Genomic DNA, 144,179 nt, shown 5'->3' with positions numbered 1-144,179 from the left:
GCCCATGACCTAACACCAATATGTGATGAAGTCGGAGTGAGAATGTGTTGGCAGAAACACTGAGCTTCATGTTAAAAATGAATGCTTCTCTGACGCTGTTCCGCTCATCTAAAATGGGCCACTATCCCAGCACCTGCTAATATGTGCTCACCTTTTTGTTTCTGATCTAAGTGTTCAAGAGGTTTTTACCAGGAGATGAATTATCCGCCAAGGTCTCTTCCTCTCAGAAACAAACCCTGTGATTCATACCAGTAAAAACACTTTAAACAAGTTTTAGTAACATAGAAGAAAGAATAGAAAAGGTCACGCTGACTTATGAGGTCGGTAAAAGTGTATAGGATTTAAAGCATTGATGTTAGTAACAGCAGCAGCAGATCACAGACTGTGCAGCCATCTGCCTTCCGAGCATCACTGCTGCTGTCTGACAGCACTTTTGTTTTTCTCTGCATAACAACATGACAGAGAAGACAACTCATCCTCCTGACCTCAGCAACCTTTGGCTTGACGAATGTAAACGCTGCGCCTTTTGTTTCATTCTTACCACTGTGTGTATATTCATATCATTTTGGAGTGTAGAGTGCTGCTGCACCTTGTTTTCGTGCATAAAGTGTACTGGTAAAAAGAAAAACATGAGCTGGGACTGAGATTTTAAGTGTTAATGAGGACACTGAATCATTTGTGAAAGTGTTGCTGACTGATACCATATGAGATACACATTATTTTCCTTGGTGTATTATTATTTATCTTCAAAGCCTTCACATAGCCGAGTCTGAACTCATGGATATATATGAGAATTATTTTCCATATGATCAATATTTTACTCCAAACTGCAGCACAGCTACTATATGGCAGCTGTTTTACTGCCAGATATAACTGTGCTCACTATCTATATGCCAAAATGTAAAATATGTGAAGGTAAAAGCAGGATCCATTAACTAGACTGAAGCATACCTAAAGGAAATAGCTGTAAGATACTGCTGGGTTTTGTGTTATTACTCTAAAAATCAACTCTATTATCACTTGGGTGTAAAATTATAATCAATCACCTGCTGACTCACCTGTCTCTTGACTGTATAAAGTTGCCTCACACAGTGTGCACTAATCTAAAGAGCACCCAGCTGTGTAACTTATCACAGAGAATAAGATGGGAATAGTAACAGGGACTCCCCCGACTGAGCTCGACCCACTCCTGTTCAGCTAATCACCATGTACCTCCAGCATAGGGTTTCCACAAAGTGTGTGCGTGTGTGTGTGTGTGTGTGTGTGTGTGTGTGTGTGTGTGTTGGGAAGATAGATAATTAACTGTAAAGCAGGGTATGATTAATGTGCCTCTGGTAACAGGGCAAGACGCATGCTGCGTGATAAGAGAGGAATGTGCAGCAATCCCAGGTATAATCCTGAAAAGTGAGCAGTGTGCAAAGGCGGGGGGAGGGAGGGCTACAATGGGTTGCTGTCACCATAGCAACGCCCCCATTTAGTAGTACCCCCCACCCCATCCCATCCCTTAGCATATTAAAAAAAAATTACAAATATACAAACATTGCAGATAGTTGGAAGTGATAATGCTCGCGACAATTACATACAGGATTATATGTGTTTACAAAAGCATCAGATGAGTCAGCTGAGGTTTTAGAGAGGAGGCAATCCATCATCCGATATCACAATCAGATAAAAACACCAGTTTATGCATTGCACTGCTTTTTGTTTATTTCTGTATTAGAGAAAAAATAAGCTCCCATATATGTGATACAGATTCAGGACTTGTTTTATGTCCTAAAACAGCCATAATGTAATGTAGAGCCTTACCACATACCAGAATATGCTTGTTTTTTAAATTGATGAAAGCATGAATTAAAATGAACATGTAATGAGTAGACTCGTTGGACAAATAATCTTCTTTCAGAATCTTTCATTATGTGGACAATTACAAATAAATGTCCTATAGACTCGTTTTCTATCTCACAAAGGAAAAAAAAATCAAAATGGTTTCCTCTCTTTTGGCGCCATCTTCTGGAGAGTAAACCACAATTCAATAAATTTCAGGGATCTGCTCCTGACTGTACATTTATTGTTGAACCGCCTTTTTGTAGATCAATAAAGTCAGTCTTAATAAAGTGCCTCAGGAAAGCCTGTGCCGGTGGCATTGTGGATTCTTGGTTTTGACAGTTGTGTTTTACCAATTCAAGAAAAGGGCTACAAAAAAAAGTGTTTTGCTGTTATCTCTGCTACAAAAACTTCAATCTTTCTCAATTAGACACAGAATAAATTCAGATGTAATCCATGAATGTCCATCTCTCTTGTGTTTTATTTTGTTTCCTCTGCAGGAAGATGTTGGTGGTTTTGCTGTCTAAAGCTCATGGGCATAAATGTAGACAGTGTAGACAGTGCGGTTGCACTGGGGCCCGTCAGTAGAGGTGTGTTGGGGTGGGGGGGTGGGGGGGGGGGGGGGGGGGGGGGGGGGCATAGAGAGTGGGCCCTCCAACAATGTGTTGGGTGGAGAATGGGCCCTTATGAGTGATTACCACCTTGAAAATGTGCCAGTGTTCAAAGAAGAACACTCATTAAATTAAAAATGGTGACATTTGCTATATGCCCTTTAAAAGGCAAACCCATCTCTGTCGTGTTTATTGGATTTATTTTTTTGGAAAATAGTCAGTAGCATCTATAACTAAACTATATGCTTATTCTATAAATCAACTTTAACTCTAGGTTTTAACTGTAGGTTTATAGTTAAAATTGTTCAGTTAAATTAATAATTCTTTAGCATTTTTTAGTTATACACAGATATGCAATGATGATTGTTGGGTAATATGTATGTTAATGTTATCCAATGCCAAGTCTCTGATCACGTGTCAAGACGATATGTGCATGATAACATGCAGTAGGGCCCATTGTAACTACCTTACACCACTGCCAAAGCCTGATGGGCATTCAGAAACTAGTGCAAAGTTAATCACAGTTTTAAAAATATGAAAGTCAATTTCCACCAGGAAAAAAAAGATGAAAAGTTGGGAGTTATGAAAACAAAAATACTCTCATTATGTCACAATTACTATACAAGTCGAAATTTCTATCATATATTTTTAATTATGAATTACCTTAGAAACCCAATCAGTATATTCCATAAATTTGATTTACAGTGAGTAGGCCATATTTTTAATTTGCTGTCAGAGAAGTTTGGCACAGTATGTCACTCAGTTTGACTTAGTTTTTCTAGCCATTATTAGTTGTATCTTCACAGGTGTAGATATTTCGGGGGTAAGCAGGGGCCACGTCCCCTCAATATTTAGAATAAGAAAGAAACAGAGGGCTTTCATTTTGACAGAATTAAAGATATTTATAAATTGACGTAAACGGCACAATTTGGTGCATAAGAAATGACCAGAATGCAGAAAATTTAGTGTTTTGATGCTCATTTTTTTCAGGCAGAGGGCCCCCAAACCCCTGTTTCATGTGCGCCCTCACCAAATCCTGCATTATCTTAATCCTTCTTTTTTTCCTGGCAATAAAGTGTTCCTGTATTGAAATCATTATTTTTTATTTGGCTGTTTTTCTTCTCTAAATGTGGGTGTTCTCATCGCTACAACTGAGGACCTACCTGTCATATGGCAGCGGTCTACCCACAGGACCTGGGACCACTCAGTCTATACAAGGGACCCACCATGGTGCGGCCTCTAGGTGGCAGTATGACAACAACGACCGGGATGACAGCTGCGGTAAAACACCACAGAAGAAGAAGAACAGGAAGAGGCGTTGAGCGTTAAATTGAAAACAGCCGCGGGTTCCATAAACGGCTGTTAGCGCCGTAACTGTGACCATGAAAGGATAGACAGCTGCTTGTGATGTCGGAGTAGATATTTTAATCACAAAATAATGGCGTCGCGAAGAAATAAGAAGCACGTATTTAGCCGGAGAATGCTAACTAAAGTTACAGCTAACGTTAGCCAACGTCGGGAGTTGTCTTCAACGCTAGCTAGCTACCAGTAGAGAATCTTTTTTATTTGTTGCCAGTGCTGCTTGAATTATCAAGGCAGTGTAATGTGTATGTCGTTACCTTACTTTGTGATACGCTAAATAGCAGATAGGAATAGCAGTTAGCGTAACGGTTATAGTGTCGTCAGTGTGGTGACAGTTCTTACAGTTACAGTAATTAGCTCACCTGTTGCACCGCGTGTTTTGGGAAACCCAGCCAAACTTCAGACATGTCAGTCAACGGGAAAGTCATCCCGCACACCCCGCTGGCCGTGGACTTCTGGCATGTGCGCAAGTGTCCGGGAACACGGTTATTTTTCCTGTCCCACATGCACAGCGACCACACGGTGGGTTTGACCTCCACCTGGAGCAACCGGCCTATCTACTGCTCCCCTATCACTGCCACTCTGCTCAAACTCAAACTACAGGTGAGGGGAGAAGCATGAAACACATACGTGTGTACTATAAGTCAAATAAATACATCAACCAGTAAACATTTCACGTTATTTCTTTGCCTCATTCCAGTGAATATTGACATGTTGTTTTATGTGAATGGGAGCTGGGCAGTCTCAGCAGCTGGTCACACTCGTGCTTTGCTTTCATAGACAGTGGAGTGCCAGCTTTGTTGAACAATTACTTCATCAACAGTGACTGGTTTTGCAGCCAAATTTAGATTAGATCATGTGCATACCTGTTTTGCAGCGTCAAAACTCTATTTAAAAATATTTCAGAAAGATAAATCATCACTGGCTGAACTGTTCTTGGGTTCAAGAATAATTTTCAGGACTTTATTTTGTCAACATATTTCTCATGATCAACATTACTCTAAACTCATGTGTCTAACGTTTTTCAGAGGAAAGTTGCGATCATTAGGTTGAATTGGTGAAGAACAGTAGACCTATTGCTGCATTATATTTAGGGATGCATGATAATATCGGCACGTCATCGGTATCAGCTGATATTGGCCTTAAAAGAAACTTTTAGAATCAGCCAACATGCTTTTTCTTATTTTGCACAATGAATAAATATTACATACATTGACAAACATTCTATTTCATGTCTCCATCCGCTGGTGGGCCATCACGATAAGAGTATGCATGCATAATATGTTAATTCTACTACAGAAGACACTTGATGAGTTATATCTAAGTTGTTATATATTGGATATCGGCAAAAAACCCAATATAGTGCATCCCTATTTATCTTCTACTAATAATTTTCATTTCTGTTTAGGTGAAAGAGCAGTGGATCCACCCTTTAGAATTGGATGAGCCATACCTGTTGCCGCTGGATGACATTGGCAAGGAGAAGCTGACAGTCACGCTGATAGATGCCAACCACTGTCCTGGGGCTGTCATGTTTCTCTTCGAAGGCTACTTTGGCTCTATACTGTACACTGGTCAGTGTCTGAATGCACAGGCCAAACACTTTAACGGATGTTTCTAGGATGTAAAAAAATGTTTGTCACGCCATGGCTTGTTTTTCCATTTCTTTGTGTTTGTGTTCCAACATCATAATTGGTACAACATAATGTAATAAATATATGCAGGTACTTTATCAGTTACAGTCAGCACTGACACATTCTTAATTTCAGGTGACTTCAGATATATCCCTTCTATGCTGCGTGAGCCGCGCTTGAGGAACAACACCACTATAGATGTCCTGTACCTGGACAACACCAACTGTGACCCCAACCGCACCCTCCCCACCCGCCAGCGAGCCACTCAACAAATCAAAGAGATCATCCGCCGCCACCCCAACCACAATGTTGTCATAGGTAAAAACATGCCTTTTGTACTTTCTCATGTTAGTAGAGTAAATATATAGGTTCTTGCCACTGCCAGAAATGATAAATGATCAGCTCTCTTGATGTCTGCAACTCAGTGGCCTTATTTAAAACTTGTTTTAAGTATGTGACAGTTATTTTTTTGTTTTATTGTTGTTATGAGTGCTGCCTCTGACACATCTTTTTATTGTCCCACACCTGCACATGTAAAAAAAGAAAAAATGGAGGTTTCATTTCTTCACTTTGCATTAAAATTCTTCTTAACAGCAGCTACTTATTTGTTTTTTACTTTGCCAGATGTTTCTTAGGTCGAGCACCCACTCCATTGGACGATGGGATGTGCATGTCTTTTGTAATTACTACTACAGGTTTCATATCAAGCTGACAGCCCAGAAAATATCTTGGTTTCCCAGTCAGCATTTTGTGACCCTTAGTCAATAAACAGTTTTTATATTCTGTGCTGTCTGACATAAAAACAAGAAACAAACAACAGGTAGAGCATGTAGTCCACATAGGGAATGTAATTTCCCTCACTAATTGTAGCTTCACCCTTCAAGGAATACCATGCAGGGTTTACCAAAAACCTGCACAGACTCGTACAAAATCATCACTTACGACCAACTAAAAGTGTGCGATGGTGTATTTATCTGCAGAGACTCTGCCCTCTGCTTGTGTTTTCTTATTTTCTTCTTATTTTGCTGTGTTCTGGGTGTTGCTGTGCCCAGGAACACCATCTACAACCATAGCTACAAAAGTCACAGACACAGCGTTAAGAAAAACCCAACAAATATTCCAAACCAGAGTGAATCTGGGGTTGACTTTCACTTTTGCTGTTTATAAACAGTAACAAACATTTCCTGCATAGTATACCTCTTAAACAACTTATATTTATTTCCACCCATGGAGGCAGGGTGAGCTGCAATACAAAGTCAACATGTGTAAAACTACATAACACCCAACAGATCATTGTAATCTTATGTGATCTGGAAATTTAGTTAGTCTTGTGTGTTTAATGTTTTTAAAATTGAAACTTTTATTATTATTATTATTATTATTATTATTGAGTTTAAAGTTAAATTCCTTGTACTTTCCCTACATAAAGCTGTACTCTGTGACCTTGCTGTTGCTCCCTGACTCAGACCCTCATGCTCACTTCTGCTGCCTTGCAGGCCTTTATGCACTAGGTAAGGAGTCGCTGCTGCTGGAGCTGGCGATGGAGTTTAAAACCTGGATCGAGGTCAGCTTTGACAGAATGGAGACCCTCAAGGCCCTGGAACTGCCCGACGTCTTCACCACTGACCCAGGAGCAGGTCGTATCCGAGCTGTGGACCAGTCGGAGATCTGCTCTGCCACTCTACACCAGTGGAACAAAGAACATCCCACTTTGGCCATCTTTCCCACCAGCAGGCCCCTGGTCTCCTTTCACCCCAACGTCCATGTGGTGCCCTACTCCGATCACTCCTCTTACCAAGAGCTGGAGGATTTTGTTTCTGCACTTAAACCCACCTCCCTTGTACCCATTGTAGGAAACCATGCACCCGGAAGCTTCTATGCCTTACTGCCCAACAAAAAGCGCCATGAAATCCTGGTGCCTGAGTCAGTCCGACACTACATGTTGAGACAGCCTGAGGCTGAGACTCAGCTCAGCTCATCAGCATACACCAGCCTTCGCCGCAGACATTTCCAACCTCTTGCTCCCAAAGGAGTGGTGTTTGATTCTCCTGTAAGGGGATCCAAGACGTCATGTGAGGAAGCCTGGGAGGCAGAGTGCGCAGAGCAGGATGCTTCTGAGGAAGAGATGGACACAGAGAGTAGTGAAAGGGACTCTGACTGCATCTATGTTGACCTGAGCAAGGACCCCAGCCCTAACAGAAACAGGGGAGGGACTGGAGACACTTTGAGCCTCAATATCCTCCACAAAGTGCCTAAAGATATGGTGATGGAAGAGTCTGTGCCATTTCAATTCAGCCAGAGCGACTTTGCTCCAGTGGAGATCCTGACAAACACCAAGGCTAGCATGAAGCCTGTCAGGACCACAAGAAGGCCTTTTGAAACAAATGCCAAAATAATCAGCGAGACAGCTTCAAATGAGAATTACAGCAGCCAGCGTAATAGATATGGAAATGTTCACAAGAACTGCACATTATCAGTCAGTGAAAGCATGTGTCAGCACAATGGAAAAAGAATTGATCAGGACGGTGACATGTTAGATGACACTAACATGAGTCAGCACAGTGAATATGGAGCTGATCAGAACAACGGCGTGCCACTGCAAAGCAGCCTCGATAACGATTCCTGCTCTTCATCCAGTTTCCAGACTGTGCTGCGGCAGGAGTATTTAGAGGAGCTTGAAAACAGTCTTTTGGAGGATCTCCCCTTCACAGAGGAGGACTTCAAGGCATGTGGCCTCATGCAGCAGAGTTTGGTGAAACAGTTTCCCCTCTGTTCTGTATGTGACACAGGAGAGGATGACCTCTCGGACAATTAATGTGACCTGACATTGAAGTCTTTGCCTTGCTCTAGAGGCCTTTTTGTGTTGTGTGTGTGAAGATAAGCACTTTAAAGCCAATATACAACTTTATCATTGGTACCTTCCTTATTTATTTTATTTTCTTTGTGTTGCCTCCATTTTGTGTTTGTGGCTTGGAGTTTACAAAAGGGTTTGTCCTTGGACCGGACCTGTAAAGTGATTGACGGACCTTTGCCCTCAGCTTCCATCACGGCAGCCTTGGCCTCCTGGATGTGTAAGCCAGGACAGTCTTCAGTGGTCGGTCTTATGTAGGGCTGATTCACATCTTAAAGTAATTTGTAATTGATGTTTGTAAGGAAACATTTGACTGGTAAGCTTTTCCCTTTTTTTTTTTTTTCTTTGCCTTGTGAACCAACTGTCTTGACGCACTGGTCACTTTTTTGTTCTTCATTCTTAAGCAGCTGAAAATTAGAGTGATGGGATTTTTAGGCATTTTTAATCTCAATGTATGGAGAAGTTTTTGCTGCAAAGTGAGTCAAAAGCCAAAATTGAATTTTTTTTTTAGCCTAAAAGCTAAGACAAAGTGACACAAAGTTTTAAAGCAGTCATGTTTCTGCCATATTTCAGATCTGCCTTTTCCACTGAAACATTTCCACTGAGTGTGAGAAATGGCCTTTATTTTTATAAGGGTAAATACTGCTGTCTTTTTTTACTGACAATCACAGTATTTAAGATTGATGGTTTTGGTATTATCTGTGTTTTGGTTGTAGTTTTGAGTCAGCAACCTCATAATGGGAAAAAAGACTCCTACTTTCTGTGATTGCCTTTGTTTATGACTGTATGCCTATTTGAGGTAGATAATATTTAAAATACAGGATATCTTTCCCATACATCCTTAAGTAGCTGTGGTAGTGATATGTTTTGCTAGTCCACTATTGCAGGTACATTAGTGTAAAACATTTCTTAGAACTGTTCATATTAATGATCCAAGGACTGTGTAAAACTAAATTTTAAATGACATGCATGTGTATTAAAAAGCACAATTGCTTCAGACTGTATTCATACAACAGGTTAATGTGTTTCATAGTTGTTTTGATTAGAAGTGACATAAACCAGTGGTGTGCAGTTCATCTTCTCTGTGATTTAACAGCTCACTCTGGCAGTGTTGATCCCGAACCTCTGAGACTGAAGTTCTGTGTAACTCTTACAAACCTGTGAACATCGTGAAGAAACACTTTGCCTTTCTACTTTTGGCTGTACTTGTTTTAAAAAAGGAAAATGTTCCTCTTTAGAGAGATTGGTTTATTGTAAAGAAAAAATAAAACGGATATTTGTGTTTAATACAACCTCTTTATATGTGAATTGTTTACTCAATAAATTACCCTTTAATTTGCAAATTAATGTGCTCAGGCTGGGTATTGATACTCAACACCTTTAAGGTATCGACTGAAATAACCGGGTGCCAAGCAATATCGAAACCTCTCCAGTCAAACGATACCAGCATTCAATTCTTTTTGGACTCAGATCTAGAAATGTGACTTCATATGATTTTGCTTGCAGTCAATCACCACAAGCATTCATTGATTTAATGACGTGATTGACCCACTAACACAGCGGCTACAACCCGTACACTCCATGGTGTGGTGAAGTGCGGTGTTTTAACAGAGTTGGCAGTTCAGGATGATGACATACCACCTAAATGTTTGAAAGTTTGGCTATACTACAGACCTGTGGTGTCTGGTGGCATTTTATGGAACTGAATGCTTCCATTCACATGATGGGTATTAGATAAAGTAGGGGAAAAGGGTATCAAATTAAGTACTATATTGGTATCGGTTTCACATTAAGGGTATTGATATTGAAATTTTTTAAAGCCCTAGTGCTGGTGTCCCTTTTTAAAAATTCACTTTTTAAGCCTACAGCACAGAGATTCCTGTTGCCATCTACTGTACACGTAAGCCAAAGAGTGACTGCTGCGTCTTGCTGCAATGCTGCTATTCCTCCCTAAGATGGCAATAGTTAGCTAAAAATTTCAGCAGATGCTTTAAGTTCATGTCTTGCTTCTCATCTAATAACGGTGATAGATTTCTGCAGCATGTCTGATTCCTCCCAAAAAAGGATCATGTATATTTGGTAGGAAACAGCCTGCTGAGCAGTAATGACTCAGCTCTCAACAAAATCCCATCGTCTCTCCACGGTTTCTATATTAACATTATATTGCAAATGACGATAATAAAAGTGTTATATGACAGCAATTAGCACATACAGAAATGGGCTGATTCAGTCTGAAAATTAACATAAAGCCTGCTATGCTCCCAATGTGAAGGTTTTACTGCATTTGTACAAAAACTGCATATTTATATAATTTCAATGTGGAAGCATACATGCTGCACTGCCAGACTACAAAGCAGGCCCAGCTGTCATTCATTTTAGCCACCACAGAAAGGTAGCTTGGAGGTCTGCATGCTTCCCGCTGCCCTGAGCAACAACCACATCCAGCATCCACTAATGAAACATGTCTGTTGCAAAGTCCACTCTCCGATACTGAAGACAAAAACTGAACAACAAAAGCTTCTCACTGAGATACGGTATTTTCTCAAAGCTCTAATAAACAGTGGCCGAAATGGGCAGACGCACTGTAACGGCCCAGAAATGTTCTATTAGGAAAAATGGGCAGCAGCTTCAGACACAATGCCACTTCAAAAACAACATACGATAATCCAGAACAAATTCAGCAACTGAAACGTGCTGCAGAAAGCCAAAACAAATACAATGACAGCAAACGTGCTGCAAATACAGAAGCTATGCAAGAACAAACAAGTCAAAAACACAAACCCCCAAAACAAGTACAACAGAAAACTCTACATATCCAGTCATCACAACAAAAGTTCTGCAATCCACACCCCCACATTTCTCCTGATGGAAATGTTTCGGGCCCTTGCAGCATATTTGCCCTTCGTCAGCCACCGTACTAACAGCCTTGCTAAGTGCTTACGAGGACTCACTCGTGCTTTTATGCATCCCCTCTTGGTCGCCTCCCCACAACGACTTTAAACAAACAGTACAACAGATTCAGCTGTATAAACATTTTTAGTTGGCCCTAGTCCTGACGCATCCCTTCAGGCTGCGCTTTGAGAGAGTGCCTTCTAAAAAGTTTTCTCTGTGTGAAGCTCTGAAACCTCAGATGGGTCATCATAGTCACCACCAGTAGGTCGTCAGACTGACATGAACCGCCAACAGGAGTCTCCACTTGTTCTCATAAAGGATGAATGAGCGGCTGCTGCGTGGGGTTTCCCTGTATGTAGGAGGGACATCTGGTGTTAATAATCAGCCACAGCTTCAGAGTCAGAATGATGATGATGAGCAGTGGTGAAGGAGGTGATCAGATCTTTAAGTAAAAGTACTAATACCTCACTTTAAAAATACTCCATTACAGTTAAGCCCTGAATTGAAAATCATAGTTTGTTAGTATTAAAGGTCCGGTGTGTAGACTTTAGTGGCATCTAGTGGTGAGGTTGCAGATTGCAACCAGCTGAAATTTCTCCCATGTGCCAAGTGTATGGGAGAACTACTGTGGCAAATGACCCTATCTAGAGCCAGTGTTTGATTTGTCAGTTCTGGGCTACTGTAGAAGTTAGGTGGAAACTGTGGGAGAGGACTTGCTCCATAAGTAGATATAAACGGCTCAGTCTTGGTAACGAAAACACAACAGGTCTCATTCATGAAATGTGAATGTGTGTTGTGGGTTTTTTGGGTGTACTTCTGCATTTTTTTTTTTTTTTTTTTGCCACAAGTTAAATATTGAGCCATTTTCATTTAACTTTTTGAATGGTTCTTACAACAGGAGACACAGAGTTAACAGCACTCATTTCCTCCACTAACAGAAGAGAATAAAATGTTTTTCTCAACCCCATTTCACCTAAAATAACTTCAATCATGCAAAAGTTTTTCCAGGTCAACAGGATGCACCTATCCACAGTAATTATCACCTCCTCATATGGTGGTCACTGGCTATTCATGGGCGGGCTGTATGCTAATTGCTGACTCGTGGGAGCACGCTCTCAGTTTATGACTGATTGACATTCATGATCATACACACATGACTACAATTAAATCCAAGTTTTCTGCAGTGTTCTTGAAACCAGATCAGGTTTTTAGTACCAAGCTTTTTTAGGTGCAAATCTACTCACAGATTTCATGAATGAGACCCAACGAGTCTTATAGTTTCAGGTGATTATATGATCATAAAAACATACAGTAGTTGTATATATATATATAATTTCTGCCAATATCCCTCTAAATCCTAAAAACTGGATAATTAAGCAGCCTATTTAGAGTATTAAAAGTACTGAATACAGAAAAATGTCCCCTGTGACTGTTAGACTATTATATACAGTACAGGCCAAAAGTTTGGACACACCTTCTCATTCAATGCGTTTTCTTTATTTTCATGACTATTTACATTGTAGATTCTCACTGAAGGCATCAAAACTATGAATGAACACATGTGGAGTTATGTACTTAACAAAAAAAGGTGAAATAACTGAAAACATGTTTTATATTCTAGTTTCTTCAAAATAGCCACCCTTTGCTCTGATTACTGCTTTGCACACTCTTGGCATTCTCTCCATGAGCTTCAAGAGGTAGTCACCTGAAATGGTTTCCACTTCACAGGTGTGCCTTATCAGGGTTAATTAGTGGAATTTCTTGCTTTATCAATGGGGTTGGGACCATCAGTTGTGTTGTGCAGAAGTCAGGTTAATACACAGCCGACAGCCCTATTGGACAACTGTTAAAATTCATATTATGGCAAGAACCAATCAGCTAACTAAAGAAAAACGAGTGGCCATCATTACTTTAAGAAATGAAGGTCAGTCAGTCCGGAAAATTGCAAAAACTTTAAATGTGTCCCCAAGTGGAGTCGCAAAAACCATCAAGCGCTACAACCAAACTGGCACACATGAGGACCGACCCAGGAAAGGAAGACCAAGAGTCACCTCTGCTTCTGAGGATAAGTTCATCCAAGTCACCAGCCTCAGAAATCGCAAGTTAACAGCAGCTCAGATCAGAGACCAGATGAATGCCACACAGAGTTCTAACAGCAGACCCATCTCTAGAACAACTGTTAAGAGGAGACTGCGCCAATCAGGCCTTCATGGTCAAATAGCTGCTAGGAAACCACTGCTAAGGAGAGGCAACAAGCAGAAGAGATTTGTTTGGGCCAAGAAACACAAGGAATGGACATTAGACCAGTGGAAATCTGTGCTTTGGTCTGATGAGTCCAAATTTGAGATCTTTGGTTCCAACCGCCGTGTCTTTGTGAGACGCAGAAAAGGTGAACGGATGGATTCCACATGCCTGGTTCCCACTGTGAAGCATGGAGGAGGAGGTGTGATGGTGTGGGGGTGTTTTGCTGGTGACACTGTTGGGGATTTATTCAAAATTGAAGGCACACTGAACCAGCATGGCTACCACAGCATCCTGCAGCGACATGCCATCCCATCCGGTTTGCGTTTAGTTGGACGATCATTTATTTTTCAACAGGACAATGACCCCAAACACACCTCCAGGCTGTGTAAGGGCTATTTGACCAAGAAGGAGAGTGATGGAGTGCTGCGGCAGATGACCTGGCCTCCACAGTCACCGGACCTGAACCCAATCGAGATGGTTTGGGGTGAGCTGGACCGCAAAGTGAAGGCAAAGGGGCTAACAAGTGCTAAACACCTCTGGGAACTCCTTCAAGACTGTTGGAAAACCATTTCAGGTGACTACCTCTTGAAGCTCATCAAGAGAATGCCAAGAGTGTGCAAAGCAGTAATCAGAGCAAAGGGTGGCTATTTTGAAGAAACTAGAATATAAAACATGTTTTCAGTTATTTCACCTTTTTTTGTTAAGTACATAACTCCACATGTGTTCATTCATAGTTTTGATGCCTTCAGTGAGAATCTACAATGTAAATAGTCATGAAAATAAAGAAAACGCATTGAATGAGAAGGTGTGTCCAAACTTTTGGCCTGTACTGTATATCATTCGATTATTACTTATGAATGAATGTGCAAACAGCATTTTACAGTTGTAGCTGCTCTAAGTGGCACTAGTTTAAACTAATTTACAAAATGATAATTTTCCTCAATGGATTAATCTCCTGCTTACTTTCTTAATATATTGACTGTTTGTTCAAACTCAAACTCAAGCATTACCCTGAGCCAAAAGTGACATCTTCACATTTTCCAAACCTTAAAATAACAGATAAATAAACATGGAAATAAATTTGAATATAACAAAAACAAATCAAAAAATTACATTAAGCAGCAAATCCTCATGTGACAAACCTTACCATAACCCTGTATAAAAATTATGGAAGCAATTACCAAAATAGTTTTCTTTCAGTTGTCTAAACAATTAATCAACAAATCGTTTCAGCTTTACTTGTACATGCTGTTGGAAAGTTTAATCTATGAGAAAGCATCCTTTTTTATGAGCTCCCTGTATGTTTTGGATGCAAATGTAACCACAGCTGTCACACAAATGGAGCTGAAACATCATCGTCATTGTATCAAAGTATAAAGAGGCATGAAAACAAAATACTCAAAGCATAAATACCTTAAAATTGTATTGAAATATAGTACCTGAATGAATGTATTTGCAGTAATTATATTCCACCACTGATGCTGACTGAGCACCAGGGGTTCTCACTGTCCTACACACGACCAGGACACCACCCGCTCCGCAGGGACTCCTGGTAATATGACACAGGGTCTAAAGGAGGACACGATTAGATTGTTTTAGTTTGCTGATATCGTGTCTCAGATTATAGTCAGTTGTAATCTTTCTTTGCAGCAGAGGGGGACGGACTCTTGTACTCCTGAGATTGGTTGAATTGTAATCAGGACGAGGCAGCGCCCAAGATTGAATTTGCATTAAGATTCCTGCATATTTTACACAAGCCTGCTTTTCCCCCTGCAGTCCCAAAATCTATTTTGAGGCAGTGCACTTGTACTGCAAAAACAGAAAACATGTTTGTGACCAAAAAAAGAGAAGAATTTGGGGGGAAAATGCATTTTCTATGAGGGAATATGAAGCTCTGGCAGCGAGGCCAGGAAATGAGAGGAAATGGAGTGTCACATACCCCCACGAGCATCACAGCAGGGTGTTAGGGCTAAAGTAATGGATTCCTCACACACGCCATTACTTCAAAGTGGAAATCATGAGGACGCTGCTACCTGCGAGGCCAAGCCCTTTTACCGGGAGTAAAACTGCTCTGAGAATGAGGTGACTATTGCAATTCACTCAGCTCTCCCTTCAAGTTAATATTACTATTCGAGGTTGGTGACCTGATTAACACAGACTCTGCTTACCTCGTCATGTGGCTGATACATTACAATAAGTGTTGGGCGAGGTGTTTGGCATTTTACCAACAAAATCCACCCAGGATCACAGTGTGCTGCTGGATGTTTTTCTTTTCTCCTTGTGCTGTGAAGAAGAATGGAGGATCCTGCTGTGTAATTTATAGCTCTGTTCCAGCAAGAGCTCTCAATACATTCTTCAACTGTTACTGGGGACTAAAATTTGGTTCCCCTCAAGACCCACAAATAAAAAAGTTAATGCATATGACAGGCTAGCGCACTAAGCTTCTGTTCTGGGTGCTGAGGCACTTTATCACTGGGAGTCTCTAGATATACGCCTGTTGTAGTTATATACAGGAAGCTTTGAGCAGGACAGCAGCAGGATCTGCTCATAATGACTTAATGACCTGAGTTTGGATATTACAACAACTGTAATGTTGAAGTGTTGACCGTCAGCCTTAATGTGAGGGAGATGTCAGCCGTGATGGATGAATGGTTTGAAAAGTACAGCCTATTCTGTCCCACATCCCCCTCTGCCAGATTTATGGTCATGTAAACCTGTAGATGAATATCTTATTACAAAGGTCATGTTTTGTCCCTTTTATGAATTTCATTAAGTAAGAAGATTCAGCTGTAACTGCACTTAACATGACTTGACATAGTCACAAAGAAAACAGCTTTTCTGTCTGTAAAAATGCTTTCATAATTCAGGTTGATAGTCTCCACTTAAATCTCTAAAAAGCCAGTGGTATATTATCCAACCTTTTTTTGTCCAACGTACCCTCACAGCTTATCAGATGGATTCAAGTACCCTTTTATGTGCGTGGTGGCCTTCATAGCATCATTCAGTAATATTTCACCTCAGAGAAAACACAATGACAGCAGTGAACCCATGGCTGCACATGGAAATCCATAAAAGGACTTCTCAACTATTTATCTGTTACTTTTAGCTATTCATTCAGACTTTTTTTGCTAACTTGCCAACTAGTTTTAAGGTACTTGTAGTCTTAGCTGCAGCTCTTGTAGTGTTACAATGGGCTTGGAGTTTGGAGGGAAACTGAGGCGTGTCCCCGAACAGCTTCAACTTTAACCTTTATGTCCTCATGTAAAACAAAAAAACAAATAATAGACTCGAACATAAGATACATAAAACATAATACATACAACTTATACTGATATGTATATGTAAAAATATGATACATACAGCCCACCATGCATGCTCACAAAAAATACAATCTACACCAAGCAATAACAACAAACTTGAACACATCCAATTAAACCTGGAGAACATGGCACTTAAGATAAGCATCATACAAATGTGTGTTTGCGTCTGATGAACATAGCTTGTTCTTGGCTGAGATGGACGGCAGAGTGCTGCAACACCTGCCTTTTGTTTTAATTAAAGGCATTAATTAAAGGCATTAATTAAAGGCATTAAGGATTCTGTAATTCTAGGGTGCTACTTTTTGTAATGTATTTATTGAAAGCATTTTCCAGAAGGTTTAAGCATGTTTGTAATCACCAGGAGTTTGTTCTGTTGGCTTTTTGTGGCAAAATAACAGCTAATGACAATTTTTCTCATCATGGATAGATTATAGACCTAAATAAATGCTCATAATAACAGGCTCAGAATCCGAGACAGCACTGTGAAACACAGGCACAGAAGCAGCACACTTGCTCCAGCAAAATTTAAGAATATCCACATAGCGAAATTAAAAAACAAATAGCTACCCTATGAATGAAAATCTGAATGATCCAATATCCAGGTCCAGCTCTAGTGTATACATTGAACTCTTCCAACAGTCATACTATTTTACTTTACATATCTGTGATTTTTGCATGTTAAGAAACATGATCAGTTCATGAAATATTGTGCAAAACCACCAACAACAGATAGAATTGTTAAAATTAGCTTCACCTCAACTGATCACATTGAAATGCTGCTTGCATATTAATTCATCTGAGATAATGATGGGGTCTGTTTGCTGCTAAATGAGTACTTTTTCTTTTCATATCTGAAGTGGATTCTGCTGCTCGTACTTGTCTTCTTCTAAGTCATGAAATGCACGTCTTTAGCTTGTAATGGGGTACTTTAATGTTGACTTTTTGCTATTAAGAAAATGACCTCCATACTTGTTTAACAACCGCAAGTACTCCTGGTTGTCCTCTGTGCAGTCATAACATGACACATACCAGGTTTTTTGCACCCTAAAATCCATTTTTTTTAGTGTAGCCGCATGCAAAAGCCAGATCGACACCATTACAATGGGCAAGCATTCATGAGGGCCTGCTATCAGGGTATGATGGCTGCACCCTGAGATAAACAGAAGGTGCATTGGTAAATCCAATCAGAGGCTCTCCACTCAAATGAGAGCCCTGTTGTTCGAAGAAACAGAACTTTCTATATCTACATAAACTAACAAACAGTTAAGGCAATCACTCATTCACTCCACTTGGCACTCTGCTGCTTCGTCTCCCACAACCAGTCACAGGCAGCACACATATTTTCCTTCTTCGGTAAATATCAGTCTGTGATAGACATGGAGGAGAAGTTGATCATTTTAGTGCAGGGCTACACAGAGCTTTACATCTGTCTTATGGACAATAGTCTAGGCCTAATACACACCTAAGACACAATGCCATGAAGAAGATCAGCTCTGCACTCAGGATTTCTGGTAAGACGGCTGTGATACAGTGCTGGTTATGGTAGCTTAGCAACTTCAGACGCAACTTGTACTCACTTTTTCGAGGCAGTAAAGTGGCAGCATGTGTCCCGCACCGTAGACAACCTCAGGATGCATGTGGCTTTTCAGCATCATGGACCGCACCCAGTGAACTCCATTACCTCAAATATCCCCTGAATGGAAAATCAACCTAAAATTATTGTAACCTGCAGCAATTTTCCTCATGTTGCTGTTAGTGGGGGAAGTTGGGTTCGAAATACCGTTAACATGCAAATGAATGTATTTCTACAAGGTTGGGTTTTGAAAGTTTAGAGAAACATTCATCAGTGATGCAGAAGGAGTCCTCATCCCAGCGAAGCATCAAATCTCGACTGCAGTGGTCTAAAGACGAGGACGATAAAGTTACACTGAATGCATCAAGTTGACGCAGCTGAAACAAGGACATTCCTGCAGGCGGGACCAATGAGCAACCGAGCAGCCTTTCAACTCAGGCCTCAGAGAAAACCTTAATCCTTATTTCATTTCCACTTAAACGTCTCAAAATGCCGAGTCAGTTGTTAGCTGTTTCAGCTTCAAAGCCAACGCCTTTCTGTGTGGGAGACGAGCACCAGCTCAGACGCTCAGTATAGGTGATAGCAGAGGAGCAGCGCTGGGACTGACAATAAGAAAGCCACTGGTTTCTGCACTTTGTAGTGGTTCCTCTCAGTCCCTCTTTCCCACACTGTCGCAGAGAGTTGGAACGATGAAGCTGAGCTGTGTCACACCCACACAGCAGCAGAGGCTGTTATCTTTTTGCTCACAGTCTATTGCTATTTCTGTTTCCTCTGCCAGTGTTTTTGTGTGAGGGGTTATACACACACATATGGCGATCTATGTGCTTGTGTGTCTTCTGAGGGGGTAAACACGAGGATGAGCAGGAGTAAGAGGGATGAGACTGAGCACGGCAGTCACAAAACATCTCTGTTGACTGGAGAGAGAGAGACAGGAAAGGAAGGATTTGGGGAGCAGAGGTAAAAGCTGCCAAACTCAGGCAAAAAAACAAAAAAAGCAATTATTTTGAGGAATGTCGCTGTTGCTTTGTGACTCTCAAAGAACTAGAATAATTCTTGTCTGTCCCACAAACCATCATTAAAAATATTTCCCACAATGCTCAGCCTCACACTGGAAACATAAAATTTCTGCATGTATCAGGCTCTCAAACATCACAAGAAACGGTAGCACCGTAGTGTACAGTTGCACTCATTCATCACGTTCTTTCACATCAAACGAGCCTCAATCAGGCAGCCTTGAAGCAGGAGACTTTTTTCTATATTTTTTCTTGATAAAAGAAGCAGTCATTCATCACTCTCCCTTTGTTAATATCCCATAAGACCATAGGAGGGAGTCTACACAGGCCCACATCCAGCTGCTTGTGGATGACTCACAGGACAGTGCTTCCCTATGGGGGGCTCCTCTTTTCTCCTACTGTACTCCTCATGCTCTCTCCCGCTGTCTTTCCTCGCTACACTCTGTCTCCCTCCTCTGTGCTCTCTCTAATCTCCTTTACTCCTCGTTCCAGCCTCCCACCCTCTCTTACCCCTCTCCACATGCCAGCTTTTTTCTCTCTCTCTCATTTTTAAAGTCACCACTCACCTTCATCATCCCCTCCCTCTAAAATATTCTCTTTTACTTGCCTCCTCTTCCCTTTCCCCTCCAGCCACAGAGATTACAGTCCTGACTCTGAGTCACTGAAGAGGTAATCTAAGGTGTATAGTAAATACATGCAGAGGGCGCAGCGGAGAGAGCAGCAGAAAGAGCAGCTGTCAGTGTAGGAAGTATTATCTGAGTACTATGTGAGACTACCACCTACTTTCACTTATTTCAAATCTCCAAAGCCTTTTCACTGTTTGACAGGGCTGGTCATGCCGGGCACTGTGTGCACTTTTCAGCTCGCTGGTAAATGGCACGCATCAACCAGGGAATGGTTTTCACCGCTGAAATGGTTCATGGCTGCTGGCAGCATCAGCACTCGGGGATGTAACAGCCATTTGATTTGCATGAGATTGAGTCAGTGTGGAGGTCCTTACAGACCTAAGGGACTGTGGGAAAATTATTAAGGGGGGAAGGTATTGTAATTTTAATTTTAGCTGAAGGAAGGGTAGGCTGACTTTCTGTAGAAGACCAGGGGGGCGGTCATTTGTTTTTCTTTCCCATAGTTATACTTTAAGAGATTTGTTGGAGATTTATTGCTGGCTGATATCAGACAGAACTGTCAACTCGTTACACTGTGTTTCCATCTTCAGTCTGACACTGTGTCCTCTCTAAACAATTTCCGTGGAGAAAGGCGATTCAATTTTCCCAAACCAATCGCTAGAGACCAACATATCTACCAGGATCTAATGTCATTTTCAGTCCACACTGATGTGTAGCCATGCCAACATACCTATTTTGCTTGAGCTTTAAGAGTGAAGTGGAGCAGAGCGGAGAAAAACCAACTACGTTGTCCGGTGATATAAAGAAGACATGTCGATTTTGACAAGAAATTCTCCAAATTAAATGTCAAAATACATTGTTCGCTCTCCAGAACGACACATACAAGCAGGGTGCAAAAACTTTTTGGTCCACCAGTCAAATGGCTAGTGAATGTTCAAATTTTACCAGCCACATGGGGCGCCCAGTAGCTCAGTGGGTAGAGCAGGTGCCCCATATACAAAGGGGCCATGGCTTTGATTCCAGCCTGTGGTCCTTCACTGCATGGCATCCCCTCTCTTTCCTTCTTTCACGCTTAGTCCGTCCTATAGTATCTAATGAAGGCATAACAGGCCAAAAAAATGACAATTACCAGCCTTTCAGCAGATTACTACTGTTTTTTTGGCTGGTGAGTGAAACATATCTTAAAGCCACTTGCCAATTCAATTTTGTTTCCTGCATAGTATGTTTTGATATGGCTCCCCTACTAGTAGGATGATATAATTGTCTGTGCCTTTCAAAACTGTTACGAATCCGTTGTATGATGTGACAATGCTAAGGTTAAGGTTTGGTTAGGTTCAGGCAAAAAAACACCTTGGGTGGGTTTAGGTAAATGTAACCCCTGAAGCCTGCTCAGTGGTCACAGGGCAGTGAAATGAATACTGGACCACTGTGTAGGCTCACAGTGAGAGGCTGAGGATGAGTAAGGACAGTGTCAGTCTCTGGAGCCAGAGGGAAGGTTGAATATGGTGTATGATGTATTAAAATCCTGTTTTAGTAAATAATAAAATAAAATCACAACCTACGCGAGCATTACTAGCTTTTAATAAAGTCAGAGTCAATGTTATTGTCAGTCTGCCAACAGTCCAGGATATATAGAGGATTGAAATGCCGTTTCTGTCAGACCATAATGTTGGTATATACAACTATTAAAACAAAACAACAAGAGTTAGAAATACTAGGCTACGCTGGCAGCCTGACTGCTGCTGGAGCTCCTGAAACTAAGTCGTTGTGTCACACTGAGAGATGTTGAGTCACAACGTTCAGACAGGTTTTGCGGTGGCTAAGTGTTTCATTTGATTATTCAGTCTATTAACTGCATTTTTCTAATAAAAACAAAAACTATAATTACTGCTTCGTGCTTGTATGCAGTTACAGTTTATATTCATGTCTGTGAAAACATTAATGCTTCACACACATCATCACCCCAACAGCACAGACAATCTATTCAATCAGCACAGTTTCAAAGTGGGCACCTAAGATTAGTGTCACCAGTTCAGTATCCGACCAGATGTCTCCCCTTTTGTTCCTGCGATATGACGTTCAATAATTGCCAGATAAGTGTTTTTGCAAAACATTATGACCTCACAGTGACCTTTGACCCTCTGGATATAAAATGTCATCACTTCATCATTTTGTCCTATCAGACATTTGTGTGAAATTTTTTTGTGAGGTCACAGTGACCTTTGACCACTAAAATACTAATCAGTTTATCCTACAGTCCACATGGATGTTTGTGCCAAATTTGAGGAAATCCCCTCAAGGCCTTCTTCAGATATCGTGTTCATGAGGAGCACAGTTTCACTCTGAAGTTGTTGAAATCCAGCGCTTGGGCAGAGACTTGTGGCGTCAGAAGGTGTCCTTTAACGTCGTCATGATACGCTGCCAGTTGCTGTTAAAGTCTAACAGTGACAGGGGGATACGCTGTGGGACAAGGACGAAAGTTAAGGCGGCGAAAGTCCGAGTGGGGCGAGTGGGAGTGTTGGTGAATGGGTCCCACAAACACAGACTTTTACCTGAGAGAGCGGTGTTCGCATCCTGTAAGATTCTAAAGCCAAACCCTGTTCTTTTGTCCTAAACCTAACCACGTGTGTTTGTTGTTGAAGGAAAAAAATGTCAATTCGTGGTGGTATTCCGGCGTAGTGCGAGACTGTATGTAAATGTTAAATTTCCTGTGAAAACAAAAGTGTATCTTGAAAGAGGAGAACTTGACATGGTGTCCCAGAACGTCAACAACCAATGCACCCAGAGTACCTTGCACATTATATGTGGACGTGGAAAGTCCATGACCAAAACGTCAGTATGAGACAATGTCAGAGTGAGAATATGTTGTTATGAGAATAAGAAAGATGCAAGGTCACATTGACCTTGACCCTTGACCATCAAAATCAATCGGAGTATTGTTGAGTCCAAGTGGCCATGAAGAAATTCCCTTAAGGCATTCTTGTGATCAGAATGGGGACGTACAGGAAGTGGAAACAGAGAGAAATATGCCCTCTACAGGATGAGTAATTAGCAGCAGTTTTTGTAGTGTTCAAAGTGTTTAGTGTTGAGTGTAGATGTGTGTGCTTGTATAAAAGACAGTTCTTCTGGTTGGAGGCAAAGGGAAGTGAGTTCAGCATCCTCACAATCTGATATATAAAGCTGTTAACCAGTATGTTGGAGCAGGCTTGGAGGCACCAGTATCTTCTCCCAGATGGCAGGAGACAGAGGAGGCGATGTAGGTGGCTTTGCGGGCTAGGCAGGTGTTGTAAATGTCCAAAAGGAAGGGGAGTGAGGTGAAAGTGATCTTCGCAGCTGCGTTCACTGTGCACTGCAGGGTCTTGTGGTTGGAGGCAGTGCAGCTCCCAAACCACGCAGTGATGCAGCTGGTCAGGATGCTCTCAATGATGCCTCAACAGAGGGAGCACATGATAGTTGCCGGGGCTATTACCCCTTTTTGGTTTCCAGAGGAAGTTAAAACACTGCTTGGCTTTTTTTGGCTAGTGATGCGGTGATATTTGTCCAGGAGAGGTCCTCGGTGATGTACACAACCAGAAATTTGGTGCTTAAGAACCACTTAAGAGAAGAACTGTTCTTATTTTCAGGTGATTATACACTAAAGAAAACATATCCCACTACATTCTGGGTTTATTCTATATATTCTATACTGGGTTTTGTATGAACAAGGTTTGGGCTAGACTGTGTACTTATGGTTAGGGGATCTTTACGGTGACATTATAAACACTTGGTTAAAGGAATAGTTAATCTAAAAACAATACAATGGTAAATCGTATAAAGTTGGCTACTCACCTCCTACGCTCACTACTTTTGCTAAACTATTGCCAAACAAAGCTTTTCCCATGAAGAATTTGTGTACAAACTTCTGCGAAGCATAATGTGAATGCTTTGCTCAGTCAGCAAAAGTTAACTGAAAATTGCTGGCTTTAGCTTTAGCTCCCATGCCTGTACATTTTCACACAGTCCCTTTAAAATTAATATTTTTTTTTACAGTACTTTTGTGATTCTCCCTCCCTTTTCCCCAACAGAATTTTTAGCACTTCATAAATATTTAGTAACTGTGAGGAGACTGCGTAGTCTGAACAGTGACTAATAAATCAACCAAAAAAGGAAAAACATTACTTTATCATTTTTCTGGGTTTTTATTCATAACAGTAAAACACGCTCTATTGTATTACTTCTTATAAGGTAAAATATTTTATTTCAGCATTGTTAGTATTAAAAGCTTGTGTGGAGCTACACTGACCTTCTCTCTTTCTCCGCCATATACAGTCATGTGAAAAAATTAGGACACCCTATGAAAGCCTGTGTGTTTTTGGACATATGGATATTTAATATCAATTCTAACAATACTGGGAGATTCAGGTAATATAACTAAACAATTAAAACTTAAGAAAAGATTTTTATAACTTTCTGTAAAATGTAATTTTAAAAAAAATGCAATTTCTGGTGAGGAATAAATTAGGACACCCCCACATTTATTCCCACTTAAAATGGCTAAAATCACACACAGGTGTATCACATCAAGTGCACATGATTAGAACATCGTTACTCAGCATTTTGAAGGAGGCTTGCCCTTTTAAACCTCAGACATTTAGTTTGGTGTGCTCCAGACTGCTGAAGTGACAGTGAACACCATGGTGAGATCAAAAGAGCTGTCTGAGGCCTTCAGAAAGAAGATTGTAGCAGCTTATGAGTCTGGTAAGGGATTCAAAAAGATCTCAAAAGAATATGAAATCAGCCATTCCACCGTCCGGAAAATAGTCTACAAGTGGAGGACATTCAAAACAACTGCCACCAGGCCCAGGTCTGGCCATCCAAGCAAGTTCACCCTGAGAGCAGACCGCAAGATGCTAAAAGAAGTCTCCAAAAACCCTAAAGTATCATCATGGGACCTACAGCAGGCTCTTGCTACTGTTGATGTGAAAGTGCATGCCTCTACAATCAGAAAGAGACTGCACAGGTTTAACTTTCATGGGAGGTGTGCAAGGAGGAAACCTTTGCTCTCTAAGAGAAACATGGAGGCCAGACTGAAGTTTGCCAGAGTGAACATAGACAAAAACCAGGACTTCTGGAATAATGTTCTTTGGACAGATGAGTCTAAAATTGAATTATGTGGACGTCAGAAAAGAGGACATGTTTGGCGTAAACCCAATACAGCATTCCAGGAAAAGAACCTCATACCAACTGTGAAGCATGGAGGTGGAAGTGTCATGGTTTGGGGATGCTTTGCTGCAGCAGGACCTGGCCGGCTCACCATCATAGAATCCACCATGAATTCTATCGTCTATCAGAGGGTGCTTGATGAACATGTGAGACCATCTGTAAAAAAAATTAAAGCTGAAGCGGAACAGGACCCTGCAACATGACAATGACCCAAAACATACCAGTAAATCCACCAAGGACTGGCTGAAAACTAAGAAATGGAGAGTCCTGGAATGGCCGAGTCAAAGCCCAGATCTTAATCCCATTGAGATGCTGTGGGGTGACTTGAAATGGGCTGTACATGTAAGAAACCCCTCAAACATCTCACAGCTGAAAGAATTCTGCATTGAGGAGTGGGGCAAACTCTCCTCAGACCGATGTCGGAGACTGGTAGACGGCTACAAGAAGTGTCTCACTGAAGTTATTTCAGCCAAAGGGGGTAACACTAGCTATTAGGGGGCAGGGTGTCCTAACTTTTTCCTCAGTTAGAATATGCATTTTTATTGATATCTTTCATTTAATGAGTAAAACAAAGTTAACTTTTGTTGTTTACCTGCAATTAAATCACCTTCTTTCCCAGAGATAAAGAAAAACAAGATCAGACATCGATATGTGAACATTTGTTATTAAAGAACTGAATATTTAATGGGGTGTCCTAATTTTTTCACATGACTGTATGCATATATAGTTGATCAAATATATCTTCATTTAATGTAATATACAATAATTATTAGGGGTTTTTTTCCCAGTGTTTCCAGATGGTGTTATCGTTGGCACCACCGTTGCGAAGACAACCATATCGCTCTCCATTTTCCACAGAGCCCAGCAACAACACAGGACACACTGCATTTAGTTTTCCACAGTTATTGCGGTAGTTTCACTGGTCCCCGTCTCCGCTACTGGGGACATTAGATGTAAAAAATCTAAGAACTTAACACTGCTAGTCTTTGGTAACTGGGGATAGCTGCCTATAGCTACTATTGCTATCTTCTTCCTGTTTTTGTGTCATAAACTGAGCCTTTATTTTCCCAGGAGAACGTACTCTGTGGCAGACAGAGCTGCATAGTGAAAGTAAGGCTTGAAGGGAACCAGTCTAAATGGCAGTGGTGTCACTATTCTATGGCCATTACACTGTGCATACAGCACTTACTGCATCATGATAAGTTTAAGCAAAAAACTCATCTATTTCCACTGTAATTGGTCCAAAATGTCAGAAAACTGTAAGACAGTTAATCAATATTCAAAATTATTGCTGGTAAATTTTTGCTGATCACCTAATTGATTTATTGAGGACTCCTTTCACCTCTAAATATGCTGTGGCAGTGTTGAGGCAGTGGTCTGTTCAGCGTGCAGGCAATTAAAACATGCATTGGCATTCAGACTGGGGTATTTACCTTTTCAGTATTCTTGCTGTTGTTTTTGTGCCTGTAATGGGGAATGCATTTTTATGGAGAACAGTCTGTTCCACCCTGCTGCAAATAGTAAATAAGGCTCACTCTGCCACGATGTAATGATACTCAGCATGTCGGACTCCCCTCTGAGAAGTCAGCACTCTCATACAGTAGGTACTCAGCTCTTCTCCGGTTTGTATTTGTTGATGTTATTGATGTGTGTGGTCAGTTAACGAATGCTTAAATGTCAGATTTCATCCCTTCAAGGCAGAGGAGGTGATATTTATTGATGTGATGTTTTATTCCAGACCTTCAGTCTTTAGATTGAAAGTAAAATGAACAGGTTTAAGAAATATTTTATGTTTGTGTTTCTTTTCATTGAATCTGAGTGATTATTTTTCACAGTTATTTTCCATATGAGCGGCTTTCCCAGCTGACAAATCTCCAACACATAATCTCAGCAGTGGGTGGTAATGGGAAACCACCCACTGCTCCACTCCGGCTCCATTACAGTGCACTGAAAACTCACTCGTTCTTCTAATATCAGTCTCTATCGGTAGCCTAATGATGATTTATAGCCAATACAGCTGTGGCTGGTGAATTGTGGTGGTGAGTGCATTTGTGCTGCTGAGCGAGAGCTATGTTGTAGCCCTGAGGTGAGTGGAGTTCAGTTTGAACAGCAGAGCAGAAAGCTTACAACAGAGAGGTGCACCATACAGTTAATGGGAGCCGTGAAGCTCTAACGAAACCTTCCCACTGTAACTCCAAACCTGAAGAGAAATAGCTTAATGTTTTCAGCTGACCTGAACTCTGCAAATTGGTGGATGTTGTTCCACCCACCATCAGACATGAAACAGCCCACCTTGCCGCTGGACAACCTGGAGGCTGTTTTAATTGGGCAGCGTTGGCAGTGCTGTGACGTACCATGAAGAGATCTGGTTCTGGTTGGTTTCCAGGTCAATACTGAAACTGCACATCTCTGATTAGAGTGGGAATAGCTTCTGCACACCTCCCTCCCCGCCCCGCTGAACAGATTAAAAACAGACACCCAGAGGGATGTTTGGTGGCTGCTGACCACACTCGCTGCAGGCCTTATTAATTTACAAGTGCACACTTAGTTTGTGTTTCTTAAAAAGCACTGTATTTATTGCTCTGCTAAATTAAATGTTGCAAGCTGCAGCTAATTATTCAAATGACTTTTTAAGATTATTTATATCAGTCTGTAGTTATTTATCAGCTTTGTATTTTTGATGCAGTTTAAATGTTTTTAGAAACACACACAAACATTTCATAATTTAATGCACTGCCAACCTCCCATTCAGACATGAATTCATGCAGTGGCATATTGTATCATATTTGAGATATGTGTGCACATGGCTGATTGAAAAACATGAGTCAACAGTCGAATACATTTTAACACTTAAAATTAAATATCAAAGACACAATTCAGCATTTTGAAAAATAAGCTTAGTCGCTTTCTTACAGAGAGTTGGTTTTAAAGACTGAAGCTGTGTTAGCTTAGCACAAAAGCCGAGCCTGTTTTTTTCAATATCTAATTTGGCTCTTGAAATGTTGCCTGCCAGAGCTCCAGAGTAATTGGTGCAGTTAGTTCTAGCAGAACTGATTTTTGCACATTATACATGTGAAATGTTACATATAAGTAGGGTATAATTCTATGTCATTAGCTGTTGATTTTCTTCCTGGCTGCCAGTCGGTGGTTATTGTTCAGGCAGTAAGTGGGTGGGCGAGGGAGGTGTTGGCTCTATCTTAGGCTGGTAATTTATGGCTCCAGCTGCTGTCTCCCTCTCCCCAGGTGGACAGCTTGATTCGTCAGCAGTGCATCTCATTAGGGGGAGAAAAACATGTTTCTGAGGGGAACACACTCTGCGAGAGGACAGCACTGATTGGACACAAGTCTCTCAGGGGGGACAGATGTGTAGATGCGAATCAACCATGTTGGTGATTGTTGAGGATCTGTGATAAAAAATCTCAAGACAGCAGCGTCTTTCAATGTATGAATAAAGGGTCTGTTTATGTAACTGTTAAAGTCCAAGACGATAAATTATTCAGTTGAGTCCAAACGACAAACTAAATATAAGTTAGTGTCCACTTTAAGATGTCTGTCCTTCTGTTTCATACTGGCAATGATGACTTTAGATGGAAGATCCTAGGCTGTAATTGCAGTATATATTAGGGGCGACTCAAACATGCTCAAAATGCCCCCTCCCAATATACTGATAAAAAAAATATAAAGTAAAATTAGTGCTATGCTACGAGACCCATCGCCCTCTGATATAATCATTAGCAAATTTAATCATAATCACAAACATACTTAACAAACTGCCGTTATTAATACTATCAGTTCTGGTATTATGGTACTGCAGTTCTGTGTATGGTTTGTCCAATTGGGGTTGCCATACCCCAGCAAAAGCTGTTGCTAGACAGCTGTAGGTACGTACAATCAATGTCTCTATTTCATTGTTTTCAAATGTATTAAATTGGAAAACTAGAGTGTAATATGAATGTCACATAGGCTGTATCAGTGTGGATTGTGATAGTTCTTGTCAAGTGTTAGTATGCCATAAAAATATCATTAAAAGTCAGAGTGTGTGCGCTTTTCCCATGTGTGGCCCTCCATCATTTGCTGGCGCCCTAAAATGAAACTCAGCCATCAGAACTGTGAGAACCTCTGATCTAAGATTTTTGCGTCATAATACTCTAAAATGTTCAGTTTAGATTTTAAAGTTTCTAAAAATGTCGCTGAGAGGGAATTCCCCAAAGAGCCCTGGATGGTTTGGTGGAAGAAAGTGTAGATTGAAAATGCACACAAGACTCAAACAAAAAGCTTGTCTGTCTTAAACGTCTGTTCACATGATTTTTCTCTTCATTTTGCTGTAGTTTAGTCCTTATCGACTGCAGCACAGTATCCCTGAACAAAGCTAATTCAATTTGCTAATTCATTATGGGACACAGATCAATCAATGTCCAACACACAGTATTCTCCAACTTTGAATGATTCATTTCAAACTAATGAAACCTAAAATTAAGCATTTTTGAAAAAAAACTTTTCAATTAGTCTTTTGAATATTAATTTGAAAAGGCTAAATTAACAAGTCAGCAAAGTAAAACTTGAAGGTCAGTGGGCCCTTCCCTTCAAGGGATACCAGACAGACCACGCCATAGGGACACCAGAAGAGAGAGGTCCTGTACCCTGCTGCATGATATTAAATCAATTTTTTTTCTAACTAAATGGTGCTTTATGGTACCCCTTGATCCGTGTGGGCTCCTCTGTCCCCATAAATCCGGCTGCTGTTCAGCACTGCCTATGTGAGAAAAGTTGTATGAAGCCTTTTGTGCCGAAGGAGCTGTGTTAAGTCTGATAAACTGTTAGGATTGAAGACCACAAGTCTGTGAGTGTGGAGTGAAAAAGAATTGATCTTACCAGACCTCTGCTTGAGGCTAACAGGTCGAGGCTACAATAGCCACCACTATAGTGGTGGCTATTGTAGCGTAACACACCTGCATCTAACAACTCAACTGCTTTTTGGGCAGTGGCACCCCCCAGGAAACTTTTCATAGGGGGGCAGATAGGGGCATTGAAAATCTTGAGTGGCACACCAAATCCAAAAGCTGTAACTGAATTTTAGGAATTTACTCAGGCTGTTGAGGTAATTAAAAACTATGTCAATATGGAGAGTGTAGGGATCACACACTGATATACTTTTGTATTTCTTATTTTACAGTTAATCTTACTAACTATCTGATGTGTGGCGGCACGGTGGTGCAGTGGTTAGCTTTGTCACCTGCCAGCAAGAGGGTTCCTGGTTTGAACTCCTGTGCGGAGTCTGCATGTTCTCACCTGTGTCGGTGTGGCGACCTGTCCAGGGTGTAACCCACCTCTTACCTGTCAGCTGGGATAGAGTCCAGCTCCCTGCGACCCTCAGCAGGATGAGCAGTTATGGAAAATGAGTGAATGAATGATTTGATGTGCGTAGACTAGTACTGGTACAATTAACACTTTGATTTCCACAACTATCCTGTTTTAATGTATTGTGTTTTTACACGTTAGGTGATTCACTGCTCCTCAAATAGGCTGGTTGTCCTTTTCTTAGAGACACATATACAGCTTTAATTTGAAGGAGTACACTGATAGTTGGAACAAAACATTTACTTGAAGCAAGCCTTCTCTAGTTCAGGGTTAGACTCGTGGGTCTCTGTAGAACCCATTTTCATTCAGGTATCTTCATGTGAGCGTTCAAGGGACCCCTTTTTAATGGCCATGCCAGTTGTTCTCTCGCTAAAATTTAGCCTTATTTTGGTGCATTATTTAGCCCCCTTCCTGACAGACTATGCTGACATGGTTGATACCTATTGATGCCTTAGATTATCTAGTTTCACAAGATACCACTACCATCATGATAACACTAGGAGGGGGCAGCAATTTATCAGGGTCATTGATTATGGGTGATGTTTTAACAAGGAAGAAAAATGGTTGAATACAAAAGACTAAGTCTGTTTCTCCAGCATCGATATTAATACTAAATAGTCCATTGTGAGGCTGGCGTTGTGAAAGGGTACTTTATCAAAATTAAGTGTTAAGTTACTGGTCCAACTCGCTTCATCTCATTAGTGACCGTACACATAAAAAACCCATCTTGCATTCTGCCAAAGTTGTCAATGTTTTATTAATCTTCAGTTAAGGCAATCCATTACAAAGCATTTCACAAACCACAGTATGACGACAATATCATGTCCAACACCTGGTTTGGAAATTATTCAGCATGCAAGTCAGAGACCAAGAGAGGTATGTAAACAACCTGGGATAAAACAGGAGTAGTGGCAAGAAGAACCCATACAGTATGTGTCTCATAGGAACAGAATGGAAAGAAACCAGAAATGCAACATGCGAGAGATGGCTGTTATCTCTAAATAACATCCCAAGTAACAAATGAAGCACATGGCAGATGCACTAATCGGGTGAGATGAAGGTCGACTAACAAACTTCCTGCCATTTTGGCACAAACATGCACGTTGTCTAAAGAGGCCAAGTTCAACAAGTGAACACACTTTGGCTCTGAGTATTCTTTATATGGGGCTTATGTACATAATTAGAGTTCAGCCTCAAAGAAAATTCAAAATGAAGGGGTAATCAAAGCCATTTCCACTGAGAGAAAAGAATTAATTGTATCATTGGAAAGACATCTTTTAGACTGAAAAATATATTTCATTATAATTTCATGTTTCACAATTGCATAAGTGTCATTACTGTGCTCATTTCGTATTTATTGATTATTTGTTGACTTCTGAGGGTAGTCATTTTTTGATTTCCCTGTGGTGGAAATCTCACAAAGGGAAGAGGGAAAAAAGGGGTTTAGCTTATTATAATCTTGGTAGAAAAAAAGCCATCTTGTTATTAATTACATGAAATATGTATGAAAAAGTGCACACAACATACCTACCTAACCCCAACTCCACGTTTTCACGTACTCTCACAGACATTTGAAACACACTCATAGTATATGAGCTGCATGCTGATGCTGACTTCACATGCCTGCCACATGACGCACTGTACTTTTTCTAACTAATTCCTGTGAGTAATGATTAACTTGTGGTTGCTTTTAAAAATAAAATGTTAAAATAAATCACTTTGAAAAGCAGAATTTAAATAGGTTACTTACAAAGCAAATATATCAGATATATAAGTCAATCATTCATAATATCTCTTTAAATATATTTCATAACAATGTATATATTCATGATTTCCTTTTGGCTTGAATGGCTTTCCGCAGAGGTATTCTGGTATTTATATGCGTGTTATGTAACTTAACTTAATGGCCTCATTTAACTTCTGATGAACAAGTGAATTTGGCAGCAGATTAAACGCTGCTTTGTCTTTTGAGGGAAAAAAAAAGTCATCGCTAATGAAAAATAAAAAAGAAGAAGAAGAAGAAAAAAAAGCCAAATATGGATCGGGGCCTGTGACATAAGGAGTCCACTGCCTCTGGACTGAGTTTCTGCAGTATCATCACACTATATCTTCTCTCTGAGAGCACTAAAGCAATGGGAGTCAGAGGACATTATGCGGCAAACAAAGATCGTAAAGCAACATGAATTATGTAAACACATTTGCCCTCAACACAAAACAAAAATATAACAGTGAGAGATCTGAGCTTCACATTCTCTGGGAACAACATGACAACTCTTTGTAAACGGTAGTTCTCCAGTGGCATCCAACGAAACTCTCTTAAAGCACAAAACAAGACTGAATAATGCACAAACACAACGGACCGGAAATAAACTCACGTCTTAATGAAACCCATGAATGTTTACTTTTTTCCTTGAGGCAATGTTAATAGCCACAGTTGAGTTGTAAACAAGTCTTGACTTAGAATATTGTACAACAAGGCTCAGAGACACTCTCGTTATTTCAAAGATCGTTAGTGAATAGCTGTAAGTATAAAAAGTACAGGACACTGGTAGAGACAGTGTGTAGTAGTCCTAATCTTGCAACAGTTTAATCATCACTAACATTTTCTGTGTGTACGTCTTTAACACGAGACCTGCTGCTGGCAGAGTAACACCTGGGTAACTGAATTTGGATATGTTTCCATATAATAGGCACATTTGGATCGAGATATTGAGTGACTGAGAGATACTAATGGAAATAATGGCCTTTATATATAGATAGGATGTACACAACCGGGCCACAACTGTCTTTAAAAATGTGCACACAGTCACTGAAAGGAAATGCAAATGTTAATTAAATATACCGAAAGCTGAATTTAATCCTAAAACAAAACTGTGAAATTGGATCAGGTAGTAAAATGGCATCCCAATGTTCTGTTGTGCATTAGTGTAAAACAATGTTGTCCGGGAACACTCAATTAATTTGACAGAGTAAAAACAATGCACTCATAAGACACTGAATAAATCAGGAAAGATGGTCTCATTTTGTTTTGTGCAATCTGATGTTGTTTTCATCAACAAAAAAAAGAAAAAAACATTCAACGCCCAAATATTTCATTGCAAGATTTGTGATCGTTCACGTTTCATTCAGGGAAACAAATCAATTTAAGGAGGAAGAAAAGAAAGTGGGTATTAGTTGACATCAGTCTCTGAAAAGTGTGTTTGTAGGGTCCGAGCCAAATCCCAGGCAATAAAACTGTAACCACAACAAATATAATGGAAAGAAACACAAACAGCGAGATGACGAATGAGACGTGGCAGCATGACTTATAGTTTACCTCTCTGCACACTAACTGGGAACGCGAGTATGTGCTCTGAATTATTCATCAGCTTCTGTAAACATACTGTTTCTGTGATGAATATAAGCTGACTTTAATATATCAGTATAGTTATTTCCTTACAAACACCGTTCCTGTTGTGATCCGGTTTAAATTTATGTTAAAAGCGTGTTAAAAACACAATGTGGGGTCCTTTCCATTATTTTTATTGTGGTAGCTGTTCCTTCAAAATAAAGGTGTCAAGCTTATTAACACTATAACCTTTGTGCTTTTTATTTGGACAGTAATTAGTGCATTCTGTTAATATAAATATTAGAAATACCTATAGGACATGGTGCTGGAAAATCAGTATGGCAACAGCTCACAGCAGGTCCTCCACATAACTGCTTTGCAATCAAAAATTATCCATCAGTGAAAATGATCCATAAACTGCTGAATAGCTTTTATCACATGCTTTTATATTACAGTCCTTATCAAAGTAGAAATGGGGATTTTTTTTATTACACTGGTCACAAAATATAAGATGGAAAACTACAGGGGAATATGACTTTAATCCCCTCCCTGTAAAACCCCCTGAAAGGAATAAATTATTTCTGCAATAAATAAATAAATAAATAAATAAATTAGTATACACATGATTTCCTAGTTTAACACACACCGATTCCAAAAGGGTATCACAAACATGATACACACTGTCACATTCTAATATATTTACGCCCTCAAACAGGCTCTCTCTACGGGTTTACTTGCTATCCATTACATCACCACTTTGACAGGTTTGACAGCGAACAACTAAAACCTCTGTCTACACCGGGCCCCTCTCTGCGCTCTCATCCTCCAGCACGAAACAATCTCCCTGATCATCAGCAGGTTCACCCAAAGCAGCTGCAGTTCTCCAAAACAAAATGGAGTCCCGTCATCGTTTATATTTAGCCGAATTAATATTTACGAAAGGGCCTCGTTTCCATTTAACCAAAAGGACGGTTGTGGAGGCGGGTTCCTGTCGTCCACGCTCCTACCCTGCCCCACCTCGGAGCTGTGTGTGGGGCTCAGACGGGGTTGGTCTGGGGGAGGTCACCAGGTGAGTAAGCTGGTGGGACGGGGTTAGGCTTAATGCCTCTGCTCTTCATGTAGGAGATCAGCTGGTCAGGGATCTCAGCCAGGACGTCTTTAGCCAGCCGCGCCATGCTCAGCACGTGGTTCCCTGTGCGGTCCATGTAGTCTCTGAACGGGACAAACTGGAAGACAAGTATGACATAAAGTACACCTGGCAATATGAAACCACTGGACCAAACAATTTGATGATGATGATGTTGATGATCAAAATAATATTGATATTGTGATATGAGACAAGATATCTTCTTAGATTTTGGATATCATAATATCACAAGTGTTGTTTCTTTCTTGTTTTAAAGGCTGCATTACAGTAAAGTGATGTAATTTCCTCAACTGTTCCAGCTGTGCTATTATTTACCTTTACCCACTTAGTCATTATATCCACAATTACTGATGATTATTTGTCAGAAATCTCATTGTGTAAATACTCTGTGAAAGCACCAAAAACCCTACACTACCACTGGAATATTGATAAGGAGATATTGGGTTGAAAAATATTGTGATATTTGATTTTCTACATATCACCCAGCCCAAACCGCCATTCAAGAGTTTAGAATCGCATGCTGCCACAAAAGCTTGATTGGATACAGTCAGGTGGCTGAAAGGACTTCTCATTTAGATTTTTGAATGGTCTTTTTTGCTTTTTGGTTGTAGAAAGTCCTCTTTACAAATACATGTTATTTAGTGTGAAGTGCTGCTGTACAAGGGTTCATCCAGTCTGACAACTGAAAGGCCAGACAGAAACAAAGATTCCTCTGAGCAGCAGTTCAATAAGAACAGAGGAATCACCAGTGGTGGGTAAAATAAACTGGAAGCTTAGCATCAAAATCTGTTCAGGATTAAACAGGTTCCTGTCTCAGTGTGAAGTGCACAATAATGCCTCTAAAAAGCTGGAATGAACAGGCAACGTGTTGCTGTGGCAAAGCTCTTCTTTAAACTTAACAACAGAAATAGAAGGATGATGTAGGGTTAGCATGTCTGGAATATCAGCTGAACATACTGTGGACTGACTATTCAGTCTAACCAATGAATTGACTAAAGGGCTCAAAGAAAAATGGATGAACTTAATATTTAGAGCCCAGTCGGACCTTGTGGTTCAATAATAATCTAGGATAGCTTAAACTGTTCTAGACTGGAAACAGGTTATTTTGGGGAAAAATCTTTACAACAATATTCTCCCGTCATGCAGCACTGTGGGGACATTGACTAAAAGTTAAATTCATTTGATTTGTCTTACCAAATGTAAATAATACATCTTGTGTCTCAATTACACTGTTTTTATCTCTCTTAAAACAGCCCTTACTGAAGAATAGAAGAAAACCCCACATACAACAGGTGATTCCAAACTTGCGAACAGTAGTGTATTTCATAAGATCGGACTGTGCTTTAATTATATTCCCCACAGAAGCTGTGTTTACATTCTTTAATCTACTTTGTGATGTAGAGCGACTTGGGTGGTGCTTAAACTTATATAACAGGAGTTATATCCAAGCAACTTCTCTTTTGCCTTGTCTTATTACTCTCTGCTGCCATGCCATTACAGCATTTACATTCTTCCACTCACTGTGATTAAAAGTGGAGCTGGCTCTGCTAGACACAGCAGATATTTGAGTTAATTAATGTTGTCTTTACAACTTAACAAACTCTACTGGCATCAGAAACTTGTAGGAGAAAACTCAGGCAGTCAAAGCTGGTTGACACTTGTGACTCTGTAGCTGCCAAAAGTTTTTGAGGAGGTACATCCTATAGAGATGCATGCATACGCTCTGTGACTGTCATGGCTTCTTAACGCATGACTATGATTCAAGATTTGGAGCATTTATCAGAACTTAAACCTTAAAGATAAGAACATGTTATAGTTTCCATGATGCTGGTGCTAGAGGATAGAACAGAAAGTCATTAAATTTCAATAGTATACTCTCTTTTGAACATTAGTGTGTTCAACTAATTTTGCGCTTGCAGATTAGATTGTGAGAGTTCATGTTAGAAAAGTTTACATTTTAGTATCACTGTGGTGCACGAGTAAAGGACATGGGGTCACCAAAGCACAGTGGTTCATCCTCTGCAGATGAAGAATATGCATAGTAAATTAATTCAAAATCCATTTATCCGATGCCTTTTGTACAAAGTTGCCGTTTGGGTTGAGCTTTGGGTGTAGATAACAACTCATGGAGTGAATTCATCCTCTGGTGAGCATGAATGGGTTCAGTAAATTTCATCGTGATTTGCTTCTTGGATTTTTATATTTCGATACTGAACGTGTACATACAGACTTCTCAGAACCCAAACTATCAACATATTTTAAGACATCTGGCACTGACAGGACAGAAATGACACTTTTTATCCACTGCTGTGGTGGCGAAAAAGGCCTAGAAATACTTGACCCTTAAGTTCAAGTTAGAAGCAAAACATGTTTACCAAAACTGAGCAACCCTAAATGGTCTCTCTCTGGGGAGAAGTCCTAGAACAAGGTGACCTGGCAAACACTGTGATGAAGAAACATTGTGATGGGGAAATAGATTTTGTTGGCAGAACAAGTTGTGGTAAAACGCAAAGTATTAAGATGAGGATAAGTGCAAGTTCTGGAAACGGCAGGAAATCACACCAACACACATACGCACATGGAAAGCTAGGTATGATGTTTATCTAAGGAGGAGTATAAGAATGTTCGGTGAACTGTTCTACGGGGCTGTCTCATTGTTGCAGTATGTGAAGTTTGTATTTGTGTCTTCAGTAAAGTCCTGCAAAAGCTGCAAGACTGATCCCTTGTCATAAGACTCCTTCTTTAACACGGTGCCTTTGTTAAATGAACCGTGTCCTTCACATGACAAATAATAAACAAAGGTCTCACCTGTACAATGTCTCTCTCTGCCAACTTCCCTCGTGAGGAAATCCTGATGTCATCACCATCCAGCTCAACCATGGCTACAGAGAAAGGGCATTAAAAACAATTCCACATAAAAATATTTCCATACTGATCATATTGTACAATAATTGTCATGGTTTGTTTAGCCAAGAAAGCCCATTTGACTAAAACAAATCACCCCTGATGCAAACAGACCACAAACTGGTTTCTTTAGTTACTGTTCTCACCATCAAACTCAGCCTGGCCAACTCCGACAATGATGATAGACATGGGGAGTTTAGCTGCCTGTCGTGAACAAGAAGAACAAACAGTCAGTCAAGGTTACATTTCCAGCTATTTGTATTTTTCCCCCAATACACTTCTTATTCTGCAAAGTCACTATCAATCTGCAGGCACATTACTCCTGAGAACAGAAACAATAATGGACAAGGTAAAATAAGAAGAATTTAACAGATACATAGCATTCTCTTGACTGTGTTTCACATTATGTTGCATAGTGGGCTGTGCAGGGACTGAGAGAGAATACAAAATACATTATTCAGCTCAGGGTCCCTAAGGTTGTTACAACAGCCAGCATATAACAAAATATTTTAGCTAACTATTATACAGTGTACACATTTTACCGGCTGCTTTTACAACGTGGAATACCAAACGAGTTAAAGTACACAATGTTCTTGATTTAATGGTCACAAAGAATAAAAAAAAGTAAAGATAACATGCACAAACATGAATAAAGTCAAATGCTTTATTCATTAAACATCGTCCTACATACTCACATCATTCAGTCAAACATTATCTATTTATGATCTTTGCATATAGAAATGTTTCAACTACTGTTAACATCAAAACAGAAAGGCCACAAGTCCTGCCTAAAGGCACAGTTCACCCCTAATCAAAGATACGTATTGTCCTCTTACCTGTTATATGCTTATATGCATATAAGCTATTTATCAGTCTTGATTGTTTTGGTGTGAGTTGTCCAGTGTTAGAGATAACGGCTGTAGAGGTGTCAGCCTTTTCTCCAGTATAATGGAACAAGATGGCACCTCTCAGCTAGCTAACATTACAGCTCAGCCGAGGAGGACACCATTAATGTTTATATCTAACGACAAGCATGCTCTCCATGAGTAGATGCACGCTTCCTTCTGCACGGTAATATGGTTGGCGGGTGTAGTTTGGTGGAAAAATATAGTTCTTCCATGAAACTGCTCACAACAAGGTCTGTGAATTATCTTGAGTAACCAGGTCATGATTTCTGAGAAAGAGACATTGCTGTTGAGTTTAAAAAAAAAAAAAAAAAAAAAAAATCACGCTTTGAGCACCACAAGCGGAAAACGGAATAATTTCTCATTTTCATTTTGAATAAAGTTCCATGTTCAGACGACAACATTTTCATAACAATTACCGTGCACATGGATCTACAAAAATGACCAAAACGCAACTAAAGTTTACCGTTTTCGATTGAAATTGTTGTCGTATGAACAGGACCCTAGTGTCATCTTGGGGGGAAATCACCAGAGGCCTCACAATATGATCATGATACTTGAGTCACAATACAACATTATTTTGATTTCAAACATGTTGCGATTTGCTGAGTATTGTGATAACATATATTTTGATATAGGAAAACTTTGCTGACATCTCCTTTCAGATAATATTTTCAGTCTGTTCATCTCACGCCAATTTATCAAGTGGCCTGTGAAAGCAACTTTTATTATTCTAGCAGGGTACCAAAAGTTTGTATTTGTATTTGGAACATCAATAATTTGGATTAAAAAAATCAATACTTGGCATCAATGTATCAGTATGATACTGCCACACAAAAATATTGCGGTACTATGCTATATCGATTTTTTTCCCTTGCCCCTAATTCGATCACATTGGAGAGAAGGCAGGCATCTCTACAGCACACGGCAACTCACAACAAAACAATCCAGACTGATAGATAGCACTACAGGTAAGAGGAAAAAGATGTATTTTGATTTTGGGGTGAACTATCCCTTTAACACCAGTCTGGCTCAAAACCTTAACCCATATAATAAAGCTTTAATAAGACTTATTTTTCACACTGTATGTGATGTACAGGTTTGACCACGGCATTATTCCAAACCGCAGTCCTGATGTGGAGACTGTGAAAGCTCGGGCATGAATGAATGATATATGCTTGTGGTAGAAATGCATTTACAGGGGTAAAAGTAGGTCAGCTTTCCTGGAAAAACATCCCGAGGGTAGAGGCCTGTCACAGATAGGAGTAAATAGACTGAGGAGGACCATCCTCTCCATGGTCTCTATCATGATTCCCCCGCCACCCCCTTCCTCGTGACCTCTTGCTCTCACATTAAATACATACATTCTGTTTGCCCATTTCCAGCAGCAAAACACCACACAAGCATATACCTATAAATGCCAAATCAGATTCTGTATCCAGAGCTGAATTATTCAGTCGACACCATTTGTTACTTTGCTTGTTCTGTAAAGTCACTCAGGGGATCTCCATCCTTCAATCTGTCTGAACACATCCTCCTCACGCCGCACAGAATAACATACAGATACCTGTTCTCATAAATAAACTTTTAATTGATTTCTTTAAAAGCACTTCACCAACTTTTTCACCTCATCACACTGAAGAGATAGTTTGGATCTTTTGAAGAGGGGTCATATGAGGTACTTATCCATTGTCAGTGTATTACCTACAGTAGATGGCAGTCAGCACGCCCCCAGTTTGGAGAAGCAGACAGGAGTACTGGCATGGAAGATAAGCAATGTACCGCTGTGGACATGGGTAACAGCAAAATGCATTTTAGCCACTTTAAAAAAAATCAATATGTGTTTAAGAGTATGCTATATTTAGGATATTTTCACAGCTTTACCTTGCCATGACACAGCGATATTCAATGGGGAACTGAAGCTGTTATCTCTCTGTCTTCAAAGCTCTGTCTTTAAAGTTGCTGAACACAGAAGCTGCTCCTCTACCGCTGCCTCGATCAGTTACACAGTAAGACAAACTAACTGATCAAGGCAGCGGTAGACCAGCAGCTCCCATGTTCAACCAGTTAAAATGACTGTTTTTGTCAACGAGTCTGGTGGCGCTGAAGAGAGCATGGATGGGGAACTGCAGCAGTTAATGTTTCGCTCTCAGCAGCAAAGTTAAAGCTGTGAAAATATTCTCAATATAGTGTACACTTACACTAACAATACATTTTTTAGATGGCTAAATATGTCTTGCTGTTACCCCATTAACAGCAGTACATTGCTCAGCCTCTCTGTTGGTTCTCCTGCCTGCTTCTCCAAACTGAGGGGGTGCTGACCGCCATCTACTAGAAGTAATACGCTGAATATGGATAAGTACCTCATACAACCCCATTTCAAAAGATCCAAACTATCCCTTTAACTATCAGAAGAGAGGATTGACACTAGATTGGTTGATAGATGTTTCCATTACAAATGCTGACACTCCAGGTTGTTCAGTTCCTGTATTTAACCCCTTAAACAGGGACATAGAATTAAAAAACTGGGAAATTAATGTTTCATGTCTTTGAGTAACTTTACGGTTGGAAAAGACATCAATTCATGAATCAGCTTGTCATTGTTTTCTATGGCCATAAAATGGAAAAATTCTAAATGTCTAAGGCATCATTTTATACCCATTTCCCCAAAATGAAGCCGAACATATCTGTAGCCTTTGTAAACTCTGGGTTCTTTGAGTTTAAACAAAGGTTGTCTCCACTGCAAAGTTTTTAATGACTGTGGGGTTTAAGAGGTCAATGATAACAACAGTGAGAAAAAGAGAAGTTACAGCAGCTGTAAGATGAGATACAGTTCATTTTGATAACAGAAATCTAAATCTGTTGGCTTTACTCAAAATTTGGTAAAATAAGAAATAAAATATGACAAAATAAGTACATTCAGTAGCAGAGTATCTCTTCTTGTGTCAATTTGTACATAGCCTGCAGGTTAGTCAGTAAGTGTTAGATGGAGAGGTGAAATGTTTGCTGTGTTGATTCAGAGTGGACAGATGAACTGAGCAAAATGGAGTAATTTGTGTCTACATTTTTAAATATTCATAGGTTGTTGGTGGAGCCAGTGGTCTCCATCCACACAACAAACTGACACCCCAAGTCATAATCCAATACCTGGCCACAAATTCATTTTTTTTTTTTTCTTTTTCCGATTTTTTGGCTGCCAGGTCAGAGTGAGACCCTCTTTTATAATTCAAAATCCTGAAATGAAATTTGGAGCTTAAAGGGAAAACATCAAAGGAAAGATGGCCCAGAGGCTGTCCTGTTGGATGTGTGGACACATTAGTCACTGAAGGCTAAGCTGTGTTGGTTTGGTCAGCAGCAGTACCTGTAACATTACCAACACATATCTTACGTGCAAATTATAAGGATATCTCTGAAGATAAACCACAGCATCAGCAACAGAAAATAAGACACCAAAAGTGCAGACATAAGCATTACACCTAACTCTTTCGTAATGATTCATCTCTCCAGGACAAAGGCTAAATGTCAAACGAAGCAGGTCATTCGGTCCTTTGCTCTGTGGGCAGAGAAGAGTGTAGCCAAGTCCAAACTGAGAGGCGAGAGGTGGCAGCAGGACGCAGCAGGTTTGGGCCGAGCAGTGCAGAGCAGCAGACAAGATCTTAAAAGGAAGGTGTGGCTGTTCGAATGGTTTGATTAACAGTCGCAAATTCCCTTTAAACCCAGTCTGCTGTGGGTCAGAGCATCGTGTTGCTGTGCCTCAGATGGTGCGCCGGGTAAGACCATCGCCTCTAATAAAGTGAACCTGTTGACCTGGGAGTGAGTCTCAGCTGAGCCCCTCAGCCTCCTGAGGGTCTCAATAAAAAGGAAAAATATTGGACAAACAGAGCACCCGAGCACAGGGGGTGAGACAAGTGGAGCAGAAAACATCCCATAAATCCTCAAATCCAGTGCTACAGGCTTATAAACCCTCAAAGTAACAGAAAGCCTGAGAGAAGTGCCACAGCAAGCTAAAAGCACCTGCAATGCCAATGCAGACAGGGTAAGAGAGAGAGTGCGAGAGATGAACATCCTCCGGGTTGTGTTAGAGCAGCACTTACATTCACTATGGCCTCCTTGGTTTGAGCCATGTCTGATATGACGCCATCGGTGATGATGAGGAGAACAAAGTACTGAGACCCGTCCTGCACTGCTGCTGCATACCTGAAAAAGAGAACTCATTAGCACGGAGCAGTTTACGACCACACAGACCATCTTAAAGTGAAGCAAAGTTAAAAACAGCTGCAGACAACATGTTCGTGGATTTACATAAAACTCTGAGATTGGTTTGAACCACCACAGAGAGAGTCTAAGAGCAGCAGAGCGGCATCCACTGAGTCAAAGATTAAAAACAAAAAAACATGTTTTGCAGACACAAAGTCATCCCCCCCGCCCACCACGCGACACAAAAGCTTAATATAGACATGTAAAGAAGTGAAATATGTTGTATGGCTCTTCATGTCTCAGAGGTCTATCTAGACACTGTTATGAAACCCATCAGAGACAGCATAGTGAGTGTGGCCTAGTTTCAATCGCCCATTGCTGGCTGCTCTATGAATAATTTATTAAACTGTTTATGCAAGTGCTGCAGTCTTATTCTTTCAGAGCATTATTGATTGCCTAGCACTCGATTGACCACACTTGATGAGCAAGACGGGGAAAAACATGGCAGATCACTGTGAGAGCCAAGGACAGGTCAGAGGTCAGCCTGCACTCTAGTTTTCAAATCGGTAAATTTGACTTTGAGGCGCTGGCATTTTAATCAAAGAGCGCAGCCGGTTAGTGACAGAGGCAAGAGTGATGACTGGTGTTCAGGAGATTAAAGAGACCTTTGTCTTCCTCATCTGGCGTACAACAATGTAGGTCACTCTCACTGGAAACATTTGAGCACATTAGCAGAATAATAAATGCAGCACCAAAAACAATATTGTTTCATAAAGAGTCTATATTTTAGAGATTACTAGTCCACCATAGTAAAGCACAGCATATTAACAATTCAACGTCATACTTTACATCTAGTTTGTATTCTGCATCGACACCTTAATCAATCGTCTGCTTCCATTAACTCATCAGTTTTCTGCCTGTGCTGCTTTCATAACGTACACAGAGTACAAACTGCATTATTTTGCACAACGTTCAATGTTAGGATTTGTTTCTGGTCATGTAAAGAGTCATATTAGTCTTTCTGTCATTGGTTTACTGTATGACCTATTTCCCTTGTTCTGAACTGTTGAGAAATGGCAACATCTTTGTAAATATTGTGAGTTCTCCTGCACCCTTTAGGCACAGAGAGGCTGTACAAAGTCTATTTTTTTCAGTCCCTGATTGCTTTAAACCAAGATTATTCAAACCCCAAATGTGACATTTTTTATTGGGCATGAAATCCTTCAAAGAGTTTTGTTAATTATAAATAATTCTATTCTATACTTGAAATCACACTAAGACACCTACAGGGGACATTTTCCCTTTTTTATTATTATTATAATGCTTATGAGTCTATGTGGGTAGAGAAGTAAACAAAATAAATGGTTTACAACACACAATTGTGTAATTTAAAGCAAATATAAGTGTTTATAAATGTATTTTGTCAATGACTAAGTTCTCTAGTGGATGGGAGTAATTATAGTTTTGTATTTTTCATTAGTTTTTGTGTTGTGTTTAATTATTGTTTTCAATTTAGTTTCATTTCAGTTGGTTTCTAAAGTTTTTCTTGTTTCAGTTCAGTTTTTTTAATGTTTACTTTCAGTTTAGTGTATATTAGATTAAGTTTCTTATTATACTATGGGGGGTATTTGTCAGGGACAAAATTTGAGAAGTTCAGAATAGGTGTTAGAATACAAACACAAAAGGCGACTGACTCACAGTCATGTAGAGATCGCAGTCTCAATAAACATGTGAACCAATGCCTTGCCATGCTTGTTGTGTTGAATTTCCCCAAATTGACAAAGACGAAAACTGAAGACATTTCCAGTTTATTTTTATTTTATTCTAGTTAGTTCAGTAGCTAAAATGTTTTTTCACACCTACTTTTAGCTTTTTTGTTTAGTTTTAGTTAACTGCTATAACCTTGCTGTGATAATGAATGATACAGTACAACACAGTTTATTTATATAAAATACAAATATCTTCTTTTAAGGTCTACTGTGTAGGTTAAGTGGCATCTAGGGGTGAGGTTGTGACATTGCAACCAAATGAAACTTCTCCCATGCGCCAAGTGTGTAGGAGTACTATGGTGGTGGATGCAAAAATGCAAATGGCCTTATCCAGAGCCAGTGTTTGTGTGTCCATTCTGGGCTACTGTAGAACAACATGGCAGAGTTAATGGAAAAGGACCCAGTCTGTGGGTAGATACAAATGGCTCATTATGAGGTAATGAAAACACAATGGTTCTTATTTCCAGGTGATTATAAACTAATGAAAGCACAGTTCTAAATATTAAATTCCAGTTCTGCCAATAGATGACCATAAATCTTACAAGTTACAATTGTACATTGATAAACATGTACTTATATCTATAAAAATGTCCATATATCTGTTTACAATGACATTGTAGTGTCTTAGAAACCATTTATTAAATGTTTATGCAGTTTGATTTAAAGTAAAATGTTATCTCATGGGGTAATTGTTAACAACAACAGAAAAACTCTTTACACATCTATTTCAAAACAGGTGCAAAAGAGAGGGATGAGAAGGACACAATTTGTAGACAAACTCTCACACAATGTCTAACTTGCAAAAAATAAATAAATGTATTGCTATGTTTTGGTACTAGACCTTCAACAGGCAAACAGTTTTGTGACAAAGAGAGTATCATCATCAACATCAACTTATTATGTGACAATCTACAGTATAATACATGGAGCTAGCCAAGTATAACACTCTGTATAGTGACAATCATAAATGTAACCTAAAATGGTTACATTAAATCAGTATATTCTTACAAAAAATAAATGCTTAAAGCCTTAAAGGATAAAATGTATTCTCAAAAAGATACATTTCCAGATATTGCAGGTTATATTTGTAGATGAAGCAGTAGGGATATGTTTACATTTCCAGTGAAAAAAAACAGCATAAATAAATAAAACAAGGCCTCAAAAACTCAAATGAACAAACTTTACATCAATGTATACATGACGACAATCACAAAAGCCTCTACCCTATCAAGACTGCATGCACTGAATGAAGTAGATCTTCTCTTTGTCACTATGTTCAAATGTTTACCGATGAAGGTCTGGCACCGAAATTTAGGGTTGTATTTTTTTTTGTAAATTATGTGTCAGAGTTTGTCGGCAGATTTTTTTATTTTTATTATTATTATTATTATTATTTATTTTTATTTTATTTATTTTAAGATATTTTTTGGGGCATTTTGCCTTTAATGGACAGGGCAAGTAAGCATGAAAGGGGGAGAGAGAAATATGGGTTAATGCTGAAAATCTAGTCTAAAATTCAAGTTCAGGTCAACAGTGCACAAACCTCAGTCCAAGAAGTGTGAGTCATTAATATTCAAGTCCAAGCCAATTCATGAGTCATCACTAGTGAGACCTAAATCCCAGCTTGAGTCCGAGAGTCCAGTATTAACACACAGGTCAGGGGGAGATAGTGTACATCTGTGCCTTGTTACAATTTCACCACTATTTCAATCTTGAAAAGACCAAATAAATCATGTGGTGCAGCCCCCCACCACACTAGACGTCTAAAAAGAAATGTAGCACCTGCAATCTGAAATATCTGGTCCCACATACGCCTGATTACCATTTCTGTTCATCTCCGCTTGGCAGCCGATTGTTTATTTTCCCTTCATTAGTTCTGCTCAATTCATAGAGAAACCATCACTCACTGTCTTAATACCTCTGACGGAGCATCTACCTGCCGAGGATTATTTACAGATTGACTTTCAAAGAGAGGACGCCTGTGCTCTGATGTTCACTGAGACAGCCATTTGTTCTTGTACCTTGCCACATGATTGACAACAGGAGCAAAGTTGGTGGGTCCATACAGCTGAACCGTCTTAAGGCTTTGATGGTACGCTTCGAGAATCCCCTCCATGCCATTGCAGTACGGGTTCTCAACGTTGCCATTCTGAGAAAAACAAAAACAAACACATGAACATGAACAGTTCATAAACAACAATGTTATTCAGAATGGAATACAATGCTAATGCATTCAGTACAGATATGAATCAGCGACATGGTGAGTCTGGCAAAGTACAAAGGCTGTATAGATTAGCTATTCTTTACATAGTTGACTACACAGTGTGCCATGTAGTGTTTTTTGAATGTCTAATTACTATATCCTTTGTAGGGAACTCAGATTATCCAACAATGCATCTCAAAAAGCTGTGTACAAACTGATGCTTACTAGCTGTGAGAAAAACTACCATCATGCTCTGCACAGACGTGAAAAAGACTATAGACCATAGATGACCGCCAGATAAAAGGAATCACCAAAGTAGTAACTGTGATTGTGATTTGCACCTGAGTGGTTCTCAAACTGTGGGGCCGGCCCCCCTGATGGCACAAAGAGCCACTGCAGGTGAGAAAATATGGGTAGGAGGAAAGTTGAATGAAAACGATTTATGTAAGGAAAATAAACAAACAAGAATTTGCCAATGCTATCATGACGACAATGGCAGAAAAAGTCTGAGCACCACTGGTCTAGTGAATGAGTGAAAACACAGTCTAGAAGCTGGGGGAAGCAGCTACTCTCCATTAAACAACAACCCCAAATGGGACTTACACATGCACGTTGTTAGCTGACAAGTTAGTTAGTAAAAAAAAACAAAAAACATAACTCACTAAAAAAAAAAAGGTAGAAAAAAACATGCAACAATCAATTTTCAATTTCTATATGTTTAAAATACAAAACAAACAGGGTGTAAATAAGTCAGCTTTGACGTCTGTCAAAACTTCAGCCCCTTTAACATATACAGTGTATCACTGAAATACTTAAGAACATTTTCTGCGTGGGGTCATGTGTGAATGAGAGCAGAGATGGATATTCATAGAAATCTGTACCACCATGACCTTGTAAGATTTCAGGGAAAATGCTGGTATGGTTGTGTTGTGAATTAAAGCAGTAACACTGCAGTGAAAAACACGTAAAGGGTCACGTGCGTCTGACGAAAGAGGCTTTACCATGAAGCGAGCCAACCAATTACAAGACTCCACTGATTACTTTTTTGAATCTGCAGCTTGTTTACAGTTAAGAATCATGCTAACACTTTCACAGGTGACTCGATAACAATCAAGCAATATCATTTTTTGGTTTGCAAACAAGCTCATTTTACAAGAATGGCTGGAAATTCAGACACAAGGGAGCTCCTCTCAATCTGTGCAGAGGATGACATGGATAGGCAGCTGTCTCACAAATTCTTTTAATGTTCCTCTTAATGTATTAAATGTGTGTTTCTGATTCACGTAGATGATGAAATTGCAAACTTTTAAATATTAAATACATTACAAGAACATTAGCAATGGACAAAAACAGCTCCTCCCCCAACATGTTCCTAAAAATAATGAGATGTCTTCCTCCACGTACACATCCAGCCTGAATGCTTCTTCTTACTCTTCAGTTTTACAGCGGTTGGCAGCTGTAAGTGTTGCATTACCCTCATCTGCTGGACTTCTCCTTGCTCCATCCATTGCAGCATTGCCACAGCATGTGTGAAGACGTGCAACATGGAAATGTTTTTGAATGTAGTGCATACGTGAATAGTGAAAATCACTAGCAGTGCCTGAAATGTTATCCCAGTAACTTAGCGGGAACTAAGTGTGAAAGAACTGCTAAGGGGCTTTCACACTGCCTCACAGTAATTTGCTGCCTATAGTCATCTTAATGACAAGAACGCAGCAAAGGGGAAGCGATTTCCAACATGGTGGCCAAATGATTAGCGACATCACAGAAGCACAAAGAAGACAAGGAGATGGTAATGTTGGTGTTCCAATACCTGGAGTCATGGTGCTAGCAATGGACAATCAGTCAAAAAACTGGGCCCGGTGTAACATTTCCACCAAACTTTAGATGACTGGTACGTTGCCCAAGTATGTAGAAATCTTCAGCAATTTCAGTGACTTCTGTTTTTGTGCTACAATATGCAGCTAAGCTAGCTCTGCCAGTGTTCAACAAAGCACCTACCTGGCAACACAGCTGTGGACCATAGCGGCAGCAGCCATTTTTAAAAATGCTTTACTTTTTTGGGGAACATTCTTGCAGGTAGGCAGTTGTCAGGGCGCTTACCGTGCGGCAGTGTGAATGCAGCTTCAGACTGCTTTCCATCAAAGCTAAGCTAGGCTAAACATACTTGTGGGTTTCTGTACTGGATGTAAACATGCAACTGGGATGTAGCGGCTGGCTGTGTTCTCAATTTACAACACACCTGACCACACCCAGCTGTGATCAGGAGTTTACATATTAGTAGACTTATATCTAGCAACCCACAGAGGTCTGTGTAGCAGTGCTTCTCTGCCATGAAAGATGGAGCAGTGTGGTTACTCTCAAAGGGCTAAATGACATTTTGATAAAATTCTCTGCTCCCAGAGATGTGCTTGTCAAACTTCAGCTTCCTTAGCTGCAAGGCAAAACTCTAACCAAACATACTGTATATAACAAATATTTCTCCAAGGACTCTAACTTTACTTTTAAACCCACTCACAAGACTAGCGCATGAAAGAATGAGGCTTCAATTATATGGTGAGATGAGTCTTAATTTGCAAATTTTAATGGAAACATGGAGTGATGCAGACATTACCCAGTAGACAGACTCCTCATTAGGCAGTACTATGTAGCAGCCAGAGCACATTAGCTGGCAGAGAGAAGCCAAATTGATTTAAGAATCCTTCAGCCTTAAAGAACCTCATTTGCACTATAAAAGGTAAATTGAAATTCACTCTGAATTATGCATGTCAAAGGTGTAGCAGCATTCATCTGAAAATGCACACATCCATATTGCACATGAAAACACATTCATCCATACATGTTGGAGAGAGTGCTCCAGCTCAAAGATAAGCTCCACTGGGAGGGCAAATTCATTTTCACATGGAGTCTAATTAACTTTGTGAACAATACTGATGCTGAATTACAACCCTAGGTTCCGATATAATCCCGTAGTTTACTCACAAGGGGGAACTCGTGGGAGACCCTCCCATCAGGGGGCAGCTTAGCACCGAATCCCAGGGCAGGGAACATCTTATCACTGTCATAGTCCTGGATGATCTCTCCCACAGCCTTCAGGGCCATGGCATAGGCATTCATCTGGTATGGGTTCATGTAGTGCAGTGAAGTGGACTGGGACGGATTTCCTTCCAAGACAAGAGAAGTCAGAGTCAGTGATGCAAACCATCAGACTGAGGCTGAACTGACAGCAGCTACTGCAGCAACATGAGTGAGCTGAGACTAAATTGGATGTTTTGAATCAGATGTGGGGCTCGATGTGACTATCTGGGTTATTAGCGATGCTAGAATTCAATGTTTATAATTTCCTGTTCATGTTTTTGAAGGTTACAGCGACATTTTTAACATTTCTGGGTAGACATGAGTTTCCAGGATTCTCTTTTATGCTGACATGAATCAGTAACAGTCAAAACATTACAGGCAGTTCAGTGAGAGCAGAGAGAATAAACTACCTTTAAAATTATCTCACTGAAATGTTCAGTGTACATGGAAACCATGAATTGACTATTTGCAGCAGTGGAAGACGTATTTAGATCTTTTACTTCAATATAAGTAGCGACACCACAGTGTAGAAATACTCGGTTACAAGTAAAAGTCCTGCATTCAAAATGTTCCTAAAGTAAAACTACAAAAGTAATAGCATCAAAATAAACTTAAAGAACAAAAACAAGGTGAACTCATTATGCAGAATGGTTCACTTCAGAATAATATACAGTATATCATATGATTGCAATTACTGATTCATTAATGTGTAAGCGTCATGTTGGCAGATGGAGCTACCTTCTTCCCCCGTTAAAGGGCTTTTTTGGGGGAGTTTTTCCTTATCTGCTGTGAGGATCCTAAGGACAGAGGGATGTCATATGCTGTAAAGCCCTGTGAGGCAAATTGTGATTTGTGATACTGGGCTTTATAAATAAAATTGGTTGACTGATTGATTGATTGATTGACTTGTACTGTAACTACTTAATATAGTGTTGGGTAGCTGAACTGATAACACATATTTGTTATATATAAATATATATACACCGATCAGCCAAAACATTAACACCACTGGCTGGTAAAGTGAATAACATTGATCATTTCGTTACAGTGCAATGCTCTTCTGAGGAACCTTTCATTCACCCACCCCAACAACATTACAGACCAAGTACACCCGCCACTGGCAACTCCACTCCCTAATGGAAGTGCGCTCCCTCAGGCAGGACAATGCACCATGTCACACCACAAATACTGCTCAGGAATGGCCTGGGGTATGTGACTAAGAGTTCAAGGAATCAACCTGGCCTCCAAATTCTCCAGATTCCAATCCAATTGAACATCCATTGAACATGCCGGTACCTTACCTCACAACCCACAGGACTCAAAGGATCTGTTGACAATGCCTTGGTGCCAGACAACACAGGACACCCCCAGAAGTCCTGCCTCCATGCCTTGACAGGTCAGAGGCTCCACCGTAGACCAGACTTGGCCCTGACCCGTCAAGGCCCAGACAACGGACCTCTGGGGTACCAGTTTGTCCCACAGATGCTTGATTAGATTGGCATCTGGGGAATTTGAACGCTAGATCGATGCCTTGTCAAGTTACTGGGACCACTCCTGAGCAGTGTTTGTGGCATGGCATAGCGCATTGCCTTACTGAGGGGCTACTGTCATTGGGGATACTGTTGCAATTAGTTGGGGTACTTGGTCTATGACAATGTTTAAGTGGGTGGAGTGCCCTAAAGGGCATCCACATGGATGCCAGGACCAAAGGTTTCCCAGCAGAACATTGCATAATGATGAAATGATCAATGTTGTTCACTTCACCTGCCAGTGGTTTTCATGTTTTGACAGTCTGTACTGTTGAAGGAGCTGTACAGCAGCAAACAATTATTTGTTCACACTCCCGCTCTGTGTCGTGTAATCCGAGCTTCTCTGTTCTTTGTTTTGGTAGCCAGTGTGGCCCTACATACATCAGTGCTAGCTCATCGCCACCGCTCTGCACTGCACTCATACAGCAGATAACTGCATACTTTGTTGCAGAAGCAAGTGCCCAACCTCCAGTCCCCTCCCCCATGTTAACACTGGTAAGTCTGTCAGCACTGTTCTCTGTTAGTACCCTTTGCTGCCAGCTCATCCACCTCCATGTTGAGAGCTATGCGCAAACAATCCCGGCTCAGAGTCTGAATCATAAGCTCCTTTTAGACCACCATTCCAGGCAGGAATGTTGCACTGCTATTCCACCTAGCTGTTCTGTATTAATGGCACTATCACAGAATGGGGGAACAGAGTTTCTTGCCTTTAAGACAACTGCAGGGGAAGTGACAGCACTGAATCAATGTCTGTGTAAACATTGTGAGCCGTCAGGACGGGACAAGTGTGACATTTTGATGACACCAATGTTTGGTTCTGGATTAAAAAGCAAAGGCAGCAATATGAAGGGTCTCTGTGCTGCAGAATTAGAAGATATAAGGGCTATAAATGTGTTTTGAATGTCATATACAGCTCCTATAATGATAGATTTCCTTCCCATTAATTTAAATCTAACCTCAATTACTTCATTGATTCTTTGTGTGCATCTCTATATTTGCAACCCCCATGAACATACCATATCATCTTAACTATAGTATGTATTATGCATGCCGTGCCCTTAAATCCACAACTGACAAGATACCTTTTCAACTTTTCTGCATTTAGTTTATAATAACTTTTTCTAAGTCTTCTCTCCTGTCCTCTTTTTAAAATGTATTGCATGTACTTGACTTTGTTTATTGTGTGTACACTTCAATGAAAAAAAGTTTTACAAGGCACAAGATAGAACATTACAAGCAGAGAGAAAACTCCAGACGCTCTCTGATTTATGAAAAATGCCATAGTCATACATCAGATGAGAAATGGAAGCACAACAGGGTGATGGTGGTGAAAGCACTCACCATTTGATGCGGTGAAATCAATGGCCACTGTGAAGTGAATCTGAGTCCTGAAACAGATGAATGGGAGAAAGGATGCTGTTAACAAAAGCCAGGCAGGAAAACTCAGCGCAGCAGTTTAATGAGGCTCTGCCAGATTTCACTGTGCTCTCCGCTCTACCTCTCATCTGAGGAAGAGGTGGAACAAAATGAAACCCGAAACAGTGTGGATTATACACCTTTATTGTCAGGGCAACATGGGATCTAATCAGGTTTTTATTATTCCATTTCATGAAACAGAGAGAGGCTAAATTTGCTTACGGTCAAACAGGATCCAAAGCACCGTTTTTTTATTTTTTTTATTTAAAGATTTAACAGCACAGCGGCAGAGTCAAATCACAAACACATCACACAAAAACCTAGAAAAACTAATAAAGGCAGAGTAATTTCACAAATGGTCACATAATGAGTTGCTGCAGCTGGCTTAATGGTCTGACTGAACATCACACTGAGCAAAGATATGACTATTAACAAGAAACAAGAGCTGTAAAAACAGAACAATCTCAATTCTGCACTTGCTGTTACCACTACTTTTTCAAGATATACTTTGATAAGGTAATTTGCACAATCCTGTGTATGGTACATGCACCTTATTGTTCATTATAGGTACATCATCATCTCTATTATCATTGTAATTACTGTCATTGTCTTCACTTCACATGGTTGCTGTTGTATGATCAATGGAAAATTTGAGTTTTTCCATTCCCTGCATCAATCTGGAAAAAAACAGGCTCACAAAAACTACTGGACATGTTTTATTCATGAGCCCGTAATGATAGCCAAAACCTTGAAAAGAAACTAAACATGGCCTAACTAGTCTCCGCTGGATTTTTTCCCAGTGAGACAAACGAAGAAAGGAAGGGGAGCTGAGATCAAAGTGTGTGCTCTTTCATTGTGATTAACACTGATTGCCTTTCCTGACTTCACCTCCATTCAGAAATTCCCACAAGCGCAGCATCGGAGATAATGGCGGCTTCCTCCCCGGGAGACTCTGACCCCAGCTCATTAATCAGCATTGAGCTGGACCGCTCAGCTGACAAAGGGGAATTGTTACAAGTGCTTGCTGCCTCAATTTGAAAGTCTCTGCTGATTTCTATGGTTAGTTTTGAATGTTCGGCTGGAGAAGCAAGGTGGGAAGTTAGTGTTGAGGCAGAACACAGGACAGTAGAAATGGTCACACGGGTACTCTCAGTCAAACTGCCAATTACAGTCGATCATCAGGGCATTACCTGGAAGTTCATCCTCTGCTGCTACACTCTGCAATAAGTAGTGGTCCATTACTGAAACTTAATACTGTTTATTATATTTGGATAATGGGGAACCCTTTACATCCTGACCTCATCAGCTGGATTTTCAAATAACAAACAGATCTGATTTGGTGTGACTGACAAGCTACAGGCACGCAGGAGGTAAATGAACCTAGCTTGGACTGGGTGTTCGAGAGGCTTACTAAGTAAACAAGATGATGTTTGTTTGTTGTTGATGACATTATGTTGTTTTGGGACGCTTGCCATCAGCTGTCAGATTCCACAACAGCCTGCTGAGTGATCGTTAACGTGATGGTGCTGTCATCTCCCACAGAGACAGCATCATACCAACCCTGTCATATTCAATATTTCAGTCAAGTTAGGTTGTGATAAATGTACTGCATGTCTAGTCCACCAAACAGCATTCAAATTATATTAAATCTATATATTATATTATATTAATGTTTGCTCTGTGACTTATGAGGTCAGTTTACAGTAAAACTTTGGAGATTAACATCCGATCTTAGTTTTTCATTATTATCATGATTCCTGTGCCTCTCTACTTCTGAGCAACCATTCAGGCAAAAACTGGTCTATTTTGTTTCATGAAGAAATATGTAAATAATTGCCATGTTTAACCGTTTATTTCTATAATCACTATTTTATTAAAATACTAAGATACTTTTAAGTGGCAACCCCCAGGGCTGAAAAATGAAGCTAACACGGAAGTGACAAAAACTGCAGTTCCTCAAATGGCTACTCCAGAAGCCAGTCTATCCCCATAGACCCTCATGTCAAGATGCCCAAATTTACTGCAGAAATAAACATGTTTACAGCTTCACACAGGTTTTGGTCTCTTTAGCTAATCCCCCACACTGACAACTGTACGGGGGATGAATTTTTATATTACCCATCTGTTTAAATTTTATCAAGGCTTAAAGTTAAGCATAATTAAGGGTAAACTGCTTTAAGTAACGCACTGTCTGCCGATAGTATCCATGGCTTCTTAGTCAGATCTATCCTTCACTTCACTAACGTGCCAGTCTCTCGCCCTAATGTGGTCACTTCTGGCTCCAAAACACAAAGATAACGACAGCTGAAATGCCAAACTCAAGGCTTAAATTTTTTTAGAATAGATATAGCTATGTCACAGTAGCTACATCCATTATCTTTACAGTCCATGGCTACCTCACATGTGACCATTCTTTACAAGTAACAACAAATTGGTTGATATAAGATCAACACAAGGCTAAGAACAAAAGTATGATTTGATTTCAATGTCACTGGCTGAATCTCTGCTGCTCTCTGCAGACAATGTAGTTTAGCTTTTAAACATTCTTTTATGTCACATTTTCATTATTATGCTGACATTTAACTGCTTAGTGTCTTAATTACTCAAAATGTAAAGTGACTAAAAACAGCAACCCTATTTCAGTTTTAGTTTCAGTAACCAAAACCAACCATTTTTAAAAGTTAGTGTTGAGCCCTGCAAACAGTAAACAGAGTGTAAATTTACAATAAAAGTACTTAAACTGGTGCTGGAACATTCATTTTCTATAACTGCTTATCGTGTTAGGGGTCGGGGGGCTGGAGCCTATCCCAACTGACATTAGGCGAAAGGCGGGGTACACCCTGGACAGGTCACCAGACTCTCACAGGGCTGACACATAGAGACAGACAACCATTCACACTGACATTCACACCTACAGGCAATTTAGAGTCACCAATCAACATGCCAACTCCATACAGAAGGGCTCCCCACCCCAGGTTCAAACCAGGAACCCTCTTTCTGTGTGGTGAAAACGTTAACTACTGCATTGTGCTATAACAATTAGTCAATTAATCAATAACTCCACAACCACTGACCAAAATAACCTTAGTTTATACACCACAGTCTTCTTTTTGCAGAGTTTTGCAGAATTACCCAAGACCAAAGTCCTTGTCTGGTAATGGGATTGTTAATTTCATATTATGTATCTATATCTGTAGACTATATGACCAGTCTTAAGGGAAAAATACCAAACCTCTCTGAGCTTTTGTGTAACTGCTGCACCGTACACGAGGTAGATATCAATTGTCTCCCTCTTAGGACCATAGGGTTTGGACTGAGGTTAGAGGTAAGGTTATCTCAATCCTACTAATCGTCTATCCCACTCTCTGCGGTAGTTTTCCATGAGGACTCACTGGCTGAACATCAAGGGAAATCAGGGCATTCTCAGAAGTGCCCTTTTCTATTAGAGAAAAATACAGTGAAACAAACAGGCCAACAGACCATGGACACATGGTCCTCTGGGGATCAATATTTTCTGCTGTCTGTCTGCAGCGTGCTGCAGGAAGAGTTACATCTCCCATCACACATACGTCTGTGTTCAGCTGAATGGTTTGGCTTTTACTACTTGTTTTTTTATTTCACTTGTGACACACAGTGGGGCTTTGTTTAAGAGCTGAGCTCACAAATTATTTTGAAACTAAAAAATCAATATGGATTGAGGTTGACTGATGCTGCCTTATTGTCTGTTTTCTGGGTCTAGCACCAGTGGCTGGTCCGGGGTTAGTATTTTTATCCCTGCTATCCTCAAATCTGTAGTCCTTGAGAACGGGCAATTCACTCATCTTTCAACTTTCAGACTTTTCTCTGAGTGAAGTATTGCTCTCTGGACAAATTAATGTCCCATCATCTGTTCCTACATTTGATCAGGAGATCATAAATCTGACACCAGAACTTTAAATGGCCTCTCACAACCCGATTCAGGACAAATCCTTCAGAACATGCAGTCCAACAACTCCCTATGGGCGTCATTCTGTTCTTTCAAGTCTTCACTAACTCGCTCAGCATCTCCTCCTCTCTCAGTTTTGTTCTCAGCTAAAATGACAGCTCCTCAGCCAGTGTGCGCATCACCTTGAATTACTGCAATAGTTTAAAATAGGTACAAAAGTATTGGTGTCATATTGACTTTCTCCTTCCAGTTAGACAAACACCATATGGCAGGAGGCTTTGTAATGTGAAATCCCTGCAGTCTTGGCAGCCTGGGATGGCTGGTATATTGTATGTAATGTAAAACAGTGTGACAAAGAAAACAGCTACAGTATACTGACAGTCTCATCAGCATGTGCTGTAAATTGGCCAACTCAAACTACATCAGTGAGCAGATTGGCACAGTGTTTTCCTTGTGTATGAAATACAGGCAGATATACACAAGGGAGTAACTTTGATTGTTTTTTCCCTTCATTATATGTATTTTTTTAAAAAAAAAAAAATATATATATAGTATAGAAGACAGTAGAGCTATGTAAACTGCTGCACTATTAACCTACAATGCAATACCCACCCACTGCAATAACCTTACTCAAAGTCATTTTTAGTTTCATTGATGGAGACCTGATACTTCCTGATATTAATGCTTACCACCAAAGCACTGTGCTTCACTGCCTTATCTGAAACTAAAATACAGATTAAATTATCTTATTCAAAGTAGAAACAGACAATCCCAGTGTTTTCAAGTGCTATTATTGTTGATGCTGCTGTCACAGTAACAACCGGATCACTCTCCGTTTTCCTCTGAACCTAGAAACTACCACAGTTTTCACCAGTAGGCGTTTTGTTAATTTTTAACAGTCTGATGTTTAACTTGCGTTTGTATTCAGTGATTCAGTGCCATACAAAATATTTTTGTGCCCTAACCTTGGATTTGAGTGGGTGTGTTTACTCAAAATATGCTCTGTGCTTTGTCTTGTAGTGTCTCTAAAAAATGTCACTGCTACTAATCACTACGGTCTCATTACAAATGATGAGACATGCTGATTTTGATCATGTATGAGTTTGTTCACTGCTGATTAAAAGCTCTGTTTTCATTATCTACTTTTCTCTCTTTAAAACAAGTGAAATTACTTTTCTCTGACTCGGTTATTTCTGCAACTGCTGTCTCTCGTCTCGTCTCCCCTGTGTGTGTATCTCACTCGAGCTGCAATGCTCAGCTGTTGGGGGAAGTTTGCTTCAGGGCTTTCTGCCAGAAAGGGATTTCTTGGTTAAGGTTTGGAATAAAATTGTGGTTTGGGTTAAAATGAATAGATTGCAAACTTCTCCCATGTGCTAGCGCTCATCAGAATGCACAGATCTGATTGGCTGAGTAGCATCACAAGAAGATTTCACGCATGCTATTAGTCTGTGGTTCACTAAGAAAGTGCTACAAATGCTGCACTGGTTAAAATAAAAACGCTCTGTAAACATTTAGTAATTATCAATAAATTATAGGTCTGGGTCTGGATAGGATGGCGTCTGGTTTCAGAACCAGGGGATGGAGAGGGATGGCAGATTAATTACTGGGATGCATTTTGGTGATTTTGCTAACAAGGTGGGATGCCGTCCCCACTCATTCCCCCTCAAATTCCACAGTTACTTCAGTTGTCCCACCATCGACCATTTCTGGGGATAGTAACTGCAAAGAACTTATACTGATACTCTTTGATAAGTGCCAATGGCTACTATGGGTGGGGGAAAAAATGATATAGCATAGTTTCGCAATATTTTTGTGTGTCAATTTTTTATTATATAAATTATTAATATGAGAAATAAATATTAAACTTATGGTAGCCTACAAGAATAATATAATTTATTGCTTTTTTAATCTAAAAAAAAAGGCTGGAGTGAGATGAACAGAGTGAAAACTTTATTCTATTAGATAAAACAGACAGTCCCCTTGGGGACATTATTTACAGTTGAATAAAAGGTAATAAATCACAATATATTGCAATATATTTTATCACAATACTTAGCATATTGCCACATATTTAAAATCGCAATAATGTTGTATCATGACTAAAGTATCGTGATAATAGATAATCGTTTTATTGATCCTCTTGTGATTACCACCCCTAATAGCTACTAATAGCTACAGAGGAAAACTAGTAAATGGTAAATAGACCTGCACTTGTATAGTGCCTTTCTAGTCATCTGACCACTCAAAGCGCTCTTTACACTACGAGTCATATTCACCCATTCGCACACACATTCACACACTGGTGGCCGAGGCTACCAAACAAATGGCTCTTCCTGTTTTGGTTAGCCATGGTTGACAGACTTCGTTTAAGCCTTCATTTTCCCAGGAGGTTGTATCTAATGGCAGAAAGAATAGCATTTTAAAAGCAAGTCTTAGAGAAAACCAATCTGAACACTGGTTGGTCAATATTACAATAACTGGTGCAACTAACTATTCAACAGTGCAATATTATTTTTTTGCATTCTAATTTATTTCTATTTACACTGCACTTGAATGCTTGAATGTATATTTAACATATGATGCACATATTATACAATCACAATTTTTCCATTGCAATCAATAAAGTATTTCTGATTTCTGATTCTATAGCGATTACACTGTACCATCAACATTTACTATAAACGATAAGTTAAAGCAAAAAAAATAGTCTATTTCCACTTAAACCTGCAAAACTATAACAATGTGAAAAGAAGTTATTCCAGGCCTTAGCAAAGTCTGCAGGTTTTCCTCTCAAGGCTGCATACAGCCAAAACAACCACCAACAACAAGGTAAGGCAGCCTGTGTGAATGTTTTTAGCGACTCAGATCTGCTCTCGTCTAGACTAAGGTGGGTGGACAGTAAGAAAACAATGCTCAGAGAGATTTTAGAAGGAAACCTGAAACTATAGAAGTGGGGATGAGAGTGGGATTTTGAAAAGGAAGGTTGACGTGTTCATCCATTCCAACTGGAAATTACGCCTTTGGATATTTAGTGTGTGGCAGTAAATGTGGCTATAGCACAAAGTAAAAGAAAGGTCAGGCAGGTCTACAGCAGCAAGACTCAGATAGCAGAAAACTGTCATGACAGTTTCTAGTTGCTGCAAATTCCCCGGACAAAACTGAACACAATTGTGCCATACATAAATTTAAAGTGAAGTGTTCTGCCTCTGCTTCCCGGTAAACTCAAACATGAACACGATCAGCGGTGGCCTGATGTCAGAATGAGACGCTAACGCAGCACAACACCTCGAATCTTTTATCATCAATACAACAATACACACCTTTCCTGTATTTCTGCAAAGTGAATAGATAACAAACTACCACGCATGCATTAAAATATAAAGTGGCAGAAGAGTGAAGGCCAAAAAATATCTCTCTATGCACAAGTATCAGTGAATATAAAAGGGAAGTAAAATAAGACAAAGAAAGAAAATGGTGTTCTCCTGTAAAAACACCACATATCTGCAGTCTGACCACAGAGCAAAGCTAAATGAAATGAGAAAAAAAAAAAAAAAACGCATCACTTTCTCCCATTTCAGGACAACAAGATATTTTGGGATAAAACTATTAAACCTTAATAAGATCTCCACACAACAGAGACTCCACACGAGCCATTACACGGCCGATCTCACTGCAGATTTAATTTAAAAAGAAACATTTCAACATGCGATGAAAAGAATATAAATCTTTCATTAGCCTCTCAGAATCAGAGCAGCATGTGGCTTTTGGACTTTAATTACCTCTGTTTGACTATATCTCTGCCCCAATTGAACATTAATGAAAATTTATGAAAAACCAATTCACTGTGAAACCAGTCAGGATGTGATAGTGTGTCTGGAGGCGAAATTGCTTTTTTACCCTCCGCTTCAGAAAAGTCATCTAAAATGCATCATGTTAGTTATCACCTGTTAGAAAGGGAGCGGTAAAGCAAACATTTATGAAAGGGGAGGAATCAATAGCAGAACTCTAAAAGATCAAATTTGAGTCTTTGGATCAGATGTATAAGCCTGATGCAGGCTTCTGCTCATATTTCCCATCATCTCTATGAAAGGCAGGGTTGGCAGACATTCTGGCTCATCTTCTTTTTTTTTCCTCCAGCTGCTTTTTATACATTTGCATGATTTGAAAAAAGCCATCTCTTTCACCCAGCGACTGCAGTACAGATGCCAAATCAAAACCAAGCGATCCATTGGACAAACACTGACTGTGCCAGAGCCCATAAATTGCAAATGTTGTAGAATAGAATTTAATCTGAGTCTGATTCAAAAATGTTTTGCAACTTGTGACTGTGTAGAAACATCTGTAAATGAGCAGAAACTTTCCCATTGCGCATCAATTTCAAATTAAAGTAAGCTCTTTTTTGTCAGCATGTCAGAGTTACTTGGTTGTAATCTTGGTGACAATGTGAGCTGTTTCCTCAAATGTTATCTCGCAAATCAAACCAGCAAACATTGTGTGATGAGATGAAATGCACAATTAATCTTCACTAGCCCATTTTCAGCACCCACTGCACATCTGACCGTCTCACTGGGGCAAATGTCTTTGTTTCTAATGAGGATTTGTGAGTTTTTCTCCACCTCAGTTGAAGGGTTAAGGTTATGGGGGTGGGGTTTATTTTCATAATGTTGCTGTTGTGAAGCCCTTTGAGACTAAAACTGTAATTCAGGGTTATACAATTAACCTGGCCTATGAATGTTCATTGAAGAATAGGCTCTGACTAAAAAGACTAATAACACTTCAAAGTAGCCTGAAGGTTTTCTAGTTGAATCAGCCAAAACAACAGCTACTTTTTCCAGAAGTCTCTTCAGTTAAACACTGTAAGTCTGGTGTTTCATTTTCCATGGATACAGTTAATCTGGATCCCATCATGAATACGCAGCATGCTCATTGTTTCACTGCCAGCACTAGTAATCTTGTTTATTTTCTTCATCAGTCTGTCATGCAATCTGCTCCATGCAGGGAATCCGTTAAATGCTTTTATTTTGCTTTTCCTACGTGATAAATCAGGTTATTTTATTTGATGAAGTACAATTATATCTCTGCAGTTGTGTCACAAATCTCTTCACTCCCATAGCATCAATAGATCATAAAGATCTACTGGATAACAGCAGTGCACAAATAATATCTGAACATATTTTTACATGTTTTTTTTTTATATCTAAAATGTACAAGTAATGGGCAGAGATGAAAGAACTGATGAAGAGTGCACACACATTCTAGGTCATAACACAGACATCAAAGGAAGGACTCATAAATCAGATCCACTCTTTGTATTTTGAATTATATTAATCACTGTTTCAGCACAGTGAGGCTTTCTGCAGGACAAAAGCCTCTACTTAGCACCACAAACTACAGCCTCCAAAATACCACTAAATTAAATTAACTACTCTCTGAAATGGTTCCAAACAATAATTCAACAACTGAGAATAAATCAAACTCATTTGCAAAATTAAATAAATAAACAAATGCTGTAAAAAAAAAACAAGGAGTCTTTAATATTCTGAGTTAACAGATAATGAGAATTAAACTGTGAATCATACAGGACAAAATAAGAGTTGGGTCTGAACAAGAACAAAGAAACAAAACTTCATTAAACTATATTGTACATTTATTTCTACACATTTTCTACCTTTAGCTCTTTCCTTACTTGACCACAAGTATCATGTGTGTAACTCAGACATGTATATATATATTTGTTTAAGACTTACTTACTTAGTTTAAATGTAACCATCCATTCTTTTTAGTATTTGCTGATTCCTACAACATGGACATTACATTACATTATAGAGAGCTGCAGAGATGAGTCCTAAAACACTTTTTTGTTTAGATGCCTGAAATAAGGTCTGTAGTTAAGAAGAGACTTTCACGTTTTGTTCTACGACATTAAATAAGTCGGTAAATACCTCACTTGTGAATTTTGAAGCTTTTACGTGTAGCAATGGCTTACAAGTGATTGAATGAGACTACAGAGCGCCATCACACCGGACACAGCTTTACTGCCTTGTCATTGGGGAGACGTTGAAGTCATGCGACCATAGTGTAGTTTGTTTATAGCCTAAGGTTAGACATTTTACTTCTGGTGATTGAAGGTACGCTTAAAAAATCATAGACGTGGTGTTAATATGTGAAGATTATCTCAATGAACAGAACATGTACAGTAAATATCATAATTGTTTGTTTGCCACAGAGCTTACTTTCTGAAATGATCCAAAATATAATGGAAAAAACCCTGCAGACTTTTATTTACAGGAACCAGGGCCAAAAACATCATTGCTGCACCACTCTATTAATGTTATAGTTCTTGAATGACCTATATTACTGTATATCCCTCTATATTTCTATGTTCTTGTTGACTGACCAGTGAATTCACTGCTTTGAATCACTGTCACATTCTCTATAAATGTCAGTCATTTTGGGTTTAATCCAGAAGATGATACGCACCATAATAAAGATTCATCAGTGTCCTCCAACATCATCAAATATCTTAGTTATTGTTTTTCCTTTCTAGAATACCTGGGATAACTGAAACAAGTTTATAAAAAGCTAGAATTACCGCCTCCCAGTTGTGTGTCTCCCCCAACCAGTCAAGTTACAGTTTTCATCATGTCCACACTCATGACGCCACCACAGTAGACAATGCTTCAAATATGGATGTTGCTGCAACAAAGCTATATATTCTAAAACATGGATGCTTCACACACATCTTCAAGGTAGGCACCCAAGATTAGTGTCACCAATCCAGTATCTGACCCTCTGCTCCTGAGATATAACATGAATAAAGGCAAGAAAAGTGCTTCTGCAGAACATTATGTCACAGTAAAGTTGACCTTTGACCTTTTGGATATAAAATGTCATCATTTTATCCTATTAGACATTTATGTGAGAAATATTGCTATAGGAAGCGAATAAATTCTTGAGTCATGGCCAAAAACATGTATTGTGAGGCCACAGTGACCTTTGACCAACAAATTCCAATCAGTTGAGTCCAAGTGGACGTTTGCGCCATGTCTATGGAAATACCCTCAAGGCCTTCTGGAGACATTGCAGCCACAAGAATGGGTCAGACAGACAGACAACCTGTAAACATAATGCGTCCAGCCATGGCTGTTGCTAAGGCGGAGGCATAAAAAAGATGCAACACAGTGATTCTGTGTCATCAGTCACATCATTGCCATTCCTCCTAACAGCCACTAGTGGACACACAGTTGAGGCTAACTACGAAAGGGTGAATGAAGGTAGAAATCAATTAATAACAACAAGATAAATGAATGAATCATCAAAATTATAATGAATAGTAATTAATATGCAAGTTATTTTTTAATTAACAACAAATCAGGGTGCTGTGGGTGTAGGTCAATTAATTAACATAATGAGTAAAAGTTAATGTTGCCTTAAATCTCCTGCATGTAGAATGAATGAATATTAACATCAATGTATCCGTCTGAAATTGATTTTGACAGCACAATCTAATGGCCACAATAAATACATGTTAAGCATTTATTGCTCTCTGCCCACAGAAACTATTTGTCACAAAAAAACAGAGTGACAAGGAGAAAGAAAGTGCCTCAGTCACAACACGAACCCACAAAAGGTGGAGACAGAGATATCTTTGACTTACAGCACAAAGAGACCAGGAGATTGGACTAAGTAATACTGACCCTTTCTCAATCCCCTGTAACTATCATGTTTTGATGATATCTTCCCAACAATTCTTATCTCTGCTGCTCCTTATGAGACTTATAATACACAAGGACTTCCACTGTTGAGAGCACTTTTCAAAGAAAACATTAGGGAGAAAATGACAACAGCAGGCACAGAGGCTGCAGCTGAGTCTTTCATGATGATTTAAAAGACCTCACGAGAGAATATCAGAACACAGATGCTGGAGCGATTTCCTTTCAGGGATTTCTTTCTTTTCTTTTTTTTCCAATTCCCAAAGTGTTTTTAAAGTAATAGTCTGTGTCATCAGCCCCTCTCCCAAGCACGACACCGAAACCACACAAAGGAACCTGATGAGCTTTTAACATCTCTAAATGTCTGGAACAAAAGGATGAAGCACCACTCTACATAATGCTTCACTCCACATGCTGGGTCACATTAATTAATGGGGTAATCTCCGCCTGAAACAGTTTCATGTGAAGATTACCACTTTTCATTTAACATGATGGATAAAAAGCTGTTTCAAGCTTTAAACTGGTGGCTTTATTAAGAGCTCAATTTCAATCTGATTTTAGAGTGCTGACATTAAGAAACAAATGACTGTTCCCAAAATCAAAGTACACATTTTTCCTCTTACCTATAGTACTAGTTATCAGTCTAGATTGTTTAGGTGGGAGTTGTAGAAAATTAGAGATAACGGCCGTAGAGATGTCTGCCTTCTCTCCAATATAACAGAACCTATGTCACTCAGCTTGTGGTGCTCAAAGTACCAAAGAATTAACTTGTAAAACTCAACAGCAATGTCTCTTTCAAGAGATCATGACCTGGTTACTCAAGATAATCCACAGACCTCGTTGTGAGCAGTTTCATGTAGGAACTATATTCCTTCTACCAACATACACCCTGCCAACCGTATTTCTGTGAAGCATGCAGCTCTGTGGATTATCTTGAGTAAGCAGGTCATGATTTCTGTTCCTTTGTTTTTTGTTTTGCTTTGGATCTTTGAGCACCACAAGCCGAGTGCCATCTAGTTCTATTATACTGAAGAGAAAGCCAAAATCTCTATGGCCGATATCTCCAACACTCTGCAGCTCATTCCAAAACAATCTAGACTGATAAATAGCACTACAGGTAAGAGGAAACATACAGTACAGGCCAAAAGTTTGGACACACCTTCTCATTCAATGCATTTTCTTTATTTTCATGACTATTTACATTGTAGATTCTCACTGAAGGCATCAAAACTATGAATGAACACATGTGGAGTTATGTACTTAACAAAAAAAGGTGAAATAACTGAAAACATGTTTTATATTCTAGTTTCTTCAAAATAGCCACCCTTTGCTCTGATTACTGCTTTGCACACTCTTGGCATTCTCTCCATGAGCTTCAAGAGGTAGTCACCTGAAATGGTTTCCACTTCACAGGTGTGCCTTATCAGGGTTAATTAGTGGAATTTCTTGCTTTATTAATGGGGTTGGGACCATCAGTTGTGTTGTGCAGAAGTCAGGTTAATACACAGCCGACAGCCCTATTGGACAACTGTTAAAATTCATATTATGGCAAGAACCAATCAGCTAACTAAAGAAAAACGAGTGGCCATCATTACTTTAAGAAATGAAGGTCTGTCAGTCCAGAAAATTGCAAAAACTTTAAATGTGTCCCCAAGTGGAGTCGCAAAAACCATCAAGCGCTACAACGAAACTGGCACACATGAGGACCGACCCAGGAAAGGAAGACCAAGAGTCACCTCTGCTTCTGAGGATAAGTTCATCCGAGTCACCAGCCTCAGAAATCGCAAGTTAACAGCAGCTCAGATCAGAGACCAGATGAATGCCACACAGAGTTCTAGCAGCAGACCCATCTCTAGAACAACTGTTAAGAGGAGACTGCGCCAATCAGGCCTTCATGGTCAAATAGCTGCTAGGAAACCACTGCTAAGGAGAGGCAACAAGCAGAAGAGATTTGTTTGGGCCAAGAAACACAAGGAATGGACATTAGACCAGTGGAAATCTGTGCTTTGGTCTGATGAGTCCAAATTTTAGATCTTTGGTTCCAACCGCCGTGTCTTTGTGAGACGCAGAAAAGGTGAACGGATGGATTCCACATGCCTGGTTCCCACTGTGAAGCATGGAGGAGGAGGTGTGATGGTGTGGGGGTGTTTTGCTGGTGACACCGTTGGGGATTTATTCAAAATTGAAGGCACACTGAACCAGCATGGCTACCACAGCATCCTGCAGCGACATGCCATCCCATCCGGTTTGCGTTTAGTTGGACGATCATTTATTTTTCAACAGGACAATGACCCCAAACACACCTCCAGGCTGTGTAAGGGCTATTTGACCAAGAAGGAGAGTGATGGAGTGCTGCGGCAGATGACCTGGCCTCCACAGTCACCGGACCTGAACCCAATCCAGATGGTTTGGGGTGAGCTGGACCACAGAGTGAAGGCAAAGGGGCCAACAAGTGCTAAACACCTCTGGGAACTCCTTCAAGACTGTTGGAAAACCATTTCAGGTGACTACCTCTTGAAGCTCATCAAGAGAATGCCAAGAGTGTGCAAAGCAGTAATCAGAGCAAAGGGTGGCTATTTTGAAGAAACTAGAATACAAAACATGTTTTCAGTTATTTCACCTTTTTTTGTTAAGTACATAACTCCACATGTGTTCATTCATAGTTTTGATGCCTTCAGTGAGAATCTACAATGTAAATAGTCATGAAAATAAAGAAAACGCATTGAATGAGAAGGTGTGTCCAAACTTTTGGCCTGTACTGTATGTATTTTGATTTAGGGGTGAAATGTTCCTTTAACAACAGATTTAGATGAAAGCAACATGCCTACAGCTCTGGACCGTAGCTACATTTATGTTTATTCCATTAATAATCAGAAATAGACCTCAATCAAATTCCTGTCAACACTATGAGAATAAAGTGTCTCTAAGTAGGTTGAACCTTTCAGAGCTATTAAAAGTTGGACATTTGTTATACAAGTACTTTTTTTGATTACAGTATCAGCATTGCTTCTGCCTGGAGCTTGCATGTATGGAGCCTGGGTTTGGTTGAAGATGGCAGTGCTGTTTGGGCTGAGAAAGCCAAGTGTAAGTAAGGAGGAAATCCAGGAAGAGGAAGGTTATTTAAGTGTGGGAGTGGCCTATTTGAATCCATTTTGTTTGAGACCATGCTGCAAAGTGAGTGTGTTTGCTGATCCTGTGAGTTCATTTATCTCCTTTAACTTTAGCTTACATTGTAGTTATGCTATGTAGCGTGTGAAATAGAGTATGGTGAATGTGCTAGTAAAGGTAGTATCAGCATTGCTTCTGCCTGGAGCTCGCATAAACAGAGCCTGGGTTTGGTTGAAGGTGGCAGTGCTGTTTGGGCTGAAATCACTGTCTAGCCTCCTGGAGGTGTCATTGTTGTGAGGGCTCGTCTTGGGGAGGTAGACTGTACAGCCTAACCCGGCGGGGGAGTGTGATAGCCTAACAAGGCTTCCTTCCCTGGGTCTACCTCCTCTGTGGTAGTATAGGTAAGGTAAAGGAGGTTGTTCGGTTAGTGTGGGGAGCAGTGAGACCTGGCATTAGGGGAGTGTCTCTGGGACGCCAGAGATCACTGTCTAGCCTCCTGGAGGTGTCGTGGGACTAACTAGACGAAACACCGGTGAAAGGAGGTTCCCACCCGATGACCCCAAAGACATGTTAGTTATCACTGCTCACTGGTCTGTATAGTTAAGCCTTGCCATAATAGCTATAATAGCTTATCGTAGGGCTTAGGAGGTTATTCAGATTCTGATCCTTTTTTTTTTTTTTTTTGTTAGAGCACAAACTTCTTGTGTTTATTTGAATTCTATTTTAGGAAACCTAAACTTATCCTGCACATGTTCGCCCACTTGCCCAGGTTGTCTTTCTCAAGGGAGTCATCTACGAATACACAACATTTATGAGTTTACTATCGAACAGAAGGTGAGCCATCTGTTAATTAAATAACTCCAGCAGTAGTATATTCTAATAACGACTTATTTACGGAATTTCACCTCTGGGGATCAATACAGAATTATCTTCTCTCATCTCAAAGCATTTACTACAATGGAAACACAAAGCAGGTAACCAACAAGAGTTATTAGTGTTTCAAACAGGTAGTGGTGGGTGGAGTATTGAAAATCTACTCGGAAGTGAAAGTACAATTACTCACAGTAAAAACATACCTGGTTAATAAATTACTCAAAGTACAAGTTATTATTTTGAGAACTGAGATATAAAACCTCCCTTTCTCTTTCCATTTCTTCCCTTTCTACCCCTGCCTTACCATAACATTAAAGATTAACGTTACAAATGAAAAACTAGCTAACTAACTAAACTTTCACTTACAGTAAGTACGACTTATTTAAATGTAGGGTTTTCCAGAAAACCTGTTAGGCCAGGTGGTGGGTATCTTTTGACGAGGCCTGGAAGACAGGTGTTTTTTTGCCAGCACTTAGTTTTGATTTTAATGTCAACAATGCAGTTAAGTTACATTAAGAAAAGTTTTTATATGTATAGCATATGGTCTCATAAGCATATGGAATATGATGCAGATTTGGTGTGTACTGAGTGATTGAAATGGCAGGGGGAATCAAGGTTTTCCATAAAAGGCTCTCAAAAAGCTAGAAACGGCCGTGCTAGGTGGCATGTCTACTGGACAAGATGCAGCATTTTGCCAAAAAAACTTTGTTTTAGTTTTCAATTTTATGATATGTCAACTCCATGGTTAATGCATGGTTAGGTTTAGGCACAAAAAACACTTGGTTAGGGTTAGGAAAAGATCATGTTTTAGCTTAAAATACTTGGTTTGGTCACTATAAACAGGACTTGTTGTTTTTCAGTCTACTGCTTCTCACCTACATGTCAGGACATCCACACTCCCCTCCTCCCCCTGATGAGAAACTCATATACAGTCAGGTCCATAATTATTTGGACAATGATACAGTTGTCGTCATTTTGGCTCTGTACACCACCACAATGGGTTTTAAATGAAACAATGAATACCTGCTTAAAGTGCAGACTCTCAGCTTTCATTTAAGGCTTTTTTCAAAAATGTAGTATGAACCGTGTAGGAATTACAACCATTTCTTCACACAGTCCCCCGACTTTAAGGGCTCATAAGTATTTGGACAAACTAACATAATCATCAATTAAACAGTCAGTTTTAATACTTGGTTGCAAATCCTTTACAGTCAATGACTGCCTGAAGTGTTGGACACATAGGCATCATCAGATGCTGGGTTTCTTCCCTGGTGATGCTCTGCCAGCCCTTTACTGCAGCCGTCTGCACTTCCTGCTTGTGTTTTGGGTGTTTTGCCCTCAGTTTTGGCTTCAGCAAGAGAAACGCATGCTCAGTTGGATTCAGGTCAGATGATATGACTTGGCCATTGCAGAACATTCCACTTCTTTGCCTTAAAAATGTCTTTGGTTGCTTTTGCAGTATGCTTCAGGTCATTGTCCAACTGCACTGTGAAGCATCGTCCAATGAGTTTTGAAGCATTTGGTTGAATCTGAGCAGATAATGTAGCCCCAAACACTTCAGCTTTCATCCTGCTGCTCTTGTCAGCAGTCACATCATCAATAAATACAAGAGAACCAGTTCCACTGGCAGCCATACATGGCCATGACATAACAGTACCTCCACCATGCTTCACTGATGAGGTGGTGTGCTTTGGATCATGAGCAGTTCCTTCCCTTCTTCCTTCTCGTCTTCCCATCATTCTGGTAGTTGATCTTTGTTTTATCTGTCCATAGTATGCTATTCCACAACTGTACAGACTTTTTAGATGGTTTTTGACAAACTCTAATCTGGCCTTCAATTTTTAAGGCTAACCAATGGTTTGCATCTTGTAATAAACCCTCCGTATTTATTCTAGTGAAGTCTTGTCTTGCTTACAAGAGCAGCAGGATGAAAGCTGAAGTGTTTGGGGCTACATTATCTGCTCAGATTCAACCAAATGCTTCAAAACTCATTGGACGATGCTTCACAATGCAGATGGACACTGACCTGAAGCATACTGCAAAAGCAACCAAAGACATTTTTAAGGCAAAGAAGTGGAATGTTCTGCAATGGCCAAGTCATATCATCTGACCTGAATCCAACTGAGCATGCGTTTCTCTTGCTGAAGCCAAAACTGAGGGCAAAACACCCAAAACACAAGCAGGAAGTGCAGACGGCTGCAGTAAAGGGCTGGCAGAGCATCACCAGGGAAGAAACCCAGCATCTGATGATGCCTATGTGTCCAACACTTCAGGCAGTCATTGACTGTAAAGGATTTGCAACCAAGTATTAAAACTGACTGTTTAATTGATGATTATGTTAGTTTGTCCAAATACTTATGAGCCCTTAAAGTCGGGGGACTGTGTGAAGAAATGGTTGTAATTCCTACACGGTTCATACTACATTTTTGAAAAAAGCCTTAAATGAAAGTTGAGAGTCTGCACTTTAAGCAGGTATTCATTGTTTCATTTAAAACCCATTGTGGTGGTGTACAGAGCCAAAATGACGACAACTGTATCATTGTCCAAATAATTATGGACCTGACTGTACATGTAATCTGAACTATTCATTGAAGAAATGTTGTAATATGTATGAAATGTTCTAATGTAGTACATTTGTGGTTTGCAGCAACGCACAATGCCAACATTTTTGTCTGGCGACTGGGCTGCTAAATGTCATGCAGAAATATGTCTGCCCCAATTAAAGCAAGAACAACAGTGGGAACACTATGTGTACATACCCCAGTATCTGCAAATCCCAGTGCTCATATTAAGGTTATACAGTACTTGGATAAGTGCTCATCTGGAGTTTTGTGAATATAAAATGATGATAAGATGCACCAACAAAAAGACGAGAAAGCCCATTAAGTGAAATATGAATCTAAATGCAGCACATTTTTATTTGGAGCTACAGTGCGTAAGCACTTATTTGTCAATGTTCCTTCGCCCTCCATTTTCCTAAAGTGTCTCAAGGACCAACAAAATCAGAGGCGAACAGGTAGTGAAGCTAAGGATGAAAGCACAGTTACTTTAAGTGCCTGTATGTGTGTCCATTTGTGTGAGCTGGAGAGAGACCAACAGGACAGATCTGGGACACTCAGCCATCAGCAGCAAAGCAGCAGAAAACTAAAACCAGGGCAGCCACTGATCCACTGAGAAACATTTCCATATGTGACAGGTTGTCCGCCTTTAATTAAGCTCTCAGATCTTCTCCATATTTTATCATAGTCATTCATATTCATTCACATTATAGTTGTGAATGTGGACAACATCGTCTCCTGCGGGGCCCACACTTTACTCACATGTGGAAACTTCCAGGCCACTGAGTAACCGCAGTCAATAATAATACTGAGGAAAATGTGGACGGGTGCTTGTGCAGCAGTGGGCAGTAGGGGAGATGGGAAAGGGGATGAGTCAGGGGAGCCGAAGTAATGCATTTAAATCTACTGTATTAAATCTCGCAGCACTGATTTTCCACCTTATTTCCATGCATTAGTCACAGAGATGACGTGTTTATAATGCCCATAACACAGGCTAATGTCCTCCGTATTGCTGTAGCAAGCTTTAGCAATCTAGTTAACTCCCACTCTTGACTGATATGTTAATAATGTATCTATGTAAGGTGAAACGACAAAAAGAGTCCAGTCAAGTGTGTCCTCTTTTTTCCCTCTCATTGCCTCAAGGTTTACGGTTTTTTCAGTATTGTACTATGTCATAGAAGCAGTTAGTGGAGTTTTAGTCAGCCACACTGGTTTCCCAAGGCTATTAAATAAAGGCTAGGACACGTTGCCATATTGTGTGATATTATTGTGGTACAACACACACGCAGGAAAATCCTGTCTGCACTTGCCAAAAGGCTCAATAGCTGGTGTGCTATTATAGAACATGAAGATGATTGATTTATTTCACTGAGCTGTCTGCAGTCTGCCTTGGGTTGGATTATATTTCATGAGAAAAACGAAGACATGGGTTAGAATTATAATTCTGCAATTACTGAAAAGATCTATAATAAAAGACAATAAACAAATGCTTTTTATTTGAAATGTTCTTTTGTATGTTGGCTGCCATCTACTCAAGCGTATCCAAGAAGTTCTGTCAGGCCCAGTGCACCCAAACAGTACCTGAGCGGACACCATCTCTTTATTTCTAGCATCGTCTGCTGTAACCCTCCAACCTCGCAGCTCCAGTTACATTGTGCATGTGTCATACTCCATAGCTCCCATGGGATCAAAGACAGTGTCCCATCCTTCACTTAACAGCCTTCATCAGCTGGCTGATGCTATACTGTGATTAGCCAGTCTGTTTTTGAGGGGGCGGGACTTAGTGAAGGTCACTTACTATTTGCAAACACAGCGCTCAAACTTGGCCCGTCGTTCCTACACTCCTTGTGCGTACACTGCAAGCTACTGTTCTATTGTAGGAACGCTACAATTGTTTTAATGGAAAAGCCGATACTTTAGCAAGCTAGCCAAGGTAACCACCAGTGCCTATCTGTCTAACAGAAAACAGGCTAACTCCGAGTCCGTCTTCATCCTTTCCTTCAGCTCTCACCAGCGAGAATGAAAGCTAACCCAAGACTCACTATCATTTTGTAGCGAGCTTTGTCCACTTGCCGTTTTACATTTAATTACATTTGCCTGATTTTTTTTAGCGCTGTGTCTGCAGTTTTTGTAAGTCTGTTGGACTACTGCATAAGGTCTGGCAAATGGTTACTACCTTTTTTATGAAGTCCTGACCTCACCTGCCCACTGTTATTGCCTGGGGGCTACACACTAGTACCCAAAGGCTGCAGCCTATAAACGTCTTTGTGGAAAATACACAGCCACACACACTTCTAGTGGGTATAAACTGATGATTGAGAGGGATCACTTTTGTATGAGGCTATTTTTTTATTAGGAAAATCCTGCAGGGCATACCTTTAAGAAAACTAATTATATGTTGTCAGACTTTCTGTGTTATTGCCTAAAGGAGCCTGGCACAAAGGTGATAAATAAATATACTGGGCGTGCATATAAACATCATTAACAGACAAACATTAGACTCACCCTCCTTTGATGTAATCCAGGAAGGTGTGCTCCGACTCCACATTGAATGACAACAAGGACACCTGAGAAAAAAAAAAAAAACGTCCAAACTGATTATCTCATGCTTGGTAATTAAGCAAAGCTAAATCTACCAATCTCCACATTAACACTGACCTCTGAGCTAACCACCCACAAAATGACTTATCCACGCAGAGTGATTCTGATGCTTGGGCAGCATATTAGTATTACAATCACTGAGAGAACATCAGTGTGGCTGCACGCTGATGGATGATCCGTGTGATGGATAACTAGCCACAGATTTTAATTACAGAGTCACCGTGTACAGCAAAAGCAGCCAGAGTTGCTCAGGCAGTAACAAAAGCTCTGGCTCATTTATAAACATCCATCACTCCTCTTCACTAATAGGACACAGACAAGAGTCCCTTTATGCATTACTATGGACTGGGTTATTCACCCCGTTTCAGGTCACGAGAATGTTTTCCCATCTTCTTAAATTCACTGTCTGGATCATAAGCCCAGAGAGTGGGAATGGAGCAAAAACATTTAACAGAGCTGAACAGCCTCATGCAATCCACTTAGAGGAAACTTCCTGATGAATACAAAAGCGAAAGAGGGCAGGGGTGTGTGTGAGTGGAGCAGGAGGTTTGCTCTTATCTGAGAACTCAGCCTCACCGTCCCAGAGTTGATGTATCTCTTTTTCTTTATTTTCTTCTTGGCATTCACCACCTGGTATGAGGGCAGAATAGAACAGAAGGGATGATGATAATGTAACCTTGCAGCACAATTCTTTTTATCCACCCATGGGCAAGTAATAAAAACATCTTTGTCCTCCTACTCCATGTCTGTAAGGGTAATGGAGCATAGGGACTGAATCCAATAACTGCAGTAGGTGAGAATGAGATAGCATTGATCATGCCTCGCAGAAAGATACAGATTATTCAGAGGGATTTTTATAAGCGCTTACATCGTGCTGTACATTACCAAGCTTGGGATGGTAGAACACATATCTCTGTCCCAAACCATTTGCTTGTAATAAGCTGTATGATAACCACATACAGACGGCATTACATAATAATGTGTAAAATGGGCAAAAATACACAAATATCAAGGCGATAAGCAAGGCGAGCTGATTATGAGCGATTACATTACTCCTCGCTTTAAAATAATGTTACATCTAGAGCCTTCGGGCAAAAATATGAGTGCAACAGTAAGCCACTGCGGTCCAATATCTCTCCTGCTTATTCTATGGGTCTGCACATCAACATAAAGCACAAGCCTGGAGCAAACTGAGCTGTATAATAAAAGTAAAAGGTATCCCGCTCTCTCCCTCTCTCCTCCGTTCTGCCTCTGCGGTGTCTCATGCTACTCTTCAACTCCTCCAACACAGATGATGCCTCATAGCACTGTGGCCATCACTCAGTCATTGCCAGGTTCACATTACGTCACACAGACATCACCCTCAGTTACACCAGCCTCTGCTGGCATTCGCCTGCTGTCATCTCAGCTCACAGAGCTAATGTTTGCAGGCCCTGTGCACGCCAGGTTGAGTCCACGGGAATCTGCAAAGAGTTGAACACCGCAGCCTGTGACCTATTCAAATTCTGTATTTGTCAGAAAGTGGCTTCATGTTGTTTTTGAGCACATCTTGAAATTGATTCAGGGGCACTGACTTGGCAATGAGTGCTCACTCTTAGAATTAATGGTGCTAAATTGAACCATAAAGGGTTCTTCGGCTTGAAGGAAACCAATTTTTGGGTTTTTGAGGTTTCTACCTACAACTCAGTGTAATGGGTTGCACTTGGGACCATCTGTGAAAGGTTCCACTCGAAACCCCCTGTGAGAGGTTCTACAGACACTCCATCTATGGTGTAATGGTTCCACCCTGAACCCTCACTGGGGTTTCTATTCATAACCTTTCCACCCCAAAGGGTGCTAACAAGAACCACCCAGGGGGTTCTACCGAGCAACCATTCCAAGTGTTTCATTAGGAACCCACCAGGGAGGCTCTAAAAATATGTCTTTTACACTTATGACGGTTTTAGTTTGCTGGTTAGACTGGAGCCAAGAAGCCCGTCTTCAGCAGCCTTGACCTTAATAAAGAGCTGGGCTGATGTGGTCCAGCGCAACTTACAACAATCATGGCTCACAATCACGTTTTCAGGGGGTGGAAATTTCGTGAAATCACTATTTCTACACCCTGTGCTATTTCAATGCCGCAACAGGGCGAGGAACAGAAACATGGTTCCAAATTAGGAACAAATAAAAAATGCCAAGTAGTAGGCACCCATAAAAAATGAATTTCTGCAAATCATATGGTATTGTATGGCATGAAGTGATGGTAAAGATATCAACTATGGCAGCAGAAAACTAAAATGAACTGATTAAGTGGATTCCTGATACATCTATATTCAAAACTATCCACATATGAGGGTAAAGAACTTTTGACACCCATGCTTTCAACAATCCTTGAAGAACTCTTTCTTCCAAAAAGGGTTTTTAGGATGAAAAGGGTTCTTAATGTAACCCTTAGTCTTACAAAGAACCCTTAAAGAACCCCTCTTCAGAAGCAAATGGTTCTGGGTAGAACTTCAGCCCTTCAGGAAGAACCCATCTGGAACCCTTATATCTCAGAGTGCACAAAGAAACTGCTGTGTTTCATTTTCTAATTAAAATCCAGAAAGGGTTGGTGAAGGGTAATGGATGCACCTTCTTCTGCCATGTCAGCCGTGTGGAAGGGCAACTCTGCATGTCACTCACTAATTCTGTCTCTCTCTCTCTCACTGTGACTCTCCTTATCTATCCCCATGTACCCACCACCCTCTCACTCTCTTCATTGGCCCTGTTCTTGCCTAAGCCACCTCCATGACTAATTCAGAGGCTAATGTAACATGGCAAGTGTTTTAATGAGCAGGGACCAATAGGAGCCTCTCAGCACCTTACAGTAATACCCAGTCTAACCCTCCAAGGACCATCCTATAAAGCTCTAATCAGCAGCATAGGTTCCTATGCCACGTACCTCTCAGATGCTTAATGCCTTGTAGGGTGAGGAAAGACAGAGGAGGCTAGGTGTTAATCGCAAATAGCCACAACTCTGGCTCAAACAACCACAGCCTCCTAAAGTCATTAAACTTTGGAGAGCAAGACCTTGCTGAGCCAAAGGGCACACTGATTTGGTCTTAAATCGAAGTTAGTTTCTCACACTTGCTCCCAGAAATGTAGCTCAGTTTTGTTTTTGTGCCAAAGATGCATCCCACACTTCATTCAGTAATAGGTTGTTCACAGCTCTGTCCAGCTGCGGTGTGCTCCACATATTTCACTCGACTTTAAACACATTTAAGGAATACTTCATCACCCAAATGACCATTTGCATGCCAATTACTCACCCTGTGTTGCATTGAGTATGTCAAGAAAATATTTTTCTCGCATGCCTCCACATCAAGCAAAGAATCCAAAAACTGAGAAAATTCTTGATGAATTGATGTCAAAGGGGTCCGCGTTTAACAACACTTGTGCAGTATAATCCAAGTCTTATTTACTCACTCATATGCTTAGTACTTCCCAAATACACATATTTTCTCTGAAACCTTGCTTTTTAAAAGTAAACTGAAAGTGAAACACATCTACTACGACTGTCTTGAATTCTTGTTTTTGGGAAATCAAAGCTTCAGTGAGAAATATCTGCAATTAATCAAAGCAGAGACAAGGACATAAGTTAGACTTTTTTTGTCAATGTACCTAATATAACGTGACAAGTAGCCACTGTGTTAGCAGGTCGCAGTAACATTAGCCATAAAAGAATACTTTGCAAATGGCTCAGCTTTTACTTGCAGTTTTCTGGTGACTTGCCAGGCTCGTCGTGGATTTGTGATATACCAGTTTCCTTTGGCGCATCAGGCACTTTACTTTTCTGGGGTCACCTTTGCAAATTTTAAAACTATTCCAGACATTTCAATTTTTCAAAATCGAATTTGTAAGCCTGTCACGTGTGGTAAAACTATCCCAGTTTCAGAAGTGCTGGAGCGCTAGTGACTGATGTTAGAGAGAAAGCAAGTCAGAGTCACAAAGCTACCACTAAGTTTAAATGTCCTTGTCTGAGGATGACTAATAATAATTAATGTTAGATGCATAATGAATAATGTTGGATCATTCTGTCTCAATTTATGGGCTATTTGGTATTCTTAGGGTAATGAATTTATACTTTATATATTTTTAAAAAACAAAACAAAACAGAGCATTCGAATATTTATTTCAACATCCATTACCAACGCAATGATCCCAGCTCTGAAGCACTCGGGTAAGCCCTAAAATCTATGCTCTCTTTAAAGCAGACTCCATGGACAAGAAGTGTAGTTTTACCTCACTAAACAGGCAACTGATCATTGCCTTGATCAATTGTTTGTGTTAATGTTTGACTTTAGTGTTTTAAAGGGTTAGTTCCGATTCAGCAAAGTCACACAATAACACGAACAAAGTAATTGATCGAGGCAGTGGTAGACCAGGTGCTCCCGTGTTCAGTGAGGTACTTACAGCTTTTGTCAACGGAGTCTAGCTTTGAAGAGAGCATAGATAAATTTCACTTTTACTGCAGTTCCCGGTCAGAAAGGGCTGTCTGTTTGGGAATTTCTGATGATACGACTTGAATTAAACTGCACGAGTTGTGTGAGAGTTTGTAAACAAATGTTTTAATATAGTTTTGCTCTTGTTAAACATGGACCCCTATGACTTCAATTCCTGAACAATTTTCATTGTTTTTGGATTGTTCGTTCACCATGGAGGCATTCAAGACAAACAAAGTTTTCTTCACAAATTCAACGTAACATAGGGTGAAATACTGATATACAAATGGTAAGTTGGGGGGTGAAGTATTCCCTTTAAATAATGGTTGCAGACGCACAAAAATCTTATATGCAGAATTAGGTATAAAGGAGGTCAGGTTTACACTGGGAACTGAATTCTACTTCAAAGTAGTTTAGAGAGACCAAAGATAAACAGCAAGAGAAAATAACATAAAGCAAGATATAAGAAAGACCTAAACACAGAGCTGTGACTTTAAAAATGTCTGCAAGAGAGGTTAACTATTAATCAAGCACAATCAGTGTTTTAAATAAAGGTCCTCTGCTCTGAGGCTAAACAGAGAGGATGATAACAGTATTGACTGGCTTTATCTTCACTTACCTCGTAGACGTTTAACTGGCTCTGACCTCGACATAGCTCTTTGTAGCTGGTGGTGAATTCACCGATGAAATCGTGGCTGGAGAAAAGAGATAAAATGAAATGATGGTGAAAACATAACATACAACCCTGAGAGGTAGAAGATAAAAGTAGCTGGAGGAGTTACATAACAGCCACTGATGCACAGACATAATCTAATAATCGACAGTTAATTTAAAAATTAATAGTAATTAGGTGGAAAAGATTGTGAATGAGATGAAGATGTAATTTATAAGGGGAGTTGAAGAGGAGAAGTGTAGATAGTGTGAAAGACATGGTAAAAATTTCTGAAAATAGAGATGTTTTGTCTACGTGTGTGTGTGTGTGCGTGTGTGTGTGTGTGTATGTGTGTGTGCATCCATTACCTCCCGTCTCTGTCCCAGTCATACACCTCCACTTTGATTGTCCTGTAAAACACATCAAAAAGAGAGGAAAACGTGTTGAGCACATTTACGTAGCATGTGAGCCACCAGTCAATGTAAATGACCTTGAAAAGAAACTTCAAATGAAACATTTCTGAAATGACGCAGCAAAAAAGAAAAAGGCTAAATTAAATCAATCAAAGACAGACTGCTCTGTGTTTTGAATGACAAAGTTGTAAAGATGCTTTCGACGGAGCTCATTAGGGTGCTAAAACTTTGTTACCTCTTTAGTTTTTGACATATATCAGCTTAATGACAAATCATTTAACGTAAACTGAGACCAATACAAACCCACAAAGCTTGTTTTTTGCTAGTGCTGCATCCAACAACGCAAAAAAAAAAGTCTTTTTAGAGCAGGTTGGTGAAATTTGATTTTAACGAATTGTTGTGAGTTTGTGTTTCTCACTGAAGAGTTTGAGGTTGATACAATTGCCAAGTTTGGGTAAAGCATTTCTCTGCACATCCCAAAGATAGAAAACTAACCTCTTGGGAGGGAGGATATTTTGCAAGTTCCCGAAATAATTTGTTAGTCGAGAAACCAAATAGGAGATAAAGCACTGAGAATGAGGAAAGTGCTTCCCCTTTTCTTCTCTATCTGATGGAAAGATCAGTTGGCTGTCCCGCTCCTCCCGTCAGCTGCTGACAGTCATGTGTTTCTGGGTCCAGGAGGAGGCAAGGTGATGGAGGGCCGCCCTGTTATCCTGACCTGAACTCATTCTGTCTGCTCTTAACGGATTCCCCCACATTACAAATGTGTGCAATCCATGTAGTGCAGAGAGAGATAAGGCGAGCATTGTGCTGCAAATTTGTGACAGAACTAGTCCTTTACTGAATACTGAGATAACATATAACACAGCCAGATATTCAGAGCCGAAGTGGGAGACACTTATATCTTCCTTGTACTCCCAACTAATAAACTAATGTGTTTTGACACACAGGGCAGATGATTCCTCAATGATGAGTCAGTCATCATCGGTTTCATCTCATGTTATTTTCTCACAACTAATGATCAGGGTCATGAGCGGCATTATGAGACCATTAAATACACTGTTGAAGATAGAGAGAATTAGTTACTGGATCAATCCTATCTTGGCCCCTGCACACACTGCATGTTGGAGTGTAAATTGGAGGGAATTTCACTGTCTGATCGCTATTAAAGCCAGATGATTACAAGAGATTGGAAAGAGTCACATGAGGCTGAAAGACGTGACTCAGGTGAGGGAGTAAACACGATTATCCCCTCCTTAGATTTAACTGTAAAAGATGGGCACGGAGAAAATATCAAGAGCAGAACATGAGGTTTTTTAGCACAGGAGTATCAGCCATCCTGGGACCACTCTCATTTCTACCCTCATCTACTTCCAGACATCTCGGATGTAGGTCTTCGTCCTCCATGAGAACCACCTCTTGCCTCTGCTAACAAGTGTTGTCAAAGATACTGATTTATAATACTTATTTTCAGCAGTACCAGATGCACTTTCTCACTCTTTCTTATTGTTGAAGGTTGTGTATGTGACATCAGAGCATTAATATAGCAGCAAACAAGTATTTGCTATGTAAAGATATAGTGGATTAATGGCGTCCTGAGCAGAGAATGAAGTCACGCTTCCTCTCTGTGTGTTGTAATCCAGGCTTCACTGTTTTTTGTTGTGGTAGCCGTGCTGCCCGCACATGCATGTCAGTGCTTCTGAGTCCCATGTTCTAATGGCTAACTAATCGCCGCTGGTTACTGCTGATATCAGGATGCCATCGTTGCAGAGGTGTAGCACCCACCCTAAGTTTCCCCCCAGGTAAAAACATTAGGTCTTTTACCACAGTTACTCTCGTTGATTACTGAGATAGCACCGTTAGCTGCTAGCTGTCAGCTGAACCATGTACATGCACAACTGTGTGTAGACTAGGGATGTCAGTTTTGGTTAATGTTGCCTCTATAGCTCAATACCCATTAACTGCTAACTAAACAGTTAATTTTAAAAAGGACATGAATCAAAGAAAGCCTTTCCTTTTACTCTGGGGCTTTTAATTGTGTGCTGTAAATGTCTTGCCTTGTTGACAGATGGCCAGCTTAACATATGGAAATTTAGTGCCCACTGCCCAACCTCCGGTCTCCACTGGTTAGCTAACTCTCCACAGTTAACCAATTAACAGTTAACAGCAGACATCCCTAGTTCAGCAGACTATTGCACCCCTGACTCTGAGTCATAGCTATGCTGTGAATGTCACACAAAGATCCATTACTGTTTACTACAGTCATTCTGCTGTCCTCTGCGGATAACCATGAAGAGAAAAGTCATCATTGTCATGTTACAGTCATTATCTTTTAATAAAAAATTTAAACTGTATGCCCTCAATATCAATTTTTCCCCATGGTATGGAATATCAGTATTTTTCAAGGCATTTTATCGAAGATAGAAATTCCAGTATTTGTGACAACACTACTTCCAACAATGTATGAATGGTGTTTCAGGTTGGCCTTACAGTATGTGTGTAATCTGAATGTATCAAATATTATCATTGTGTCCTCCCATAGTGTAACTTTACAAATTCTATTTCTATCTGTGCACATAAACTCTACTGCGTGTCAGAGGCTCAATCTGTGAAGCCTGCATTATCTGTAAAGTACAAAGGGATGTGCATTTGAAAAGTGCCTGGGTCAAAGATATTCAAAGCCTCAGAATCACTGGAAATACTGTGGGTTCAAAACCTTGCCAACTGCAATTATTATAAAGCCATTATATTTTAAACATAATTTAAAATTTGATTTGTGGAGAAGCACTGAATCAGACGAATGAAAACTGCAGGGGCTCTGCTGTGCAGATCTTGGAAATAGAGCACGTCAAAAAAAGGCGAACTGTCGATATTTCACAGGAAATGTTGGGGAGACCGTAAATCGGCATAGATTTCTCTTGCCATCAAAATCCTCAAAAGGGAATCAGGCTTCTTTCATGCTTCCACTCCATCTGTCTGACCCAATTAGCTCCTCCAGGCAGGTGAGCAGAGACGGGATCGAAGTGGAGAACCTCAGTTGACACCCAGCGTGGTGGAGAGGGCGAGGTTTGACATGTTCTTTGACGACTTCTACACACTCTCTTGGCTGTCTGGGTCTATAATACACTTTCATGGCTAGGCACACACATACACACAAACACGAGCAGCAGGGCTTCTCTGTTGTTCCAGCCACCTGTCAACAACTATAGAACGACAAGTACAGCCATTCCTCCTCCCCCTCCCACTTCCTTTCTCTCGCCTCTCATTTTTTATTTTCCTGCCAAAACTCCTCCTGCTCCTCAGGTATCCCACGAGGCCCTTTGCTCTGAAGAGATTCGGATAAGATAGGAGATGCCACTGGAGCAGCCAATCAGAAACTTAAAATGCTCTGAAATGCCGCTTGTGGGCAAATCGATGAACGGCCAGATAGCATGTAGTCAGAGATGGGCCTTTAATAATTCTCTATTACAGCAGCAGATAAAATAACGATAGAAAATCAATGGTGTCTAAATTTGATGCACCCAAACCATTTTGAAATAAGTACACAGCATATTGAAACTCTGTGTGGCTTTGATTTCCACTGGAAGATCCATCCAAGTGTGCAGAACACTTTATCGAACATCATCATTCATCTTACCTCTCATAGTCTCCGTTGCAGAGTGCTCTGACGGGGATGGAGAAGGGCTGCCACACAGGGTTCAGCGTGCTCTTCACCACTTCAGTCTTGTGGCAGATGGTGAACCTGGAGAAGCAGGTCGACAGGGATTTAAAAATCTTAAGACACATCTTTCAGAAAAAAAAAAAAAACCACAGATAAGATCTTCTTGCTATATTTTTGCTTCAGCACCATGTCTGCATGCTGCTGAGTTCAAGGGATTTCAATCTAATTCTCTCGACCTTGGTTCACTTCCTCTTTGATCTCAACGCCCTCCTACCTGTCTTTGATAGGCTAAAATAAGATACCCACTGAGGAGCTGAGGCAAGAGACAAACTCACGTGCCATCCTCGTTGCTTCTGTAGAAGACCATGAAGGGGTCTGACTTCCCAAAGAAGTCTTTTTTATCTAGTTTGTTGGCACAGAATTGCATGGTGGCGTAGTCCTAAAAAAACAGAGAGTGAGACAAATGAAAAGACGAAAAAAGTAAAGGGCATTGTAAATCCATGCTTCTGCCTCCGTTTCCCTCCTGTTGTTTGTTTATACATGCTGTGTGCCAAGATATAAAAGCACTGAAGCACCAAATAAAAGCAAAGTGCTGACTGAATCCTAATAAGAGCAGAGTGAAGCCAGCCAGTGGGCGCTCGCGTCCAAAACCTGCAAATGCATTCATTACCATTTCTTTATTATGCAACTGCTGCATAACAACAGTGGATGGGATAAGGGGTATCAAATTGAAAATACCTTGTTGTGCTGAATATAATCATAGTAACAGTATGACAGACCATGCCGAGGCACAGAAATGGATTCTAAAAACCTGCACATGGAGGAGGTGGGGGCCGTGTACAAAAAGGATGTGGAGGGTGTGAGTGCAGCTAATGATACATTAGAAAGGCTGGTATTAACATAATTATACTCATTTAGGCAGCATTTCAATGTGCGCTGCCATTACAAGGACAATGAACATACCCCATAATGCTCTTGGTTCCAGATAGTCTCCCTGTGGTCAAGGTATTAGTCTGCATTGTACAATAATGAGGCTGCGGAGCGGGTACAGACTGGACAGGTAAACGTCAGACAAAACTCTGCAAAGTGTTCTCCATAACTTCTCCCTTTATATCAATGCTGTATGGTTTGAAGCTTTTTAGCCCCACAATATACGCAAGTCAAGTGTCTGATCAGTGAATTTCAAAGCATGAGATGTGATATCAGAAGACATTCAGGGGCTTCAACTGGCAAAAAAAGAGCTGTTTTCACCCTGCTGGTCTCCCGAGCTTTTAGGGGTTTGAAGTGCAGCTATTAGATCTGAATCAGCGTGGTGCTGGGATGGGCCTCCATCGATTGCTTTGACCCACATCAGTGTGGTGCGCTCTGCCTCTGACCTGCCTCTCACTAACCCCCATCACATCAATTTATGCCTTGGACAGGACACAGACCCCGCCTTTGAGGCAACCCCTGAGAAAAAGATGGATGACATTACATAGATACATAGTAAAATGGCAAAAATAAATTGAGCAAATACGATCGTCACCCTTGTTTCAAATCATAGTTTATGTTTCCAATCAACATTATAGAAATGATGAGACTGAAGCAAAGAGCTGACTGAAACAGTCACTGGTGGCTGAATGAAGGCTGTCTTACATATCTAATTTAATTTGATTCCCCACTATCATTTTCCATTCTGCAAACCACGGCTATGGTACATTTGTATGTTTCATATGAATCAAATAAATGTTTCTAAAGTGACAAAGTTCTGATTTCAGGCTTATGAGCTGTCCTTGTCAACCAGAGGTGGAGGGGATACCGAATATGGCTGCCAAGTTGCAGCCCACTGCATACCACTGTTAGAGACCAACAAACAACAAAGTTAAACAGAAAAGCTGTGTTTTAGCGAGACATTGGCAGTGATTGTGCCACCAAAACTGGGTGTTTTTAAGTGAAACATCAGCAGCATTTCCACCTGTTATTGTGCCATCAAGACTGGGTGTTTCTTAGCGAGACACTGGCAGCAACTCCAGCTGCAACTCCAGTGGCATTTCAAGGGGTGATCGTGCCACCAAAAGCAGTGTTTTATGCTGGAACATGATGTTTTCCTAACCATAGCTAAGTGGTTTGTGTACCTAAACATAACCACAAGTTAATCTCAGTGTTGTTCAAACATAAGGAAATGTAAAGTTTCAAAATTTCTGCTACATTGTAACATACTAATGTGACATATCTGTAGTTTGCAGAAATGTACAATGCTGACATTTATTCTGGCAATTGGGCTGCATTATCTGTGTTTTTATAAATTCTACAATATAGGAAGAGAGTACTTTTTACAATTGTGCAGCTGGATACAGATTAGCTAAGTTAAAGAGCCATCCACTGTGCAGTTTGTACCTGAAGTGTGGCATTTCACAAGAACATCTAATTCCCAAGTTCCCACTGTGGCTTCTTTTGTGGATTTAAAGTTTGCTCAGGTCAGTTATCCAAGCACTTTAACACAGAGGCATCCTATAACTGTCCTGCTTAGCTCTGACACAGCCTCTACAATTACACTATCATGGCAACACGGTGCCTTAAGCCTTCATTAGGCACAGATAACACATACTTTGGTGCCAAGCAGTGTTCTCTCATTAAGTGGTGAAAAAAGGCAGAACATTCATTTCAACCACTGAGGTTTAAGAGCAGCAGGGAATACTGAGTGCAGTCCGCATCCCTCTTTCCATTTCCCTGCTCTACCGAGATATCGCTGCATGGGGTAAGTGGCAGAGCAATGCGCACTGTCACTTTCATAAAGTGGGACTGGTCTTTCAAAGGAATGCAAAGCAATGCAGACAATACCTGCATTGACGTTACATACACTTATGACCTCGTCATGATCGCACGCTGCTGTGAATCACCAAATGAATCATGAGCCAGAGGATTATATAAATCTCAAATAACCACATTTCCTCTTTATGCATCTCGCATCATACCATTCATTCAGATGTTTTTGTCTATTATGACTGCAAGCCTGCCAATGTGAGGAGCTGTTTTACATACGCACAAAAAAAGCATGAAAAAAATAGTGACGATGCTTAATTCTATTTTACGACCACAGTAATAAACTGAGAACACTAGCTTGAGGGGAATATGTCATACGATCCAAAATGTTAATGGTAAATGGGCTTAGTGATGATGAAGGATACAGTAATAAAAATGGATGGCTATGAGCTGAGTATCAGTGAATGGTAAGTTGGTGAGTATATACTGTAAATACACTTGAGAGAAAGACATGGAGGAGCTATGTTTACCTTCACATGCTCTCAACAGGCAAAAATAAACTCTCTCTCCGGTTAACTGCTGTCATATGTAAAGTGTTGTGCGGTTTACTCAGATTTAAATCAGCCAGAGCTGCTGCTGGACTGTGAGGAGGATCTGAGGGAGAGCCCGCCGCTGCTCAGCGTGTCATATGTGCCAGAGTTAACAACAGCCAAGAGGAAGCCTTTGATCCATACAGAGGCTGTTGCTCTGTCTAATGATACCTGGCAAATCCACCACAAAGGTGAGAGCCAACCCACCTCTCGGTTAACAGTCCCTGCAGAACTTCCCCAGTTGATTCCCACTCTGCTGGTTTCCCCAAACAAGAGTTGCAGTGTTTACCTCAGGCGAATCAGCAACTCAGCTGCCTCCATTTATTGGTCACAGGTGGATTATAGAATAAACACCATCCAGATGGATGATAGCAGTTGCAAACTGCGATAATTCACAGGTGTGGGACTTGTACTGACAGCAGGGTCTTCAGATTATTCAACTATTCGTTTTCCCTCAGTTCCCTGTTTTTGACTCAAACATGAGGTATTTCCATTCAGGGTCAGATTCTGTGTAAACAGAGCAGGTCTGGAGTGACATGTCAAGTCTGTGTCTCTCTAATTGAGTCTGGGAGAAAGAAAACGGTCATTTGTACCGGTAATGATCATTTGCATTTATATTACAAAACCGCTTCTTGAAGTGGTGCTTTGCAGTGATTATGCTTACTTCTATCATGGCAGATCCTCTGCACCTGATGACTCACAGCACCCTTCAATGATGGCACTTGCTTCAATTCAGCAAGAACCAAATCAGTACTAGTTATCATGGCAGTTTTATTATCAGCATGGCGTATCCATCTCACTCTAATCATGGACTGTTTATTTGTCAGGAAATAAAAGGTGCTATTTGTAATTCTTTCTCAACGTCAGGAAAAATTACTGTGAAACCAGGTGCTTTTTACTCAACATGTATTGCTGGAAGTTGCAACACTTAAAACCATTAATTGCTTACATGCATTAGGATATCATAAAATGTTCATACAATAGTTGCAGCTCAATGGCTTGCTTTACAGCCTCTGAGGGAGGCCAGTTGTTCTAGCCAATAAGTCTTGCTAGTTTGCAGCACTGGCAGCAGTATAATGTGGTTATTTACTGTCTTCATTTAGCAGTGCAGAGGGAAAGCCAATGGGCATTAGTGGACACAGGTTATTAACGGAGATTCATGGATTAACACACCACACATAGGAGGAAATGCCTGTTTTAGTGATTGGAATGAAGGCGAGCTCATTAAATAGCCATTCAAACTCATAGCATATTCACTATGTACACAATTTCCAAATGGCAAACGCAATTGCAAAGAGACATGGCGTATCCCGCTGGTTTAATGGGGCAGTTATGACACAATAAATCTAACTGAAGTCAAGGCTATTAAACATCTCACTTCACTTCAGCAGGTTTGCTATATTTTTGCATTATGTGACTTACACAACATGCACCATTTCCCTACAGTGTGTCACATACAATTTCACAGTGACATGCTGTGATCTATCAGCTACAGTCAATATGTTCAATTTAACTCTAATGTGCTGCTGTTAAAGGGCCCGTTTCAAATTAGATCAGTGAGCACTGCAAAACATTTATTAAAAAACCTACATTGTAAGCAAATTACAAAACACACCAGTTAAAACAGCCAAGACTTACTCTGCAGTTTCCCAGCTCCTCGGCAGACAAGATAATGGTCCCACATTTCTTCCCAGGTATACCTCTGTGAAAACAAGAAATTATTCACTCTTACAACAAAAGTAGTTCACAGCACAATGTTAAAGACCGACTTGATAATCATTTTTTTAAATAGCACTGAGAGGCACTGTGTTGCACTTTACAATGCCCATAAGTCATGCAATATAGTAAACTGTAATCACCTGTGATCTAAATTTCTTAAAGGGATAGTTTGGATTTTTAAGTGGGGTTGTATGAGGTACTTACTGTATTCATATTCACCGATTTGGTGGTCGACGTGCCCTCAGTTGGGAGGAGCAGATAGACGTACCACAACGGAAGCTAAGCAATGTACTGGTGTGGACGTGGGCAGCAGCAGAGCTATTTTAGCCACCTAAAAAAGGCCCACCCAAATCATCCTTATCAGTTTAACTGTACACTATATTTAGAATATTTTCAGCACTTTAACTTGCTGTCAGACAGCTCTTTCCAAGGGGAACTGGAGCCATTAAATCACTCTCTTCAAACCCACCAGACTCCACTGACAGAAACAGTAATTTTACCTCTCAAAACACGTGAGTTACTGGTATCCCGCTGCCTTGATTGTTTGTATTCTGTGAATTTGATGAACAAGAACCAACACTTAAAAACACAAAAGTCACACAATAACCCGAACAAACTACAAGATCAACCAGCAGCTCGGGTATTCAGCAGGGTAAAAATATTGTTTGTGTCAGTGGAGTGTGGCTTTAAAGAGAGAATAAATAACAGCCTTAGTTCCTCTTTAAAGACCTGTCTGACGTCAAGGTAAAGCAGTAAAAATATCTTAAATATAGCATATACTTAAATTGATATTGATTCATTTTAGGTGGCTGAAATTTGTTTTACTGCAGCTACCGTGAACAGCAGTACATTATCTTCCATTGTGGTAATCCTGTCTGCTTCTCTAAACTGGGGCGTGCTGACTCTGATGTTTACTGTACGTAATACCTCATACAACTCCCCTTCAAAAAATCTAAACTATCCCTTTAATGGGGATGGAGGTGAAAATTGTAGCAGAGTTATTTTAGCAGCAGCTTTCACCATCGCTGGTGAATCCAGCTACCTTTTGAAAGAGGGTTTAAGTACATCTGAGGAGCAATGACTTTTATTCCAGGTTTTATTTATCACCCCCTGTATTTTATTCCCATTGGAGAATATACCAGATACTTATATAATAATAATTACAGAGATTAATGTTCATAAGGTATTTTGTGCAGTCACACTTTTCACTTGAGGCTGATAATACAGCAGCTTGCTAACCCAATGGCGCAAACAAAAATAGAGACAGAGATGCTCTGGAGTTTGTCCTAAATGTTTTTTGGGCTGTATTTTTTGAAGGTGAACAAAATGACATTTTTTTATATATATATATTTATACATATATATATATATATATATATATATATATATATATATATATATATATATATATATATATCCAATCTCTCCAACTCCTTGCAGCCACTGAAGCTGTGCAAAGGAGGCAGAGCCCATTTCACCCAGCACAGAGTAAGACAGCAGATATCTACTTTCCCATCATGCAGAGGCACTCCAGCTGCTGACACTCCTGTCATCTTTCCGGATAAAGAAGGAAATTACACGGGAGTCCTGCTGTGGCCTTAGCTGGAGAGCAATCATTAGAAGGTCAGACTTGCCACAGATCCTCATCAAGCTCTGATGGTTGATCTGACTGGCAGTAATACTGGATTCCAAACTGCTGAATGGGAGGCAGCCTTTGACTACAGCAGCAGAAGTTTGCATTATTTACAAGACAATCTAAAGCACAAACTTGCAGTGGCTAAACATAAAGCACTGGGTTTGCCAGGGGACCTATTAAGAGATAGAGTGTGGTTTCCTCTTGCTTATCTGCCTGTGCAGGAAGTGTTTGTAGTGTTTTTAAGAGATATGAAACTGGGTGTTTCCATTAACCTTTGCTGACCTCTCTCATGTTTCCCAAGTCCATAATACATGCAGCTTAATGCTCCATAAAAGCAATTATATCAGCTTTGATCAATACCTTAATATAAATCTACTGAGCAAAAGCATCCAGCTGGAAACGCTGCACATCCACCAGTGTGTGCAATTAAGTAGCCCTATCGCTATAAAAAATGCCTCACGCAACCACCTAAATCCTGCCCCCACCCAGCCTGATCGAAAAGATTTTTGACCAGGTTGGGAGTATGGGTGTATACCTTTGATAATCCATCCAGTGGAAAAATATTACCACCTGTGTTTGCACCCTGTGGGAGCAACATTAAGCCCAGGTCAGACCAAAGATTTACAACAAGATGAACATTTTAGAACGTTGCAGTGGTGTGAACTGGCCAGTCACAACTCAACTTAAGCCAACTGATGGCGCCACCTGCAACTCAGCTTGTCATAAGGCACTTCACCTGTTTCAACAGCCAATCGGCTTGTAGTAAAATCAGCAGGCCAAGTCAGTTACAAACTGTCTGCAGACGACATGTCCACTTGCTGTGGCATTTTGTGATGACAGCCATCCATCCCCACTGAGCTTGAGTCCATCTCATTTACATCCCTGCAGCTGTTGACACCAACATCAGTCTCCGTCTTCACAGTGTGTTGATGGCGGAGCTGAATGTGTGCATGTCACACACACATATACTCACTGACTGATTGATCGGCGCTGTTTATTTCAATAATTTGGGCGTCTTTATTATAAATACAGTCCATCCGCTCAGGTCGTTTTATGCTTTTCACCGTACACTACTATATCACTATTACTATCCTCATTCATACTAAGACGCTACAAATTATATTCAGCTACAAACTAAGCCCGAAAAGCTGTATGTTAGAATGAAAGTACATTCAGTTGCTCATGGAGACAATACAACGTTTTGTCTAGTCACATTGGTGTAAACAGACAGGTTTTCAGAATGTTGCTGACTGGCACATTGCAAATAGTTGCAAGATTCAACTTGTCTTTGGTCTAAACTGGCATCACACACGATATGTTGCAACTGCAACACCCGTTTGTAAGAGCCTCCGCCTGCTGATTTTTACAGAGAAATCATAAAATAAAATCTGCCAGTGCTATGATCTTATGTGAGTGCCCTTTGATTTTGAAACAGTTGTCTTATGTTACATTGTGTTACATGCTAAACATTTCCAGTAGCAGCACCCTGCATAGGAGATGTTTGTGGAACATTGGTAAATTGTAATGTCTACAGATAGTCTGCATGTGAGGTGTTTAGGGGACATCTGTTAATTGTAGCTACAGAAAATGATCCAGGATACACTTAACTTACTTATTACTAAACTATATTAACAAGCAGAACCACTTCTCCTTCTATACTTTATGTAGCTTTCTCAGTATGCTTGGGAAAAGAAATTTCTTCTTTTTCTGTTATATTTCAAGCAGATTAGACACCCCACAGTGGGCGGAACTTCTTTGCACATGTTGAAAATGTTATATTCTGATTAAATGCTTTGGGACGTGTAAGAGAAGAAGAAGAAATATTGTCCATGTAACTGCAGCTTTAGTCTCAGCCTTTAATGACGCAAAATGTAAAGTGAAGCCATCACACTCAGAGGGCAGACACACTCCACTCTCAGGTTCTATGATCAAGCTCCATGGAGACCAATCTCAAGGTGAATTAACTGTCCCTGAATTATTGATGTTTCACTTCAAGTCGCCACCGTGCTGTTTGATGACGCTTCACAGCGCCAGTAAAGCCCTCGCCCACGAGGCCAGTAAGCCCTACACATTCCACAGGTCAAGTTATCTCCGTAGGTTCACGATAATGACCCATACTCCTTTTTAAACTGTGAAATTAGATCCATTGATTGATAAAATATCAGCTCCAGACAAGTTAAAATGCGCAGCCCTGCTCTAATCTCTGCTGCGGAGACGAGAGCAGGTACCAAAAGGGCAATGGTCTTTTAAATTAGGCATGCATTATTGAGTGTGGCATTTTCTCTGACAATGACTAGTTAACTTGAAGAGCAAGCAAGCAGTGAATGGATAAATACAGTTCCTGCCATTTATCTGTGGCACAAGAGTTCCTTTTTATTGCCCAGACTGACAATTTTTCTGCTCGTTCTAACAGCGTCTGCACTGAAATGTGACTGCTGGTGATATGAAGTGTCCTGCATCAAGAGGCCTCATTCACTCAGCACTCATTCACTGATGGTTCCTCAGTGGAAAAACGCTTTGATGATGAAATTATGTGAAATGCGCTGCTGGTCTACAAGGCCTACAGTCTGACTACAGTGAGGAACTGACAGGCTTTAATCAGTTGGTCATGTAAATGTGTGTCATATTTGTCTCCACTGATTCCGCTGCTGCTCAAACATTTGAATATTCAGATTACAACAGTCAAACATCATGAGGGTGTTTTGTGATGTTTAACAGTCGGGCAATCCCCAGTTAGCCAACTCATGTCAACAAAACGCTGTGACAGCATCAGTGTTTCAGGTTACATCATCATACATATCTGCAAACAGTATCATGCAGAATAAATATCAATATTTAAATCTTTCTTTTTTTTTCCCAGTAATGCCATGTACGTGTTGCTATGATTTAATTTCGTAACTTTATGATAAGGTAGTGTGTATCAATGTAATAAAGGATGCACAGATAGTTATCCAATTACACTATAAATGGTATCAACACAAGTGTTTGTACTGTTACACAACAAATTGATGAGGTCTGTTCCATAGTGGCAAACATCATAATCACATTTATTTTTGGTCACTTTTGAGATCACGATTAATTAACACGATTAGTCCTTGACTTTGGAAGCATCATTAATTTATTGAACTTTTTGTTTCTTTCAACAGTGGATTTTCTTGAACTTTAAAGATAATTAAACTGAACAACAAATAAAAAATGAATGTCAAAAATGAGATAAATGGATAAAATAATTAACATATAAATAGAAACACAGCACAACACGAGAGGGGAAGACAAAGCACTGTTGGCAGAAGAGCTGTGGACTGAAATTACTCATGCAGCATGCACTGGAATTAATTACAATATATATGAATATTTTTCTCTCTTTATGTGATGGTGTGAATTTGTTGACTAACTTTGTTGTTAGTTGCGTTTTAGAAATCAAGTCACTATGAGGGTGTGAAAATTTGCTAAAGCTAGCAAGAATATCACCAACTTAGCAACACTTGGTGTGCGCTAGATTTATAACACAAGACAAAAAAAGAGCATCATTGCGAAACAGAATGCAGCAGAATAATCTTTTCGTCACACTTATCTTATTTTAATAATAATTGGAAGCCAAAATTGTGAATGAAAATAAAATTAGATGAATAGCCCAGCACTGAAATTGATAATCAAGTTCATCATTACTTATAAATTGGTCAAGTTTATTTAGGTAACATTAGTTTAACATCGACAGATGTTGGTATTTAAACACAGGTATCTTCTTACTATATAATGACGAAAACTCTGTCTGTGGGTGTGTCTGTGTTCCACATTTTTCTACTGACTGACTTGGTCAATCCATGTGAAATTTGGCACAGTGGTAGAGGGTCAAGGGAGGATGCGAATGAAGCAATATTACATCAATTGGCCAAAGGGGGGCGCTATAGCAACCGACTGAATTTGCAAACTTTGAATGGGCATATCTCATGCCCCGTATGTCGTAGAGACATGAAACTTTGCACAGAGATGCCTCTCCTCATGAGGAACAAATTTGCCTCAAGAACCCATAACTTTCAGTTATATAGATTTTCCGCCATTTTGAATTTTTTGAAAAACACATCGATCTCTTCCTAGGAAGTTTGACCGATCTGCATGAAACTCGGTGAACATAATCTAGGGACCAATATCTAAAGTTTCCCCTTGGCAAAAGTTGGAAAACCTACTAAAACTGAGCTTCTATAAGGCAATGAATATTGCGGAGGGCGTGGTTCATCACATAAAGGTGTATAACATCTCAAGGGTTTCACCGATCACCACGCAACTTTGTAGGCATATGACCACACATAATCTGAGGGGACCCCTCCATTATTGACCCCATCAAACAAAATGGGGGCGCTAGAGAGCTAATTTCTTATCTAGGCCTAACCGCCATATCAAATTTTACTAAACTTGGTAGATATGTAGAACAGGACGCCTCAAGGTGACTGGAGAAATTTAACTCTAATTGGCAACTGGGTGGCGCTATAACAACAGAAAAATGCTTCAAAATGGCTAAAATGCGACCAATCGCTGTGGCTCCCCCTGTGGCCAAATGTTGTTTTTTCTTCTAATTTTTGGTATGACTAAGTCATGGTATGGTATGCTGTACATAATCACGGAAACTGTCAGTGTGTCATTCTGTCAGTCAGTCATTCTGTCTGTCCCACGTTTTTCTACTCACTGACATGGTCAATCTATGTGAAACTGCACATAGGCATTGAGGAGTGGCATAGGTAGAAGGTGACAAAGCTACCAATGGGTAAGGACTAGTTTTCTATATTGTCCTTTTGATTCTTTAAAGAGTTTGGAAATAAACATAATGTTGGTCACTAAGGATTCATTTTGAACTTTGATCATTTGACTGGGTAGACAGAGGCACATATTAACTTGAACATTAACTCCCTGATGGGATTTTCATTAATTTTCTATGAATTTTCTTATTCAAATGATGAATCTTAAGGAGCGTTTCAACAATTTTTTGCTACGCCCTACTTCACATCCCACTCCACTTGATATTACACTGCACCACTTAACGAGTGAGGCGTCAGGTCAGAGGGAATTGGAAGATTAAAAAAAGGACTATTCTTGGCCTCATCTGCCGATAAACTCTACAAAAGTCCTCAACAATGAAATCATAGTTTATTTATATCAACTGAGATTACTCGACCCCATGAGATGCATGCTGGGTAGTAAGCACAATTTAAGTCTACATCATTGTTCACTCGTTCCCTTGGCCCTCAGACGGTCGCTCTCACAGGAGTCCACTTGAGTTTTCACAGTGTTGTAAGTTAAGGAGAGCTAACTAAAACAACCATGGCTTATGTTTTAAATGACCCTCTGAGCTTGTCTCTACTCTATCGGGCAAAAAGTTCCACTTGAATACAAGAAACATCAAAGTCTAATGAGTAGTAATATTGAATCAAATTTACTCATCAAATTAATGCTCCCCAAAGCAGGATCCCTTTCATTTGCATATGACTTGAACATTACTTAATTGTCACCTTTGGTCAATAGTGCTCCGAATGTTTAGCCACACTACTGGGTAGGCTGTATGAATAGCAAAATTATTGGTATATCATCACCAGTGGTTCAGACCAATCAGCATCATGTGAGGATCTACAAGCAGAAGAGGCATGGTTTAGGAGTTTGTGACGACATGGAGGGATGAATGTTCATTCAAAACAATGGTGGCACTTTAAGGGGTGAGCGTCAATGCTGCAATAGCATCAGTTATATCAGAAAAGCAGAGTAATATCTTCACTGAAAGAAGAGCAAAGAACAGCACTGAAGGCTTTTCTGACAGTGACAATGACAGTAATAGATAAATGGTTGATCCATGTACCTACCAAGTATATTTTTTTAAACTGTCCTGTTTCAAAAAGTTTCCAATGATGGCTTTCCAGAGGTTCTGTATGACAAACCATCAGGTTTGGTATACTGTACATTTAATTCAACACTTTCATACTCTGCAAGTCGCACAGGGTTTCTATTTGATTGTGTCAAACAAAGTGAAATAACTGCCTGACAACTTTCAGTGCCTTGGAGCTTTGTGGTGCCCATCCACAAAGTAAAACAGAGGAAAATTTAAATATCAAACATATCCTTATATGACTGGTTAGAATTAAATATTTTATGACTGCAGTTTAAGGCTGCAGGATCCTCCCATCTCCTCACTTGCCTGAGTGAGGTTGTTCAGGCTGAATGACTGAGTGCATTAAAGAAGTAGTTCACTGCTGGAAAGATGGTCCTTTCCTAAAACTGGGCTGTCTATGCAGTAATAAAACACAAGTACTTTTAAAATTGCTGCTCCTTGACCAGTGAAAACAGAGGAAAAGGGTTTGAGGCATTTGCTTTTGCTCAAGAGATAAAAAAAAAACCTACAACTACCAGAATGCACTGTGCCGCACTGCACCAATAAATGTTCCCGCTGGTGGGTGATGTAATGGGAGCCTGTCCGTTGTGACTATAGATTGTATAAAAAGGATGGACAACATGATAACTCCCAAAAGTGATGCCCAAACACCCCCTGGTGGCTGGCTGCTGTAAAGGTCATAAACCCCGCCCTCTCCATATTCATGGATGGAACATGGGCCAAAATTTTAAAAATCAAAGTACATTTCAAATCATTTTTTCCCAAAAATGGTGCCTGTCATTTTAGGTAGTTCTTATCACTATGATATATGTTCAAGTGATCCTATTTCAAATTTTTTTTAATTGATAATTGATTTGATATTATAAAACAGGGGGTTGACATTGTCACTGACAGCTGTGTGCGCCAGTCAATGTCCTTGCCATCAATGGTGCTGCTTGTGATTGGTTGGCAGGGATTGGGACTGCTACTGTGCAGACTCTGGCTCCAAATGGCCATATCCAATTTTTTTTTTATCTTTATTTTTCTACAGTAGGAGGAAGTGGAGACGTGTTGTCCATCTTCAGTCTATGGTTGTGGCCATCTGACAACAAACAATCTCGAATTACAGTTAAACAGTGCACTAAAATATGTTTCCAAAATCATTTTAGGTGCGAAATAGGCAACGCAGTAACATAATCTCGGTTCGTATTTTATCAACACTGCTTAGTTTTACTGTGTGATGTCAGTTTTTTCAGCCTTTGCTTCAACAATATGAGAAACACTATGGTACCAATTTACTGTTAACAAATGCTCATATTACAGACAAACAGTGCACTAAAATATGTTTCTGAAGACATTTTAGGTGAGAATTAGAAAACTGAATCAGCAGTAATATAATCTCGGTTTATATTGGATCAGTACTGCCTAGTTTGATTTGAATTTGGTCTGAGTTTGAGAAAGAGGGGGTGGGTGGGAATGGGGGGGCTCTCACTCTCTCGATTTGCTTCTGTAATCTTTGTGTCTCTGGTGGCGTGCACAAAAAAATGCGCAAGTACAATCTGGAGTTCAAGCTGCCCTTAAGCCAGCCAAACGTTTCATCCGGCAGATATTGAAGTGGGAAATGAGCAGGGAGATCTGAGAGCTGGTAAGATGGAAGGAAGGGAAGGAAGTTTAAGGTTTTTTTGAAGACCAGAAATTTTAGCACTTCTACCATTATGTTGCTCATTTCTTTTCAAGCTCTAATGCAATTTCATGTGAAGAGGAACAATAGTAAAGAACAGATCATTGTGCAGAGGTAATAATGGCATCTAAATTCAGGGAGTGGAGCGCAGACAGGTGAATAGAGTTTTGATAAGGTGGTCTCGTTCAGAGAAGAGTGATGACAGTCTTTTATCGTCCATGGCTTCTGTGCTTCCAGTGAATGATTAATGTGATATAATAAAGGCATTCATGCTTCCAGCATCTGAGCAATGCAGGTGAGTAGTGACTGCACTAACTGCATACTAAGTAGCTATGATACTTAACACTGTTCACAATTCTCCATAATTAAAACAGTCACTTAGAGGCTTCCTTTGGCACTCAACAGACAGCATGCCATATGGTGCTGACCAGTCCAGTGCCAGTCTATGATGTGTATTGGTGTTGCTTGAAAATCTCAGTGGGCCTAATATTTACAGACAGATTAGCATCATGTCAGCGAGGCTACCTCCTCTGCTGTCCCACTGATTCAACGGAAACCCAGAGGATCAAACAAAACTTCATAAGGAAAACAAACAAGCAGAGACAGAAATTAAGCGGGGCCTTGTAGCAGAGTGGTTTCCTTTACACAAAAAGAAATGAAAGGGAGAAGTGCCACATGCTCTTAGCTCACATTTAAAATGGAGAGTTAGCCACAGCTGTCTTGACAGATCCCCTGCTTGATCAACTGAATGGAAAGAGATCAAGCAGCATATTTCATCATCACTACAATTACTTGGCCAAAGTTTCTGATACTGCTTTTCCTGCAGAATACCAATGAGAAAACACATTCAAGTCATGTATTCCTCCAAAAAACAAGCCTCAAAGATCATTGCATATGACATATTATATTATGGATATTCAGGCTCAATGTATGGCCGCAATAAAATTCCATCTAGAGGCAGCTGCTGTCGTAAAATGGTGATCCACAATGTCTGTATTCTCCATTACCTATCAGTGCAGAGGTGGGGTGGATGAAGACTGGTGAGATTAAAGTCCAAAGAGGGAGAAGGAAGCAATTGTTGATGCTGTTCACATTAGGTCATTAGGATGAGGAATGGTCTTGATATTTAACAACGCTGCAACGTGTCACGCATATGAGAGTGGGGGAGGGTTATCTGCCCAACAATATGAGTGAGAGCCCAAGAAGAAGAAAATTATTTTTTCACACTGCAGCTGTTGCAGGGTGGGTCTACACGTTCTCCTACCAGACAAAACGACTGCAGTGTTATCACGCTGAAAAGACTGTTACTTTGCAATTTCACACCTGGGGATAAGCAAATTAAAACATATTATTTGGGAAGGTGGAGTGCAACAAGACAAGAAATAGGATCACTTCCACTGCACGAAACAATGATTTCAGTGAGATTGATACGGTTAGTGAAGCCAATGAATCTCTCTGGTTGACAAGCAGATAAGGGCAAATGAACAAATCTAACTAGCTTGAGTCAAAAGCCAACAGAGGTGGAGGGTAGACAGATGATCTGGCTGTGTGCCACTGTAAACGTTTGGGGCAGTGGGCAGACCATAGTTGAACAGAATTAGACAAGGTTGCCAAAACTCTATGTGGGTGCAAATGGGATTATACCCCTAATCCCCTTGATCTTCACACAACGATAAGCATCCATAATCCCTCACCTCACCAGGATTAAAAAAGAGGATGAAAAGTGCAGCGGCTAATTCAAAAGGACACCAGAATACCTTACTGTAGTTCTCGACGGGGAAAAAGAGGGCTGCTTCCGACTGGCGCTGCAAAAGGAGCTAGTGTTTGTGTTTAAAGCAGGTAGCTACAGGCAACCTGTGCTAAACTCTTTGAAGCTTTGTTAGAATGAGCACAAAGCGAGTAAATAGGGCAAAAAAATGCAGTGCGGAAAATGTCAGACGGATATACAAAACAACCCAGTGTGAAGAATGTGTTTGCCTTTTTTTTTTTTAACCAGTGGAAATGAGGTGCCAGGCATGAAACCACATTGTCACCAGCCTCCCTTCCTTTTTTTGTTGTGTAACCTTTTGGGTGCTATTGACTGGATTCCTCAGGTCTCTCAGTGATACACAGTGACCATTATCACAACCTCAATGAGTGACAATATTCCTGTTATTTTATGGGATTTCAGTTCGCTCTTATGTTATAATGAACGCTTAATATGAAATGCTATTAAATTTCAAATGCACTACTTTGTAGTACTGTTGTAATGAGACTGTTGTTGATGTTGTGATTACATAAATTACAGCACAGGCTTTAATCGCTATAACAATGTTTGATTTATTGTGATTCCAAAATAAATGAGGCATTCATCAACCACCTGCAAGCTAACAATTGCTTGTTTTGATAGAGAAAGAGAGGATTAGGAGAAGTTGTCAATCAGACAGAAACTTCCTCTCTCAGTCTAAAGGCAAAAACTACTCAAAGTCATGACAGCGAGTTCAATTCCTTTCTTGTGTGCGCTCTCCTGCCAGCAAGAAAAGCCTTCTCTAGAGGACAGAACGAGCCCATTTCAATTCCCCCCCGGCAAGAACAGAATATCCCTCTCTATCAGAGACCAAAAGAGATGCCAAATTCTCTTTGTTAATGCAGCGTTACACATATGATGTATTTTATCCCATTTTCCCACTCTGAGTGCTTGACATTAAATCTCGGCTGATTCTCCTCTCCTGTATCCCCGCTATGTTACAAGGCCGAGACACCTCTGGCCCCCTCACCTGGTGCTGGGCGGCGAGTAATGAAATTCATGCCATGTTACACCGTGCTGCTCTGACCTCCTCTGTGGCGGTTACTGCTGACTATAGATTGCAATCTGCTTGCCGACAGATCGTTTTCAGCTGCTGAATAGATTAACAACATGGGAGTGTTAAAGTGGGGCAGCAGAGCGCTCGTTCAGAGGCTCTCGGGGTGCTTTCTCACCTTTCCAGCAGATGACAGAAATTAACAATGTCTGCTCTAAGTGCAAAACAAATCAGCTAAGCTTATCTGCTGAGTAAAAACCTCTGCTGCCCTTGCCTGCTCTTGCACTTGAGGCCTCCATTATTAGTGTGAAGACAAAAATCTATTGCCTTATTATCCACAGCGCTTTAAAAACCAACATTAAATAAATGCTTTCTTTTCATGGCAGGAAAAAAGGGGAGATTTTTATATTTCATGAGACACCAACGTCCTTGAAGAGTCATAAATAGAGAAGTTCACCTGGATGCCAGAGTGAGAAGGCCAAGTGAAATAAACAGTTTGTTCCGAGAACTGTGCAGCTGAGAGGGAAGGCTTTTTGCCTCTCATGGAACCAGTAAGGTACCTAATAAGTCCCTGTTTCACCAGGAAAAAAAAGGTTCTTGTAGAATCAGCACAGCTGAGGTTTTCCTCACCTAAGCAGGAGCACGCATTATTGGAGAGGGACCCTTGTTAGTGTTCAGCCTTGGAGCCCAAATTGGCATTTAGCGAGGCAGCAGAACACTCTAATTGTGTGTGATGTCCTGAAGCAGAGGACGCTGATTACTGTAAGCCATCTAAAACACTTCACCTCCCAGTTAAGTAATATAGGAAAACACAGGCCAAGAAACACCGCACCTGCTTCCCTCTCTCCATACAGTATCAAGAGTACTTAAGAATTTTTAGTTTCACCAAAAAATGAACTTCTCACACTCCCACTCATTATTTAAATCTGCAGAAGGGTTCTTTTTTTTGTTCCCATCTCGGAGGAATTGCCGCTGAGTAGCCCCGAGTCAGTCAGCCAACTACATTAACCATCAACTTTAAAAGCACTGTGAGTCTCTGAAGTCGAGATGAGACAAGTGATGCCCTCTGCTTCAGTTTTCTTTGAGTAAACTTCTCATGAGTCATACAGCTCTGCTACTTGACTCAGTAGTTTGACATCAAGTGGGCATGACATTATAAAGATGCATTTGACCTGTTTATATACAGCTTGATTATTAATTCTGATTCTTGTGTGCTGCTGTATTTTGGTATTAGGGTACGTAAAAAGATGCATCTCAGACACAGTATTTCATCTCAGTGCTATAAGGGTCTCACTAAGACTGTATAAAAGAAGTGTGCATTTGTGGAGTACCATTTGGAGGCCCTGAGTTAGCGTTTTGGTTGTCACCATCTTGGTTATTTGGAAGCAGAAGTGACCAAATTTGGATGTAGGGCAAAGCTGAAGAGGAGTGAGAGGTGGATATGACTGGATAAATATTGCTACACCTCTTTCCTGATTGACAGGTCATCGCAGCAAGAGGTAGCACAAAAGCATACCTGCTTTACTGTACATTTTACTCTAAATGGAACCATGATTATCAGATTGAGCATTGTGCTGTACTGAAGAAGACTTGAAACTAGTGCAGGGTTTCCGTTGCTGGGAAGATTTCAATGTCCAAGACAAAAGGGAGAAATCCTGATCAAATATTATTTGTGTATATTTAACTTAAAAACAACTGATAGTGCTGTTATGTCATGTTAACAAACCGTAAACCTATGTGCTTGAGATCATACTGGAGGGGTAACCACTGGAGAGCTAACAGCAAGTTGTAATTTGGCGTTGTCATTAACAATGGTGAATCAACAGAAACTTTCGGCTCCCCGGTGACCTCCCTCTAGCAAGCGGCAACCTTTTTTTTTCCCAGCAATATCTTTATTAATTTTCAAGTACCTAATATGAACTGGGAAGCAACTGTGTTCTCATCCAGAAGAACATCAAAAGCACACAGATTATTGTCAAACAACAAAATGATGTCTTCCCTTACATGTCAGACATTTTAAAGATTACAAAAATGTAAACAACATTAATATAATAATCAATTATACATAATAGAATAAAATAAACTAATTTAAAAAAAGAGGTTTCTCTGGTTTCCAAAGAGGGCTCCCATATTGTTATATTCATGTCATGCTTTCATTGTTTGTACCAGGTAATTCAGGTAACTGCAGAGGACCACTACATTTACAACTCACTCGCCACGTTCATCACAATACTTATATCAACATCCTCCATATATTGTAAAAAAGGACCCCAAATGATTTCAAAGAGTGATCGTTTGCATTTATTGATGTATGTAATCTTTTCCAGAGCTAGAGCTGTGGAAAACTCTTTGGTTTACCGGTCTTTTTCCAAGAGAGTGCGCCCTTTCAGAATGTAAACCTAGAACGAAAAACATCGGGTCCAGTGTTAACTGTATGCCCAATATATTCTCCAGAGTTTGTTTAATCTCCTGCCAGAAATTTCATTTGATCGCATTCCCAAACACAGAGGAAAAAGGCCCCTTTCTCCTGTCCACACCAAATACGCAGGTCTGGCATATCTGCAACCTTACTCTGAATTGAATAAAGGAGATACTGTATAGATTTTGACACCATGTATCAGCCGCTAGTGGTATTGCAGCTCTTTCAAATGGAGCAACAGGAATGAGTAGAAACAGAGCGTCCGACAAAAGTTCAGCTATGAACAGCATTGTGCCACGCTGCAGCAGCCAGTTGAAAACAATGCAATCAAACTGACCCAGACAGATTCAAACGGACCCCGAGGCCAAGTCCATTATTTGTACTGTTTATAGGTCTAACTGACTGCTTGTTAAACCCCTGCCCAAAAAGAGACTATCCAATCATAGCAATGGTCACTAGCTTCAGCAGGCTGGTCAAGATTTAGAGCTTTGTGCACAGGGCTGTATTAGGACTGATACTCGGTATCTCAATAGTTTGTATGGAGTTAAAAGTGTAGTGGACCAACAGTGTGTCTGCTCTAACATAAGTGCATACAACAGCATGTCCAGCTCACTAGCTTACTACTGATAACCCAGCATAACTGTCAAGGCAGAGAGTTATCATATCATGAACTTACTACATTAGTTAATGGGGTTACAAGTTTTGTTTAAAAAGCCCTTTTTAGAACAAGCACGAGTGTGGTGCTTGATTTTAACAGAGTTTAGGGCAACATTAGCAGCACTCTGCTCTTTATTGGATTTGGGAACATTTACCCTCCGGCAACTCCAGCCATCATTACCCGAGAGAGCATTATGTTTGACTAACACACTGGTTAGTCCTCATCAGAAAACCCCTTTGTAAGAAAATACTGCTTAAAAATGTGAACAAGTATCTAAACTAAGCAGCCAAAGAGACTACCACTGCCAGCAACAGTTGTGATTTAAGTTGCTTTTGTCTACCTCTGAGTGACATCAAGGACCATTGTTTAAGAAATTACAATGACTTTCAGTGGTAAACGTGCACCGATGGAAAGACATAGCAACAGTAACTAAGGCGGGCAGGGTTCAGTGAACGGTCAGCTACAAACTTTACAGTTTCAGTGAAATTTTTCCTCGAACATTCTGTAAAAAGAATTTTCTGAGAGACAGGGATGAGATTTTTCCACTTTTTCATGACAGTACAGAAGGCAAAGTGAGGATTTTTAGCACAATGAAATCTGATCGATTGAACTATGATAAAAATCATCATTTATTCTTTATCATCTAATGTACTGTGAGCTGCTGAAACACGGGACAGGAGAGAAAAAACAGCTAACTGTATGTATGTAATACAATGCAAGCGCAACCTAAACGTGTAAAGTGAAATCTAACAAATCACCTAAAACTGCTGCTCAAATAACCACAGAGCTGAATCTACACCTCTGACTCAGTGTCATCAAGTATGAAACATTATAGGTTTCACAGACGTAGTATTTACGGCATTGCTGTTGTGTCAGATTATATTATTGTTCTGCTGTTGCTGTATTCAATTCCTAGTCTAAAACTCGATTATATGGAGCAAAAAGAAAACGTAGAGATATGCTGTATGAGCGCAGATACAGTGCTGGAATTATGTCTAGTCCTCGGTGGGAACACAACGATGAGAGCTTGAGGGAGTATAATAAAGTCCGTACTAAAACTCTAAAATTGATTTAATTTTAGGCAATCTCATGTTTCAGAGCTGAGAAACAGTTTTTTTTAGATATACATCATTACATATCATATATCTTGTCTTGGTAGAAAGATAATTCATTCAATTGAAGCATGGTTGATCTGATGAAAGCAGAACCAGGCTTCATCTTAAAAACATCATTATCATTCATCACTCTGTTCACTGTTTATCATTCACCATCTGCACTGGTGTGAGCAGTTATCATTTCACATGTGCATCAGCCAATGTGTCAATCAAAGATTAATTATGAAAAAGGCGGAGCTGATTGTTCTGACTTCATGTTCCCTGAGGCCTCGTCACACGGATGAATGTGACAGACCTGGTTCAGAGCCAGAATCGTGAGATGGACTTTTTGTTTATTTTTCTCTCAAGGCCCTGCAAAATATATTTCTTGATGGTGATTATTTAAAACAGGCGAAATTATTATCCTCAAAAAGCAGGTTGGACATTGTTAACACAGCCTGTGACTCACTGGGCACTGCACTATTAACCTGAAAGTTACCACACCAGAGAGAACAAAGAATTAACAGCAAAGCCATGATTTAAAGAAAAAAAAAAGATTTTTATCAAATCAAGCTTCTTGTGATGTTGATCAGATATTGGCACTGCTTTGACTACATCTGGCATGTGTTAATCAAATCGTGTCTTGATCAAAACATGGAAAAATTCAAGAGATAATTTATCAGTTTAGCTGCACTTTCATCTCCTCTGTTTTTATCATTTAATTTTTCAGCTTCACCCCTGGGCTCATTTAAATCTAATTTCTGCTTGGCCTTTGACTTTGAAGTTTTGCATTCAGAGCATCACGGTGGTGCAGGCTCTGTGGAGCTACAGAGACACGTTTCAACAGTTTATGGCGAAGGCTTAAATAAAATACAGGAATATAAAATCACACACAAACCGATGGCATAAAATCAATATTACATCAAAATTCCATGGTCCCTCCACATCCAGGGTTTATTCTAGCACAGTATGAATTCTACTTTAACTACAAAACTACTACAACTACTACAAAACATCCATATATAAATGTCATTTGTAGTTAATGTAAAGTGTAGGACTGTGTATTGGCAGGAAACTGGTGATAATATACGTATCGTGATTCAAGGGTTACATCAGAGCAGTGGGATCTGCATATGTATTTATCACACTTCCTGTGGAGATATGTTTTTACGTTGAAGTGGAAGAGTCAAATAGCTGAAGATAGATTATATCACTGCCATATAGCGGTTTCAACACAACAAAAAATTAAGCCAAGGGCACAAAATCTTTGCATGTACCCTATAAATTAAAAATCAAGTGTTTTTGAGAATGGATTGAGTATCATAAAGCATAATATCACAATACTCAAGTGTGTCAATGTTTTCTTTCACCCCAGTAGAATGTAGACTTAGTGTATCAGACTACAACAAATATTGGATTTGTTTCTATATCGATACCAGTATTGAAATGCCTCCATTACTGCCTAAAATACTGGATCAGGTTTTGGCGAATGCATAAGTCTATGCACCGATTTAATACCATGACTTTATTTATAAACTCAAAAAGTAGTTTCACCTCCTGTGTCCTTAACGCACTCATTCTGGCTGTGTCATAATTTGTCCACTTATTGGTGTTCCATCTTCAAAACACTATCAGATATTTTTAAAATGAAAATTCACCCAGATCCTTTGACAGCCATCTTAAGCATAGCAGGAGAGGAAAATAAGAATCCTTCAGGAACTTAACTAAAAGTAACAACATTTGTCACTTTATTAGCATGGAGGTTAATCCTTCTCCACTGGAAGAACCCTCATCCACCGAGTAAGTGATGCAACATCTAAAACTTGAGAAACTAAGATTCACATTAAATGGCTCCTCTGATAAATTTATGATAATCTGGAAACCATTTTGGAATATATGAAAGCTAAAGCCCCACTTTATTGACAACTCTACGTGAAGCAAGTCATAATCGGTATCAGGAAGAAAGAAATGATATCAGAACATCTCTAACTCATGCCACCAGCTTAGTACATGCATGCAGCTCTCCTGATAAGTGCAACTGAGGACAGGAGCTGCTCTATATGAAAAGTGTCTTCAGATAACTTATGATTCTGCGCTTTATAAATAAAATTGACTTGACTTGCCTAGCTGACCTCTTTCATGAGCTAAAAATCAAATGAAGTGCACTAGAAGGTGCTTACTGTATCTGACACTTTTCTTACTCTATATGTGTGTGTTGTAGAGACAACTCAAAGACAAGGTTATGCCTTTAAAGATGGTTTGGTTCCAACCGGTGTGATACAGTTCAGATGAGTCTTTGATGTGGGCTGCAGCTTTCAATCTATTCAATTCAGCATGCATGTTTCTCATATGTTATTTTATATATTTCTACCAATCCGTTGCCTCCCCTGGCTCCCATGGGTGCAGCCAACCAGCACACCCACAACATCCATTGTAGTTTTGCATATGGTTCATTTACTGCTGAAGCATACAGCAGGAAGGCACAGTTACAGTAGACTAATGGGTTTAACATGCTAATGTAGTGCTGCATTCATATGCTCTAGTGTGTGGTGTAATTTACCATACCAACAGAAAAGGTTACTGCCATTTGTATAATGAACTCTATTAACTTGTTACCTATACAAACATATTATGATTCCCTCCCACAGGCTACAATCACAGCCATGGGAGCAGCCAACACGCTCTTTTCCTGTAAAAGATGACATTTACCTGCATCAGTCTCTTAGCCTTACATTTCCTCTGCTACCAATAACTTTGATGCATGCTTCTCATTAAAACCAGATTATAAACAGAAAGGATCCGTGCCACTGTGTCAGTTCGGTGCTTAATAGCTCGCATTCATTCACCTAGTGTGCGTTTCTGTCTTAATAAAAGCATGTGGGAAAAGCCATACATCTCATCTGACCTGTTATTTTCCCCAAGAAAAATAAGGCTGGGGAAATTTGCTCTGAAGCAAATGGCAGAACATTACGTTTGTCCCCATGTGTACAAATTCAGAAGTGATTGAGCCAAGTGTGTGTGTGATGCCTGTGTGTATGTGCAATGTATCTTCACAATGTGGGTACTAGGAATCCGACAACTTGATGAATACCATTAATTTTGGGGTTAAGACTTGATTTTTTTAAAGACTTTTTAAAATCGTATCTATGTTAGGTTTTGTGTTAAGTCTTAGAAGCATTTAGTGGTTATGGTTAAGCCCTGCTCAGACTAAAGATTCGCGATGAGGCGAGCTGAAATTATAATGCATCGGTCTGCAACTTTCTGAAAACCTGCCAGTTTACACCAATGCAACTACACGAGACAGTGTATCGTCTCTATAGTAGCAACTCTGTACTTCTGTTCTAACTTCCAGCTTTTGAAGTACAAGTAACGCCTGTAAGAGTACTTTGTTGTATTTTGAGTATGTGTGTGCGACACGTGCACATACAGCCAGCAGCAGCAGTGACCCACCATCAGACATCGAAACACTGTGAAAAGAGACCAACATTGGTGTCAACAGCCATGGGGATGTAACTGAGACAGACTCAGACTCAGTGGGGATGGAGGGCTGTTGTAAGAGGATGCCAAATGAATAAATGAATGCCTTTATTGTCATTCCATGTTCACATACGACCAAATCTGCAGTCCCTCATAAAAGAAAAAATGTTCCATTCACTTAACACACACTCACATACACACACATTAAAAAGCAAGCAAACGCACCGTCTGCTGACAGTTTGTAACTGACTTGACCAGCTGACTTTATAACAAGCTGACTGGCTGTTGAAACAGGTGATGTGCCTCATGTTCTCAAAGCAGCCACTGGTGACAAGACAACCAGAGTCACAGGTGACACCATCAGCCAGCTTGAATCGCACTGAGATGGGCCAGTTCACACCTTGTTGCAAATCTTTGGTCTGAACTGGGCTTCAAGGTAAGACTGAGGGAGCAATGGTTTACCTTGTTACTGTAAACTTACATCCATGTAAAACCAATTCCCATTGGCTTGCACATTTTGAGGGGTGGAACGGTGGTACAGTTTTTAGCACTGTCCCCTCACAGCAAGAAGATTTAGGGTTCCAAACCTGACAGCCAGTTGGGGCCCCTCTGTGTGGAGTTTGTATGCGGACATCATGTCAGTGTGGATTATCTGTGGTTTCCTCCTACAGTCCAGTTAATTTACTCTAAATTAATTAATTAATGCACACATGTTTTGAAAGCAACATAATACCACTCAGATAAGTGTTTATTATTCAATATTGGGAACACTATATGTAACATATCTGCAAACTGTTCACTGCCGCTTCAAAATGTTCATACTGAACATATCTGCAAATTATTCTTTGACAGTAATTTCCTTAGTTTTCCAACAATATCAGCTCTAAACAACTAAAGCATAATTGAAGTTTTTATGGCTATGTTTCAGCAAAGCATAAGGTTAGGGTTAGCAAAAGATCATGGTATTAATTACTGAAGTAGTGAAACACTCATGAACCCATTAACCCTTGTCTCCGGTGTCACTGCTCTGTGCTTTTTAAGCTCAACCATCCACCTACAGTAAACCAGCTCCTTATGATTTCTGTGCAGTACTTGAATTTCCCACAGCATACAAACGCAATGTCCTGATTTTATTTCAGCCAGGGAATTAAGTCCCTCTCTCTTATTTTGTGTTTCCTGACTGTCTGACTGCAACCTGTCAATAAAGGCTAAGATGCCAAAAAAAGGGGAAAAACTCATTTCCTGGTTTAGGAAATACACCTACAAACCAAAACCAAGCAGCAACCTCCAGGGCTGAAAAAAATTAAGCCAACCCTGAAGTGCCAAAAAGTGCAGTTCCTCTTCCAGCCACTTGAGGCTGACTCCAAGAGCAAGTCAGTCCCCAAAGAGCAGAAATAAACATGTTTACAGACTGGTACAAAAAAATTGTTCTGGTCTCTATAGCTAATTTCAACAACTCACCTTTTTAAATTTTATCAAGCCTTAAATTGACACATATTGAAGGACAAGGCTGCTGAAGTGACAGTACAGCTCTAACCTCTCATTCAAATATGGTCACTTCTGGCTCCACAAAACCACTATGGCAACAGCTGAAAGGCCGAACTCGAGGCATCAAAATGGGAGTCCATAACCCGATGGGTGACATCACAGTCATTCATTATTTTATAGTCTATCATAAAAACATGCACATAGGCAAATACATCTTCTGCAAAATGTACTTGGAAAAGCAAATCTGTAGAGTACAACAGCATTTTGTATGAGACAGGGTTGAAGCTAATTAGTTGTCACATTGTGGTAACACATCTGAGTAAAAATGGTTTGGTAAAGGTAAAAAAAGCTGGCAGAAGGATTAAGACTGAGATTAAGGTCAGAATTTTGAAGGGGTTCATTTCTGGGTCAGGGTTTGGGAGGTGTGGAGCAGTCATGGTTAACATTACTGTAAGACTAGGATAAGATGGTAAAATGTCCTCAAGTAGCGATACACATTTGTGTGTGCTGGTTGGAGGAGGGAGCAAAATGAAGGCAGAACGAGCGAGAAAGGGAAAGAGGGAGGTTTGGGGGAACAAAAAGAAATAGAGAACACAATGAGGAGAAAGGGGGTCAGGTTTGAAAAAAAAGGAATTTGGAGGATGGAGGGAGGGAGAATAAATGAGAGATGAAGTGTGGAAAATAGGGAAAGGGCTGCTGATGTGCTTCTTAAGCAGGTCATTGGAGGCAGTGTGCCTTAGGAGGGCTTGTTTAAGCATGGCTAACAGATTTCCTCAGTCCCTGTGGGAGCCGTTCCTCAAAGCTCCAGTCCAGAGAGGCACTGTCACATCAGGACGCATGACAAGGAAATGGAGCACATAGCCATTAAACAACTTCTGAGCTATCGTCTATCACAGGAGGCAAGGAAAACTCCATTACCCATGGATGCCGTTTAGCTATTCAAACAGGACAGGGCTGAATAAAACTGAACCCTTAACTGAATGTCATTAGCAACAGGAAATCAAAAGAAACCTACTAACTGCTTTTCCTGCGTTTTTGAATTGCTGCTCCCCGACATAAAAGCTGCTGGGCCAGTTTATAGCAACACAAGGGCTCATTTATTCAAACGTTAAACTGTGGGGCTGCGTGACTCTTATTATATTATATTTTTGTAAGAACTGAGATCACGACTCTCAGATAAAGTGTTTATTTTCTTTTGTAACCAAAACATATTATTGCTATCTGCATTATGTGAAAGTGTCCTTCGAAGAAACAAAGCAAACATATTGACTTATCTTACACAAAATCTAATAAAATACCAACACAATCGACAATGTACCTCCACCTTAAAAAAAATTGCCTATTCCTACAGTATCTATCTATCCATTTACAGCCCCATCAACCCACAGTACAAATGGTTTTAAATGTAACTTGCTGTCAAGTTATAACAGTGCTGCAAAGGTGGAATAACAAATAGGATCTTGCAAAGGGTGACCGACTAACAGTATAGTGCACATATGCATTCATGTATGCTATTTTTAATGATTCAATTGTTTATCAATTGGCTACACAGTAAGCAATCTGATAGTGTTTTTACAGCCTTAACACACTTCAACATACAAGCCTTGCATGCTGTTACCGTCAGTGTAACCAACCAGAACAACTGTTCATTAAAATGTTGGTGACGGTCAAGTTTAGCGTCAATACCGGCTCTGTTTAACCTTGTTAAAGTGCAAGAAGACAAGTTTTTTTCCTGTTTGCACAATGTAAAGGCTATAGAATAGTCACATCATTGGTGTTTAGATTGGTTCACTGTAAGCCTCGCTTTCACAATGCAATTCTGTCTGTCACCAGAGTCGATCACCTGGGAAAATGAAGCTCAATTTACAGCACAAAGGAAGTGCATCAACCACTGTGCAACCGAAACAGCGCGTTTAGTTACCAAAGAGTTCTGTGCTAGTGCTAAGAGTTGCTCCTGGTGACGAAATTATTTAGAATTGTGATGCTTTCTTAGAATTTCCCCTTACAGTTAAGACTAGGTCCTTGTAAAGATAAAAGTTATGAGACCTCAAAAGAGCTCCTAGGGTGAAAAATTGTGATGAGCAGGGGGGAGGACTTTTAAGAGGCTTAAGAGTTTTTTCCTCCTAAGCGGAGGAGAAAATGGTGGAAAGACAAAGAGGTCAGAGAAATATCCTCCAAACGCTGGATGACACTGAGTAAATGAAATGCTACAGATTAGAATGTGTGGGGACATCATGTGTGATTGATGTCATTAAGGATGATGTGATGTCATGCACACATTTCCCACCTTACACTATAACACCAGAAATAAAATATTATACAATACTAAGACATTTGGAAAACTGTAAAATTCCAACAGTGCAGCAGTGATGATTTGGGGCTGTCTCAACCTTCCATCAGCAGAGTGATCCCAATAACAATGACAACACTTTCACAGTCATCAGTTTATTTCATTTCTACTGGGAGTCCACACTTTGCAGGCCCACAGAACAACCAATCACATCTGTTAAAAAAAAAAACATCACACCTGGCAACTGGGTCAACCACACCTCCTCACTAAGGTAAAAGTTTCTGTCCCTTCCTTGTTCAGAGTTACATTCATAATTCACTCCAAAGCTAGGCCTCCTTACTAAGAATTTTCGAGCTAAGCTAGGAGCTCTCTGCGAGTATTCTCGGAATGTTTGTGAATATGGCCCCTGGGCGGTTACTATCCTAGCATCGGAAATGGTGGACAGTGAATAACTGTGGTACTTGCTATCCTCTGAGGCCAAAAGAAATCGATCTGGTTGACTTTGTGACCAGGGCGGCAACCTCAAAACCATGTGCACACTATTAGAGGGGAAAAGTTGAGAAGTTGTCTGTTTCCACTTTTAAAAAAAAACATCAAGCATAGCCTAGGCTATTCAGTTTACTGAAGTTTTCTCCACAAAAACAGCCAGAGTGTGTTAGGCCAAAGTTATTCTATTACTAAGTAAATAAATGAGTAAACAACAGTTCTGACCCAACATTTTAACGAGATGACCGATAGTACTTACTTTTCCAGTCAACTAATTCACTTCCCATTTAGTGAGATTTAAACCATCTTACCAGTGCTGATCTGGTTAAGACAACTTTTGGCTAGCTAGTTGACAAAATTTCGAGAGGGCTCAGCTGCTTCACTGTGGTAAATTATGCTGGCCAGCTAAATAGCTAACAGTCCCACCCCATGTGTTGGCTCGTCCAGATTCTCTCCACATTGTTTTTTGATCATATAGCTTCGACATAACACAAAAGTGCTTAGACGCTGGGCTAATGCGATATAATGGCAGGGGAAAAACCTTGAACACCAGTGGTAGAGTGAACATTCATTTACAGTAACATTAGTGTTTGGTGCACAGTAGAAAAAGCTAAAGGCTAGGCTTGTGTCTGACTCCCGTGTAACTGCCACTTAAGACTGGACACTCTTTGCAGCGACCCAGTCTGACCTCATAGATATCTTTGTGGCTAATTTGATTGGTTGAGTGTAAGCAAAGTGGTAGGTCTAGGCAGAGTCTATCAATCTTGAAGTACGTTTTTGTGTGCCGCAGCAGGGACAAATTATCTGCATTGCTACTAAACTGGGGTTTGTAACGACAACCATATCATCATCATCACCCTCTGCTGCAGCTAAAATTGGGTGTTGCATCAGTGCAGAGTCTCAGCGGTGATCAAGGTGCCCTGCTGAAGCTGCAGAATCAATACTTTTGTCCATCATGTCTGCCTGCGGCTTCCAAGCCTTCTGCCTGTCTCTGATGTGGGGTGTGAAGCCTAGTTTACAGCATACATGAACACTCTCTCTTGATCCTGCTCATCCTCTTATTCAGCACTGAAGGGCACAGAGCTCTGTAATCCACCGCTACCAGTCCCTGGCAGAGTTCATGGTCGACACCAAAGTCCTGTTATTCACACAAACCCCCCACTGCCAAGGCCAGCCCCACATCATACTTCAAATAGAGGCATCCAGGCTGCGCTTCACAGACTCACACAAAAAACACAAGCTTCGTAGTTTGTCAAATTCTCCTCCTCACTCCCAAAAAGACACATATAACTCAAAGAGCCACACACAGGTCCGCCGGTGCCATTGGCTTCCAGGCTTCATATTTCCCAATTTACGCCGAGGCAGAGTTGATAGTGTCATGTGTCTCATGCTGACTTCAATCCACTCTTCGTGCTAGATCACCTCCCTAATGAGAGTAATTGCATTGAGGAAGCCCCCGGTCGTGTTCAATTACCCATTCCCATCCAAGCACACAGGTCTAATCTTGCACTGTAATGTACGATTCAGATGGCTGTAGAAGGCAGACATATTCATCACCGCCTCATCTTTGCTGCAACGTGTGAGAGCCAGCAGGAGAGCCGTGTCACATTTGAATGGGCTGAGAGGTGGAGTTTTCATTATCTGATAGTATCTGAAAATTCGTGTTTGCAATGATAGAACTGTACTTTTTGTCTCCTAGAGATGACAAGTAAAGGAAAAAACGCTTCCTGGCTCTGAGTGGCTCTTGTTCTTACCACACACTAAAATGAACACTCACCCCAGAGGTTTCTCCAGGCGACTGGCAGGTGAGCCAACAATCTCTCCCAGCGTACAGAAGACCTGTCCCAGGAAGTCCTGTCATTGGGGGGGAGCACAAAGTGGGATGGAGAGAGATGTAGGATGGGGGCGTTCAGGTGGATCACGGGGAGTAACAAGGAGAGTCGGTGAGGAGTTAAGCATCGTTATAAGCATTGTACGGTTATAAATTAAAACATCTGAGGCAAACACGTACGTTAAAGTCGGTTGGCTTCCGGGGTGGAGAAGGAGGAGGAGGAAGAGAGAGAGAGAGAGAGACCAGGCAGCAGCAGTGACACAACAGAGCATATCATGGAACAGAAGGCACACAACTCAAATACCAGACTGTCATCAACCAAGTGCAAGAAAGAAGAGCAAAAGTAGCTATGTGAAAGAGCAGATAGGCAGAATGGGAACAGCAGAGGGCAAAGAGCCACAGAGTCTCGGAGGGAGAGGAACGCAAAGTGAAAGAGTGCAAGAGATGGAAAACAACAAAAGCTGAAAGAGTTTCACACAAAGAAGAGTTTGTTTCCAGAGCATGCAGCACAACAACACAATAAAAGCATCACAGTAACAGAGGCAGTTAATGATGAACATTTTGGCAGTATGCAAACCAAGTGCTGCAAATATATTCTTAATGTATAGAATGAGTAGGATTTTATTTATCAAAGCTTCCAGCATAAATAACATACATTCACCTCAGTGACTTGCTTACTTGAATGTATGTTCTACAATAAAGTGTTGTCCCTTTCAGACAAAACTTCCCTTTAAATAAATATATATTGTTCTGAACACTCTGTGCTGTCTTGTAAATGAAAATCTAAATTGCAAACGACACTACAGAACGCGCGGGGAAATGTGTTGAAAAGCTTTGATAATGATGTGCAATGCTTCATTTCTCATTTTTAAAAAACAAAGTAATGAGGGTATGCCAGATGCAAATGAAACTCTGATTATTATAGCTCCGGAGGAATAAAAGACCTCATTTACACATTGAAGCAGGTGGAAGGTAAAGAAATAGCAGCAATATTTTGCCAGATGAAGCATAATTTACTCATTATTCCAAAAACATATTTGAGCATTTAGATGCCACAAACGTTGGTTTGCATAAAACCTACACATTAGAGACATGCACTAATAACAATTCTGATTTCAGGATAAAATGTAAAGTGAAACTCTTTGGAGAAAAAAAAGTTCTTCACTTACATGCTTTGCCAGATCTGGACTTTTGGAATCAATATCATACCTGAAATAACAAGGAGGACACAAATCACAGGGGCAAAACATCATGAGACCTTACAAATTACTGCAGACTCTAATAAATAATACGGGCTGCAGCGTGGACATTTTCTGCCTGTCAATCACACACCTGGGTCATTGACGGAGCAAAAGGGAACGACCAGTGAGATAAAAAAGCGTAAGCAATAATGTGACAGTTAATTAAGGAAGTCTTTCTATAGTTTATGAATGTAATTTCCGCACTATGCCAGGGGGATTGCATTGAAACAATCTACCAATGCAGAGAAAGTTTCCAGCATTTGCCAGTCAAACTTAATGTAAAAGTAATTAAACCTCGGTATGCCCCGGCTCCCACCTCTGTGATAAAAGAAAGATGTAAATGAGTAACACTAATTGTGAGGGGATGCACTCCCTCCTTTCCTGTGCCAGAGTCAAATCATGATAGCATGCCAAATGAATTCATTAAGGGTCTAAAAATCCTCAGAGACCCACTGCTTGGTCCTGGGTACATCATTGAAGTCCGCTGGGGACTTCGTGCTCAAAGGGAGGAGGAAAAAAAACAATGGATGAATTTTTGGAAGGATATCTGTTCTCCCTGAGGAGGGCGGGGGGAGGGCAGAGAAAATGATCCTCACTGTTCTGGGAGATCTCAAAATGAAACCACACCTTCCTGACCCTCTCACTAGTGTGGCCTTTTCAAGAGGAGGAATGTGAAAGAGGGGAGGACAGGGGTCTCTGTGAGTTTTATGGGACTTGTTTTCAGACATTTGCTTTGCTTAGCAGCAGGGAGATTAAGGATAAAACTTTATATGAAATATTTATCACCTTTATACCAATCTCCCTTCAAAGAATGACTACTGAGACACTGCATCTATGAATAATTCCTAGGAGAGAGCCGGGCTGGTGACAAGGGAGGGAAGAGGGAAAATGAGAGACAGGAGAGAGGGAGCAGGGATGAAAAGATGTATGAGGAAGAGGGGGAGTGAATGTGGGAGAAAATGCTAAGCTTGTGGTGGAAACAAAAGGAAGAACTGGGATAGTAGAGGACGGCACATCTGAAACACACACACTGAGGTGTGTGTTCTCAGAAGACCGGATCAAACAGAATAACTCACACGTCAAAGCGCAGGTTCTGCTTCTCCTCGAAGAAGTAGTCCAGGATGTACTTCCTGACAAAGTCTGGGTTTAGCGTGTTGTCGATCACCTCTGTTCTCCCAAACTAGATCAGAACCAGGAGAGAAGGGGGTAAAAAAGACAGAAGAGGAGGAAGTGAGCTCAGAGCTTTGAGAGCTGCACATCATGCAGTCACTCAGAAACTGCACCTACTGCTCTATTACCTCACCCCACCCCCACCATCCTTCCCCTGCAACCGTGTGAATTCACGGCTTCGGATAAGCTCAGATTTGATAAACAGAAGTCAGTGATCACACAGTGTCAGCTCTTCTTCTCCACCTCTTCACATTGTGCTGGGGATGAGCAAGCCTGAGGAAAACACTTCATGAAGTCCAATTACACTCATTTAATTAATAGCACATTCACACCATTGTCACTCTCACAGCCACTTCAAAACAAGGGGCAGAGGACAAGGGGATGATGCGACAAAGGCAGAGAAAAATAGTGATTTTCGCATTTTGTCTTTTCACAAAGAAACTGTCACAAATGATGGGAAGATGGCAAATTATCTCCTGTTCCCTGTAGTTAAAGGGACGGTTCAACCCTAAATCAGAAAACATGTTTTTCCTATTACGTGTAGTGCTGTTTGTCAGTTTAGATTGTTTAGGTGTGAGCTGCTGAGTGTTGAAGATGTCAGCTTTAGAGATGCCTGTCTTCTTTTGAATATAATGGAACTAGATGGCACTCAGCTTGTGGTGCTCAAAGCACCAAACTCAACAGTAATGTCTCTTTTCAGAAATCATGACCCAGTTAGTCAAGATAATCCACAGACCTTGTTGTGAGCAGTTTAATGTAGGAACTATTTTCTTTCTACTGAAGTACACCTGACAACCGTATCACAACACAGAAGGAAGCGTGGCTCTGCTGCTAGCTCATCTGGCACTCATAAGCTAGCCAACATTACAGCTCTGCTGAGGAGGACACCATAAATATTAACATCATGCTGTCATTTGCACGATCCTCTCGACAATGAGGAAATGCACGCTTCCTTCTGCGCAGTGATGCAGATGGTTGGTGTAGTTTGGTATAAAGAAAATAGTTCCTATATGAAACTGCTCACAACCAGGTTTGTGGATTATCTTGAGTAACTGGGTCATGATTTCTGGAAAGTGACACAGCTGTTGAGCTTCTAAAATGTTTTTTGTGGGTGCTTTGAGCACCACAAGCCGAGTGCCATCCACTTCCATTATATTAGAGAGAAGGCAGACATCTCTACAGCTGATATCTCAAACACTCAACAACTCTGAACAAAACAATCTAAGCAGATAAATAGCACTACATGTAACAAGGGAAATATGTATTTTTGATTTTGGGGTGAACTGTCCCTTTAAGAAGAAAACAGGAGCCTGCCAGTACAGACAGACAAAAGAGATTAGTCAGCGTTACAAAGCCAAGACCTTCTGATGAGGTGATGTGCCGATAAACAAATCAACAGACACAGAAAGTACTGCACCCCCCGCACACAAGCACACGCACATTAATTGTATCCAAGATGAATAATTCAAAGTCAGAGAACTGATGTTGAGCTGAATAAATAAAAGCTTCCCAGCAGAAAGTGTAACCATAAAGCGACACAGTGAATTACTAATAGCAGTGTTAGGGCTTAATGACGAGATGAAACAGCAGGATTACAGGCTCACACCTTTGTGATTACATCCAGTGGAGGTATAACTCAGTGTGGGACTTAACAGGGAAGGAACACAGGGTAACATTCCAGCAGCAGAACAACTCTTAACGGATGGACACCTATGCTAATGCAAAGACAGTCAAACAGGATTGTGTGTAATATAAGACAGATTGAGAGAGTGAGTTTGCTGAAGTGTAACCTGCCATCAAACATAAAAGTGTGTCTAAGCCCATAAAAGTTTAACTACTGTGTGGCAGCACCTCTCCTCTTGCTCTCCCTCTTCATCCCTGTCAGAAAGTATGAGCACTCGCTTCCAGCAGATGCAAAGAAGGTGAAATCTCCACCGAGCAAACAGCAGCCTATTTCAGTGATCGGAGCTGAGTGTGGCAGCAGGGGGGCAATAGCATATTCAATTTGGTCGCAGGCCAAACTCAACAAAGGAAGAAGAATCAGCACCAGAGCAAAGAACAGCTACTCGAGGAAATAACAGATCTCCCACTCCATATATTATTCCTACCTTGGCAAGTACACAGTCGGCCTGTAAAGCCACAGTTGCAGAGCACTACAATTAACTGTCAACGCCCTCCAAATAAAAAGAATCCTACCACAGGGATATCTGGGCACTGGCAGCATGCACTTCTTCTCTTTCCAATAACCCTAACTAGGATAAATTGTCAGCTGCAATGTCAGAAAATACATCTTGGTGAAAAGATTAATGTCTCTGGGTTTTACCAGAAGTGGAAAGGGCAGGCTTTGCTTGAATTTTGGGAGGTTATATTGTGTCAGCTGCTCGGTTAAGTGAAAGCGGTAGCGAGAGGAAAACCTGTCATGCACTAGGAGTAATTACAGACGAGGGAGTTGAAGATTAAGATTTTAAAGTCATGTAGTAACAGAACGATGGGCTGCAGCTACAGTTTTATATATTCGACTCCAGATGCTGGCAGAAATACAGGTCTCAAGAGGAGGTGATGAAGCAATCATCCCGGAATCAAAACAATATTTATCCATGAGTATTTGTTTTTATATTCTTTTTTTTTTTTTTTTTTTGATGGATGCGTGTGAATAACTCGCAGCCGATGGGGGAGTTTGTCCTACAGAAGAGTAATTGGATTACAGACGGTTGGTGGCACAGTGAAAGGTGCTCTGACCAACCATGTCTACTCTGGGGAGAACAAAAACGCATTAAATGACAGAGGGGCAAAAGAGGCGCTTAGCTTTATCAATACTGCACAGCTTGACTGTGCTGCTCACAAAGCCAGCTGTCGTCTGCGCTAAAAACACGAGCCTGTATCTCTTTCAGGGAGAGACGTTCAGACTGCACCCACAGTTTGTAAGCTCGAAGCGGGGCGGTGTAGCCAGAGGTGACAGGTGTAGGAGGCTCTTCCCACCTGAACACTGCACTTGATGCTTGTCTACATTTGCATGTTAATCAGTAAAACTGCTCTCTGGCTTTACTGAAAGAATATCACTGTGTTGCAGGGAACAAAATAAGCACCATCCTCGAGCCAAATGCAGGTAAAATATGCAGGTGGCTGGTAAATTTGCTTCACTCACCAGCCAGAAAACCCGATGGTAATTTTTTAAAGATACAGTTGGTAACTTTTATGAAAATAACTTTGTCATGTTTGCTGAAACTGTCATATTCTTGAGGAAGTACATGAAATAGACAGCATGTTAAAAAACCCATGTCCCTCCTCACCTCCTACTGCTTCGAATGGCATTTGCTAGAATCAGATCGCAGCGGTCAGCAACAACCAGTCAGAGTTGAGAAGTCTTTATTGCAACCGAGGAGTCCCTAACACAGCTGTCAATCATATCAATAACCCAGCAGCTCAGTGGATACGATGGGTGTCCCACACACAAAGACATTGTCCTTGCTGTGGCGACCACGGGCTCAATTCCAGCCTGCGGCCCTTTGCTGCATGTCATCCCGTCTCTCTCCCCCTTTCACGTTCAATTTCTCCTGTCAAATAAAAGCAAAAGCCAAAAAAATAATCTTAAAAAAACTGATGTCGATCACTGCTCATGAACTGTGGCGAAACTGTCAAACTAGGCAGTGCTGATCATACTGTATATAAATCAAGATTCGGCTACTGCATTGCCTATTTCTCGCCTCAAATGTTTTCAGTAACATATTCCAGCTTGTGCTTTGCTGTAAAATGAGAAAGTTGGTCCTGCTGGTGGGCGGTGCTTGGTAAAACCGTTTCACTGTATCCAACATGGTGTCCGGGTCACAAACTTCCTGATTTTATAGCAAACAGTCTATTAAAATAAGATTCAGAAAACATTTGAGGCAAGAAATACGCAATGCAGTACCAGAATCTTATTTGATATTTGATCAGTTGGGCCTAGTTTGACCACAGTTCATGTGCAGTGATTGACAGCTGTGTTGGAGACTCCTCAGTTCTGATTGGTTGTTTACATTCACATGTGGAACGGCCATTAGAAATGCTACAAGGCAATAGAGTAGAAAGAGTATGATTTTTCTCACACATTTTCCGCCTCGTGTGAATATAGTGACAGTTTCAGCAAATATGAACAAAGTTTAAGTGGCTGTTCAAATTTAAAATATTAACTAGCAATTTAGCTGAAGGTCAAAAAAGTTATTTCACACCCTGCTGTCTTGCTAACAGCACCAAGGTTTGATTTACTGTGAGCTAAAGCCAGCTGACCACTCTGGAAAGGCATGTGAGCAAAAATTACAATCAGCCAAAAAGTTCAAGTGTTACTTGCTCTGATTAAAGTAAAGCAATGAAACACTCAGCTCACTCAATTAATCGATCAAACATCCACCAATCCATCATTCAGTCAATCACTCATGTTAATTGCCCCTGCTGGGGAATTTATTATGCCGTCAGGTGATCAGAAATGACAATCACGGACACATTACACACACAAGACGTGATAACACAGACAAGTAACCACCATACAGACACACAGATGACCCCAAAATACATAATAAAGGTTAAGTGGACAGCAGTTCTCAAGAGGAGAGAAAAAGTTTAAAAGTCAGCAACTGTCTTGTGAACCCAGTCATGATATTAGTTTAACTGTTATACAGTTTCTGTTCTGTGTATGTGTGTGTGAGGATGTGAAGCTGAGTTGTTTGAGTTTTAAACCTTCAGGACAAATTTTAAAAGCAATGATATTTTGATTGGTCCTCTCTTTGTCAGCAACCAAGTTACAGCTCCCAGCCAAGAAGTAGTTTGGCACATTACCCCCGAAAAAACATGACTTGTCATTTCTACGCTTCAGTTGTTGTACATTTGAAACAGACAAAATATAACATGTTGCTAAGTGCAGTATTTCTCACAAAACTAGATTTTATATGCATCAAGGGTGGTGGGGAGTTGGAAAAATGATAGACACAGATGGGTCTGGTGTCAATGGGTGTGTTTGTAAATCCAATCTGACCCTCTACACTAAAACAAGAGCACTGTTCTTCGCAGAAATAGAGTGCTACTTCTACATGAATTAAGGAATGGTTAAGTCAAGCATATTCGTTGTGCTTGGGGCCCTGCTGCTCCGAGAGTATGGTGCTGAATATCCGAATGGTGTGTATGTACACTGATCAGCCACAGTACTAAAACAACTGACAGGTGAAGTGAATAACACTGATCACCTTGTTAGACTGCAATATCCTGCTGGGAAACTCTGGGTCCTGGCATTCATGTTAATGCCACTTGACACCCACCCAAACATGAATACAGACCAAGTATGCTCACTTATGGCTATAGCATCACCCTGGCATCTAAATTTCCAAGATCTCAATGGGTTGGAGCATCTGTGGGACATGCCGATACACAGTGCCAAGTCTGATTTATGGTGGAGCTTCCTTGGATCTGACATTATTCTGAGCCATGGGGGCATGGACACAGGACCTCTGGGGCTGTCCTGTGGTGTTTGGCACCAGGGCTTTGGCGGGTTGTGAGGTGGGTTACCAGCACGCCCCCAGCTGTTCAATCGGATTAGGATCTGGGGAATTTGGAGGCCAGGTTGACGCCTTGAGCTCTCTGTCACATTCCTCTGAGCATTTTCTGAGCAGTTTTTGCGGTGTGGCATGGCGCATTGTCTCTCTGGGGGGATCACTGCCACTGGGGAGTGCCATGACACATGAATGCCAGGACCCAAGGTTTTCCAGCAGAACATTGCATTGTAGCAAGATAATCAATGTTATCCACTTTACCTCTCAGTAATTTTAATGTTATGGCTGATTGTCGCATATTCCGACATTGCTCCAAAAATAGGAACAATCCACTTTGTGCCAGAGTATGTTCTGGTGCTCAGAGTGACTATTTATGAACGTACCCAATGTGTTTGTGAGAAAGGGAGAGCAAGAGGTGGGTGCCCAGCTCCAAAAATAGGAAATAAACATATACATGCCAGGCAATGTTGATATTGTGGTGGGCCATCACAAATAAATTAATGTGTGGGAAACCGTGGAGTGAGCTTTAGAGGTGCTGGCGGGCAGATAGTTTTAGCTGTGAACAAAGCTAGGCTCAGTGTTTCAGCCCTGCTTGCAGTCATTTTGCTAAGTTCAGACACATAATCTCCTGGCTGTAACCCTATATTCATCTTACAGAAATAAGAGTGGTATCAATTTTCTGAGCAAAAAGGAAAATAATTTCCCAAAATGTTCCTTTAAGACTTTGTTTTAGGGTTAGGTTTTGAAAAAAGCTTTCTGTGAAAGCTATGGTTCCAGTTAAGTTTAAGCAATACATCATGAGAGTGACGGTCCCTACATGTATAGTAGTCAAACATTAGTGTGTTATTGCTCCATGTAAAGGTGAGATTTAGTGTCTCTCATCTATGTTGAAATTCAAGTTATCAACTGGTGCTGTACCCGTTTTAAATTTTCCTCCCTTTTCAGAAACCCACCACTTTTATATCTTGGAGCAGAGCTTTTCCCACTCTTTAATCTGTTGTGTCACACCACTGTGCACCACCATGACACCAAGGTCTCTGTGGAGTCAATAAACAAACCAGTCCTATTCAGTCAAAAAGGATCAGAGCGTGAAAGCAGAGGCAAAATATTTTGAGCTCTCGAAGTATCTGTCTTCTTGTACCGCAGCATGTATACACCGTATTGATTTTGTTGTATATTCTGACTCTGCTGGCTTTTAGCTTTTGTAAAAAGTGATTCATGTTCACAAAGAATGGTTGGCTGCCTTAGACCAAAAGAATATCAGAGTGTAAAAAACAACAACAACCAAAAAAAAAAGTATTCCCATTTGAGATGTAATTTAAATTGCCATTTCTCTGTGTGTCAATCTACTGACATTACAGAGACAAATAATCCCAAAGGGATCCTCTGCAGTGCCACACTCTCTGCCCTCCTCTGCTTGATTTGCCTCTCTGGTCTAATTAAGGCCCAGTGGCCAACAGTCAGGGGAGTCTGTGACGCAGAGGCAAATCTTTATCGATAAAAGTAGCCGCCACCTTAATCAGCCAATCAGTCACAGCTAACACACTGCTGACCAGTGCACACATATTCGCAGGGTCAATCAATGGCAAATGATTGGCACTCACAGCATTTACCTTGAGGGAGAGGAGGGGAGGAAGGGGAGGAGGGGGTTGTAAACAGAGAGAGGGCTGTCATGGAGAGGAGACAGGTTGATTGAGTTGTGTTGACAGAGGGATGGCTGTGATCTCTTACCTCTCTCCACTGCTTGGACTCGACGCCCTGCGTGTACAAAACCACCACTGAGAAGAGAGGAGGTGGAGGCGAAGGGAGAAAGAGAGAGCAGAGAAATAAATTGTCACTGTACAATCTCAATCAAGCATCCTGCTTCATTAAATGGTGTTTGTTTTGTGCTTTCTTTGCTGACATTCATCATTAATTATCCTGCCACACCCTGACAGCATAATGAAGTGCCAAGCTTGATGATGCTGCGCCACATCAAAGTCTGGGTATGATGTCCACAAGCATGGAGCAAAGCTCTAAAGCTGAAAGCTCCCAGAGCACGATTTAAGCCATGCAATCAAAACGCAATTTCTTAATGGTAGGATTCTCCTGATTCATATTCGATTTTGCTACTTCAAATGAAGCTCAGGTTGCCGCACATGACATGACCTGTCATATATCCCAGGGTTCATCTTCAGGCGAATACAAAACAGGGCGAGTGTGATATTTTCCCCGTAGCTTATTTACACAAAGGGCTTGAACCTCCTCCCTATTATTATAAATGTCTCCTCTGTTCTCTATCCTTCAGGGAGTATCAAAGAAAATGCCTTTATGGCGGTTCCCCATGTGTCTCACCAAAAGATACCCATTTGTATTCAAAGGCTGGCGTTTATACCCTGCATGCATTAAGGTACTTTCTGTAGCTCTCGGTGAGGAAAGGTTGTCACATTACTGTGCAAATGATATGCAGTTATTGAAGGAACACTTTGAAATAGCAGAGTAAACTGAATCAAAGTTAAGCTCAGCAAAAGTAAAAAGTAGAGCTTCGCGAAAGGAGAGGAGGTGTCAATGAACCATATTGTGAGCAAGGAGAAGTTAAGCTGCAATTAGCATCGTGAAGAGCTGAGAACTTACATGGGTCGGATTTGGAGAAAGTGTCTCGGTCCAGGAGATTCCTGTAAGAGAAGGAAACAGTTACACAGTGAAACTGGGCTCCGGCACATGTTTGTGTCAGTCTAATTAATTTCAGTTAATTTTAAGACTGCTGTGTAAGTGTTGGGAAGTTCCTTCTTATTTTGTACACGTACTGTATGTAGCTGCTTCCTCTCTTAATTAAAAAATCCTATATGCAAAAGCTACAAGATAATTGAATGGTAATTCACAGCCACACTTAACTTCACATAAACCATACTGTCCTTGAGTTTTCATTTCCAAGTAAGCAGTACAATGAGCACATTAAAGCTCAGGGAGAGGACACAGAGGCACAGGTACAAGTGACATATGGGCGCTATATATGAAAACGGTTTGGCACTACAAAGCATTCAGAGTGTGTGTGTACTTTGGCCAAGGCTGCAAAATCCTCTGCATTAATTCTAATAAGAGAAACTTTAACCATTGAAGAAGGGCTGTATCAAAGAGTTTGAAGCTCTGAAGCTTGACATTCAAATGCAGCTATTTTTTTTGGATTGTCAAAACCAAGCATTTCAGCACAGATGCAGATAAAGACCAGACACCACTAATATCATTAATATTAACTGCGATGGGCTAACTGTGATGATTTCAATTTGTGTATGATTACATTTTGATTTTGTTTGTTTATGATTACACTGTCAGCTACATTGTTTACATAAGGTTGTTAAATTGTGCTATCCATGTTGTACTTATATCAGTGATTTATATTTATAATAGTAATACTGATCCTGTAATTGATGTCCCAAAATTCAGCACTTCATGCCTGCATGCAGTTCTGTGATGATGGGAAGATCAGCCCGGGACCACTGTTGTTTTTATCCCAAGTCAACAACCTTCAGTGCCCCTCCTCCACTTTGAGGTAGGCTGGGTAGGCTTTTTGTATTTTATTGCTTTGTATCCATCTTCCTGCTAAAACAAATAGAAGTTGAAAGTTGAAGTTACACATTATACAGTTATTGTGAAGAATTAGATTCCAGTGGTGGCTACGTAGGATTGTTTCTGACTTGCGTGATTGAAACATACCCAATCAATATTTCCAAAATCGACAGCACATTTTTATCTAATGAAATATCCTGCTCCAATCTGTATTCGTTGGCATTTAGCCTTTTAAAAACAACATTTTCACAGTCGGCAGAAAACTATTTGCTCTCTTTCTGCCGGAGGCATACACCTGTATTAAAGGGGTGGTCTAGCAGCAAGTTGACTTAATTTTTAAAAAACTGATAAAATTTTGTGGTTGCTGCTTGCCAAATGTCTTGTATGATAGTAATCTCAGTAGTGGATATATCTGCTTTCTGGACTGTTGGTCAGAAAAAACACATTATTTGAATTTTGGCTAATTTTACAGATAAAACAAGTAATCTAGAATGTAATCACCAGATTAATTGATTACATAATAAGTGTTAGTAGCAAATGTGATATGGGTCAAAAATCTTTTTGATGTACCATCAAGTGAGCAACTTTTATCTAAATAGGCACTCTTGGAGTTCCCTTAATACATCCATGACAACACAGAGGAAAGCATGACATTCAACACCGAAACAGTTCCATCATAGCTTAGTAATAATGCAGAGCAGTCTTCATCTTAAGAGTGAGACAAGGATGAGCTAAAAATGTATCTTTGATAGTAAAAACTATGTCAAATATATGTTTTGTGTTCCATGATGGGATTAAAATGTTAGTGGTTGGCAATCAGACATTCAAAACGCACAATGTTTCCACCTAGTTGCACACTGAGTTTGTCTTCTGTCAGTGGCTGAATTGGTTGAAGGGTACGTGCATATTCCCAGAATCCCAGCCACACAGGTGATGATGTTCAAAACCGACAGCAAAACATGATAGCTTCAACTCAGAAAGGGTTTAGTCAGAAAAAAGAAGAGATCTGTGGACACACTATTTTTAAAGCAGCAGAATGGGGAACACAATGCACAGACAGCAAGTCAGCATCACGTCAATGACAGGATCTAGACTAGAGATACCCAACTAAAGTAAGAATCAGAAATAACACAAGTAAAAGTGTTAAGAGAGTGAAATGTTGCATTATGAATTTCAACACTTGATAAAACCTGTCACCTTGATTTCAACTTCCGATACCAATATTAGCCTAAATGAATCAGTTTAAAGACAGAAGACACTTTGACTAAAAGTTGTCCGCACAGATGCGGGGCAACACTTCTGCCACAGTATTCCAGCAGCAGAGCTTGTTCATTATAATCAACTGGAGCTGCTACACTGACCATGGAAGTCGCATGTGCCCTCAGGGGCATCACGCTGCTCATCTCTATTTTCACACAACTGGTGTATTTTTTTCTCTTTGACAGCTTTGCGGCCCTCCAACAGGAAGAAACAATATAAAACTGTGTAAAAAGAGAGTACAATCCACTTAAAATCATAAAAAGTTGGTTAAAAATGATAAGGATGAATACCTCATTGATTGTACCAGAGGCAATGCAACACAGCAGAGTGACCTTGTGGGTGTTTTTACATTTCACATTAAAATAAATCAGTCAAATTAATGCGTTTTGTTGTTAAAACCATCCAGTTAATTAATTTAGTACCAGTTAATATAGCCTATATATGTCCAAGCCCTGCATTACAACTGCATTACCACTTGGAGGAACTCAATATGCACACAGTGAAGCTGACGCTACAAAGAGGGAGTAGCACGTAAAAAACACCCCGCTCCACCTGCCTACGTGACGCGTCGAATCTGTGCCCCATGAATTTCAGCTGTAAGATTAAATCTAAAACCACTGCCAAATTTAACACTGCTGTAGAGTCAAGGCATGGATCCTAGCTGTTCGTGCCCAGGTGACTCTGGCCTCGGGGCAGACAGCAGCGAGCCACAGTACTGAGTGCATATGAGGATTTATTTCAACATTCACAGCGTGTAACTATCAATACAATGAACAGGCGCATCAGTATTCATCCACTACAGGTTAGATTCAAAGTCGGATCCAGTCCTCATACAGCAGTATGGGTATGTAAGTATGTAATTCACACTCAGTCCCATCAGTCTGCCTCAGTTTGAACCACAATCAAAGAAAACAGGGTACAAATGTATATCAGGATGCCTACAGCAGCATTTCCCACACCTTAAATGCTCTAAACCCTAAAATAAAGGACAGCCTTGCTTGCCGTGGAGGAACTATCCAGTTCCCTGACACTGATCATCATCCAGCACCTTTTCAAGCAGCCAGACACTCTGATTGGCTCGTTGACTCCTTCAAGTGCTGCAATCAGCATTAATATTATTTCTTCAACCTTTATTTTTAGCCTCTTCCAGACTGGATTTGTGTGTTTTCTGGGAGCTAGAGGGAAGTTTCCCCAACAACTCAAGTCATTAACTTTAGTATTTCCTTCTGTCACCGTACAAGACCTAATAAAGCAGATATTACCTTTAAAGCATGCGATGGTGCCATAAATAAGTCCCGCCATCAATCACTTAATGCAACATTTTAGATGAGAGACATTTTCCAGATGGTTTCAATTATCTCATTAGCATATCGGTATAATGCAAAGGCCTATAAATATGTCTTGTTTCCGCTTCCTGATTGTGAGCAATGTCAATAAATAACTTGCGTGCAGTTCAGAGCCATCCTCATCCCTTTAGGGTACAGCCGGATTTCAATGAATATAGATGAGATTTCAGGACTGAATCCAAGGAACGGGGCATCATTCATGTACACGTAATGCCGTATTCCTGGACACAAAATCTTCTGTCACAGTGATACGTGGGGGGATAATAGATGCAGCTTCGTCGGGTATTAGCCTTGAGCTGACCTGACTACAGTTGGAACATTGTCAGTGTAATTATCATTGGAGATAACAAAGCCATCTGTGACTAACTGCTTTTTTGTATCCCACCTGTAACCGTCTGGCATTCATTTACCTCCGACAATTAGCTTGTCCATCACCGCATCCCATCTCTCAGTGCAGCAGAGAACGTGCCACATGGAAAAAGGGAAAGCGGGAAAACAACACATCCGTATTCACATTTACACAATGTAGAAAACAAGCCTTCATTTGAGTTGCTGAACGCCACTTTGCTCTTGCAGAACATTTCTATTCTGAAAAGAAATGATTAGTATACAGATTTATACACCAATGCAAATTAATCCACCATGTTACGGTGCACATGGCCGGAGAACACAACGGTGCCGCAGGATGGGTATTAACATCTCAGATAATCCGTCTGCTCTCACTGAAGTAACGCTGCCTATTTCAAAAGTTAACTCCTTCTCGCTACAAATCTCAGTGGGATAAGAGAAGATCATTATCCTGGAAAGCTGATGTAGAACAAGTTTGTTGATGAAGATAAAGTTCATTGAAAGTAGGACAAAAGTAATTAGATCCAGCTACTTTTCATCCACACCACATTTCATCTGTCTTTCATACTGCAGCACTTTTCGTGATGGCTTTGACCATCTCATTTGAGACACGTGAATCAAGATGGCAAACATGACTTTTCCTATTCCTCTTGATCTCACCACCGTCATTAAAACTCATGTTATAATCAAGTGTAATAATCTCCTGTAGTCACTGGAGCATTTATTATTTAATCACATGTGAAGTAGTCTGAAGTGCATTATTAGATGTAGAACAAACAAAACAATGAGAAATGAAATTCAATTTCACTTGAAGAAAAAAAATAATTTTAATTTCTTGCTTTCTGTGTCTGTCTAATCATTCCTGACAAAGTAATGTGTTCACATTCGTCAGTGAACTGCAGTTACTGGCTGTGCACACTGTAATTAATAAGTAAGGCGGTACCAGGAAAATGTTCACACAGTGAATTTGTGTCATCCAAGAGATGCATGCACTCCAATCTGCAAACTCTCACTGGGTGTTTAAATGTGTCAAAAATGAATTTAGTTTGGCTAAAATATGGAGAAATACTTCCACTACAGACCAAAAGTAAATGAAATTTGACCTCTAAAACACGGCTTGCTGCTAAACTCTAATTTAAAAGAATATATTAAGAACACACGCTCCCTCTTGGTCAGATCCCTGGAGATATTTTAGCAGCTCCTTGGTCCATGTGGCTGATTATTAAACTAAGAAATGTGAGAATTAATTCCTGCACCCGCAGTGCCTTATTGTCAGCAGTCCCCTAATTCTCCTCTACTTTCTTAGAGTTGTCGAAATCATAATTGGCACCTCTGAGAAATCGCATCTAATTCAGTGGAAAGTGGTTTTAAATAGTCTGGAATCTGGCTGGCCAATTCCGGTATGAGCTGCTGCCTCATTGCTTTTTAAAAGACATGACAAACGCGAGCTTGAAAGTCAAGTTTCTGACCGGGTTAGAGGAAGGAAAGTCTCTATATTACATTAGAGACAATGGGGGATGGCTGGAAGGAGAAAGTGAAGGATGGTTTGCATTTTCAACTCTACTCTTCTGCAGCTTCACTTTCCCTGCTGTCCTATGACCCTTTCTTTTTTGATTGAGGACAGAGATTTTCTTTCCACTCACACACCAGGGGGTTAGGAGGTCTACTTTTTGCCTAATATGCCCTTAAGCAGCTTCTCGGGGATCAAAGGGTCAGAGATCCAAACAGAGGAAGTCTATGCTGCTGCAGAGGTCAGCTGACCCTTTACAAACTGGAGGAATTATTTTATTCAGACTTAAATACTCAGTTTCATTAAGGGTGTTTTTGTAATTCACAAAATGAAATATCTCCAATATATTCTGCAAGATTATCAGTTAAAATTCAAATCGATTAAAATCCAAAATGCTGCCACATTGGTGCAGTTTTAGTTTTCTCTGCCATGTCTCTGTTTCGAGCAAAGCAGCACAACATGCAACATGCACATCTTTCCTCTCCCACCTCTGCTGAAATTTCATCTCCTTCATGTTTCCAGTGTTGTGTCGAAGTCTGTTTTTTTTTCCTGCCGTTAGAATGTGTAGCACCTCAGCTGTGCAGTAAATTGCGCACAGCCTGTCAGACATTAGCGGCTCTGTTAGTTTGTTGTAAAATTGCTTATTACTAATGCAGTACAAGCTGGATTAAGCACTGATGCCCTCCACACAGGTTGCTAATGACTATTTTTTATTTTGCAGTAAATGTGTCATAATGACAAATGCCAGTTCAGCCAGTTTGTATAAAATCAAAACAGTTTAAGCCCGTACATCAGACCACACCGACAAAACCAGAAACTGGCCCAACTCCATTAAAGAGCACTAACTCTGAAATTAAAACAAATAAATAAAACAAGTGATACAATCTCATGCGCTCCTGCATTTCATTACTGGTAATGATCTCTGCCTGCATTGCATAACAGAATCCTCCTAATAGTGACAGATGATGATCCACAGTAATGTTGCTTTTGTCTGGATCTCAAAACCTCCCATCCAATTCATTCACTGTGCAATCTGGTCCCTTTATTAGTGACAGACCCATCTGCTGACCTTCACTGTGATGGCACCAGGTGTCTTCTCCTCCTCCATCTGTTTAATTATTCAGTTTCTGTTCAACCTGGGATCTCTGCAGGTCGACAATACCTGCAGCAGAGCACTCCCTGGGCGGCCGTCCCGCGGGCAGTGACAGAATCTCAGTCATAAAACTGCTAGTTTAATAAATGAGAACGCACGTACGCTGTGACTTCCTGTTTCCGAGTGGCTTTTGGTGTGTGACTAATGTCCGACCAGGGAATAATATCACTGCTAATTGCATAGTGTGACAGCTCGGGGTTTGTGCAGAGAAAGGTGTTCTTTTTTTGAGAGTAGCTGAGGGAGATGCACACACTGATACTATATGACTGTTATAACCCTGGCAGAGCACTTTCCTTTTAGTGAATTGACGCCAATTTCCCTTCATCTCTCTGTTCCATCTGAAAAACCCCAAGCAGAAAATATCTTTGCAGGCACACACTTACCATATACTTCACAGAGTGGTGACGTAAAGCACGTTAAATCGTACACTAGGAACCAAATCAGGCACAGTAAAGCATTTCTGAGCTCATACATATTTTGGCTTTGAAAGACAGTAACTGATCATTAAATCAAGACGGAGAAAGGAAGCTCCGCGTGGATTCAGTCAAGTGAGGAGTGGTGAGAGCAGGGTCAATGTGTCCATGATAATAAAGCAGACAAAGAATGTCTCTGCGGATAACACTAATTGATGTTACCGAGGGATGAGAGAACTACAAGCACTGTGCCATAATGGGGTGGAAATGCAGCTGTCTAACTGGTGGTGGACTGGTGTAGAGCCTTGATGGTTGAGAGCAGCACACAGCAGATAAGGTGGCAGTAAACCGTTATGAGCACAAACCGACGAACACCAACTAGCACTTTAAGTATTCAGAGGTATCACACACATATTCACTCAAACACACAAAGTAATTCACCTGAGATGTAAAACACCGGGCTGGAAATAAATGTCCTGCAGTTAGCCTGATAATTAGACTGAATTGCCATTTCATTTGACGTCACGACACGGAGGCTGCAGTTGTTCCTCGATGCACAAATAAGTTTTTGCATTGGTCAAAGAGTCAAAGTCTTGTACAGACTTGTACAGAATGGTACAGTGTATGTTTGCTTAGACGCAGCCTGGGGAAACTAAAATAAGGAAAAACTAAAAAAATTCCAGCTTAACTGGGAGAAACAGCAGCCACTGAGCACAACACAAGACCTATTTAAATCTGAACAAATTAAAGAGGTGGGTGGTGATTCAGAGGTCTGGAGCCAGGCTACAACAGAAAATTCCTGCTATAAGGCTTATATGGAGAGATGAACCAACCAACGAAGAGATAACGTTTGAACCAGAATCTGAGTGACAGTCAGTGGGTTGTTACTGTCTCTAGATATTTTCGGACCGGAGGAAATTTTTCATAATTCTAACAACCACCCTTTTAGTTGTGTTTGCACCAGAAGAACTAGGAAAGATTGTAGTTCTTAGAGCGCCGTTTCAAGGGACTTTTTAGCCCCTGTTTTAGAGTAGGTTATCTCCCAGCACAAGAGGAACCATGAGCGACATACATGTATGTTGATTGGTCTAGACGTAAGAATACTGTAACTGGTTGGACAAAGCCAGCACTGGCAACTACCATCTTTAATAAGCCCTTAGCTTGTAACAGAAAAAACTGAAGAAAACACTGACAAATGGAGAGACAGAGGGGTCCAATTTATACTGAGCATGTATGCAGTGTAGGGTATACAATGTGATTTTGACTTGTCAAAGCTGAAGTGACATTGCTATACCACCCGCCAGTCAGATTACAGTACATCATTTCAACATTCCTATTGGCGGTGTGAAGGCAAACATAAAAGAGCCCTTGAAGGTATGTAACTCCAGTTCCAGGGCAGCTCCTCTCAGAGAGTCCCCACAATTGTTTAGGCTCTGTTGCCATAAACCCATTCCAACTAATTAAAATGCATAAGTTTAGAGTTTAACCAACAAAATACAAGAATTAAGGGTTCTGTTGCTCACATACTGTACACAGACTCTCATGTGCTGCTGAGACAATGCATGAAACTGGCAGTTCTCATGCGTGAATGGCAAAAATTGGATTGGACTGAAGGGAGACGAGAAAAAGGGAAAGAAGGGGGCTGCAAGGCGACTTGGTTGGCAGTGTTTGCCTCTGCTTCCCCAGCAGTGGGAGAGATGTGCGTAACATGCAGCAGAGAGGGGTGGTCATCATCTGTGCACTGCATCACTGTGGACTTCCTTGCGCCCTTTAAGATGCATCGAGGGGTGCAGCCTATTCTGCTGAACATGTCACGCATGAGACGCAGAGCCAACGACAGGCTCTTCAAACAACAAATGGAAGAGAAGAAGGAGAAGTGGTGCAAGAAAACATGACAGCTCCTAGCTTGTAATAAATGTTTTAATATTGAAAAAATATATATATTTTATCACAGTGAGAATATGAGTATTTAATTGGGCTCAGGCCTAAAACTGCTGTCGTGGTTCGGGCTTGAGTCGTGGTTAGACAGAAACTATGCATGTTCATGTAGGGTCAGGCCTGATTTTTTTTAACCAAATCATCGCTCTAGTGTTAAACTCTTACTAAAATGTAAAATCTTACTCCAATATATATCTGTCATCATTTTCCCTCACTTTAATCTTTAACCATCCAAGAAGCTACTTTATTCATTTGAGAGAAATCAGGGTTTCTAGTATCCGCCAGCAGTTACATGAACATGGTGGATGGGGAGGATTCTGTGACGGACTTTTGTACACCAGAAGCTGCAGTGTAGGGAGATCTTGTGTCATCAGAAATACTATTTTCAGGGTTATTTTAATTCCAATAAAGCTCAGTAAATATGAAAAATATGGTCATACAATGTTGTAGGTCTAACCTTTTATAGAGTTAGAGTAATAAAGTTCAGAAGTAACGTTACTCTGCCAGACATGACAGACTGCTGTCAGAAAATGAAAAATAACTACATGACACAATCAACTGATAATTATACTGTATTCAATGAGATTTGTTTTTAATTTTTTTTTTTTTTAAATATAACGCTTAAATAGCATTAGAAATGCTTGCTGTCCAGGATACCGTGAGTTGAAACCGGCATGTCGGTGAGTGTTCACTGTAGTCTGACCACCGTGTGTCTTGGTTGTTTTTTCATAATGTCTCTTGAATGACTGGTCCAAAAAAGTTAGTCAAACTTGTTTTGGCTCATAATATCGTCCCTCAGAGACGAGGCAAGCAAGCAAGCTAGTGTGTGCATGTAGTAAGGCCCCGTGTCCGCCAAAGAATTTTTTCTTTGGGACACCAGGCGCTCCTCAGAAAACGCCAAGCTGGTAACATTTGAGAGTGCGTAGGAGGTGCAGTGTTTTTATGCTGAGACACTTTGGTTGCGTCTGGTTGCTAAGATATGGAATATCCGCGGAAATAAACATGCTCTAACAAGGTAAAGTATTTGGTTTGGGTGAGGGGAAGACTGAAGCACGCAGGGAGAGAGGATGGACCCGCCAGTCTATGTGGGTCTATTAACAGATTTCACTGCCATTGTTGTTGTTGTTCAGCACTTGCACATGTTAGATGTGTCGGTTGGTCTTTGTGGTATTCGTCTCCCCTCCACTGTGACTGAATGGCTGAAGTGACAGTAAACAAAGTTGAACATCTTTCAGTTCTGGGCACCCAGAAAAAAAATGCCCTACTGGCAGTGCTCAGCAAAGAATAAATGCCCAGCGCCTCCTCATGCCGCTGGCATTTGCAGCGCAGCATAAATACACAGTGCTCCCATTGCAAAGCAATTAAAAATAAATTGCTGGCCTCAGAAAAAAAAAATTTTCAGTGGACAGTGTTCCTAAAGCAGCAAAGTGAATTTACCACAGCAAGTGTCCGAAATCCAGTGAGTCTACATAAAAATGCAGAGCGTTGCATTGTGGGATTGTTAGCAAAAAGTAGAGTACATGTTGGGATAAATTACTTTTTCATTTCATTAAGGAATTTTCAGGGACACTACATTACAGTGCATATACAGTACAGGCCAAAAGTTTGGACACACCTTCTCATTCAATGCGTTTTCTTTATTTTCATGACTATTTACATTGTAGATTCTCACTGAAGGCATCAAAACTATGAATGAACACATGTGGAGTTATGTACTTAACAAAAAAAGGTGAAATAACTGAAAACATGTTTTATATTCTAGTTTCTTCAAAATAGCCACCCTTTGCTCTGATTACTGCTTTGCACACTCTTGGCATTCTCTCCATGAGCTTCAAGAGGTAGTCACCTGAAATGGTTTTCCAACAGTCTTAAAGGAGTTCCCAGAGGTGTTTAGCACTTGTTGGCCCCTTTGCCTTCACTCTGCGGTCCAGCTCACCCCAAACCATCTCGATTGGGTTCAGGTCCAGTGACTGTGGAGGCCAGGTCATCTGCCGCAGCACTCCATCACTCTCCTTCTTGGTCAAATAGCCCTTACACAGCCTGGAGGTGTGTTTGGGGTCATTGTCCTGTTGAAAAATAAATGATCGTCCAACTAAACACAAACCGGATGGGATGGCATGTCGCTGCAGGATGCTGTGGTAGCCATGCTGGTTCAGTGTGCCTTCAATTTTGAATAAATCCCCAACAGTGTCACCAGCAAAACACCCCCACACCATCACACCTCCTCCTCCATGCTTCACAGTGGGAACCAGGCATGTGGAATCCATCCGTTCACCTTTTCTGCGTCTCACAAAGACACGGCGATTGGAACCAAAGATCTCAAATTTGGACTCATCAGACCAAAGCACAGATTTCCACTGGTCTAATGTCCATTGTGTTTCTTGGCCCAAACAAATCTCTTCTGCTTGTTGCCTCTCCTTAGCAGTGGTTTCCTAGCAGCTATTTGACCATGAAGGCCTGATTGGCGCAGTCTCCTCTTAACAGTTGTTCTAGAGATGGGTCTGCTGTTAGAACTCTGTGTGGCATTCATCTGGTCTCTGATCTGAGCTGCTGTTAACTTGCGATTTCTGAGGCTGGTGACTTGGATGAACTTATCCTCAGAAGCAGAGGTGACTCTTGGTCTTCCTTTCCTGGGTCGGTCCTCATGTGTGCCAGTTTCGTTGTAGCGCTTGATGGTTTTTGCGACTCCACTTGGGGACACATTTAAAGTTTTTGCAATTTTCCGGACTGACTGACCTTCATTTCTTAAAGTAATGATGGCCACTCGTTTTTCTTTAGTTAGCTGATTGGTTCTTGCCATAATATGAATTTTAACAGTTGTCCAATAGGGCTGTCGGCTGTGTATTAACCTGACTTCTGCACAACACAACTGATGGTCCCAACCCCATTGATAAAGCAAGAAATTCCACTAATTAACCCTGATAAGGCACACCTGTGAAGTGGAAACCATTTCAGGTGACTACTTCTTGAAGCTCATGGAGAGAATGCCAAGAGTGTGCAAAGCAGTAATCAGAGCAAAGGGTGGCTATTTTGAAGAAACTAGAATATAAAACATGTTTTCAGTTATTTCACCTTTTTTTGTCAAGTACATAACTCCACATGTGTTCATTCATAGTTTTGATGCCTTCAGTGAGAATCTACAATGTAAATAGTCATGAAAATGAAGAAAACGCATTGAATGAGAAGGTGTGTCCAAACTTTTGGCCTGTACTGTAACTACACACAGAATTCAGGCTCTCAATAAAAAAATGGCGGAGGGTCAATGTAGTGCATTATAGGAAGTGACTTTGGACACAGCTTGTCTGCCTGTATGGGGTAGATTTTCACAGTGCCTCCCCATTGATCTCCTGTGTTTGATCAATTAAGGCTTTCAGCCAAAACATGTTGGTCTCAGCTATGTAACATTTAAAGCCTTTTTATTATACTGAGGACTCAGATTACCTTGTATTTGTGTCCTCTTGTTTGCAATGTCATGGCCCGTTACTCCAAAGAGCATCTTTGTTCACTGAGTGTGATTAAGACAAAAAAATATTTTACTTTGTATTATCCAAAGATGCACTCAAGCATCCTTCTTTTTCCAGTCTGTCTCCACTGAGTTATATTCATGACTGTATTAATGAATCTTTACTGAAAACTCAAGATTCAGAATTGTGATGTAGGGTGTTTTTGTTGTTGTTGTTGTTGTTGTTGTTGTTTTACTAAATTTCTTTGTTTTAGACCTCTTGTTCCCAGCATGACCTTAAAATGCAGAAAACACACTAATTTTGAAAACAAACAAAACAAACAAACCTACTAACAGCTGTTCTTCACGACTTAAGCCACTTAAACAGCAAACATATCATGTACTTGATTTCCCACGTCAAAAAAACAACCTTGCACGTTCAATTTTAAAAGCATCAACACAACAAACAAGAAACAAACTTAAAGAGACAGTTCACCCCAAAATAAAAATACGTATTTTCCCCTTGTCTGTTTTGCTGCTTATCAGTCTAGATTGTTTTGGTGGGAGTTGCCAAGTGTTGGAAAACATTTGAAAAACTCAACAGCAACATCTCCTTCCAGAAATCATGACCCAGTTACTCAAGATAATCCACAGACCTTGTTGTGAGCAGTCTCATGTAGGAACTAATTTTCTTCTACCGAACTACACCTGCCAAGAGTATCATCATGCAGAACGTGTGCATCAACTCATGGAGGAGAGGCTCGTGCTCATGACAGCGTGAGATGTAAATATTAATGGCATCCTCTTCGACTGAGCTGTAACGTTAACTAGCTCAGTTAAACTCTTGAAATCCTTTTTCTTTCAGAGGGTGGACTGTTGATGACCAGTGTGGTTATACGGTTGGCAGGTGTAGTTTGGTAGAAAGAAAATAGTTCCTACATGAATCTTCTCACAATGTCTGTGGATTATCTTGAGTAGAATTCCGGAAAGAGACATTGCTGTTGAGTTTTTCAAATATATTCTTGGTGCTTTGAGCACCAGAAGCTGAGTGCCATCTAGTTCCATTATATTGGAGAGAAGGCAGACATCTCTACAGCCAATATCTCCAACAATCTGCAACTCACACCAAAACAATCTAGACTGAAAAACAGCACTACAGGTAAAAGAAAGAATATGAATTTGGGATTTTGGGGTGAACTGTTCCTTTAACACAAATTTGAAATTAGACTAATCTACAGCTTCTGCAGAAGCCTATAATTATTTCTCAGTTTTGCAGCTTGTGGTTAAGTTTATCTTGTACTGCTCACACATTTTCACTGATATCAATACTAATCCATTTCCCTGCAGTGAAAATTTAATTGTATTTGCACTTATCAAATGTTTCAGCCACATATTCTGGCAAAAGCACACACACACACACACACACACACACACACACACACACACACACATTCTCACCCACACAGACAGAAATGTCCCTCTGGGCCACTGTGTAACATACCCACTTAAATGTATCAAACAGAAAAATTACTATCTCAGATAAGTCTGCAGAAATGACAAAAACCTGACAATGAGTAGCTTGTTTAGGCCTGTAGCTAATACTGTCAGCGACACACAGACCTTCAACATATGCAACATAATGTGGTGAAATCTTCACAGAGCAACTTGTCACACTTTGTAGAAATCTGCCACCAGTTCGCACATTTCCCAGACAAGCTGTGATGTTAGGTCAAATATCCCTCGACACAGAAATCCACTAACATACTCCGCTGACCCTTAAGGTTCTCTGAAAATAGTGACAAACGCAGCTTGAGACATCTGAGCCAAGAGGGACGGCTTTGATTTCTTACTGCTGCACCACCCTCTTGACTTCTCCTGTCACTCCAATCAACACTTTCAGATGACATAGGTAACATGCAGAGTGCTGGCATGGCACCACAACTGTGTATCCGTGGGATCCCCCTCTGCTGTCATATATCCCAAATGAGAATATATTAATAACACTGACACCACCACAAGCCAAGTGTCTGGGATCCAAACTCATTTTCACTGTGTGTCAGGGGTTCATGCATAATCATCCGCTTCATCGACCTGTGAGACTCGCCTGCTGCAATCTTTAACATCCCCAAATTGGAATAAAAAAAAAAATTCTGCCTCCCCTTGGCACCCTCGTGTCTCTCAGCCTCGATCCCCAAAACAGATGCGACACATCAGTCAGACACGCACACACACAAGCCATCCTGCGAGATAAAAGCTGCGAGCTCGCCCCAGGTCAGTCTTAACCCAGAACATGGTATGAAAAGAGCGGCACAGTAAAAACACTGCAAACTGAAATTTTTTTTTTTTATCAATATTTTATGCTCCTGCACAATGCAAACTAGTTCAATTCAAACTTGCTTTCTGCCAGAGAAAAACAAAAAGAGGCTTCAACCAGAAAAACAGGTCACAGGGTTTGATTGAATGGGTAACGAAGACTAAATGAGATCAACAGCTATAACAGCTATTAACACAACAAGAGCAGCAGCAGTAGAGTTACAGGCCATAACAACGCATTCAAATAAACAAAAGGTTTTCACACAGCTTGAATCCCAATTGCTCAGCTCAGGCAATTGTTTTTGACAGATCGAGCGGCGACGCCGACACACATCCTAATCGTCCTGATGATTTCATTAGGCTTCCCCCCTCTGCAGCAATGATTGCCTCAGGAAGAGTTCAGATCAAGAAGCATGCCACATGTTTTAAGACTGACCCCTGGGAGCAGCAATCAGTGGCCTTGTGCGCCAGGAATCCTCTCCTACGAGCATTTGTCATGGGATGCCGGCAGTGGTGTGACCTCTTGTGTGTTTCACCAGGTAATGAATCTCTCGGGAGCGGACGGCCTGGTTGAGTTAGATCCCCCCAGCGATGGAGTGCATTGATTGGATGCAGTGCTACTCTAACCAATCTATCGCAGCAAATGAATGGCTACAGCCAGATCCAGAGAACAGGAGGAAATGGACAAGGTGTATTGTCTTTGTCCTGATGAAATGGGCAGCGGGGGCTGATAAAGTTCGATGTTCAAGCTGTCAGATGGGAGGCTCGACGCAGTGGAAGGGAGGGTGGCTTTGTCAGCTGATTTCACTTTTAACAGCATACCTGTGGCGTGTTTTGACACGCTGCAAAGGACCAATAAATTTTCATAATATGGCCCCGTTGATGTGTTTTCAAATGGGAGGGAAATAAAAATCAAGTTACGTCCTTGAGCTTGGTGGTTTCGCTGGATTACAGTACATATCATGTACTCACAATGACACATTGTCGAAATCTGAGTTTTTCATCAAATCATTCTGGGGTTTTTTTCCTTAAATCTCTCTGGATGGTAAGAATCTAACAAATGAGATGCCAAAAACTAATCTTTCAGGAGCAAGAAATTCTTTTTCCCTCGCTCCGTTCTGATAAGGGTTGTAAACCTTTGTGAAAGTTGTCAAGCTTATCAACTCTGTTCCCTCGTCCTGGTCACAGAGGCATATACAGTAAACAGCGCATTTACAAATCATTACTGACATCCTGTCCATGGATCCATCCTGTGATGAAACACAGCAAAAAAAAATCTATTCATTAAATGAAGATCCATGTGTCAAGCCTGTAGGGGCTTTGTGATTTTTGTCTGTGTGCACATTTTTTCCGACATTCATTACCACAAGAGTGCTTCACTGTGGAACTGCAGAGCTGTAGCCCCAGTTTCCCTTAAGTCATTGTACATGGGAACTCTGAGACGGTCTGGTTAGCTGAGATATAGAAAGGGCAAATTTTACAATCCAGCAGGATTCACATTTACTACTTCGCTCATAATTAAAGCATGATGTAGCAAACCGCACAGACAACTTGTGAAATATTCATCAGAGCTGCTTCAATATTTACTAATGAACACACTCATTACTGGCACATAAGAGGTGGGATCGACCCCGTAAAACCACCAGGGGACCACTGGCCCTAACCCACTGAACTGTATTGGCTGGCATGCATTTGGTAAAGCAGATGTAGGAATAGAGGCCACTTGAGTCTGAAGAGCTATCTTATCGCTGAGTTGGAGTATAGCCCTCGCAGCTAAGAAGCAGATGCTCTGGGCTCGGCTCACTGGCTGACCTGTGAGCAAAACCAATCAGAGGCAGAGAGACCATGGACTGGGAACAATGTGCTATCACAGCGATATGCACTTGTTTTGATAAGGGGTTGTCTGCTTCAGTCCCTCCAGTTTGTCAGGGGGCTTGCTGTAATATTGGCAGAGGGTTATGAGAATGCCTGTAGGGCTGCACGCCGCAATTCAATTCCATGTGCGCTGCAATCTCAGAGCTTTCAGGCTTACTAAATCAATTACACAGAGTTGTGGAGCCTCTGCCTCTCACCCACATAACACCCATTGTTTCTGTTTGTTTCTATTGGGCGGACCAAATACACACTTGCTAATAAGTGGGAGGACTGGCTTCATGCATGGCTGTTTATTTCATATCTGTTCAACTTTTGAGCTGCCCATTGTTTCATCTTTGAAGCAGTCCACAGAGGTCAGACATGAGCTACTGTAGCAAGTCACAGAGTACATCAGGCAGGACCTGAAGTGTTCTTTGCATCTAAAGCAGATGCTTGTTTCAAGGCCCAATGAAAGCAGGAATGAATTTTTTTTCTTCTCTATCAAACTGTGTCCTGGAGCAAGTCTTTGTTTGGAGAGACATTAATGACAGACAAGGGAGCTGCAGATCGACAGAGCCCGGGGGCATAAACACAGATCTTGGCTTAAAGTATGAAGGTCTGAGGAAAGAAATAATATAAGTGCGTACCAAGAGGGAGACAACGAGAGTCCAGCTGCTACTCACAACACAAGCTCTACAGTGGATAAACACACACATAGGCCTTTAACGATAACTACTTTTATTGAACGATATATTGTCCCAGATGTAACTGCAATAAATGTTATTATTGGCATTTCAAGACCATTTTATACCACTATGTATGCCATTTCAAAAAGCAATTAACTTTTAATTCAACCTGAAACAACAGCAAAACATGCCTACGCATAGTTTTTTCTGTTCATTAAACTTAGGTGTTGAATTCAAGTCTTATAATGGTCGGGAAAACCCTGCTGTTTATTCTGGCATGATGTTGGCTAAAATGTTGGTGACATTCTTATGTGAACAAACACAAATGTAATCACAACAACATATACTGTATGATATATGGACATGAACTCAATCATTTTTGCTGACCTTGATAAGTCGATAACGCAATTACCGTTACAGTCCTACACACAGACAACTTAAGCTCCATTTGGAAACCTTACACACACACTCACCACACACACACACATAAGTTAAATTTTGGTTACATAAACACAGTTTGCCACAGTAGCCCTAAGTAGGGTTTGATACTGCTCATCTTTACCAGCCCCCCTCTCCCCATAGCTGCACCCTCCTCTCCACCTGTCAACGCTATAAAGGTTAACAGATTCCTTCTGAAATGTGACTAATTAATTCATACCCCAAATGGGTTATAAGGTCATCTATGGCAAAAGGCAATGTTCGCTTTGTTGAACAACTTCAGGATTTCAAAATGGATGACACAGCAGCAGTATTCAACAACAGAGACAATCAATCAGTTTCTCCTCCAAATAACTGAGTGAATGCAGATTTCAGGAAGAAGTCAGATGAGAGAAAGAGAGGGGGAGAGAACACAATGACAGCAGAGTGTTTGGTAGATAAATCTCTCGCCTATGGCTTAACATACATTAATATTTGAAATCTCTATGGGATCCTTTCAAACAGCATGGGAGCACATCATTTACATGCATATAATACTGATGCAGCCAGGAGCTACAAAGAGCTAAACACTGTGGATTATGGCAAAATGACGCACAGCCCAGGAGGCCGTGGAAACACAAATTAAAAACAACTTCCATGAGAGACGTTAATTAAAACTGTACCAACTGTACATCTCGACCTACATGAAGCCATTACATGTTGCAGCAGTACTGTTCACAGTGACTCTACCTGCAACCAGCGCTGCCCCACCCTATCCAGCCGAGGTGGTATTTTTGGAGGAGCGACCAGGGATTCAGTTGAAGCGTAAATGGAAAACAGGAGCTAAAATATTAAGTTCTAATTCTTGTTTTCACGTTTCGGTGACAAACTGGTGTCGTTCCTGCAGCATGTATAGCGGGTTACACAGCATCACACACGACAAGTTGCCTCAGGGGAAACCTCTCAGGCACGCCAACAAACTCTACGACGGTCGATATCTCTTGTGGCACGCGACTTGGCGCGCGCAAAACACAAACACACAGCGGTGTAAACCCAAGAGACACTCTTGTGGGGATGGGGATGAACTAAATAGACATCAAAACCCACATCTTTGCGATAAATAGGACAAATAAACAAATGAGTAAAAGTTAAGGGCACGTTGTTTACTTCGCTGTGATTGCTACAATAGGTGGACATTACTGCAGTGCTTAAAATGTGCTGATTTTTTTTTTTAATTCTGACAAAAAGTATCTAAAATGCTTAAATATTCAAACGACGTCTTGTATGTCTGTAAGTCTTTACAGCAAAGCAGTGATTTCTGCGAGGATTTCACCTACATGGCGTTGTCATTTCATCTTTATAAAGTTTTTTTATTCTTCAAAATATTTAACATTCTTTTTCATGAGTAAATGACACATCACAGCCTGCACCAATATATAATAAATGGCACATCGCTTATTTTATATCGCTGTCCTCTCATAACAAAACGCGCCCAAGACGCACGGAGCTCCCCAAACCATGACACAGACACGGCAGCATCAGCACCGGAGCGGACTCACCTGCAGGACACGGTGATCTCTACTTTGGTGGCAGGGATGCTCCCACTGATAGGGTCGAAGTCACGGACAGTCGCCGTGGCCTCCACTTTGTCCATAACGTCTCCCTCCATGTGTGCAGGAGACCCAGGCCAGCTCACCGAGCTGCGTGAGTCCCTCTGAACCTGGAGAGCCGACGGTGGAGAGCCGACGGTGGAGAGCCGGAGCGCAGCGTGCGAGCGAGCGAGCGGGAGTAGATAGGGTCCAGACAAAGCTCCTAAGTGCTGTCCATTGGACGGGCAACAGCATGGAAAGTTTAATGGGGAGGCTGCAGCAGCGAGGCGATTGATTTGACTAAAGTGGAATCACATGCCAGGACGCATCAGCGCCAACTCCGCTGTTTACCAGGCAAAGAATGAGCTCTTCTGCCCGATCTGCGTTTGAAAAGTAAAAGCTGTGAACTCCACCCCTCCTGTCTGCATTCTCCTACATGCGGGGCTGCGACTGACAACTCGTTGCAGATTCAAGCAAGCGCTCTGTGGATGGACGGATCGTTATTTCGCTCCAAATTGGTTTCAAGAGCCTTAAACAGAAAATACATAAGCACCGAGGGGCGTGAATGCAGCCGTGGATTGCATTTTATCTCTTATTAAAGTAGAACAGATGGATATAGGTGGGGTATTTTTAACAAACTGAACCGGAATAGTGTCATATCTTTTTTGCTGTGTTGGTTTATGAGAGGGAATAGGGGGTGGTGGGGCTAGAGGAGTCCCTGCTGCATTAAATTACCGCCTCGA

The 144,179-nt window shown here is 40.6% G+C and overlaps 2 protein-coding genes across 3 annotated transcripts; one reads left to right on the top strand and one right to left on the bottom strand.

The window, feature by feature from the left end:
• The first annotated feature begins 3,747 nt into the window (after positions 1-3,747).
• dclre1b (DNA cross-link repair 1B) lies at positions 3,748-9,602 on the top strand. Its single transcript, XM_033628245.2, has 4 exons — positions 3,748-4,400; positions 5,206-5,371; positions 5,567-5,749; positions 6,928-9,602. Exons 1-4 carry the CDS (start codon positions 4,203-4,205, stop codon positions 8,244-8,246), a joined length of 1,866 nt encoding a protein of 621 aa, XP_033484136.1. The 5' UTR covers positions 3,748-4,202; the 3' UTR covers positions 8,247-9,602.
• A 23,954-nt stretch (positions 9,603-33,556) lies between these two features.
• Positions 33,557-143,855, bottom strand: cpne5a (copine Va). 2 transcript variants are annotated; one of them, XM_033629464.2, is made up of 21 exons: positions 143,407-143,855; positions 124,235-124,275; positions 123,353-123,399; positions 116,012-116,115; positions 114,864-114,903; positions 113,875-113,889; positions 113,641-113,717; positions 87,920-87,983; positions 83,285-83,388; positions 82,926-83,030; positions 79,244-79,285; positions 78,843-78,918; positions 74,340-74,393; positions 73,668-73,729; positions 52,912-52,958; positions 49,946-50,127; positions 46,782-46,909; positions 42,889-42,991; positions 38,036-38,093; positions 37,794-37,867; positions 33,557-35,064 (listed from the first exon to the last, which is right to left on the bottom strand). In XM_033629464.2, the coding sequence occupies exons 1-21, from the start codon at positions 143,514-143,516 to the stop codon at positions 34,876-34,878; spliced, it is 1,722 nt and encodes a 573-aa protein (XP_033485355.1). In that variant the 5' UTR covers positions 143,517-143,855; the 3' UTR covers positions 33,557-34,875. The 2 variants fall into 2 exon arrangements, with proteins under 2 accessions (XP_033485355.1, XP_033485356.1); XM_033629465.2 differs by lacking the exon at positions 113,875-113,889.
• Positions 143,856-144,179: the final 324 nt, after the last annotated feature.

This window comes from Epinephelus lanceolatus, chromosome 8 (genome assembly GCF_041903045.1).
Source record: "Epinephelus lanceolatus isolate andai-2023 chromosome 8, ASM4190304v1, whole genome shotgun sequence".
NCBI lineage: Eukaryota > Metazoa > Chordata > Actinopteri > Perciformes > Serranidae > Epinephelus > Epinephelus lanceolatus.
The sequence above is the reverse complement of the archived record's forward strand: the minus strand, read 5'-3'. Positions and strand labels throughout refer to the sequence as shown.

What these genes read in the sequence shown, in the direction of transcription:
- dclre1b (XM_033628245.2), top strand. Translation starts at nt 4,203, where the DNA reads ATGTCAGTCAACGGGAAAGTCATCCCGCACACCCCGCTGGCCGTGGAC. An exon ending in TGGCTCTATACTGTACACTG is followed by an intron (nt 5,372 to 5,566) that starts GTCAGTGTCTGA and finishes TCTTAATTTCAG; the next exon opens with GTGACTTCAGATATATCCCT. An exon ending in CAACCACAATGTTGTCATAG is followed by an intron (nt 5,750 to 6,927) that starts GTAAAAACATGC and finishes GCTGCCTTGCAG; the next exon opens with GCCTTTATGCACTAGGTAAG.
- cpne5a (XM_033629464.2), bottom strand. Translation starts at nt 143,516, where the DNA reads ATGGAGGGAGACGTTATGGACAAAGTGGAGGCCACGGCGACTGTCCGT. An exon ending in GAGATCACCGTGTCCTGCAG is followed by an intron (nt 124,276 to 143,406) that starts GTGAGTCCGCTC and finishes CTTCTCTTACAG; the next exon opens with GAATCTCCTGGACCGAGACA. An exon ending in TTTCTCCAAATCCGACCCAT is followed by an intron (nt 123,400 to 124,234) that starts GTAAGTTCTCAG and finishes CTCTCTTCTCAG; the next exon opens with TGGTGGTTTTGTACACGCAG.